Source organism: Pseudorca crassidens, chromosome 16, assembly GCF_039906515.1.
Source record: "Pseudorca crassidens isolate mPseCra1 chromosome 16, mPseCra1.hap1, whole genome shotgun sequence".
In the NCBI taxonomy this organism is placed as follows: Eukaryota; Metazoa; Chordata; class Mammalia; order Artiodactyla; family Delphinidae; genus Pseudorca; species Pseudorca crassidens.
Window position 1 is genome coordinate 12,319,393 of NC_090311.1, and position 144,179 is coordinate 12,463,571.

A 144,179-nucleotide genomic window follows, 5' to 3' on the forward strand; every position below is an offset into this window, starting at 1 on the left:
GGTTAAGAATCCACCTGCCAGTGCAGGGGACATGGGCTCGAGCCCTGGTCCGGGAAGATCCCACATGTTGCAGAGCAACTAAGCCCGTGCACTACAACTACTGAGCCTGCGCTCTAGAGCCCGCGAGCCACAAGCCCACACACCGCAACTACTGAAGCCCGCACGCCTAGAGCCTGTTCTCCACAACAAGAGAAGCCACCACAATGAGAAGCCTGCCCATCACAACGAAGAGTAGCCCCCACTCGCCGCAACCAGAGAAAGCCTGCACGCAGCAACAGACCCAACAGATCCAAAAATAAATAAATAAATAAAATTAAAAAAAAATAAAGTGAATGTTGGGGAAGTTTGCCCTATTTAGAGGCTGTACAGCTTGCACAAGCCAACTTCCTGCCTGTGCAATCTTGAGGGCCTGAGGGTGGTTTAATGCTTGAACAGTCAAAATCTTTGCTAGTTTGGGCTCATCATTTCTTTGGCAATAAAATACCCTAAAAAATTGTAGTAGGTTTCTAACTAGACCCACAAAAAAGTGCATCGTCTGTGATTTTAGTTACATGATGCTCAAGAACAGGTAAAATGAATCAACGATGACACTTTGTGTTTGATTGGAATCCTACAAACAAGAAGACTCAGAGGGGCTAAGGGGCTCACCTAAAGGCACACAGCCAGTTTGAGCAGAGGCAGGATTAGAACCCAGGTTTCCAAATTTACAGCTCAGGGAGCTTCCTTTCACACTTGGTGTTCATAGGGAATAAAGAGACACAGCGGTTTCCAAATGCAGCTTTTTCTTTTGGTGCTTTTAGTTAGCAAATATGAAATACACTGCCAATCTAATTTAATTATAATTAGTTAACCAGAAGGCTGATTATGTTGTAAATTTAGATTAAAGAGCTGCTGTCTTCAATTAGATTTGATTGTAAAGTGCTTTGACACTTTTCCCGGCCTCAAGGAAATGTATAATTTCCCACTTGTTCACTTGCATTTTACCCACAGGTCTAGGGTGGTGGTGATGGGACTAAATTCCCAGGGCACCGCCAGCCTGGTGCAGATTTGGACCTGGTACCCCATCGATGACAAGGGCCACCAGATGTTACTGAGCTGTTGTAGCAGGGTGATTTCAGCTGCGTGTAATAGAGGATCCAACCGAAAAAGGCTCGAACCTCAAGGGGACTTAAAGTCTCACGTGATAAGACGTATGGAGGTAAGGCAGTTCCAGGGTTAGTTAATTTACTTGCGAAACACCCAGGCTCATTCCATCTTCCTGCTCTACTAGTTTCAGCATGTTGGCTTCTAACCTCAGGTTTGTGGTTGTGCGACCGTTGCTGCATCTCCAAGCTTTCCCATGTCCCTAGGAGAGGACGTGCCTTCCTTGCGTCCCTTGAGTCTCCAGTAGATTAATCATGACTCCTTGGAAGGACTGCCACCCAGGCCCATTCCTAAGTCAACCACTGTTCCTGAGGAATCACCATGATTGGCTTGGGCAAGTCAAGACTCATTTTGTAGAGCCCATGGTTGCCTGAAACCTGCCAGCCACTTAGTAGATCTGTGGGGAGAGGGAGTGGCTGTTGGTTAGGCTACCAACTGTCCTTGCCTGGAGCCAGTGTGCCCATGCCCTAGGAGGATCTGGCTGGACCCAGCCTGGGTCTGCAATATTATGATCAAGGGAATCCAGCTGCCAATCATTGCTTCTTGACTTTCCATCCGTTGTCTGCGATCTCTGTTTTCCTGAGGGCTAAGCTTTAGTTTTGCTTGTAGGTGGCGTTGGCAATATAAGGCACAGCAAGGCAGGGAAAAAGGATGGAAAAGAGCGGTTAAAGAGGGACTTCCCTGGTGGCACAGTGGTTAAGAATCTGCCTGCCAATGCAGGGGACATGGGTTCGAGCCCCGGTCCGGGAAGATCCCACATGTCGCGGAGCAACTAAGCCCGTGCGCCACAACTACAGAGCCTGCGCTCTAGAGCCCTCAGGCCACAAATGCTGAGCCCACGTGCTACAACTACTGAAGCCCGCGCGCGCCTAGAGCCTGTGCTCTGCAACAAGAGAAGTCACCGCAATGAGAAGCCCGCGCACCGGGACGAAGAGCAGCCCCCGTTTGACGCAACTAGAGAAAGCCCACGCGTACCAACGAAGACCCAATGCAGCCAAAAATAAATTTAAAAAAAAGAGTGGTTAAAGAGAGGACTGTTTAGAAGATGACGGAGGAGGCAAGCTGACTGGAGGATGAGAGAGACGTGCGTATGGCTATGAGGGTGGCCAAGCTGCCCACGTTGCCTCTGGGGAATATCGAGAGCTCTGCCTTGGGAAGAGGGTATCAGAGAGAATGGGACTGGCCCTCAGCACCTCAGGAAATGCTCCCTCTAAGGTGGTATTATCTTTCTGACCCAAACTCTAGTGTTCTGCCATACCAGGCTGCCTGTCTCTCCTGTCAAAGCCTCCAGAATGATGCTTAAGCGATCACCTTGGAGACACTGTGCTCCAGGAGAGAGGTTTCCATTTTGAATCTCTGCTGACAGCCCAGGCAGCCTCCGCTTCCCTACAAAACGTGTTCTTCAAGATGCTGGGACAACTGTATGCATGAAGTTGAACATTGGACCCACAAAGTTATAAAAGGCTGTTCCATTCTCAGAAAGCTAAAAATACCGTAAAATCCTCAATCACAACTGTCCTTTTTAACACTCCTTGATGATATTCTGTTGCCTTTTGAATTTCATTTTGTTCTTTTATTTTGCAATTAAACACGTAACTGGCTGAAGTCCAGTGACTGACCAGCAGAGATTAGACTTCCTGCGGCACCTAATCGTTTCCATCTATGTCTAAACGGGATTAACTTCACAGCTTTCTAAAAATCACTAGTATCAGTTCATCCAGTTTTCCATTTTCCACTCATTTTTACAAAACAATACAGCAAAAACATGCAATTCTCATAAACGTATACTGTTGACCAGATAATGAAAGGGAGCTGCCTAAACTGACCAGCTGGCTGACAGGAGGCACAACTGTGCCAAACCTGGAAATGTTTGGGTTTAGAATATGAAAGGCAATTTGGGGTATCATGTATGCAAGTGCCAATTGTGTGCAAAACAGATGGAGTTGAGGCCCATTTATGTCTGTCCCTTCTTAAACATGACAAGGTGGATGTGGGCTGCTACCAGATGATCAGTGTGGCCTTTAAAAGGCTCTGGGCCCTGCCCAGGGCTAATCCATTGAGTACTGGCCCCAAGATCATGACGCATCTTGGTCCAGCCACCTGGAATGCTGATGAGAATTGCTTGGATTGACTGGCCATGAAGAACCAGGTGTTTTGTGCTCCCTGCTGCCAACCATGTTTATGTCCATGGCACCTGCTGGTGCTGGCTGATGGCGGAGGGCCAGTCCTGAATTTCAATCCCAGGAAGGCCCTTACTTCCAGGCCACAGCTGAACTATGTTAGGACCAGATGTTCCCATCCCCTAAGACTCCATCGGGATTGGATGCACTGGACCTTTCAATGCCATTTTATCACTCTAGGTGCGAGCGATAACTTTTTTTTATTTTTTGCAGTACACGGGCCTCTCACTGTTGTGGCCTTTTCCGTTGTGGAGCACAGGCTCCGGATGTGCAGGCTCAGCGGCCATGGCTCACGGGCCCAGCCGCTCCGCGGCATGTGGGATTCTCCCGGACCGGGGCACGAACCCGTGTGCCCTGCATCGGCAGGCGGACTCTCAACCACTGCGCCACCAGGGAAGCCTGATAACTTTTAATAAACTTCTAATTCTCATCTCCAAACTTCTCTGTAATCTTCTCCCCTGACACAATCCTTCACCCCTTTCCTCCTTCATAATCCCTTTCACTGTGCCTTCTAGAATACTTGTTCCATGATCAGCATATTCTTTCATGTATTTTTCCTTCAAATATTCCCTCCACGTCATTGCCTTAACCCAGACTTAGCTCTCCCCTGAGCTCAGCTTCCCTGTGACCTCCCAAAGGGACACATTTCTTGTTGCCTGTGTTCCTCTGATGGGGAGGTGGCGTTGGTGTCCTCCTTGTTCCATTCCATTCCTTCCCTTGCCCCTCGTGAGCTCCACTGAGGCTCACACCATTGGAGTTTTCTACCCCACCCCCTCATCGTGACCACCTCCTGGTCATTAGCACTCTCATCACTTTCGTTTCCAGATTCCCGTTATCTCCACGTCAGCCCCTGCCATCATTCCCATGAGGGAAACACCAGCACCTGTGCGAATGGCCCTTCCAGCCCTGTAGCTTTGTATGTCCTCCTTTGCATGGCCTCCTCACCAGGCCCATTTCTAATATTCGCTGCAAGAGTACAGATGAAGGCTCATCTCTGTGTCCAAATATTGACATGTTATCCATCCAGCTAACAGAATGTTAAATAACACATATACTATCCCCTTTCCTTGACAAATATACCTTTATATGATGACAAGATTAAAAAATGTATAAAGTGATGGTAAAATTTGAAAGACGACTGAATTTAACTATTTTTTGTGAATGCTGGGTGTTCTTTCTATGAGCTTGTTATTTGGATAGGTAATAAAATGAACTGATACAAAATTCATAAATTATATTTACTCCATGAAAGTTAATCTTCTTGCCTTCATTTAAGTAAATTATTAATTATGCTGTTATAATCAAGACTTTCACATAATTTGTGTTCTATTGACAGTAATGATGACTTAGACAAACTTCTGGGGACATTGTGGTTCTTAGGGTGTTTTTCATTAATTTCAAAATGAAGAAACTATGTTTGGCTGAGGTTGGAACAACTGGAATTGTCAATTAAATTCTTAAAGCAATACTTAGATTGGAAATGAACTGTCAGTCTAACATACCGTGTTCATATGATCATGATTTATCATGAGTTCAATTCATCATGTTTAATTTATAACATTTTGATGGGGTTAGGTTGTATATCATTAATTATTTTACAGAAAATAGCACAAAATATTTGAATTTCATTATGAAAGTTTCTTTCACCAATATCATGAGTTTCACTCTCTCTTAAAAGCAAGATCAAGATTCATACATTATCTTTTTTTTTTTTACCAGAACATCATGTAAGTTTATTTCAGATATAACAGCCATGTTAAAATCAACAAGTTTAAATCTTAACTGCACCAAGTAAACTCAGCTCTTTAAGTATTTTTAAAGTTATTCCCTCCAAAAAACTGAGGGAGCTTTTTCTTTTCCACCCCATATGTCATGGTTTCCCAATAGTTCTTTCTTTGGAGGACTTTCAGTTGATGAATAAACTACTTTGAGGATATTTCAGAATTCTTTCTGCAAATGAAAACTAACCTGGACAAATTATATATTGCATAGATTTCTCTGCAGATTCTTTTCTTTAGAACCTAAATGCAATTACCATACAATATAATTTTTACCTATTTGCCCCACAGAAAAAACTATCTGCCCTGAAAAATATGGTGGATATATCCTGTGATCTTCCAGTTAATAGAATTGTTTTACCTCAACGATAATTTTTATCATATTTCAAAATAACCGACTCAACATGGGACATTATTTCAATCTTTACTGACTCACAGGCACATGAACTAGAGCCCAGCTTGTACGTCTTCTACATCCTCCTCCTCCATAAGTGGATGGAATTATTTCATGTAAGTTGGATATAGGACAATTCACCCTTTACAAACACTTACACGTTAGGTTAAAGTCAGTGACTAATGTGGAAAAAGAAACACTAAAATGACAGGGAGCCTACACACTCAATTCAAAATTTAATATTTTTTCCTCCATAAATAATATGTACTTAATTGTCATGAGGCAGCTATTCGGTTTTCATTAACCACATTTAGGGATATATTCATAGGACTGATTAGATAGTCCAGGTGAAATGGTTATAGAAATAGAGGCAGTATCATCTCACAAAAGTCATTTATATATCAAAATCTATTTTGATATGTGAAGTTTACAAAAAGGCTGAATTTTCCAACTAATTATGCCTTCTGTAACTCAAACACTCTTCTCTTGGCAAGAGCAAGCTGAAGCTTATGCATGAAGGTAAAGGTGCTTAAAGCTAAACTTTTCTTCTAAGCTTAGATTTGGACTGCTTAAGAAACTGATACCCAAGAAACCAGCACGGTCTTTCTACATTTTTACTATCTTAAGATTACAGCCCTATAAACTCATTTATCAGCTATCTTCCTTTTCTATATTATTCTTGGCACTCAAGACTGTTGAAGTCGATCGTACCTTGTATTTTTACATTCTCAAATAAGAACTTAAGATTATAAAATGTGCATAAACATTGTGTAAAGTAATCTTGCCATTCCACATAGTTGAAGAGATGAAACTTTTATGCCAGAATTTACATAAGAGGATAAATATTCTGAAGCAACCTTCCTTTTAAAGTCAAATGACAGAAAATTCAAACACTGTGCATTGTTTTAAAGTCTAATCAAAACATTCTTGGTCCACCAGTATTGGCAATGTAGAAAAATTTAAATATTGGAGATGGGATTATGGAGGAAAATGTGAAGATTTCAGATGTCTTCTATCTTACAAAAAGTTATTGACCCGTTAAAACCACTCCCTATGTGCCAGAAAACGACCTGGCGTAAACCAGTCCTGTCACTAGAGGAGGTCACAGTGACATTTGCGTTATTTAGACTTCTGCTTTTTCCAAGAATAGGAGAAATATGTTTAATAATTCCCGCACCCCCAAATCCTTAAACTCAATATCACAAGCACAGAGTGTAAGCAAATCTGGGATGTTCTTCAACAGATAAGCAATAGCACAGCTATGTTATTCTCAAAAATTCTGTCTAGATATTCTTTCCTCTAAAATCAAATGCTCAGTGGCCACACTTCTAACAGTCTACATTAGCTGACATTAAATGCGTCTGTTGTGCCACAAGTCCATCTAAGCTTCCTTTTAGGTTTGTTTTTTTTTTTAATTTTTTTTTGCGATACGCGGGCCTCTCACTGCTGTGGCCTCTCCCGTTGCGGAGCGCAGGCTCTGGACGCGCAGGCTCAGTGGCCATGGCTCACGGGTCCAGCCGCTCCGCGGCATGTGGGATCTTCCCGGACCGGGGCACGAACCCGTGTGCCCTGCATCGGCAGGCGGACTCTCAACCACTGCGCCACCAGGGAAGCCCTAGGTATTTTTTCATATGTCCAAGAGACAGCACCTGCTTCAGGTTTATTTAGGGCCATTGACCCATCAACTCCATTTTTAAGGTTTGACTAACTATTGTGGATTTACTGAAGAAAAAGGACAGGAGAAAAAATAGCAAATCACAACAAACCTCTTTAGGTCAGTTAAAGGCCATATCTCTAGCTAGGATATTAAAAATATTACTCTCACCAGCCCACACTCTAAAAGTTAATGCCACTTCTAACAATCAACAGCAGGAAAAATAAACCTGCTAACAACCAGACCACTCATTAGCAAAAAGCAGCTCAACTCAAGTGCTGAGACCAAAGTATAATACTACCTACTCAAACTGTCCCACCTACCCTCAGGCACCAGCGAGGGAGGAATAACTGCTTAACAGAACAAAATAAGCTTAGTATTTCTTAGGAGGCTCACAATGGTCCAACTCCTGAGCTAATACTCAGAAGGACAATAGGTGGCGTGAAGGCAATGTATAGGGATTAGTATCCCACAAAATCTTGAAAAACCCAAAGTACCACAAACACACTAAACTTGTCTATGAGTTAGAGAACAGGATATTGCTGCTGCTGCTGCTTGTCCTTTGAAGTATACAATATTTTGTAGGCTCTGCCCTTCAATGTGAAAGCAGGACATTAAAAAACAAATTGAAATTGACACTCAAGTTTTTGGGACCATATATCTTAACTGTGAAACTAAACAGATCTATACCTTCTCCTTCCTGCAATCAAATCACCTCACAAAAATAAGAAAACTAGAACAATCCAAACCCGATTAATAAGTCCTTAAAAGTTTAAAACTTTGAGAGGAAAGGGAAGGAAGTTTTGAAAGGAAGAAACACAAGAACAAGGAAGGGGGAAAGCTTTAAAAGAAAAAAAGCAGGGGGCGGGGGGAATCAGTGGGCCTCTCTTTTATTTGGTGACCAGCAAGTGCAAGAAAGTTCCTCTGTAATTTGTTCAGTTGTCTGTCTTTTGCACATCTGCATTCTGGCCAGAAGGGACTTTGAGGTTTTTCTGCAGCACATGAGCATCAGCGGGCTCTATCCTCTTATAATAGTTCTTCTTTGTCTCAATAATCTCAAAGCCAAGCTTTCTGTAGAAGTCAACTGCAGACTCACCGCTGATCTGGACATGCCGATAGTTGTTGTCAAAACTGCTATCTTGGGCTTCCCTGGTGGCGCAGTGGTTGAGAGCCCACCTGCTAACGTAGGGGACACGGGTTCGTGCCCTGGTCCAGGAGGATCCCACATGCCGTGGAGCGGCTGGGCCCGTGAGCCATGGCCGCTGAGCCTGCGCGTCCGGAGCCTGTGCAAAAAAAAAAAAGTGCCGTTTTTTTCACAGATGTTTAAGACATGATTTAACACTTTAGCTCCTACTCCTAGCCTTCCGTATGGTGCCAGACATCCTAGTGTCATGACGTAAATAAAGTCTCTTCTGATTCAGTGAAGGATCCACCCTACAGCATACCGCACCTACTGCAATATCATTGAAATAGGCAAGTTTTGCTAGCTCGCCAACCTCCGGCACATCCTTATAGAACTTGTCATTGTAGCTGACTGGAAAGTTGACCTGGTTTAATCTCTTCAGCTGTTGAATATTGTGTGATGTCACATCTCCCAGCTCGATCCGGCCTTTCATCTTCCCCGCCAGCTGAGGCCGTTGTTACCCCCGATATCAACGCCGTCGTCGTCGCCGCCCTGAGCTCTCCGCGCCCTGAGCTCGGGCCACTCAACGGGGCAAGCCGGCCTCCTCGCCTAGGGCAGGGAGCTGAGCGGGTGACCGAGGCCGCGAGAGTGCAGCGCGTCTCTGCGTCTCCGGAGGTGGCGGGGGTACCTCCCGCCGCCGCGCTGGTGCAGCCTCTTCTCCACACTTGCACACGGGGCACTCGCCTCCCTCCGGCCACGCCGCCGCGCTGTCCATACATTATCTTAAAGTACCTTCCTTTCAAATTCCCCAATGCTGAGATAGAGTAAGAAAATTAACGATGGCAGCGTGTTATTTAATTTGTTAAAATCTTTCTTCAGATTGCATTTTTGATCTATAATGGCCAAAAATAGTCTCCAAAAAACTAGTTTGGGGAAATTTCGTCCAAGGGTTTCTGCAGTCGTGCAAACATTTTTGTTTCCCTTAAATTTTTCTTTAAAAATACAAATATTAATGCTTTAAAAAGTGAAATACACAAACAACTGTGTATGGTTTTCTTTTGTAAGCAGCAGTTCATACCAAACACCTGCAGACAATGCAAATACAAATACACAAAAAAGTAATTTTATTTTCCACTAAAAACTACAGTTCACTCATACTTGAGGATCTTCTATTGTTTCACTTAACTTTTCAAGTGTATGTCATTCATCTTGTCTCAACTAAATCAAATTGCTTTAACATAGGGAGTAGCTCCAAGACTATGAATTAGAACACGAAAATGGACACTTGGCACAACTGGGAGATGATACTTCGTTATGCAAGAATCTATCACATTAATGCCAAGCGGAAAGGATTTCAGGAGTTATAATTTGTCTTCTCTTTCAGTTAAGTGCTTCTGTTGCACTCTGATATGTCACTGTCTTGTGTGTAGGTGGTAGACACCACCCAGAAACCTTCATGGCATCCAGAAGCTGTTGCTTGTTGTTTTGAGGATGTGGGGTGGGGAGAAGCAATACTGACTTGCTAATTCAAACATTCTACCTTTTGGTTATCATCTATCCTGCTGGTTTCTTAAGGACAGACATCCTTACAGTAGCTCTTCAACATCATGGAGACCTCTCATCCATAAACAACTCTCCCTTCTCTCTAGCCATCTGCCCCATCTGTCTTTATTTTCTTATCCAGCTTGAAGCCCATGGCTGATTCATCTTTTTCATAACTAATCCAACTCCCCTTCCATTGCACACATCTGACAAAACCCCAGCTTTAGAGAAACATGATCATCTATATCAGAGCAGCTGCGTCATCCTTGAAACCTTTCTTTCCCTCACCTTCAAACTTTAACCCATCAAGTCCTGTCCATTCAAATGCCAAAAGAAGGACTTCCCTGGTGGTCCAGTGGTTAAGAATCTGCCTTCCAATGCAGGGGACATGGGTTTGATCCCTTATCGGGGAACTAAGATCCCACATGTCACGGGGCAGGTAAGCCCGCTCACCACAACAAGAGAGAAGCCTGAGCACTGCAACGAAAGGTCCCACTGCAACGAAAGGTCCTGCCGCAACGAAAGGTCCTGCCTCAACGAAAGGTCCCACATGCCTCAACTAAGACCCAACGCAGCCAAAAACAAATAAATATTTTTTTAAAATGCCCAAAGAAACCTGCAGTCTACCACATCTTTCTATGACCATTACTGCCCCCATAGTCCAAGCCACCATCGTCTCTTTCCTGAAGTATTGCTTTAACTCCCTAATTGGTCTCTCCACTCTTTCCTTCCCTATAGGCCACTCCCCTCAGGGCAGTGAGATGCTCCTATAAAATGTAAGTTACATCTTACAGCACTTCCTTACCTCTTTTCCATTCAAACAGAAACACAGAATCCTCAACAGGACTTACAAGAGTACCCATAACGTGGCTATTTCCTACCTTTCCTCCATATGCCATATCCCTTTCTCTCTCCTTCACGCCACTAGAGTCTCATTACCTTTCTTTCAGTTCCTAGATGATGTCAAATGCTTTCTGCCTGGAAAGTTCTCTCCCTAACTTGTTGACTAACTTCTACCCATCCTTTTATCTTGGCAGAAGTACACTTTTTTCAGGACGATTCTCCTTGATCACCCAAAGTAAAATAACTTTCTCTGTTATGCCCTCTCATAGCACCTGGTATCAATATTTTCCTTTATTGTGCTTGTCAGGCTTTGGTTCCTGTGGTTAACTGTTAAATCTGGACACTTCAGAGGACTGGAAACTCCATGAGGGGCAGAAACCCTTCTTGTCTGTTTACTCTTGTAGCCCCAGCACAGTGCCTGAACACATAAATATATGTGAATGACTGAGTGAAAGGAATAGGCTAGCAACAGGGTGCTGGTAGGGAAAGCTTTTATCCTACAGCCTCCTTCAGCCTGATGTCCTTTCCTTCAGCTCCTAGATTCATCAGGTTTACAGAAAGAATCTGCATCATTATCTTTGTTCCCCTGCTAGGATGGAATTTGGATTCAGATGCTAAGATATAAAAGGAAGGAACAAAATCCAACATGGAAAGAAATATCGAATAGAGAATACTCCCCCGAGTGGCTACACATCTTCACTGTAAGCAGTACTCTCAGTGTGCAGCTATGGAGGCTTGAGTTATTTACATATCTCTAATCCTCTTACCTTCTAACTGAGATCATTCCAATAGCTTTGCCTTTAGACTTCCAATTGCCTTATGCATTCACAAGTCATTTCTTTGTCAAATGCTGTATTGTAATCTCCTAGGGAGATTATAAAAAAAGTATTCATTCTTCTTTATCCTAATATAGTTTATCTGTCTCCATCGAAGTTGTGTTTTAAATTTTTCTGTGCTAATGCCTTCATGAAATTAATAGTAAATTTAAAATGAAATAGAAATTAAAATTAAAACATCATCTATAGGTCTGTATGTTGTCTACCACAGCTTGTCTGATTCAATGAGTTCAGACTTGACCACTTAGGGGAAGCATGTACGGTCTGTGGATTTTTTCATATAATTTCTCATCTCTTCTTTCCTTTTCCTCACGTCTGAGCAATTTCATTTCTTTCTAACAATGCAAGAATTAGGATGAAAAGATGTAAAAATGGCAATAATAAGTTTGCTTTCTCTTAGGAAAAATGTATCTCTCATCATACAGATGATGTTTTAAGAGTTGACTAAAGAAAAAAGGACTATTGATATAAAATAAGATTTCAAGTAGATTTAAGGTAGTCATGCATTTATTCATTCAAAAGTGTTGAACAACTCTAATGAAATATTCTGTGGGAAAGGTGACATAAAGGTATTTAAAGCCATAATAAACAAAGACTAATTCTTAATGACAAAACCTCTGTGCCATGACCTCCACCCCCATTTTAACTATTTTAGATAATTAGCTACATATTTATTTTGTAATTGTCTTTCTTGATTCTAATCAGAACATACACAATTTTGATACATATATTTATTAGGGAGCTATTTATGAGGGGGAGGGAGTCGAGTGGTTGTGATGAGGTAATGTAATGGATAGGCTTTGGGGCTTAGGTACTTGGGCCTATAATGGGCATTGCACCCATTTCAACCTCCCTACTTGACCCCAGATTTTATTCTTGCGTCCCACTCTGAGTACCAGGGGTGGGCCTCATTTTCCAGGAATAAATCCATACCCTTTCCAGTAAATGGCTCTGGAATTCAGGCGTAAATGCCATGTAGATTGGTTCAGGAATGAGTCAATGAGACATTGGAAAAGAAGTATGCTGAGGACTTCTGTGAAAGAATTTGCTTGCTCACAATAGATGTCTACCAGAAGTCATGGGTCCTCTTCTTCTGGACATTGTTGTCCAAATATGTTGGCAGCCTAAGGATGAAGCTTGCAGAAGAGGAGATCAGGTCAAATAACAAGGCAGAAAACAGAGCTGGAGATCTGACTGAACCACGCCTCACCTTTGCCCTTCCTAGACCTTATCAGTATGTTAGCCAAGGAATAGCCTTGACTTTTAAGCAGTGTTTTACTTGAGATTTCTGTTTCTGGAAGCCAAAATAAATATTTTAATGTACAGAATCCCAATTTATACATTCTTAATATTGTTTTTATTTTTTAAACTTTAAGGTTGTTTTTCTGATTATAAAAATAATACGGACTCACTGTAGAGAATATAGAAAAGATCGAAAGATACGAAGAGGATAAAAACCATCTATAAGCCTATTAGCCCTAGATAATTGCTATTGATGTTTTGAATCAGTCTTCTCTTTACATAAACAAACTTACATATATATTTTACATATATATGTATTCTGCTAAATATAGATTTTTTTATAATGGTGTGTTTAACCAGTTACAGTTTAAATAAATGTCTTATATTGATTGTTTTGGCAGTATACATGTAAAGGGTTCAGTGTTCACCAGTATGCTGGGTAAAACCCCCTGGAGTAGGGCCTTACTAGATGGAAGTTATATTGCTGTGATAGCACCAATCCCTTCAGTTCTAAATGTCTTCTAGTTTCCATCATGATTTTCTGACCCATATGTTGACTGGAAGACTAGAAATATGGGGGTTTACTAGCTGTCTGTTGGTTATTGATTCCTAACTTAACTACACAGTGGGCAGAGAATGCGGTTGCTATGATACCAGTCCTTAGACATGTTGAGAAACTTGCTTTATGACCCGGTATGTTCAATTTTTGTAATGTTTCACATATTCTTGAAAGGAAAGTATATTCTGCAGTTGCTGAGTGCGATATTCTATATGTATTCATTAAATCAAGCTTGGTAATTGTGTTGTTCAAATCCTCTAGTCCCTTAAAGATTTTCTGATCCCTTTGATCTGTGTGTTAGTTTCCTGTGGCTGCTGTTAACAAATTAGCACAAATAGGTGGCTTTAAACAACAGAAAGGTATTCTCTCCCCGTTCCAGAAACTAGAAGTCTGAAATCAAGGCACTGGCGGGGCTGCCTTCCCTCTGAAGGCTCTAGGGGAGAATTCATTCTTTGCCTCCTCTGGCTTTGGGTGGCTGTACGCATGTGGTGTCGGAGTGTGGCTGCATCACTCCAACCTCTGCCTCCGTGGTCACACTGCCTTCTCCTCTTCTGTTTCTGTCTCAGATCTCCTCCTCCTTTCTCTAAAGAGGACACTTGCCATTGGTTTTATGTTCCGCCTGGATAATCCAGGAAGCTCTCCTCATTGCAAGATCTTCAATTACATCCACAAAGACCTTATTTTCAAATAAAGTAACACATAGGTTCCAGGGATTAAGACACTGGAGATATCTTTTTTGGGAGCTACTATTCAACCCGCTGCAATGTGATACAGAGATATGTAAAAATCACCTACTCTGATGATAGATTTCTCTTTCTTCATCTACTTCCGTCAACTTTTGCTTCATATATTTTGTGACCATATTTTTAGAGACACATTTATGACTCTCATATCTTGTGTATTGAGTGTTATCTAGGCACACCCACCCACCCACCTCAGAAGTCTATTAATGACAAACTATCAGCGCTTGTCTGAAAAAGACTATAATTTGTCTTTCCTCTTACATTCTCTACTTGCAGGGCATAGACTTCTAAGGTTGCCTTTTTTGCCTCCTCAGCATTTCACTCAGGTGTCTTTTACTTGAAAAAAATTTATTTTCATATTCCCAAAATGTCCCAGGGCCAGAAAATTAGTACGGTTCCAGGCCCAGAGAATCAAAACCGTGTGCTGATTCAAAAAATATATGCCATTAATTAATATGAGGGAGCATTGTCTGAAATTAAATCATTCTAAGTGATTGGTCAAAACATTTCATTTAGTGCAGAATATATTGGGAAAATATGTGTAGGGAAGATGAAACAATTGTGGACACTGAAGTATATCAGAGACAATTTCTCAGTGACTGAAGTGATTCTTCACTTCACACTAATTGCACATCTGTAGAAATAAAGATTCATTATTCTCGTATAATACACTGCTTTTGCAGGGCTTCCCTGGTGGCGTAGTGGTTGAGAGTCTGCCTGCCGATGCAGGGCACACGGGTTCGTGCCCCCGTCCGGGAAGTTCCCACATGCCGCGGAGTGGCTGGGCCCGTGAGCCATGGCCGCTGAGCCTGCGCGTCCGGAGCCTGTGCTCCGCAACGGGAGAGGCCACAACAATGAGAGGCCCGCGTACCGCATAAAATTATATATATATATATATATACTGCTATTGCAGAGGAATCAAATAAATTATAATAGAGTTACATAATCTTTCTTCCTTGTCCCTCAAGACTCTCATACATAATCTCAAATTTGTAGTTAGATTTGTGAAACAGCATACGGAGAGTGGCATTTTTAAGTTTAAAATTTCTGGCCTCAGTGTACGGAAGAGTTAAGGAACTTTTTAAAAGTTCTTTAATAGCTCAAACACATTTATTTTTTAAGCCACTCTGCTGTCCCGGTTGTTTTCCTCGATTTTGAGGGTTTGGGTCGTGTGGGCTGAGGCTCAAGAGCAATCCTGCCAAGGGCCGCCCTGGGCACTCCCACCCGTTTATTATGGCGAAGCGGAGCTTCTACTGGCCCACTAGCTCCATGATCAAGCAAAAGCTGGGGCTGCAAGGCCCTCTGCAGTGCGAAACCCTGTAAATTGGGTGAGCGGGAGAAAAACACCGGTGACACGGGAAGCCTGGGGCACACCGACCGAGGAGCAGGCTTTACGCGCGGCTTCAGTCACCCGCTCATCTCCCCGTAGTCCTGGTAACCAAACTCTGAACGCGCGTGCGCAGCCAAACTCTCTTATCACGTGAGGCCGGGCCGGGGGCGGAGCCGACGAATGCTCCTCCTGACTGGTTGCCCAGTTCCTCTCCGCAGGGGACCAGCCGAGGCGGGGCGAACCTCTGCTGTACTGCGTTGGGGTGGCTCACAGCTCCCGCCCCTTTTCGTTTAGCTTTCTCGCGGCTGGTTCCTCGCACCACGTGCCCTCCTGGCCGCTCCCCCAGCTGCCCTTTCCAGCTGCCTGTTGGAAGCTGCTGTAAAATGTCGTGACGGGCGCTGCTGCTTTACGGCTGCCTCTCCCTAAGTGGAGCCCTGGAGCGCCCACCGCCGTCAGCCCTGTCTCTACGAGTCGGCCGGGCAAGATTGAGAGACCCGGTGCGCCGCTGCCCTCCCCGCCGCGCCCGTTCCGGCCCTCGGCGATGTGAGCTCGAGGAGGCTGCGGTGCCCCCCCGGCCTGGGGTTGAGACGGGCGGCAGGTGCCTGTGAGGCGGGCGGGTGCTGGGGGCCTGCAGGATGGAGGAAAGCATGGAAGAGGAGGAGGGGGGCAGCTACGAGGCGATGATGGACGACCAGAACCACAACAACTGGGAGGCCGCCGTGGACGGCTTCCGGCAGCCCCCCCCACCCCCTCCGCCCCCCTCTTCGATCCCAGCCCCTGCCCGAGAGCCTCCGGGGGGTCAGCTGCTGGCGATGCCTGCGGTCTCCGTGGACAGGAAAGGCCCCAAGGAGGGGCTCCCGATGGGGCCACCGCCGGAGCCGAATGGGGTGATCATGATGTTGAAGAGCTGCGACGCGGCTGCCGCCGTGGCCAAGGCGGCCCCCGCCGCCACCCCCACCTCCACCATCAACATCAACACCTCCACCTCCAAGTTCTGTGAGTACAACCTTTCGTCTGCAGCCTTGGCTTTTCTCCTTCCCACCCGGACGCCGAATCCTTCTCTCTCGGCCATCCCGCTTCCTTTGTTTCAGGCCTGGGTCTCTCCTCCCCTCCCCGCCTCCCTCCCCCGCCTCGTTTGGTGTCCGCGGCCGGCGCCGGAGCGGCCCTGGCTTCTTGTATTACCTGGCCTAAAAGAGCAGCCTGGTTACGCACACAGCCCCAAGTTCTCCTACAAACGCGAGCCGTATCATGACTGGCTATCTCTCAGCATCAGGAAGCTCTTTTCTTCTCCGTTCCCCCTTAAGTTTCACCCTCAACCGTGAAGGGAAAATAAGGCTGTCCGAGTTTCGTTAGGGAGAGGCCTTCAGTTTGTTTTTTGCAACCAGGGGAAAAAGAAATCTGGCCACTTGTGTTTCTGTGCTTTTAGCCAGTCTGCGTTAAACAAGTCAGGAATTAGAAAGTTGACCTATATCTACGCTTCGTTCTTTCCCTTCTCCAGTGCACGCCTTCTGCATCCCGATAGGGAAATGTATGAGTTGCTTCTTGAGTAACAGCAGCGCAGTGGGAGCTGCGACATCCGTTTTGAAGCTAATAATGTATAAAATTACTTTTTCAAAGTCTACACTCATAAGAATAAGCCATTCGGTATGTGTCCAAATCTAAGATTGTGTTCAATGTTGAACTTTTATGTTAGTGATCTGCCCTAACGCTCAACTGCAGGCAGAAAGATTTAAGACCAAAATCTGTTTTGTAACCGAAACTATCTCCAACCAAGGATGTATGCTTCCACAGCTAGGAAGAAAAGTGCGTTTGCTTTAAGTGGTATTTTTGGGGGCTGGTGATGGTGGAAATTGACTGTCATAGCGAGATTTTTCTCTCCTATTAATAACTGCAAGTTTTGAATGGCATCTGGTAAAGAACTGGAGATTTCATTTCTAGTTGCTAATTTTATCAAGCTGTACCAGTAATTGTCCAGTTAGCTGTGCAGAGAAAATATCTGCCTTGGTTCAGATGTATAGTCATAGTCTTACACATTTTTTTTTTTTTTTTGGAACAAGCACATAATCTTATTTATTTGCCTTCAAGATACTGCTTTAGTCAGAGACATTCATATGTAGGTATGGTTGGTAAGATTTGTCTACGATTTTTTCCGTATTATGGGTACATGAAAATAATGTTTATATTGTATAATTTGTGTGTTGAAGTCTATGTAGTGAAACCAGACCTGGGACACAGTGGCAGGGTGACTTATCTAAATGCTGAAGGAAGCTTGCTTTAGTGTTTCAACCAAGTTCATTTTAAGAGTTCAAAAAACAGCATATAGCTAAGAGCAAGAATTAGTGAAATTAGGAACAAAAGAAAGATTTGCCAAACCAAAAGATTGTTTTTTGAAATTAAGCTAAACGGACCTCCGATTTTTTAAATGCAAATACAATAAGTGATAACTGGGAAATAGGTACAAACATGAGGTGTTTAAAAGAAGAGTTTTATGAATTGCTATGGGTTTATAAATTTGAAAGCCTAGAGGAAATGTGTAAATTCTTAGAAAACTACAAACTATGAAAGTTGGTAACAGAAGAAGTAGATAGCTTGAGCTAATAAATATTTTTAAAATTTATTTTATTTTTATTTTTGGCTGCGTTGGGTCTTTGTTGCTGCGTGTGGGCTTTTCTCTTTGCGGCGAGCGGGGGCTACTCTTCGTTGCGGTGCGCGGGCTTCTCATTGCAGTGGGTTCTCTTGTTGCGGAGCACAGGCTCTAGGCGCGCAGGCTTCAGTACTTGTGGCACACGGGCTCAGTAGTTGTGGCTTGCGGGCTCTAGAGCTCAGGCTCAGTTGTTGTGGCGCATGGGCTTAGTTGCTCCACGGCATGTGGGATCTTCCCGGACCAGCGTTCGAATCCGTGTCCCCTGCATTGGCAGGCGGATTCTTAGACACTGCGCCACCAGGGAAGCCCGAGCTGACTAATAAATATCTAAAAACTGAAATAGTAAAACGTCCCCTTTCAAAAACTCTGGATGAAGATAATCTTATAATTGAGGTGCAATGAGCTTTTAAATAACAATTCCTTTTTAAAAAACAATTCCTTTTTAAAAGTTGTTCTGGGAAATAGGAAAAAGAGAGAGAGAGAGATGCCAAGCTCATTTTATGAAGTTAGTGAAATCTTGATTCCAAAACTAGGTAAAGTTTATATGAGAAAGTTATACATCTGTTTTCAGTTATTAGCATAAATGTAAAAATCCTACACAAAATACTAGCTCTTCAAACCCAACAATGTGTTAAAAGAATCTTGATCCATAGAGTTTGTTTTAGGAATGTAAGTGTGGTTCAACATCCATTTATCTGTTAATGTAATTTATCTTAGTAGACTAAAGGAGAGTATATGGGTTCATCATTCTCTCTACTTTTGTATATGTACTTGAAAATTCCCATTAAAAAGTTTAAAAAAAATAGACTAAAGGGAGAGAATTCATCATTATTTCGATACCATAAAATTATTTGATAAGATGCAGCACCCATATATGATAAAAACTCTTGGCAAGCTTGGAACGCAGGATAACTGAATGATGGTCATTACCAAAAACCTACAGCAAATAATAATACTTAACAGAGAAATTTCAGATACCTTTACTTTAAGGTCAGTAACAAGGGACTTCCCTGGTGGTCCAGTGGTTAAGACTAAGCGCTTCCACTGCAGTGGGCACGGGTTCAAACCCTGGTTGGGGAGCTAATCCTGCATGTGGCACGGCAAAAAAAATAAATAAAAAGATCAGTAACAAGATAAGGATGCCCTCTGTCATTGTTACTGTTTAACATAAGAAAGGTTCTGACGAACACTACAGGGGGAAAAATTATAAGTATAAGAAGGGATGCAATAAAACTCATTATTTGCAGGTAATATCACTTATCTAGAAGAACCATTAGAATCAAGAGAAGCTATTAGAACTAGTAAGAGTTTAGCAAGGTTACTGGACTTAAGATCACCCTACAAAAGTTAGTAGCATTTACTACACTAGCAATAACCAATTAGTAAAGGTAATCAAAAGTAAATATTGTAGGGCTTCCCTGATGGCACAATTGTTAAGAATCCGCCTGCCAATGCAGGGGACACGGGTTCAAGCCCTGGTCTGGGAAGATCCCACATGCTGTGGAGCAGCTAAGCCCGTGCACCACAACTACTGAGCCTGCACTCTAGAGCCCGCAAGCCACAACTACTGAGCCCACGCGCTGCAGCTACTGAAGCCCGCATGCCTAGAGCCTGTGCTCCACAACAAGAGAAGCCACCGCAATGAGAAGCCCGCGCACCGCAAGGAAGAGTAGCCCCCACTCAACGCAACTAGAGAAAGCCCGCGTGCTGCAACAAAGACCCAACACAGCCAAAAATAAATAAAATAAATAATTTTTTTTAAAAAGTAAATATTGTATACAATAATAGCAAGAAAACTATAGTCTCTAGGAATTACCCTAAGTACATAAGATCTTTAAGGAGAGAACTTTAATAAGGAGCTAGAAGAGGACCTAAATAAATGGGAAAACTTTCCATGCTTTTGGGGTTGGATTACTTATTGTTGTAAGGAAGTCAGTTTTCTCCATTATAATCTATAAATTTGATTAAACTGCCGTCAAAATTCCAGTTGGTTTGTCTGACAAACTCAATAACCTGATCTAAAATTTATATGGCAGGTGGGATGAAGTCTGTGAATAGCTAAATCAGTCTTAAAGTTTTGCTTTCGTGGGGGCTTGCCTTACCAGAGGTTAAGATACTGTTTCAAAACTATAGTAATAAAAACTAGTATAAGTGCAAGAACCTAAAAAATACACTGGGGGAACAAATTGGAGAGCAGAGACTTACCTATATGTTCAGGAACTTAAGATAAAGGTGGTATCATAAATCATCAGAGAAAGGAGTCATGTTGCTAGGAAGAGTGGGTTACTTTATGGAGAAAAACCTACCACCACAGATGGGATGAACTATGGATAATTAAAGATCTAAATGTGAAAGGAAAAGTTATAAAATTAATGGAAGACAATGTTGAAGAAGCTCTTTCCCTAGGGAAAGTTTTATCTCCTAAAACGTACAAAGGTGAAAAAGTAATGACTTTGATTATATAAAAATTAAAGGTTTTCATTCAGTGACAGACAGATGAAAGAATTAGGGAAGATATTTGCAGTGCCCAAAATTGCCAAGGGATTTAGCCTTGAATTTATTCAGCTTTTGTTTGTCCCCAAAAGCATTTTACCTTCATTTTCTAAGGATATTTTTGCTGGATATAGAATTCTAGATTGATAATCTTGTTTTGTTTTTCCTTTCAATACTTTAAAGATGTCTTTCTGTTGTCTTCTGGCCTGCATTATTTCTTTTAATAAATGTCTGAATATTCGAATCTTTGTTCCTCTCTAGTAATGTGTCCTTTTTTTCTGGCTGCTTTTAAGATTTTCACTTTATCTTTCACTAAATCAAATTTAATTTGATTGTGATATTCCTTGTGGTAGAGTTTTCTGTAGGCTTATTCTTGTTAGTGTCCTTTGAGCTTCTTGGATTTGTGGGGTTCTAGAATTTGTCAAATCTGGAACATTATCATTCATTTTATATTTTTTCAGAATTACTGCCCCATGCCCCTCAGTTGCATATATGTTACGCCACTTGTTATTGTACACTAAATCACTGAGGCTCTGTTCATTATCTTTTTCAGCTTTTTCACCCCCCTCTGCTTCAGTTTAGATAGTTTCCATTGCTGTGTTGTCTCTGGTGTCTAATCTGTTGTTAATTCAGCAAGAGTTCCAACTGTTTTTAACATAGACTGTCATTGAGTCCAGGTTTCAGTCAGTTAACTGAGCAAATTGTTATAACCATATCTGGTTTCTTGAGATACTGCAGTGAATGAAGAATCTTCAGTAAGTGTATTCCTTTTGATAACTTAAGTCTTAACCTAAAGTTATGTTTCAGTCTTTAGAATTCTTAATGTCTTCTGAGAGTCCACAGTGGTGTACCTCAGAGATATTATGGGTTCTGTTCTAGACCACTGCAGTAAAGTGAATATCACAAAAAAGTGAATCACACGAATTTTTTCATTTCCCAGTGCGTATAAAAGCTATGTTTACAGTATAGTATAGTCTGTTAAGTGTGCAATAGCATTATGCCTAAAAAAAAAATTGAACATATCTTAATTGAAAAATACTTTATTGCCAAAAAATGCTAAATATCATCTGAGCCTTTAGCAAATCATAATCTTTTCGCTGGTAGAGGGTTTGAAATATTGCGAGAATTACCAAAATGTGACAGATGCAAAGTGAGCAAATGCTGTTGGAAAAATGGCGCCGATAGACTTGCTAGACTCAGAGTTGCCACAAAACTTCACTTTGTAAAAAGCGCAGTATCTGCAGAGTACAATAAAATGAGGTATGCCTGTAGTTCTTTAGGAATGAAGGCTGGCTCCTGTTTGTTTAGATTTGGTGCTTCTTCCCCTGGGAAATTTGATTTATAATAGATGGAGGTTTAGAGGCGGTGAGAGCTGCTTGGAGTAAGGCATGAGGAGAATCTGCATTCCCTTGCAAGGCTCCAGTCAGTATTACAGCAAGGGAGCAGGGGCTTCAGTCAAGTAAAGATTAGCCTCATATTGGGTGGGAGGGGTGCTTCTCAGGTAGGGAAGGCTCAGTGAGTTTTGTGAGGTCAGGGTTCTCAGATTGATCAAACTCCACCCCATTTCAGGCCTCAGGGTCTTATCATTTCACAATCAGTGCCCTAACTTTTACTTAAGAGATTATTTTTATGTGGTAATTCTGTAACTTGCAGAATCACTGTTTGATTTTTGGCTGTATCAACCCTATACCTATAAGAATTAAGAGGTTCTTTTATGCATTCATGGATGCTCTTTGGTCCTCTGTTTATTGAGTTAATCATTTTCTTAAAGCTTTCACCTGTCCTCAGAATCAGCCCACTCCACAGTCCTTGTCTTTCTTATTTCCATCATAATGCACTTAGCAGTCTGCCATGCTGTTTTCTTCAAGAAGAACTTTATTCCAGGTATCTACAGGTGGTAAGTAATTCTTTGCTGCTACATGCCATGTACTATTAGTATTATGTTATCTAATGGTGGCAATGTCATCATTGCCTTTAAATCCAACTAGATTGGAAAACCAAAGCCAGGTTCCTAGCTTTTAAGAGTCTGTGTCCTGTAACTACTCTGGTACCAAATACTTTAATCAGTCAGTTCAGTGCAAGAAAATACTCTAGGTATCTAAAGCAACAGGAGATCTAATAGCAGAAATTGGGTCCATTGTAAATTGTCGGAAAGGTCAGAGGTATGAAGTCAGTGAGGCTGCTCGCCTAAAGCTGCATTCCAGAGGACAGGCTGCTGCTTCTGCTGCCACCACCGCCATTCTTACATCATCACACTTGCCTCCCTCATCCTTGAAGTTGGTGACCAGACACTGGAACTTGGAGTTCGGCTGCCACAAATTCTGACGTCTCTAACCTTACTTGCCAGAACCACCAGCAGCAATAATCTGTCCTTTGCCTCCCTTTGGCCTTCCAAATCTCATTCAAATGTATCTCATTGATGGAATGTAATTTGGGAAGTGTAATCACTTAGTTCAGTTTTTCATTGCACATTAGTCAGCTTGATAATTACCCTCAAATTTCAGGAGCTTATGGACCAACAAAGGCTTATTTCTTGCTCATGTTGTGTTAGTGGCTGACGGTTGTGGCTTTTCACATGTCATCTCATTCTGAAGCGCAGCTCTTTTCTGGGTCCTGTCACTCTTGGCAGAGACAAAGAGAAGAGAGTGGACAGCAACACACAATGGCTTTTAAAGCCTCTGCTCAGATGTAGCATATGTCACATCTGTTTATATTCCAGATATATTAAACAGGCTAGAATGGTTCCCTGTCTGAATGTGTTGGGGCAGGTGGGACTGGAGCATGAGGATAAAAGGCACTGAATGGCTAGATGGAAGGGGGGTGGGGTGGGATCTTGCCTTGACTGATGGTACTGTGCCATGATCTCAGGATAATTATGAATCCACTGCACCAAAAGCTTCTCCAGATGAATAAAAGCTTCACAGTATTTTTTAATTGAACTCAATGAAATTATTCTTTTCTTTAAATTAATGACTCAGAAGTATGTTAAAATTGACTTGAATTTAGTGAAAGTGTTAACTGACTTTAGTAAATCCTAAATAAAGTTGCTCTACTTGATCAGGTCCTACCTGCGTTTCCAGATTGGTTGATTCTTTTACAAGTGAATCAGTTAATGTATTCAGGCCTTAAAATATGCACTGTTCGCAGCATCCGTGGTGGTTATTTGGTATCTTCTTGCCTTCCAGCTTAGTGGAGTTGTGCTGCAGCAAGCATCACTGTGGTATCGATCGATTGTCCAAATTTCAGGATCTCATTGGGGATCTTGTCTTGCCGTTTTTTGACATGAATTGCACAAAGTGACAGTGATGAAACTGTAAGAGAAAGCCATTGTAATGTTTATATAAGGCCCAGTCCCAAATCCCTAAAGAAAATGAATGCTGTTCACTTTCTCTTTAAACTGTAACTCTGTAAGCCGCAGACCATATATAATCACGTTGTGAACTGTTAAATGCTATATAAAAAATGATTGTGGATATTCTTTTATAATATGCCTTGGCAGGGAAAACTGGCCTTCCATTTTTCTTCCTACTTTTGTAGTTGTTTGCCTATTAACCTCTGTAGTTAAGAGTATAGATAAGTAGGGCTTCCCTGGTGGCGCAGTGGTTGAGAGTCCGCCTGCCGATTCAGGGGACACGGGTTCGTGCCCCGGTCCGGGAAGATCCCACGTGCCGCGGAGCAGCTGGGCCCGTGAGCCATGGCCGCTGAGCCTGCGCATCCGGAGCCTGTGCTCTGCAATGGGAGAGGCCACAGTAGTGAGAGGCCCGTGTACCGGAAAAAAAAAAAAAAAAGAGAGTATAGATAAGTAATTTGTAGTTGCAGGTGTGCTGACTAGAATGGCATTTTATCCAAACAGATATTTATTTATCGTCTTCTGTATGCCAAGGTAATATTTTAGCCTCTGGTGATGAATGAGACAGAGTTTAGTGTGGTGGTTGATGGACAGATGATTGTGATACATTATAATTAAGTTCTGTGGTAATTTTGTATGTACATGGTAGCATAGAGGGAAAAAGAATCTTTGAAAATGAATAAAAGTTTGTTAGGAGGACTGAGGTGGCAGGGTTGGGCTTGAAGAGACTTCCTTTGCAGAGGGAGAAGCCTGTGTGAAGACCCAGAGTTGAAATTATTGTAGGAACATAGGGTGTGAGGAGGGAGTGGCACAAATTAAACCTAGATCGATAGAAAGGTCTAGATGCGAAGGGCATGCTAGGTTAGAGATGGGATTTTCTTCTTCAGGAATAGGGGCTGCTGAAGTATATTAAGGGAGTCAACTTGGTAAAATTTGTCTTAGCATGTTAATATAGATTAGAAAGGAGAGAGAATGGAGGCAGAGACTGGTTAGGGGTTTTAATTATTGTAGTCTAGGCAAGAGATGACAGCCTGAACAAATAAAGCATTGGAAGAGAGGTGGTTTCCGACTTTGGAAACATTTCGGGACTACAGTCTGTAAAATTTGGGTGGGAAGAAGGGAGGATAAGGATATGGTAGGCGTATAGGTAGGGGTGTGTGTGTGTCTTTTTTAAGTTGTCTGTGGAACATTTGGGTGGAGAGGTCCAGTAGGCAGTGGGTAAGCTGAGCTTTCTCATTTCATGCACTTTTGAATATTGGAAGTGCTGAAACAAAAATTTAGTTTCACCAGATTTGTTTTTACCTTTCTGAGGATTTGAGTTTCACCAAACTCTTTGGTCTTAGAACAAAACAGCACAGAACTTTGCTTTTATATAGGCTTATACTTTAAAAACTTAAACTGTATGAAAAGATATATAATGAAAATCAGTGATTCCTTCCTTTGTTCCTTCCCATTCCTGGACCTGTGACCCAGAGTCAATTATTTTTAATTCATTTAGTTGTCTTGTATTTATCCACACATTTCAATGTGTTAATATTGTTATTAATTAATTAGTTAGTTTTATATTACCTGTTGACCTGTTATTTCCACAACGTTTTAGTTCTCTTATACCTCTACACACCTTACCTCTTTAATTCTTTAAATAACACAATTTTTGGTTCAAAATAAACCCTATTTACATTACAACTAAATAATCACTGAAGGGCCAGGAGTGTACTCAGATTACATTTTCTTTCACATCAAACTCTGCTATTAAGTTGCCTTGTTTATACTTGCATAGTTTTTGAAAAACTGATTCTTAAAGTTTTTCAACATCTTTATCACATCCACCATATACCTGTCACTGGTGTTTTTGAAATGCTCAGTTAATCAGTATTTCCTTTCTGTCTGCTTGTGGAGCTGTTAATCTTCTTGTTCCTGTTTATTTCTTAGGGCCCACAGTTGCCACTCATGGACTTCCCAACAGGTGGAATGATTGTTACTTGATGTCTTCCTTTTTATTTATTTATTTATTAAAAGTTTTGTTAAAAGTTGAAATATAGTTGATGTACAGTATTATGTTAGCTTCAGGTGTACTGCATAGTGATTTGAGATTTGCATATATCATGAAATGTTCATCACAATAAGTCTAGTAACCGTCTCTCCCCATACAAAGTTATTACAATATTATTGACCACGTATCTTAAGCTGTATATATGGTACAACATATATACATATGTGATTGTTTTCAGTTGATGATCTCTTAGGTTTGAATGCCTTCTAACAACGATACATTTTTATTCCCCCCGTCATGTTGAATGTTTCTGATGTTGTATTTTCCATCTTTTTGTTTTGTATATCCCTTAACTATTTATTGTGGTTTTAGATGATTTTACTACTTTTGTCTTTTAACCTTCCTACTAACTTTATAAGTGGCTGACCTACTACCTTTACTATATGTTCGTCTTTACTAGTGAAATTTTTCCTTTCATAATTTTCATATTTTGAGTTGTGGCCTTTTCTGCTTAGAGAACCCCTTTATCATTTCTTGTAAAGCTGGTTTAGTGGCGCTGACCTCTTAGCTTTTGCTTGTCTGTAAAACTCTTTATCTTGCCTTCGAATCTGAATGATAACCTTGTCAGGTAGAGTATTTTTGGTTTTAAGTTTTTTCTTTCATCACTTTGCAAATATCATGCCATTCACTTCTGGCTTGCAAAGTTTCTGCTGAGAAGTCAGCTGTGAGTCTTTATGGGAGTTCCCTTGTATGTAACTAGTTGCTTTTCTCTTCTGCTTTTAAGATTCTTTCTTTAATTTTGCAATTTTAATTATTATGTGTCTTAGCTTGGACTTCTTTCAGTTCAACTTGTTTGGGAGTCTCTGTGCTTCTTGGAATTGGATGTCTGTTTCCTTCCCCAGGATAGGGAAGTTTTTAGCTACTGTTTCTTCAAACAAGTTCTTTGCGCCTTTCTTCTCCTTCTGAGACCCTGTAAAGTTAGTATGCTTGATGTCGTACCAGAGGTCTCTTAAACTATCCTCATTTTTAAAAATTATTTTTTCTCTTTTTCTGTTCAACTTGGGTGATTTCTACTACTGTCTTCCAGATCACAGTCTGTTACTCTGTGTCATCTAATCTGTTGATTCCTTCTAGTGTAATTTTAATTTTAGTTAGTTGTATTCTTCAGCTCTATTTGGTTCTCAGTATTTTCCAGCTCTTTGTTGAAATTCTCACCATGTTCATCCATTCTTCTGGGCTAGGGAGCATCTTTATGATCATTACCTTGATCTCTTTGTTGAGTAGATTGCCTGTCTCCACTTCGTTTAGTTCTTTTTCTGAGGTTTTGTCTTGTTTCTTTGTTTGGGACATGTTCCTCTGTCTGCTCATTTTGCCCAGTTTTCTGTGTTAGGTTGGTTACATTTCTCAATTTTAGAGAAGTGGCCTTATGTAGGAGACATCCAGTGGGTCCCAGTAGCACACTCCCTTCTGGTCACCAGAGCTATATGCTCACGGGGTGCCCCCGTAGGGCTGCCTGTGCCCTTCTTTTATGGCAGGACTGCTATGGTGGGTGTGCTGGTAGGCGGGGCTGGCCCCCAGCCTGACTGTGAGGCCCTGCCTCATGCAGTGGCTGCCGGGCTGCTGGAGGGCAAGGTAGGCTTCCCAGCTGTCTGCCTGGCCCTGGGGCTGGGGCTGGCCTGTTGGTGGGCGGGTAAGCCCCCAGTGCTAATAAGCTAGGGGGAGGATTCCAAAACGTCACTTGCCAGTGCTGTGTTATCTTGGTAGAACGAACTGCCCAAAATGGCTACTGCCAGCATCTCCATCCCCAGGGGCAGTTCCAGTTGCCTCCTGAGGAGGCTCTCCAGGATCAGCACATGGGTCTCACCCAGGCTGCTTTCAATTTACTGCCTCTGTGCTGAGATTTGAAGTGTGTGAGATTTAACGTATGCCCTTTAAGAGCAGAGTCTGTTTCCTACAGCTCTCTGGCTCTCCTGGACATAAGCCCTGCTGGTTTTCAAAGTCAGATGTTCTGGGGGCTCATCTTTCTGATGCAGGAACCCTGGGCAGGGGAGCCTGATGTGGGGCTCAGAAAGAATCCTCACTCCTTGGGGAGAACCTCTTTGATTGTGATATTCCTCCCATTCGTGGATCGCTGACCTGGAGTTGTGAGTCCTGACAATACCGCGTCTCACCCCCTCTTACTCAGCTCATTGTGGTTCCTTGTTTAGGTATGCAGTTGTGGAATATCTTTTCTGCTAGTTTTTAGGCCGTTGTCATAGATAGTTGCTCTGTAAGTAGCTGTAATTTTGGTGTATCCATGGGAGGAGGAGTGAGTTCAGGGTTTTCCTACTCTGCCGTCTTGGCCACCTCACTTCATGTCTTTCTTTTTACTGGTGTGTTCCCATGTATGTGTGTGTATGTACAGAACATATCTGCTGGCAGTCTGTTGGGAAAATGTGTATGGATAATAATATCAGGTCTTGAATATATAAAAATGCTCACTTGATTGACTGTTTGGGTATAGAATTCTTACCTAAATGATTTTTTTTTTAATTTTATTTATTTTTGGCTGCATTGGGTCTTCGTTGCTGTGCATTGCAGCGAGTGGGGACCACTCTTCACTGCGGTGCGCAGGCCTCTCACTGCGTTGGCTTCTCTTGTTGTGGAGCACTGGCTCTAGGCACGCAGGCTTCAGTAGTTGTGGGACATGGGCTCAGTAGTTGTAGCTCCCGGGCTCCAGAGCGCAGGCTCACTAGTTGCAGCGTACGGGCTTAGTTGCTCTGCAGCATGTGGAATCCTCCTGGACCAGGGCTCGAACCCGTGTCCCCTGCATTGGCAGGCAGATTCTTAATTGCTGCGCTACCAGGGGAGCCCCCTAAGTAATTTTTAGTGTTGCTTCATTGACTTTAAGCTTGCAGTGTTACAGTGGAGAATTCAGGTGCCATTTTATTCTTGTTATTTTGCGTGTGGTCTTTTTTTCCCTTTGGAAAATTATTGGGATGTTTTCTTAGGTAAATGAGTCAGTGTTTTTCTCCCTTTACATTTTCTCTCTTCTCCCTTTTCTCTGGAATTATTGGTAGTCAAATGTTGAATTTCCTGTTTTGATCTTCTAAGTCGGTTAACTATTTTTTAGTATATTCTATTTCTCTTAATGTTCTAGGAGAGTTTCTAGGTGTTTACTTTTTTCTTTTCGATTTTTTTATGATAAAGGCATTTATGATGAGATAAATGCTTTTATTTATTTATTTATTCATTTATTTATGGCTGTGTTGGGTCTTCATTGCTGCATGCGGGGTTTCTCTAGTTGCAGCGAGCAGGGGCTACTCTTTGTTGTGGTGTGCAGGCTTCTCATTGCGCTGGCTTCTCCCGCTTCAGAGCATGGGCTCTGTGATGCGCGGACTTCAGTAGTTGTAGCACATGGGTTTGGCTGCTCTGTGGCATGTAGGATCTTCCTGAACCAGGGCTCGAACCCGTGTCTCCTGCATTGGTAGACGGATTCCCAACCACTGCGCCACCAGGGAAGCCCTTCTTTTGGATTTTTAACAATGGCTATATTTTTAATTTTAAGAGCATTTGGAATTCTCCTTTTTCATTACTATTACTAATTTTTATCTTCTCAACATAGTAATTATAGGGTTTTTAAAAAAGTTTTCTTTTGTTCTTTTAGTTCTTTGCTTTTATCTTTGCAGTTTTTGTTTGTTTTGATCTCTGATGTCTGAGACTTTGCAAATATTCGTGATCCTTAGCTGTCTATTCGTATTTAAAAGTGAAAAAGGCTAATTGGTAGTTCAGTGTTTACAAGGGACCTTGCCAAGTGTAAGTGTTGGGCTTCACTTCGGGTTAATTGGATGCAAAGCTGCTATTCTTGGGGAACTGCCAAATAGTATGTGAATGTCTTTTCTCTGGGGCTGTTCCGTTTCTCTAGGGAAGGATCTTCTTCCTTTCTGGGAGAATGGTAGGGTTGGGTAGGTGGGGCAGGAAGTAAAGACACTTCTCCTGGCCGATGGCATTCTAGAATTAAAGAAAAGGAGCAGGGTTAGATGTTTGAACATTTCTTATTTTGACTTTTGACTTTACTTAAATCTGCCAGCCCTGTGCTTCCCACACACCCACACACCCACCCGCCATGTATCTGTCCTGGAGTCCCAAGCTTTTACCTTTCAGTTTCTGTGCAGGATAACTCTTCTCTTTTTTACAGTTTAGTCTACAGACTTGCAACCAATCTTCACCCTTCCCACTCCAGCCACCAGCTCTCTGCCTCTAAATCTCGCTCATTGTATCCTGTCCTTAGGTCCTGAATTTCTCAGGGTCCTGCAGGGCAGGATTAGCTCACTATTGGTGTTTCCACCTCAGCACACACTGCCTTATGCTGCTACTTCAGAGTTACTTTCCTGGTCTTAATGCCATGGAGAGTTTGACTTGTTTAAATCTTGCAGGAAAAACAGAATTTTAAAACTACGGCAGATGTGCAGTTAGCATGGTTTGCACATAATGTAATCACAATTGAGCAGATACTTTCTATTTGAATATTGTGAGATTCTGGATTAGTTGGAGTTGGAGCCATAATGGATGTTTTAATAGCACTTGACCTTTTCATATATGTACTTTCATAACATGTTCATAGTGAGAACTGTGTCACAGGCTCAAATGTGATGTTGTAATTGTAGAATAATGTTGTGCAGTAACTATTCTAAAGTAATGTATTGATAGATTTCAATCTTGCTGGTAGGTCACTGCAGCTACTTTCTAAGATAGTAGTGATGAAGGAAGTTTCTACTGTTCTGTTTTTTCCTCAATTTGAGAAATGTGTCATTTCTAAGCAGTAAAACAACAGTGGAGTGTGTTTTCTATACAAGTTTTACAGTGTTTGGGGGAAAGAAACATGTCATTTGAAACAAGGCAAAGCAGGTTATATGGTTTCATATAGTTAGTATGTTATAAGCCTTATCTGGACCAAAATGTTATCTAGTTATTTGTTTATATAAATGTAACTTACCCTAAACCCCAAACCCTATAACTTAGAAACTTCCCAAACACGTGCAATTTAGAACTTAAAACTTAGAAACTCCCCATAGAGCATATAACTTTTAAAAGTTTTTAGCTTACTTCAGAAACAGTTGCTTCATTAGGACTTGACATTAGCTATATCATCTTTTACTGGCGAGTCAAAATATACCCGAGTAGCTGGCACAGCTTTTGTTTTTTTCCCCCTAATATGGAAAAGGATCTTTAAAGGATTTGGTCACCTCTATTACTATTTTTTTCCCAACTTGGCAGTTCTCTTAGGAGCAGCTAAGTGTTACTTTTTCCTTTGCCAGGATCAAATTATTTTCCTTTTGAGAGAAATAAGTAACAGGGATTTTGTTTTTTTTAAATAAAGAGTAAAACTCCATTTATTTGTTAGACTACACAGCCTTGTTCTGATTCTGATTCTCTTCCACTCTGACTGATCTTTTTCTTTATTCCCAAAGGCTTCTCCCCATTCTGCAGGCTTTGTTCTTGGCCTTCAGCTTCTCTCTGTCCATTACTTGAAAGATTTCAGACATCCCCTTGTGCTGGAGGAAGAATAATATTCTACCAGGTGGTAATGTTTTGGACCACACAGATTTACAAGATTGTTATGGGCTTGCTGTGACAACAAGAAGTCGTAATTTTTCTCCCTAGCCAGAGTTAAAAGGAAGGCCTAGAGCTTTTTTCTACTAGTCCATCTGTCAGATTATCTAACTGTAATTAGTTGCAATTAATCTGAAAGGTCACTATGTTTGAGACACAATTTAGCCTGTTTAATTGGGCTTAATCATTTATTTCATAATTGCCAATACTGTATTCTTCTTAAGGAGCCAGTTCTTAATGAAAGTGGCCTTTTTGGTGGGGAGAAGGGACATGGAAGAGTAGAACTTTAATGCTTTTTGGACATAAAACAGTTCCTAGCTGCCCTTTAAATTTTTTTCTGTGCTACATTTACACCTTTGACTCTCCAGTTCGAGTTTTTCGGAACCAACAACCACGTGCTAGCAATGGAGAACAGAGGAGCACCTGTGACCCTTGGCTGTCCTGAGCTTGAATAGGAGCATTAGGCAGTGGTTCTCAAAGTAGCCGGCATAAGAATCACCTGGAGGGGGCTTCCCTGGTAGCGCAGTGGTTGAGAGTCCGCCTGCTGATGAAGTGGGACATGGGTTCGTGCCCCGGTCCGGGAAGATCCCACATGCCACGGGGCGGCTGGGCCTGTGAGCTATGGCCGCTGAGCCTGCGCGTCCGGAGCCTGTGCTCCGCAACGGGAGAGGCCTGCGTACAGCAAAAAAAAAAAAAAAAAAAGAATCACCTGGAAGGCTCAAATGGATTTCTGTATCATGTGTTACACGCTCCCCACTTTTCTGACTCCCTAAGTCTGGGTTGGGGCCTGGCAGGTTGCATTTACATTAAGTTAACAAGTTTCCAGGTGATGCTGATGCTGCTCTGGTATCAGATTTTGAGAGCCACTGATAGTAGGTAGTGGCCAGTCTTTGCAGTAGACCAAGAATGAATTAATAATACCTGCTATAGTTTCTGAATATATCCTCCCCTTACAAACAAATAACAAGAAAAAAAACTCAAAAGGAATATCTGGTAGGGCTTACCTGGTTTGCTTTAGCCTGTGTGAAACCAAATGCACTTCAATTTTTAATTCCAGAGCTACTAATAAGTAGTATGCCTTGGACTTTTTATATTAAACATTTATTTTGACTTCCATTAAATTAATTTACTTCACATACATTATTGAATACCTATCATATGATAGTTTGGAGCTGGGGCTCTAGCGCTGAATTCCTTCTCCAAGGGGCTTATGTGTAGTTTGAGGAAGATTGATAATAAACACATAATGTGTCAAGGGTTGATAAGTTACTTGGATAACAAAGTATGAGAGTTGAACATATTTATTCCTGCCTGGTATGAATTACATATCCCTAATAGTTTCTCATTTATTAGCAATCTGATAGTATTTCCTGAACCTTAGATTCCAGCTATTCCATGTGTTTTAGATTTTATTTCACTTTATTTTAGTAAAGGTCAGTTGTAGTACTTTCTCAATAGAACTGAGGCTGTGTGAGCTTGTTATCTTATGCGTTTCAAGGTTTAAGCCTTGTGGCGTGATGTTATGAGGGCAACCTGAGGGTTTTTACATTTTGTGAACTTGAATGTCTCTAGAGGGCATATGCATTCTCCAGCTCATTGAAATGCTCACTGCTCTTTTTTATTCTTATACCAGGCCTGTTTTACTCACTTATGTTAATGGCCTGGGCCTTGTAGGCATTTGAGTTTAGAATACCTTCTTTAAACAGTTTTAAAAATAGTGCACTTTTTTCAAGCTGGAAAATCTAACCTAGGTAAAATGTAGTTATTTAATGGTAATTTCATTTTTGTTTAGGTTCCATGTTTCATATTTTTTTTGGTTAGTCTGAACATTTTGTGGGCAAAGTTGAAAGCGATTGATTACATTTCTCTAGCTAGAGGATCTAGTTTTAGAATTCAGGACTGGACGCACGCACACACACACACACACATACACACACTGTGAGGCTGTGCATGTCAAATGTTGGATAAACCAAACAGCTAATATATTTTGTTTGTTTTAAGTCAGAGATTGGGTTGAGATTAGCAAGAAATTCAATATCTTAACATTTTCTGGATTGTCATTTTAAGTGTTGACCACAGATTGGTATGAAAAACCTTCCTAACCTTTGGCTAAGTGTATGAATACCAACTAGTGCTCGTTCTTCGAACTCCCTGTAGCTCTGCAGATGCTTCTCTGTGTTCTGCTTTCCTTTGCTACTGTGGTGAAGATTGGGTGGCTCCTGAGAAGAAAGTCATGTTAGCCAGTGTCTTAGTCTGTTCATGCTGCTGTACCAGACTATCATAGACTGGGTGGCTTATTTATCTCATGCTTTGGGAGGATGAGAAGTCTAAGATCAAGGCGCTGGCAGATTCAGAGTCTGGTGAGAGAGCCTGCTTCCTGGTTCATAGAAGGCCATCTTCTCACTGGGTCCTCACATGGCAGAAGCGGTGAGGGAGTTCTCCAGAGACTCTAAATCCATTCCTGTGAGGGCTCCGCCCCCATGACCTAAAAACCTCCCAAAGGCTCCACCTCCTAATGCCATCACATTGGGAGTTAGGGTTTCAACACATGAGTCTTGGGGGGACACAAACATTCACTCCGTAATAGGTAGGATGTAAGTGAATTGGTTTTCTGTTGTTTTTCAAGCAAAATATACGTGGAAATATAGCTTCTTTTTAGATGTGGAAATAGGATTTAAGATTTTCTACTGTGACTTGTGCCTTTTTCGTTTTGGTTTGAAAGTCTGTTTTCAAAGATATTTAAAACCAGAGCAGTTTTTGTTTTTTTTTTAATGCCACATGAAAGACCTGAGAGGCATCAGAAATCATTGCTTCTGTGGAACTTCATTCTGTCCTTACAGCTGTGGGACTTCACATCTTAGGTTCTTTTTCCTCTGTCACATCTTTGACTTGGAGATTTGCCAAAGTGAAACGTGTGCTTGGGAAGCAGGTGTCTCCCCAGCCGCAGTGCAGGGTGGAGTTAATTGAACCGAGTGGTCCAGGAACCCATGGGGTTGGTGTGTTCATTCTTGGCTTTCAGTACTTGAAGATTTCTTTCTGAGCTTGTCACTTACCTTCCTTAATTCCCAGCGTTTGGCGTAGAGCAGGTGTATGATGTGGTTTAGGTGATAGACACTTGATAGGAGGTTCAATAACCTAGAATCACATAGTGAGAAAGTTCTTTGTTTTTCAGTTACTTAAAAAAAAATTTTTTTTTTTTTTAAATCCTTCTGAAAGCAGAAAGGTGGTATTTTGGAGCTAGCATGTAACACTTCTCAGCATCTGCCGATCTCCTTTATTCACAGGAAAAGCAAGCTTCACTCAGAACCTTTAAAGGCAGTAGGACCTAGCTAGAATTTAATAACACTGTGTTTATTTCTATATTGCACATGACACTACTTTTCTGTTTTTGATCAATTCTTATTTTGTTTTAAGTGCGAGTAGTTTTATGCACAAGGGGGTGATTCTAGGAAGCACCTGCAGGAGTGTGGAGACAGAGACAGGGATGGTAAGGAAGCCATAAAGAAGGCAACACTGCGGCGACTGGAGTGGAATCCCAGTGGGGACTTGGGAGTCAGTGCATACTCACCCAGAGTAAAGGGAGACGCGGGGTACTTACACTGAGTTCTCATTAGTCATTACTTGATGGTGACTCCTGGGGGTGTTAATTCTCTAGAACTTCCAACTGGCCTCTCCTTCAGGCAGAGCAACCCCGGCAGCCAGAGAGAACACTGGCATATAATGGTAGGTGTTGACAGTGGCCTTTGTGGATCACTGTAAATGGGTGGGGTACCAACAGTTTCAGCTTCACTCCCAGACGTGCTAAGCTTCTCCTACATCCTCGTCATCTTAGTCAACGGCAACCCCATCCTTCGGTGCTGAAGGCTAAAAACTTTAGAATCATCCTTGACCCTTCTCTCACATCTCACATCCAAACCATCAGCAAATCTTGTTGGCTCTGCCTTAAAATATATTCAAAATCTGACCTCTCCTCTTGCCCTCACTGCTACCACCTACTCCAATCCCCCATCATCTCACAGCCTTCTAACTTAGTTTATTGCTAGTACAGAAGCTGGAATGATCCATAGAAAATCAAAGTCAGATTACATCACTGCTCAAAACCTTCCACATGTCCTCATCTTAGAGTGAAAGGCAAAGTCTTTCCATTGCCCATAAAGCCCTCCAGCATCTGGCCTCCTTCTCCCTTTTGTGTGTGTACCTGTGTGTGCACACGCATGTACAGTTCTTTCTGTTTTTAGTCTTATATGTAGTCAAAACATTCCTCTCCATTTTCTTCCCTATTTTTTTTTTAGTGTGGGTTATGTGATTCATTTGTGAATTAGATTCATTTGCCACAGTTTGCCATTCCATCTTTACCACTACATCCTGGGTGAAATTTTGTGTTTTTTTCATACAGTGAATGTACTTTTTATAGTGTATAGTTCTGTTGGTTTTGACAAATGCATGGAGTGGTGTATCCGCTACCGCGGTTCCATACAAAAGAGTCCATTGTCTTAAAAATTCCTTCCTGCTTCCCCTTTGCAGACAGTCCTTCTTTCCACCTTCCAGTCCCACTGGCAACCACTGATCTGTTTTCCTCCCTATAGTTATGCCTTTATAAATAAATGAGAGTCTTACCATATGTAGCCTTTTTGGTCTGATTCTTTGATTTCAGAATACATTTAAGATGATTCTGTGTTGTGTAAATCAATAGTTCACTCCTCAAGTGTCCTTTAAGTATATTTAAGCAAAAAAAAAAGTGAACTGATTTAAAGAAAATATTGAACAAACATGATATAGGTGGCACATAGACGTGAGAAACGTCTTGAACCTGAATGACTAAAATTTGGAAATCAGTAGTGTGATAGAAAGATGCTAGGTCAAGGCTTTGCTTTACCTGGTACCTCTGCCAGTGATTAGCTGTGTGCACTTGGGGAAGTCAACCTTCTGCTCTTGAGTTTCTGATAAAAATAAAGAGTAAAATGGCTGATCCAGTAGTTGTTAGCTCCTACCATGGTTCATAAGACACAGGGTATCTTAGGTGCTTTGGGTAGCTCTTTTTTTTTTTTTTTTTTTTTTTTTTTGCGGCACGCGGGCCTCTCACTGTTGTGGCCTCTCCTGTTGCAGAGCACAGGCTCACAGACGCGCAGGCCCAGCGGCCATGGCTCACGGGCCCAGCTGCCCCGCGGCATGTGGGATCCTCCCAGACCGGGGCACAGAACCCGTGTCCCCTGCATCGGCAGGCGGACTCCCAACCACTGCGCCACCAGGGAAGCCTGGGTAGCTCTTTTTAACATTAGCATTTCATTGTTGTGAAGCACCCATCACCCCTGGATTTCACAGTTGTTAGGACAACCTGTTACAAATGCTTTATTAAATCTATCATGGAGGAATAAGAGCCAGCCGTTAAGAATGAGGTACGCCTTCAATGTAAGGCTCCAGTTCATCCACATTTTTTTTTCTGTTGGGCTTTTCTAAAGGATAGGCTAGGGAGAGCCTGAGTCAGAGCTGTAGTCATGTCCAGGAGGTACTGGTGGTGCGATAAATCTCTGTGAGTTTTTAGCACTCTAGCATTTGGAATTTAATTTCCATAGTCCTTTCCCTAGGTAGATTTCCCAGAGCTGTCTGTAAAGATGGATTGGAGGTCATAGTTTCCCAGAACTTTATCGTGGTTCGTGCATAGGCCATCTTGTCACATCGTTGGCAATGTGTATTTGAGGGTCAGTGCATGTTAAGAACTCTCCACTGATAACAGAAACCGGGAAAGGGAACCAGAGATAATTGCTGTTTTGTTTTTATTTTTGAAGATGAACAGATTCATAGTAATTCTTTTTTAAATCATAATTAATGGCTGCTTAAAATCCCTGGCCAGGTTGGGATTTTTGAAATTGGAAATGGGATAATAATTGAGTTGTATTTAGGTGACACAGTGTCAGTGTAAAATCGGAGAGTCAGTGGGAGGAGTTTGAGAATGCAGAACTGATTTGTGTTGATCTTACATGTGGCACATGGTAATACTAATTTCACTTTTTACTTTTAGTAATGAATGTTATAACTATTGAAGATTATAAGAGCACATACTGGCCAAAATTGGATGGTGCCATAGATCAGCTTTTAACTCAGAGTCCTGGTGACTATATCCCCATATCCTATGAACAGATATACAGGTAAGTCAAGATTTAATTTGCTTGGGTTTTAGAGGGTATAGTGAAGTTTACAGCAACTTGAATTATGACAGTTTGTATGCATATAATATATGATACCTACATTAAGGCTCTGTAAGTTATTTATATGTTCCGTACTTGTGGATTGGGGGTTTGATTTATACTTTTTGCTTCAGAATTGGTTTTCAAATGAAGATAGTGTTAATCCTACCTCAGCCTGCCACGCCCACCATACATAATGCAGAAATTATAGAGGTCAGTGGAAAAAGACAAAAAATATGTAGTTTTAGTATCACAGGGAGATGTTAGCTTAATCTGTTGATGTTTGTGGCACACAAGTTTAACTATCTTTGGTTATTTTCTTTCCCAGCTCCTGGTAAATGGAAGTAGCAAATCAGTGAGGACCGGGGTGGGTTGTGAGATCAGCCCAGTCACAAGAGGAGGAAGTGACAACTGTGCTGTTCTGCACAAGTGATGCACAAAGAGGTTACACAGCAAACGTTTTTGTTAGTTAGAAACCTGCTGATTGTCACTCTCTTCCTTATTTTGACATTCATTAAAACGAGAGAGAAACTGGCTTATAAGTAGTTATCATAGTCAGACTCTCAGATAATCACCCAATATTAGATTATCTAATACTGATAAAACATTTAATAGAATACTCAAAAAGATTATTTGTAGCTGGTGATAATGTCCTTTCCATATGAACACTGATTGGGGCAGGATAACTTTTTGTTTTAAGAGTTGCAATGAGTCACTTTTTGAGGCCTGAATTAATTATTTGACCAGTGGTTACATATTGAGGGTATGCCTTAACCTTAGGTTGAACTAAGTGCTTCAACCTTAAAATCGTTAACTTGGTTTTTCTGTCTCCCCTCCTCCCCACAGTTGTGTGTATAAATGTGTATGCCAGCAGCACTCGGAACAGATGTATAGTGATCTGATTAAAAAGATAACTAATCACTTAGAAAGAGTCTCAAAGGAGCTGCAGGTAAAGAACTTACGGTATTGGTTTTAGCTTCTTTGGGGTTTTCTGACTGGTTGAAATTAGCTTGTATATTATACCTTTGGAGGCTTGTTCATTTGATTATGATATAAATATATAAATATTTTAGAGATGAATATTGATCAAATGTCTTATCTTTGGAATAGATTAATTTGAAAATTTGACATAAACTGTGGACATTTTTGAATTAAATGTATTTCCGACTTTAATTCTGTTTATTACCATGCAGTATTTCTTTTATGTAAAACCTTATTCTGTTAACCTCAGTATTTGGTGACTTTTATATTATAAACGTGTATATTCTAATTTTTTTCTGGAATTTTTTTGAAAATTATTATCTTTGAAGTGGTATTTGCCTACCAGTTTCTAATATTTGCTAATATAAACAACTGAAGTCAGCATTTTGTTGATAAACCCTCTACAGATGAACATCATCCCAGCTGTAAAATCTGGGGCAAGTTGCAGGAAATATTTTATTTAAGGAAGCACTTGGCTTCTTGATCCTACTCTGCCCCTCCCTGCCTCAGTAAAGTTTCCAGTGCTTGAAGGTCAGGTACTATCTTTATTCCAGGACCAGATCACATTTTAGTTGTGGTGTAGAAGTTACAAGATGTGCAGAAAAGTCACTCAGCAGTAGATCACCAGGGTCCACACCACAGTTAGGAAGTGCTCCAGCAATTCTGAAATATCTACAGTTTCTAGCAAGTGCTGGGTTGCTATTTGGATATTCTCCTCACTTACCTGTGTTTTTTTTTTGTTTTTTTTTTTTAAGTATAGCCAGAGCTGTGTTTATCATAGCCAAATATATCTTTTTCCTGTTGTTAGTGTAAATTGTTTTCGTCATCTTTTTGCCATTAAATACAGAACCTTTATTCATTTAGTAAATATATTTAGTGCTAGGCATTGTATGTAAACCATAGATGAAACCTGAGATCTGCGCATTGTAGCTTTGAATGATTTGCTTACTAATTCTTGACTCTACCCTCTCTCTGAATCCCCACGTTCGATTTACTGCTGAATCCTAGTTATGTTCTATTTCTCTCTTGGCTCCTGTCCACTTGGCCACCACCCAGTCCAGGCCACATCATCTCAAGTGTTTTACTAAAATGCTCATCTTAGTTGGTGCTCTGCCTCTAGTCTTAACACATCTAACTAGAATCTTGCGTTTCAGTCAGAGTGACTGCTTCTAAAGTACAGCTCTGATTATCATATTCCTATTAGAATAAAGTCTAAATTTCTTAATATGATTTAGGAAGCCTTTCACTTTCTGACTCCTGCTTATTTCTGCAGCCTGATGTCTTACCTTTCTGCTCCTGCCTACTGAACTTATTTCAGTTCCTTGAACATTTTAGGTACTATCTCACATCTTGGCTTTTGCCATGTTTACTTAACTGTCTGAAACATTCTTCCTTTTCTTCTGCGCTCTTATTTTTTCGGTCAGTGTGAACTTAACATTTAGGCTGCCACTTAGACATCATTTGTTTTGGGAAACATTCTCTGATACCTTGTTCCCCAAGTCAGGTTTGGGAGCCCCTCATCTGTGCTACTGTAACACCCAGTACTTCATGGTAGTTCATTGTGTAATTTCTGGTTTAGCTGTTCCCCTTCCCCACATTCCCCACCCCACATGCCCACCTGAGAGGGCAGAGGAGCATGTCTGTTTTCATTATTGTGCTGTTAGTACCTTGCCCAGTATCTCATACATACTAAGCATCACTTGCTGAATGAAATGTATAGCAGATGAATGTTTATAAATATTTACTCTCTGTTGGATAGTGAAAGCTTTTCTAGTAGAAATCCGAGTTTGGTCTCGTTTTTTAACATGAAGTCTTGGTGGTCTTTGGGGTGCAGGGTGTACCAGAGATTTCATTAGATCGACAAAGAACTCATCTCAAAAAAGATTGTTTTATGAATACTGTTTTGCTATTATTAAAATAATATTAAATATTCTAAAGCAGAAAGCGAACCATTTCAATTCAAATTATAAGGATAAAATAATTACTTGTCTTGCTTATAAAAGTTATCTATGAAATGTGAATTGGAAATTTTATAATATGTTTTACACGTATGCTTTGCCATCCCGTGAGTCATTAATTTGACTGATAGAATTGTGATTTGCTAGTTATTTGTCATATTGCAGTTTCTGCTTGTGTAGAATTTTTTCTTGTACTTAATTTTGTAAGCACTATACGACTACATTTCATTCTTACAATTAGAATATTACTGTAAAATGTTTTTTAAAGTTAGAGGGCACTATAGTACTGCGTTATCAAGCTCAGTCTAATTGGCAGTTTTGGAAGGCCACTTGGCTACATTCTCTGGCATAAATTTGCTTGATCAATTATCAGTAGTACAAAGGTAACCTGTTACTTGCCCAGGATGGGCTGCACAGGGTACTAATACTTGAGAGTCACTGAGGTTCAGAGAGTAAGTTTCTGAGGTTTTGGAGAGTGAGATCCCTGTCAGTGTGTGTAGAGCTCCTTTATTCTTTATCAGGAATGCATAATAGTTCATCGTACCTTGCTTTACTGATGAACCTCAATTTATTTAACCACTTTTTAATCCATGAATATTTAGGTTGCTTCCAGTCTTTTGCTGTTACTAACAGTGCTACAGGGAATAATCAATCTTGTAAGTTTTATTATGCTTCACTTCACTGTACTTCACAGATATTGCATTTTTTACAGACTGAAGAAGGTTTGTGGCAGCCATGTGCTGAGCAAGTCTTTCGGCATCATTTTTCCAAAGGCATTTGCTTGCTTCTTGTCTCTGTGTCACATTTTGGTAATTCTCACAATATTTCAAACTTTTTCATTATCTCTATATTTGTTATTGTGATTTGTGATCAGTGATCTTTGAATTACTGCTGTGACTTGCTGAAGGTTCAGATGACGGTTAGCATTTTTTAGCAATAAAGTATTTTTTATTATTTTTTTATTATTATTTTTAGCAATAAATTATTTCAAAATTAAGGTATGTACATTGTTTTTTTTAGATATAATGCTATTGCACACTTAATAGACTATGGTATAGTGTAAATATAACGTCTGTATGCACTGGGAAACAAAAAATTCATGTGACTCGATTTATTGATATTTGCTTTATTGTGGCGGTCTGCAGTTGAACCTGCAGTATCTCTGAGGTCTGCCTGGCATGTCATTTACTATGTCCATATTTTGTGGTTCACAAAAGTTGTACCAAGTTATATGCTTCCACTGGTTCTATACGTTTCAGTGTGCCTGTTTTCCCTACCATTACTAATATGGCGTATTAGGTAACTAAAGAATTTTTGCTTTATACTAATAATAGGAATAATTCTTATAAAAATAACATAGACAGACTTCCCTGGTGGCGCAGTGGTTGAGAGTCTGCGTGCCGATGCAGGGGACACGGGTTTGTGCCCCGGTCCGGGAAGATCCCACATGCCGAGGAGCGGCTGGGCCCGTGAGCCATGGCCGCTGAGCCTGCGCGTCCGGAGCCTGTTACTCCGCAACGGGAGAGGCCACAACAGTGAGAGGCCCGCGTACCACAAAAATAAATAAATAAATAAAAAATAACATAGACAAGGGTGATAGCTCTTTTGATGCTAGTATTTAAAAAACCATATTGATAAATGTGAAGGTAATATACGATGTAAAACCAGGGAATTTAGCTTGTCTTTAGAATCTATACGTGTCCTACTTTGAGTTCAGCAATATGGGGCTATAAAAAAATCTTACTTTGAAATGATCTTTTTTGTAAAAGAATGTAAACTCGAACGATTGTTAAATAGCAGGGTAAAGTGGATAAAAACATGGGGACCTGGGCTCTGGTCTCAACTCTGCCACTCAGCAACTGTGTGCCTCTTGATTAAACATGCTAATATCATCTTGTGAATTTTCTCAACGTTAAAATGAAGTGGCTTTACTGAAACACCTGGTTGCTTTAAGCTCAGTTCTAAGATATTTTTTCTTTGCTTCCTGCTTGGCAAATGCTTCTTCATTCTCTTCTCAGGCTTAAACTCATTTGTGTCCACCTGTGTAAAATCTTCCTAGAACCCTCACACTCCCCTCAAACAAACAAGCAAACAAACAGGCCATTGGAACTTTTTCTTCTGTGCATTCGTAGCGTCTTGGCAATAACTCTGTATTGTTTTTGCGACCATGTCTGGCCACCTCACAGCCCTGTCCTCCTTTGAGGGCTTGTGTTTTTATCCTTAGTGCCTGGCAGTTACAGCTCAGCAAATGTTGAGTGAATGCTCAGCATCAAATTTGACCAGTGGGAAGAGTAGCATAATTAGCCTTGTATGACCACTAATCTTTGTGTCTCTAGGTGCTTAGGCAATGAATTTATTCATTGTTCAGTTAATCCAGTACATTAATTTATTCAGTGTTGCAAGTATGTGGCATAATCCTGGTGTAATCTCTACTTTATAGAGACCTTAAGGGCAGTTTTCATTGGGGACAGAACAAGAGTGTATGCCAGGGCCCATGAGCCAGAAAAGTTTTATTTGGGTGGAGTGTTTTGTTTGCAGTTGCAGCTCTGATTTTAGTAATGATATATTGTTACTATGAGCTAGAACAGGAGTGTGGGATGAGTTGAATTTGACAGATAATCAGAAATTTAGTGTTGGGGTTGATAAAATCAATGAGTTGAACCTTTAGGGCATCAGCCTCTTATCTCTCAAGGGCATCTTAAAATAACTACTGGTGTGTGTATAGTTTACATGGCCCAGAGTGACTTACTTATCTCTATCAAAAGCCATATATCAGTGTTGGAGGGACTGAAGAGTGTATGAAATAATGTTTCCTATTCCCCAGTTACTGATTTAAAAGCTAGAGAATACTGGTTTTTAGAGATTGTAAAAGATTATTTTAATTTGTTGAACCTAAATGCTTTAATATAACAACATAATCTAACTTGCTTCCTCTTTTAAAAAAATAAATATTGTTTTCATTTTGGAAACAATGACTTTTTGACCGGCAACTTAAAAATTTTTCTTGTTAAATTTATTAAACTACTTATATAGCTAAACCTACTTAGTATTCTGCTTACTCTTGTATTTTATTACATGTATATCTTTACTTTTTACTTACTACTAGATTGTTTGAACTGTGACATATATTTTGCGTTAGTTTTTTTTAAACCGTTATCTCCGCTTGTGCTTCACTCCTCTGTTCTTTAAATGTGGTAATGAACATCTCTATTTTATTTTCCTTTTTCCATGCCTCCTGAACCTCAAAATGTGAATTTCCAGTTCTGATTTTTTGATATACCAAAATTGGTTTATTAGTTCAGTAAACAATATTCTGGTTAGTTTTGGCAAATTCTGTTGAAACTTTTAGCAATCACTGTACTTTTGGTGAGGGCTCAAACCAGCTTTTCCAAATGCCTATTCGACAGTTCAACTTGGATTTCTTCTGACAGATACTTCATATTCATGTCTGAATCTAAATTCCTCTTCTCTCAAATCAGTTTTACTCTCAGACTTGAGATTTTATATTCACCTTTGACTCCTTTTTTCTCCCTTACCTGTTATTTCCAGGTGATAGTCAAGGTTGATAGAATACGGCAATTTCATTTGCTTCTGTCCCCTTTCATTCCCATTGCTGTCATCTTTTTCCTTATTATTGGTTCGTGCCTGCACTAGAGCAGTACTCTCCTAACTGGTCTGCCTTTCTGCAGTCTGTTCTTTTGACTGACTAATCCTCTAAAAATGCTAATTTTTGATGGGCATACTTTCTTGTTCCCAAACCTTAAAGACTCCTTGTTGCTTTTCTCAATCACAGTTGATTTCTTGGATAGTATAAAAACAACTGAGCTGGTTGACTGGTTACAGGGCTACCTAGTGGGGAACTTAATATAGCTAGCTCTTTCCTATATAACTATGCAAGGTACTCTGTTAGGTACAGCCGTAGACATATGATTGATAAGGTAGATAATTTTAGACCAACCCTCCTGCTGAGAACAATTTTTAAAATGGGCCAGGGAGCTAATAAAAAAATGAAGAATTGTAGGACCAAGAGCTGGGAAGAGAAGGAAATCCAGAGACAGGAGACTAGCACTTGCGCCATTTCTCTTCTAGAGGCACCTATTTATTCTGGAAGAAGAGGCTGCTAGGCTGAGGAATTTAATAGAGCTTTGATGGGTTTATGGGGATAGAGTAATAAAAATTGGAGGTCAGGTCCCACCAAACCTAAAGGATCACATCCCAGGTATAGTAAGAATAATAAGTTACAGACTAGCTTGTTGTAGCTGACACTTGATTCCTGACTGGATTCAGATGGTCTGGATTTGCTGGCTCCTCTAGTTGCTTACCAGAAGCGAAAGTAAATCCTTCCTGGAGAAAGAACATTATCCTAGACATCAAATTGTTTCCATAATTTTTCATAAACAGTGTCTGACGTTCAGTCAGAAATATGTAGTTATATTAGGAGGTGAGGTGATCATAAAACCAAGAGAAATACATTTTTTAGACAAGAATTGGGAGAGTGCTTCCCTGGTGGCGCAGTGGTTGAGAGTCCGCCTGCCGATGCAGGGGACACGGGTTCGTGCCCCGGTCCGGGAAGATCCCACATGCCGCAGAGCGGCTGGGCCCGTGAGCCATGGCCGCTGAGCCTGCGCGTCCAGAGCCTGTGCTCCGCAATGGGAGAGGCCACAACAGTGAGAGGCCCGCGTACGGCCAAAAAAAAAAAAAAAAAGGAAAAAAAAAAAGAATTGGGAGAATTCATCACCAGTAATCTCTAACTTTAAAGAAATACTGGAATGTTCCTCAGATAGAAAGAAAATGTCCCTAGATGAAAATTTGAAGAACCAGTAGGAATGAAGGAAAACAAGGATAAATATGCAAGTGTAGAATAATAATAGTGATAATGTCTTACAGGGTATAATATAAATAACCCAAACACATGACAGTTGCATGGAAGATGGAAGAAGGTAAAAGGATTTAAAATGTTCTAAGGCCCTTGCATTGTTGAGGAAGAAGTAAAAGTACTCATTTATTTCAGTCTATGGGAAGACAAGGATGCAGTCTATAACCTTAGGGTAATAACTGAAAAAAATAGTAAAACGTGTAATTAACAAGATAATAGAGAAAATGGAATAATTTGAAAATAAAGGAGTCAAGAAAGGGTAGAGAAAGGTACAGAGAACAGATGGGACAAATAGAAGAATAGTAAGGTGTATCAATTACATGAAATGTTAAAGACAAAATGCTGCATTAAAAAAGTAAATAATTATTGGACTGAATGACATTCTGCAGCCTTACTAAATGCTGCTAACATGAGACACATCTAAAATATAAGGAGACAGAAAGATTGCAAGCAAGTGATGAAAAAAGATACACCATACAAACATTAGCCAAAAAGAAAAACAGTATAGCTACATTGACATCATAAAAAGTAGACTCACAGCAAGAAGTATTATTGGATATAAAGAGAACCTTTTATTATGACAACGTTCAGTTACTAGGAAGATAATAATTCTAAATTTGTATTGACCCAAAATACCCAGAAAAATCAACAGATCCAAAAGGAGAAACAGACAACTCCACAATCATAGTGAGAAATTAACACATCAGTGGCTTTAGCGTTTATCTCAAGAAATTAGAAAAAGAACAACAAATGAAACCCCCAAAAAAGAATTAAGTCACAATCTCTGCTAGTGTACCTTTGGAACAATAAGAAATATTCAGGGAACTGTGGTACAAAGCAGAATAAAGAAAGTGCTGTATCAGACTAAAGGTGAAATGATCACAGACAGATGGAGGGATGAAGAGGAAGATGGCGTTAAAAATACGTCATGAAAAATGATATTTGGGGAGAGGGTGTTTTGAGCTGAGAGAACTTCCATAAGTAAAGGCTTATGGGTAAGAGAGGTTTGGGTAACAAGGAGTGATCCTATGCGGATAGAATGTGACGTATTTGAGGGAGATTGGGAGGTGATAAGGATGAAAAAGGCAGGCTGGGGCCAAATTGTAGAAGGCCTTAAAGGCCAGGAGTTACATTTTAGGAAGATCGATACAAGACGGATTGGAGTAGGAAAGAATGAGATGTGATTACAGTAGACTAGATGAACTACAGGTCCACAGTCCCTTATCTGTAATTCAAAAATAGAAAAAAAGCTTTGAAAATGGATTTGTTTCCCTCTAAGTTTGGTGCCAAAACTCATTTGGAGTAAAATTTGATTTAAACTCATGTGAGGAAGGAACTTAGTTGGGAACATTCATGTATTTTCTCCCAGAAATATCAATGGATTGATATTCCCAATCTCTACTGGGTATTTTACATAGTATTTGGTATGTGTACCATAATACCTTCTAAATCTGAAATCCTCTGAATTATGGCACATCTGGCCCTAGGAATCTTGGATAAGAAATTGTGAACCTGTTGGCAATGAAAAGGGAGAAAGAGATGTCTGGGGCACATTGCAGAGATCAAAGAAACAGGATAGATAAGACAATAATTAAGTTGGAAGAGAGGTGGGATGAGAGGATTTAAAGATCATTTTGGTTTCAGTGTAATTGTTAGAAGTTGGTAGTGGGGACTTGAGAGAGTGAAGGAGAATGATAGTGGTTTTAGAATGTTTATTAGTTCAGCTAACATTTAGTGTCCACGTGCCAGGCATTGTGCTAGATGCAAAGGGTACAGTGATAAATAAGATGGATTTGTTCTTTGTACTGTTTAGGGGAAATGTGCGATGGTCATTTTAATATACTGAAATGTGATGAGTAGTAGGATAGAGATATGAAATGAGTCACAAGTCTTGCTGATTTTCTCCCTTGTAAAATGTCTCAAATTTATCCCCTGCTACTTCCCTAGTTTAGGTCCTTAGTCGTACTTTCTTGAACAATAGAAAAAGATTTCTAGTTTGTATCTTGACCCTGCACCTTCCCTCAATCCATTTTGTTTATTTTTTAGACGTGTCATGTCATTCATTTTCCCAACCTTCTGCCTCTCCTTTTACCTAAAGAGCAAAGACCATACTCCTTCACAAGAATTTCAAGGCTCTTTACACCTGAACTCAGCAAGATAGTGTAACAGTATTTTGCTTTTAAAATTTAAATGTGGGAGAGGATGTCTTTTTATCTTTGTGTATTTTCTTAGTTTCTTGTGCCACTATTTCTTTCCTCCCTTCCCTTTCTGCAGAGGGGGCATTCTAGTTGTCTGTTAGGGTTTTCCCAGTTTTTAACTTCTCTATTCCCGGTAGGCTTAACTAATCACTTTCTCTTCTTTGCTGCTGTAGCACTTTATTTGTGTTGCTGCTAGAGTACTTAGTTTAGCACTTGGGATATATTTAGTTACCAGCAGGATGTCACCTTTGCAACACAGGGAGCTGCTGCTTCTTTTTTTTTTTTTTTAAATAAATTTATGTATTTTATTTATTTATTTATTTTTGGCTGCGTTGGGTCTTTGTTGCTGCGCACGGGCTTTCTCTAGTTGCAGTGAGCAGGGCCTACTCATCGTTGCGGTGCACAGGTCTCACTGCGGTGGCTTCTCTTGTTGTGGAGCGGGGGCTCTAGGCACGCGGGCTTCAGTAGTTGTAGCATGCAGGCTCGGTAGTTGTGGCTTGTGGGCTCTAGAGCGCAGGCTCAGTAGTTGCGGCTCAGAGGCTTAGTTGCTCCGCGGCCTGTGGGATCTTCCTTGCCAGGGCTTGAACCCGTGTCCCGTGCATTGGCAGGCGGATTCTTAACCACTGCGCCACCAGGGAAGCCCATAGGAGCTTCTTAAGGGCATGAATCCTGACTTACTTGTTTCTCTTGGCCTGTGTGGTATTGAACTAAGTGCTCATTAGGTAAATATGCTGGTCTTAATGCTATTAATCAGATGTTTCCAGTCAGGAGTGTACTTCTCTATCCCACTGAAGTTAGACTTGGTCAAGTGCTTTGGCCTGTGGATCGTAAGAGAAAGAGAAGTGTGCTTGGTGAGGCGTTTACCCAGAGATCTGAGCCTTTAAGATCGGCAGTGCAATTTTCCATGTCTCCCTTTCTCTGCCAAGTGTTCTAGGTGGTAGAGGCTCCCTTAACCTGCGTCCCTGGGTGATTATAACATGAAGCAGACCCTCAAGATGGGCATGTAACATGGGAGGAAGAAAACTTTGCTATATTATTTTTTCTTTTTAAACACATTAAAAATTTTTGTTATTTTTTTATTGAGATACAGTTCACATACCCTAACATTCACCTTTTTAAAGTGTACAACTCACTTTTAGTATGGTCATGAAGTTGTGCAGCCATCATCACTAATTTCAGAACATTTTAGTCACCCCAGGAAGAAGCCAGCACTTATTAGCAGCCACTCACTAATCTCCCCTCCTGTCAGCCGCTGGCAGTAACTAATCTACTTTGTGGATTTGCCTATTCTGGACACTTGATAGAAATGGAATTCGTCAATATGTGACCTTTTGTATCTGGCTTAATTTACTTATTAGCATGTTTTCAAGGTTCATTCATGCTTATAGCATGATACTTCATTCTTCTTTTTGGCTGAAAAACATTCCATTGTTTGGTTATACCACATTTTGTTTATCTAAGCTCTGTTTTGTTAAGTCACTGAGATTTTGGGGGGGGCGTTGACTGGTAAAATCAGTATTTGAATTGATAATACTTAGAAGATTCTGTTTTATCTCACTACCATTTGGATAATTGAACTTCATGGATATAACATCCTTTACTCTTAAAACTGTTTTAAATGACACTTAGACAATTTGATTATTTTTGTGTACATTTGAATCCGGAATCCACTAGAGCAGTTGGGAGGCATTTTCTCCCCACGTAATGTTGATAAATTTATTGTATATGTTAATATACTTCATCAAATTGAGAGTATATTTTCACTTTGGCCAAATAAAAATATTCTGGTATTTTGATCTAGTAGCTTTATAGTCAGGAACCCACTAGCAAGTGTGTTTCTTCCAACAGTTTCTTTGTCAGTGGTTTGGAACTTAGACTGTACATTACCACCAAGAAACAGTGTTTAAACAGAGATTTTGGCTCCCAGGCCAGGACAATAACATTGAATTGTTAGGAACAGCACTGATAATACTAACCTGAGTGCAGGGTCCTGAGGAGGAGAGACCACAAAGACAGAAGCAGAAAAGGAAAATGGTGCAGTTTTTATTCTCAAATAAGGCAGAATTTAGAATAGTTTAAATGAGTATTTGTCAGCTATTTTAAAGGAAGTTAACTAATTGCGTTTAAACCATTCATTTAAATGAATTTAGAGTAATTTTAATGTCTTTTAAGCTAAATATATCAAATATATCTTGGTTGAGTTAAATATAATTTAACTCTCAAACCAATTAATAATGGAAATTAATAGAAACTAAATCATAATCAGTCAACATGACTTAACTTTGCTTCAGTCTTCATAGACGCCAGATTACCTGTAAAAGCTTTATTGCCATACTGCCAACAAATGAAACCAAGTTTATCTTCCTGTTTAAAATGGGCCAAGGATTGCTTTGCTATTTGTGTTTTGTCCAGTGGGTGGCAGCATAACTCAACTAGTTGTATGCAGTCATTTGAAAGCTTGTATACCTTTTAAAGGCTATAATTTCTATATCTGTTGAGCTACAAAGTGTGTTTAAAAAAATGTTTCATTCTCCCAAAATAATGCTGTTTACTCTTTGCTATAGTGAGGAAGATTTTTAGATAGAACATTGTTATCCTTTCTACATAGATTTCAAGTAAGGTAAATATCACTGCCAACTGGTAACTATCTCTTCACAGAAAGTCTTTCTTTTTTTTTAAAATAAATTTATTTATTTTATTTATTTATTTTTGGCTGCGTTGGGTTTTTGTTGCTGTCCGTGGGCTTTCTCTAGTTGTGGCGAGCGGGGTCTAATCTTCATTATGGTGCGCGGGCTTCTCATTGCGGTGGCTTCTCTTGTTGCAGAGCACGGGCTCTAGGTGTGTGGGCTTCAGTAGTTGTGTCACGCGGGCTCAGTAGTTGTGGCTCGCGCGCTCTAGAGCACAGGCTCAGTAGTTGTGGCGCATGGGCTTAGTCACTCCACGGCATGTGGGATCTTCGCAGACCAGGGCACGAACCAGTGTCCCCTGCATTGGCAGGCAGATTCTTAACCACTGTGCCACCAGGGAAGTCCCCAGAAAGTCCTTCTGAATAAGTATTTGGAGATCTATTTTTAAGTCCAAACTAGAACTTAAGCGAAGTTGTTCTTAGAGAATTTGCCAGTGAGACGCCTTAACCCTCTATCAGTCTACAGGCTTCCATTCAGATCATAATTCTAATAAGTTTACTACCATCCTTTGAAGGCAGGGTCTGTGTTTTCTTTTCATGTGTCCTTATAGAACTCAACATAATGCCAGGCCCCAAAGAGATCCAGTAAAAGTACTTACTAGTTGACAAAAATGAAAACCATATGCTTGCCTTACAGCTGAGATTATTAAAACCACCTACTTATTCCAGTTAAAACAGCATCCTTAACTCAGGAAATGGAATTTATGATGAGCAGGAGAGTCAAATCACTTAAATAATGAATAATTATTTGCAGTTGTTTATTATCAGAGTGTAGAGTACATTTAGGAGTTGTATTCTTTTTAAAACAAACTTTTTGTTTTGAGACAGAGTTATGTACTTGAATTAGAAGTTTTGCTCAGTGGTAAAAGAGATGAGGCATATAGGAGATTGAGAGGTCCTCCTATTTCATCTGACTTTGGATATTTTCTCTTATGAAGTAATCTTGAACCTTTTGTAACTGTTCTTTGTTACCTAGCTAGTCAGTTAAAAAGCTGAGATTAGAACCTAGGTTTATCTCATTGTTATGTGGGTAAGCTAAAGGAATCCAGGATCACAGAAGCTTGGCTTTAATTTTGTTTAGTGTTCAAGTCCGAATAGTATTTGGAAAAGGAGGAAAGTCTTACCTTAGAAATAAGCGGGGAAGAAATTTCCGTATAATTGTAATAGTAATGATAGTAACAGTTAACTTTGAAAGTTAAGAGACCTAAGAGAGAAATGTCTTCTACTGTCTTTTAGACTCACCTTGACCTTTTTTATTGTTGCTTTTAATTAGAAAATCATCTATACAACTTATATTAGGAGCATCAGAGATGTGCATTATAGTTCCTACTAGCTCCCGAGATTCATTTACCTTCTACGTAACCTACGTTTCTTGGATACTTTACTATGGAAACAATATCTACACAGCAGGAATGGGAATGGATGAGAATATAACGCCAGATGTATGTATTTGTCTATTTGGAAAGAAATTCCAGTTTTATGTAGCATCTCTGTCAGCCTTAGGTGTAATTAGTGTTGCTTCTGGAGCCTTGATAAATCTGCCTGTTGGCAGAGTGGTATTGCTCTGGAAAGTCATGGAATAAGTTGGTTAGACTAAAAGTATATTACACGCTATTCATTTTTGCTAAAGTTAGTCATGTAGAGGCAAATTTTTTTAAAAAAGTAGTTTCCAGTTTCATTCAGAAAATAATATTAAGGGAGCATTCAGATCCATTTGTATCGTATCCATAATGCCGAAGTCATACTTGGTAATATAGGAATAAATGTTAAAATGTTAAAAGATTATGAAGGAACTATTTGAAAACTTTTAGCATTTCTGTTTGACTTAAAAAAAACCTTTTCATTTGTCTGCTGTAATTCCCTATCTTTTTATGCACGTTTCCCACCTCTTCTACTGGGTCCTAACATACATTAATCATAGTTATTTTAAAGTCTCTGTATGATAGTTCCAACTTGTGGGCATCTCTGTGTCTGGGCCTGTTGACTGTTTAACTCTTGACAGTGGGTGTGTTTTCTTACTTTTTTGGTGTTTCTAATTGAATGCTAGACATTGTATAAAAGCATCAGTAGAGACTGACATAAATAATATTTATGCTTAGTAATGGGCCTGCCACTCTTCTGTTGGGCTGTTGGTGTGAGGAGTTGAATCAGTTGTATTAGTAGTTGACTTGGGTTTGCGTTTTATCATTTCAATAACCAGTAAGGCCTCAGATTCTCTAGCAGTGGACAGTGACTGCTCTGGTCCTAGTGTGAATCAGGAGGGGGTTTTCAGTGCTCCTGCTCTATCCTCAGCCCTTATGGCGGGGGCCTTTCTTTGCACTGTTGCCCTCTCCCAGCAGTGAGTGGATGGCTGTTGCTTATTACTTGGTGCAAGGCTTCGGGGGTGGGGAGCAGGGTTTTTGGTTTGGGTTTTTTCCCTGGTTCTCTTACTCCTGCCTCAGTCATAGGTAGTCCCCATGCACCTGAACCCTCGGAAGTGGGGCTTTCTCAGTGTTCTCATCTCCCTCTTCCTCACCCCATTTGCAGATAGCCTTTTCCTTCTCAGTTCAAGGTCTAGAACTGGGGTTGGTAAACTTTTGCTGCCAAGGGCCAGATAGTAGTTATCCTCACGGGCCTTGTGGTCTCTATTGCAGCATCTTTAACTCTGCTGTTGCAGCATGAAAGCAGTGGTGGACAATTCATACATGAATGGACGTGACTGTGTTCCAGTCAGATTTTATTTATAAAAACAGGTGGTGGGCCAGATTTGGCCTGCAGGCTCTGGTTTGTTGACCCCTGGTCTAGAGCTCCGGAGGGTTTCTTGCTTTCTCCCTGCCCCTTGCACCTCTTGTCCCCTATACCCTGTGGCAACCAAATTTCGCCTTGCATCCACGGGGGGCTTTAGGAGTGAGCAAGTTTCCTGCACTTCCCTCAGCAGCAAGATGCTTCTGTTTTGTAGTAATGCAGAAACCTGGGCATGAGTGGATTTTCTGCCCCCTCCTCAGTGATTGGTGACCTTTGCCTGTGACAGGAGGGCTAGAGGATTCCCTGTCCATCCCCCCACAGTAGACAGTTTTTGCCTCAGGTAAAAGAAGGGTCACCAGGGTTCAGGTGGATCTCCTACCCCTTCCCTTCAACAAATGGCTTTTGCTTTGTAGGTGAGTAGGGTCCGGCACATAGGCAGTTTTCATTCATGTCTTCCATAGGCAGCTAATCAGCAGCTGTTTACCCGTGATGGGCCCGCAGTGTGCGTGGGTTTCCTTAGGGACTCCTGCCCCACCCTCAAACATTGACAGGCCTAGCACATCTGTGCCATAGAAGGTGGCTCTCTGATCTCTTTCACTGCCCTCAATTATTCATCTCAAAGGCCCAGTGGAAACCCATGGAAAAGAGCTGGGGTGTAGGTATGGACCGCCCTTGTGTTGAGGCTCCCAGGGATTCTATACTGCTAGTTCACACTTGGCCTTTAATGGTTGATTTCAGCTTCGGTTGTTCTTGTACCAGCTTTTGTGGCTGCCATCACCAGAGAGAAACAGTTCACGTGTTCCTTCTTTCCTTAGAAGAGCTTGTAACGCTTTGGAATTCAGTTCACCTGGTTGGACATGGCAGTTGTAAAATGTAATGACCTCAGGTCTCTGATGAGCTCAGAAAATTGATGATGTAGGTTAACTAGCTTTTTCTTACCATCAGGGCAGGACTGATGTTCTCTGGTGGCTTTCTGCATTCTAAGTGGAGTTAGAACTTCACCATTGCACTTTAATAACTTCATAATCACTGAAGTTGATAATAATCAAGAAGCTGTTAAGTTAAAAAGAACAATTCACCTATAGTCTTAACACTAATATTAAAATGTTAGTGTATCATATTTTCATTGATTTCAGTATAGTTTGCAGCTGCAGTGTCACTGTTGTCATGCAATAAATGCCTTGTGTAGGGTGGGTAATTACTGCTCTGCTCTTTCTTGGATCCTCTAGACTTCCTTCCCATAGAGCACCTCTCTTTCCTTTGAAGTGGTCTAAGGTACAGGCTTCTAAATGCTTAACAGCTGCTGGGCCAGCTGTTTAAAGAATCCCCTGAAGTTCTCTTTAAAAATATACACTTCTGGAAAGTTTCTGAGTCTGGACTTGTGGCAAAGGAATCTGCATCATTAACAAGCCCTTCAGGTGACTTGGAGAGCAGCATGCTTTGAAATTCACTGGCCTAGGCAAATGTACCATAGTTCCCGAAACTGGTCTCTCTCAAGCAACTAGTGGTGTCATTTTTTGTTTAAATGTAAGATTGTATTGTTGCTGACGACACGCAACACATTTGCACCACTGAAGTGCTGATCTGGAGTAGAAGCACCATGCAAACCTGGATAATGCAGACAGCAGAGCTTGGTTTGAAGTACCTAATGAAGAGGGACTGATGAAGTAGACAATGGTGGGGCCAGACAGTCATTACAATCACGTTGTTGAAATACATTTGGTCTGTGAGGTGTCAATGATATATATAGCTGAGTGACAATAGCAGATTACAAAATAATTCCATATTTGTTATAAAACATACACACAGAAGAACAGAAGAAAATGTTGATGGTAGTTATCTACCATTCTTGGTAGTGGTTGTTTTCCTATAATTGCATTTTTAATTTTAAAAATTTCAGTGAACATGTGTTACTTCCACAAAGATATATGTTAGTGGCCTTGTTATGTTTATTAGATCCCTCCTTCCCATCTTTTCTTCCTCCTTATTTCATTATAACATATGAAAGTCATTTCTTTATTTAAAGACAACTACAACGTTTTTGTGAACATAAAAGCAAATATTCTTAAATTTTTTTCATGTTTCATTTTGGTGGGGTGGGGATAGGGCGTAGATAGAAGAGGAGGGATATAATTATGAAACTGTGGAACTTATTTCTATTTTACATCTGCAGTGTCCAGTTTGGTTACCATTTAGTCACATGTAACTTTAAAATTAAAGTGACATAAAAGTTCACTTTCTTAGTTTGTCTTATTAAATACATTTCAGGTGCTCAGTAGTCACACATGACTAGCGGCTGCCATATTGGACAGTGCAGGTATAGGACATTTCCATCATCACAGGAAGTTCTGTTGGGCAGTACTGACCTAGACCATAGTATATTTGTCTGTTGGCTAGTAAAATTACTTAAACAAGTCATGCTGTTCTAAAAATTAATATATGTCTAATTAGAGTAACTGACCAAGCTTCCTTATCTAGCTTTCAAAATTAAAAATAATTAAGGAATATACTTAGTAAGCAAATATATATATGTGTGTGTATGTATATATATTTTTTAAGGGATATTTAGCAGATTGGTTCTATAAAACTCTTAAGTACCAAAATTATTTTGTTTTTATATGATGATACATGATTATCATCTAATTCTACTTCTTTTAAACTTAATTTTTCTTTAAAATTACTCTCTACAAAATAGCATCTGTATGAAGTAATTCATTGCAACATCTTGTGGTAATAAAAGATTAGCAACAAGCTATCAAATGGGGGACTGGTTAAATAAATAGTACATTCAAACATTGTACTTAAAAGAATAGATTTCTTTCAAAAGTGGTTTGAGGACCTCTAAGGGTCCCTGAAATCTTTTCAGGGGGTCTGTAATACTACAGATACTACAGTATTTCTAATACTACTAAGATCTTGTTTTCCCTTTTCACTGTGTGGCTCTTGGGTCTGATGGGTAGAACTGCTTGGTGCCTTAGCATCTTCACCTCTGCAGACGCACAGCAGAAAACAAAAGCATTGCACTTAAGAATGTGCTAGATGAAGCAATGAAAAATATGAATTTTATTGAATTGTGACTTTGCGTGTACTTAGAAAAATATTCTTTGTGAAGAAATGGGAAGCTGTATACTAAAGTAACAGTGATTGTTTTGAAAAATAGCACTTCTGTGGTTATATGAGTTTTGAGCTAAGCTAGCTATTAAGCTAGTGTTTTCCCCTATAAAACACTCCTTTTATTTGAAAGAATGACTGACAAACTATGGTTATTTAGACTGGTGTTTAATAGACATTTTCTGAAAAATGAAAGAAGTGTGTCACTTCAAGGAAAACAACTGACGGTGTTTGTTGCCAATGAGAAAATTTGAGCTTTGAAGTGAAAATTAGAATTTTGGAAAACCTGTATCTACAATGATGATCTTGATAACATCCCAGTACTTAAAAAGACTTTTCTGATGAGATAGATGATGATAACTTTTTTTGATGTTGTATAGTGAAATGTGTCAACATTTAGATCTACATAACTCAGTGAGTCAGTATTTTTCAAATGACAGGTTTGTAATGCTATAAAATGTATCTGTAAAAGACCCATTCAAAGTAGAAGATAGAACAATGGGTTTTAATGTAATAGAGTATCAAGAATTCATTGATAGTTTCAGATTTCATATCCCAACTAACCTTTATGAAACTACCACTTGTCAGGTTTCAGAGAAAAATATCTACAATTATTTGAAAAGGCTATTAAAATATGCCTTCCTTTTCTGACCACATATCTGTGTGAAGGTAGATTTTCTTCATTTACTTTAGCCAAAACATCACATCACAACTGATTCAGTACAGAAGCAGATATGAGAATCCAGCTGTCTTCTATTAAGCCACTCTCAAGAGACTTACAAAACTGTAAAAACAATACCACTCTTCTTACTAATTTTTGGGGGGGAAAATATAGTTATTTACATACAACTTAGTTTATAATATAAAATATTTAACTGTATTTTAACATTAAAATTGTTAAAATGTGATGAGCTTATTGTCATTTTAGAATACATTAATACATAGTTTTAAAACCCAGTTTTAGTTTCTAATATGGTAAATACTAATAGATACAACCTACATTATAAATAAAAGCTTTTTGGAATTTCCAGTTATTTTTAAGAGTATAAAGGGTTCCTGATATCAAAATGTTTGAGAAACAGTAGAATAAAACAGTCTCCAAGCTACATTGTTAGGAAAAGTGCAGATCAGTATGATTGTAAGTTAGCATTTGTGTGAAAAAGGATATAAATGGGATTCTTATTTTTTTGTATATATGTAAAATTCTTCTGGAAGGTTATAAAGGAATTAAGTGTTGGTTTGTTCAATGTGGAAGGAATGAAAGGTAAATTCTTTACTCTAAACCCTTTTGAACTAATTTGAATTTTAAACCAGATGAATGAATTACTGATTTAAAAAAGAAGAAGAAGAAATTAAAACATTCCTACCAGCTATATTACAAATTTCAGGGAATCTAAGTCTGTTATGAGAAGTAGGAGCATGTTTGGAGTAATGGTTATTTTTCTGGCCAATTGCTTTTTCTTATTTTATTTGAGAAGAAAATGAAGCTTGCTTATTTTAGGGGTAAAAAATTTCATTTAATGTCCAATCCAAATACATTCATGGTGAAATTATGTAAATCAAATAGGTAGCAATTTCCACAATGGGACCCAAAGTATACTGAACTTAAGTTTTAAGGAGGAACAATTCGATTAGTTTTGTTACTAACAGGTATTTCTAGGTTTCTAGTAAACAGCATGGATTTATTTTAGAAGACTATTATAATTTGTAGTCTGTCATTTAAGAGGTTTTGAATAAGTGCTGCATGTAATGTGGAAGTAAAAAAGCTAAGTAAACGTTCTGACATTTGATTCAGTACAAAAAGTACTTTTTAATACTCATAACCTTTGTGACTTTGGGAAGTCTTGAAAAGAATAAGGAATTCAATTTTATTTATTCTGTCTGCTATGAAGTGTGGCTTTTGATCAATGTTCATACTTTTAACTTTTAGATAGATAAAGTATCCTTTTATGAAAAAGGAAAATTATTTTAATGCAAAAACTCTTCAGATTTTCTTTTTTCATATCATACTTCTAAAATTTATTTCTTTGAATATTGAAATATCATTTCCAGAGTTCTTCGAAGCAGTTTAGAGAAAGATATTACATGTAATTCTGTTCGTTATAGTGAAAAGTTTGCCCATAATGTGGAACTGTTTTCCCCAATTTTTTTAGTTAACAAAGAATGCCTTTAATAATGTTAATAGGTTTTTCTGAAGTATTAAACAAATAGGTAGTTAATTCATAAAGGAGTTTACTCTTGCTACTTGCATGTGCATGTGTAATAGTTGACATTTTTCTAAGCACACATTATTTTCTTTGATTCTCAGCACATCTTGGAAATAGCACAATTAGTGTTTTTCTTATTTTTTATATGTATGGAAATTGAAATTCAGAGGGCTAAATGAATTGTCATATAACCTTGTTAAATGATAAAATAGCAATTTAGATTTAAGCAAGGCTAGATTAGATTTAGATTTAAACAACTTTAGATTTAAGCAAGACTGTCCTAAGTACAAAAAAAAGCACTTATCTATACCTACTATGCTCGGGTTCTGTGGTCTGCACTAGAGATGTAAAGATAAGACACAGATCTTGCCCTCTAGGGGCTGAAAGTTTAGTGACAGAGACTACCCAGTGGAGAAGTGAGTAAGTGTGGTGGTGCCCTGTTGAAGGGCCGTATATCTCAGTTTTGAGGAAGTGAAACAGATCTTGAAGGATGAGTAGGAGAAATTAGCCAGGGTGAGTATGGTTGAGGGTGGTGATAAAAGGCGTCAGGTAGAAGATACAGTGAAGGAGGCCTAAGCAGCATACAGACATTGTTTGGGAACTGTTAGTAGTAGTTCCATGTGATGACTGTGCTGGGCTACACGGGAGAATGAGCAGGATGTGAAAGCAGAGAGGTAGATAGTGGCCTAAACTGGAAGTCTGAACTTTCTTCTAAAAGTTTCAGGGTGCTAAAAATTGATTATAAATAGTTGGAAGGACTGAATTTGAACAAGGTTAGAGTCTTAATTCTTGGGCTTATTAGCTGTAGGACTGTAATCAGTTGACCAAATATTTCTGAGCCCCAGTTGCCTCAGATGTTAAATGGAAATAATGTTCAATTTATTGCAGTAGGAGGACTAAGAAAAATAAATGTTTTTAAAAAAAAAAGCACCAAGTGTGCACCAAACCTGTATGTAAGAACTCAGTGATGAAAGATGAATTAAAAGTAAGGACAGCTCACTGCACATATCTAAGCTTCTAAGTAGAACTGAAAAAAATGAATTAAATTTTATTTTAAAATATTATTGGACTATTTGGACATTTCTAAAACAGCTTAGCTGAAATGGTTTTATAATTTCAATGTTTAAATTTAATATTTAGGAGTCTTTCAACGTGGTGTTTCTTTATATACTTGTTTGAAAGCCAGACTTTGTGTATATGATGTGGTTGTCAGATGATGAGACTGTCATGAGATAGCCCTTGTGTAGAATCAGTTTTGTTTGTGTGATGTTTTGTGCCATGCCCATTCCCCCAACTCCCTGGCCCAGGAATGAATTCATAGCTGGAAGACCTGGATCTGTCATTCTAATTTTAGGCAAATCCTTGCCCATTTGTGTGTTTCTTCAACATTAAAATGGTACTTAATTAATTTAGCTTTAGGGAATAAAATGAAATAGTACATGGATACGTTTTTGTAAAACACAGTATCTTAGTCTGCTTGGGCTGCCATAACAAAATACTACAGACTGAGTGGTTTAAACAACGGATATTTATTTCTCACCATTCTGGAGGCTGGGAAGTCCAAGATTAAGGTGTCAGCTGATTTGGTTCCTGATGAGAGCTCTCTTCCTGGCTTGTAGACAGCCATCCTCTTGCAGTGTGCTCACATGGCCTTTCCTCTGAGTGTGCTTTGGGGGAGGGGAGGGAGAGGAAGGGGAAAAGAATGAGCCCCTTGGTGTCTTTTCTCATAAGGACACTAATCCTGTAGGATAAGGGCTCTACTCTTATGACCTCATTTAGCCTTAATTACTTCCTTACTCTAAATAGAGCTGCACTGGTTAGGGTTTTAACATAGGGATTTGTGTGTGGGGACACACACACTCACATTCATTCCACAACGTGCAGTTAAATTGGAAGTGTTCTCTTTTGATGGCTTTATGACATGGTATTTGGTAACAATGAGTTAAATGCCAGTCATGTATTATATTTATTTTAACTACTCTCCAGAGCTGCAGATGTATATGGACCATTTGAGTCCTGCTTTCTAGCCAATAGGTTTATAATTGGCTAGCTACAGGAGTGGTACAACCAAGTTAGTATCAACTTAGAATATTACTGTGCCTAAGGTAATTCTAACATGTCAACAGCCATTCTCATAGTATATTAAGCCTATATCACTTCCTTGAATTTCCCCCCCTATTGCAAGCCCAAATATAGTTTGATTCCCATAGTAAATGTCTATAGTTTAGTGGTGATTTAAAAAATCATATCATTTATCTTAAGTGTAAATTCACCCTTTTACTTGTTAACAGAGTAAAGCCTTTTAACTGACATGGGAAGGTTACACACATTTTAAAGGCAGCTAAATCAAACCTCAGTTTTGCATAGCAGATATTGGAATAGAGATAGAAATCTTAACTAAACTTCAGGATACAAGCCTCCTCTTTTTCTTTATTGTGAATTTCAGTGTGAACTTTGATTGAGTTCTAAGTCTGTTTGCATTTTAGATTGTGCCGGAAGATCTTTACACCTGGTTTCCTGGAATGATCACATTTATGTTCTTTTTCACAGGCCAGCCCTCCAGATCTCTATATTGAAAGATTTAATATAGCTCTTGGACAGTATATGGGAGCATTGCAGAGCATTGTGCCTCTTTTCATATATATGGTAAGTTAGAGCTGTTTCCCCTTTCCAAATACCTCTGTTTATTGGTCTAAGTGCAGATAGATGCAGAAAGTTAAGCATATTCTATTTTTCTTTTACTATGTATTATGTTAGAAACGGAAATTAATCTATTTCAGCAATGTTCATAGTGTTGGCATAGAAGACTTATTTAGCCTTTCACTGTTTAAAAATTTCATAAATACCATTGCTGAAACAGACAGTTAGGCATTAATAATCAGCAGTCACCCAATTAACATTTTGTTTCTGCCATATGGAAGATACTGTGCTTGGAAAATAAAGATATATCAGAAAGATTTCTTACCTTCAGAAAATAGAGAGTTAAGACATGTATCTACAAACATGATGTATAATAAATGCCAAGGAAGTAACTCCATAAAAAGTAGAACAGTAAAGTTTGCTTTCATTCTGTTAATCTCTTTCACTTGGAAAATTATGCCATGAGTACGTCTTGTAGTCTGTTGACTTTGTTGAAGTGTCCCCGCCCTGTCCCCCACCCCCCCCACCCCCGCCTTTTAAATATATAAGCTATAGGATCTTAATGTTAGTGTTCCTGTTGAACAGGAAGAGCCCTTAGAAACCATTGTCCCACTTTCTCTTTGTTGATTAGATTAGGGAATGGTTGTTTAGGTTGATCCTACAACCTAAACCTAGAGAATGGGTTGTAGCCTAGAGATAAACTATGTGTGTAATACCAATCTTCAAAATGATTTATTCTCCATAAGATATGCTTTACTGAAAAAAACAGAACATTGGGAGGAATTTGTGTCATCAGTGGGAGACTACTATTTAAATAATTTATGGAGGATATTTACCGTAGAAAAATACGCAGTTAAAAATAATGACATGTCAAAAACCCTGCAGAAAGTAGGCATAGAGGGAACTTTCCTCAACATAATAAAGGCCATATATGACAAACCCACAGCCAACATCGTCCTCAATGGTGAAAAACTGAAAGCATTTCCACTAAGATCACGAACAAGACAAGGTTGCCCACTCTCACCACTCTTATTCAACATAGTTTTGGAAGTTTTAGCCACAGCAATCAGAGAAGAAAAGGAAATAAAAGGAATCCAAATCGGAAAAGAAGAAGTAAAGCTGTCACTGTTTGCAGATGACATGATACTATACATAGAGAATCCTAAAGATGCTACCAGAAAACTACTAGAGCTAATCAATGAATCTGGTAAAGTAGCAGGATACAAAATTAATGCACAGAAATCTCTGGCATTCCTATACACTAATGATGAAAAATCTGAAAGTGAAATCAAGAAAACACTCCCATTTACCATTGCAACAAAAACAATAAAATATCTAGGAATAAACCTACCTAAGGAGACAAAAGACCTGTATGCAGAAAATTATAAGACACTGATGAAAGAAATTAAAGGTGATACAAATAGATGGAGAGATATACCATGTTCTTGGATTGGAAGAATCAACATTGTGAAAATGACTGTACTACCCAAAGCAATCTACAGATTCAATGCAATCCCTATCAAACTACCACTGGCGTTTTTCACAGAACTATAACAAAAAAATTCACAATTTGTATGGAAACACAAAAGACCCCGAATAGCGAAAGCAATCTTGAGAATGAAAAACGGAGCTGGAGGAATCAGGCTCCCTGACTTCAGACTATACTACAAAGCTACAGTAATCAAGACAGTATGGTACTGGCACAGAAAGAGAAAGATCAGTGGAACAGGATAGAAAGCCCAGAGATAAACCCACGCACATATGATCACCTTATCTTTGATAAAGGAGGCAGGAATGTACAGTGGAGAAAGGACAGCCTCTTCAATAAGTGCTGTTGGGAAAACTGGACAGGTACATGTAAAACTATGAGATTAGATCACTCCCTAACACCATACACAAAAATAGGCTCAAAATGGATTAAAGAACTAAATGTGAGGCCAGAAACTATCAAACTCTTAGAGGAAAACATAGGCAGAACACTCTGTGACATAAATCACAGCAAGATCCTTTTTGACCCACCTCCTAGAGAAATGGAAATAAAAACAAAAATAAACAAATGGGACCTAATGAAACTTCAAAGCTTTTGCACAGCAAAGGAAACCACAAACAAGACCAAAAGACAACCTTCAGAATGGGAGAAAATATTTGCAAATGAAGCAACTGACAAAGGATTAATCTCCAAAATTTATAAGCAGCTCATGCAGCTCAATAACAGAAAAACAAACAACCCAATCCAAAAATGGGCAGAAGACCTAAATAGACATTTCTCCAAAGAAGATATACAGACTGCCAACAAACACATGAAAGAATGCTCAACATCATTAATCATTAGAGAAATGCAAATCAAAACTACAATGAGATATCATCTCACACCAGTCAGAATGGCCATCCTCAAAAAATCTAGAAACAATAAATGCTGGAGAGGGTGTGGAGAAAAGGGAACACTCTTGCACTGCTGGTGGGAATGTGAATTGGTACAGCCACTATGGAGGTTCCTTAAAAAACTACAAATAGAACTACCATATGACCCAGCAATCCCACTACTGGGCATATACCCTGGGAAAACCATAATTCAAAAAGAGTCATGTACCAAAATGTTCATTGCAGCTCTATTTACAGTAGCCCGGAGATGGAAACAACCTAAGTGTCCATCATCGGATGAATGGATAAAGAAGATGTGGCACATATATACAATGGAGTAGTATTCAGCCATAAAAAGAAACGAAATTGAGCTATTTGTAATGAGATGGATAGACCTAGAGTCTGTCATACAGAGTGAAGTAAGTAAGAAAGAGAAAGACAAATACCGTATGCTAACACACATATATATAGAATCTAAGAGAGAAAAAAAAATGTCATGAAGAACCTAGGGGTAAGACAGGAATAAAGACACAGACCTACTGGAGAATGGACTTGAGGATATGGGGAGGGGCAAGGGTGAGCTGTGACAAAGTGAGAGAGTGGCATGGACATATATACACTACCAAATGTAAAATAGATAGCTAGTGGGAAGCAGCCGCATAGCACAGGGAGATCAGCTCGGTGCTTTGTGACCACCTAGAGGGGTGGGATAGGGAGGGTGGGAGGGAGGGAGACGCAAGAGGGAAGAGATATGGGAACATATGTATATGTATAACTGATTCACTTTGTTATAAAGCAGAAACTAACACACCATTAAATAAATAAATAAATAAATCCACTCATGCTGCAAAAAAATACTAATGACATGTCTGTATGTTATTTTAGAGAGAATCTTTTCAACATACAATGTTAGGTGAAAAAGCAAGATGTAAAACAGTGTGTGTTATAGTTCATTAGCAAGTGTTTTCTTCTTCATTTTAGAGGAGAAAAAAGCATATCCAAAAAAATGTAAGAATATTTTAGAAAGAATATACAAAAGTTTTCGCAGTGCAGGATGGGGCCTTTGGGAATGCGACAGAAGGTCTGCTTGGGAGACTCCTTTTTATTGCATACCCTTTTGCGTGGTTTTATTTTGTAATTATGTGCATGTTTTATATATATATATATTTGGCTGCATTGGGTCTTCATTGCTGCACGTGGGCTTTCTCTAGTTGCGGCGAGAGGGGGCTACTCTTCATTGTGGTGCGTGGGCTTCTCATTGCAGTGGCTTCTCTTGTTGTGGAGCACGTGCTGTAGGCACGTGGGCTTCAGTATTTGCAGCACGTGGGCTCAGTAGTTGCAGCACATGGGCTCTAGGGCACGGGCTCAGTAGTTGTGATTCATGGGCTTAGTTGCTCTACGGCATGTGGGATCTTCCCAGACCACGAAATGAACCTGTGTCCCCTGCATTGGCAGGCAGATTCTTAACCACTGCACCACCAGGGAAGTCCCTTATGATTTTTTTAGAGAGAAAAAAACATGTTAAGAATTGAGAGAATCAGTGAGCCAACTTATTGACATTCATTCCTCTTTGTATTTTCCACTCCTGTGCATTGAGTTAATATTTAAACATGAACAAATTCAATCTTTTTTACTTGCCAATCATTCTAATTAGGATACTTTTGGCTGCAAGAAACAGAAAACCTGATTCAAAGTGATTTGTAAATGAGAAAGGTATTATCTCTTGTAATAAAACTCCAGAAATATGGCAGTTTCTGGGTTGGTTGAATCTGTGGTTCAACAGTGTTACCAAAGTCTCAGCTTGTTTTTTGTCTCTTTGCTTTACACATCTGTTTCATCTTGTTCTCCTCATGGTTGTAAGATGATTTTTACTCAAGCCTAGGTTTCCCTTAGTCTGATTGGGTTACCTTGGATCACTTGTCTACCTTTGAACCAAAGACCATCCATCCCTAAGGAATGCCATAAGCTGAATGACTTAGACTAATCATTAAAGTGAAATGTAGGGGAGTCAACCAGTGCATGCCCACTGCATGCTTTCAGCCTAGATCATTGATAAATAGGGTACCTTTCACTAGTGTTTCCTGCTGTTGCCTTTAGCTGATGATGTAGTCATTTAAAAGGGCATATTAAGTGCCTGTCATACAATATGGTCCATTGAATCCCTGTCTAGTTAATGTTGAGTATCTTCCCATGTTCTTTTGTATGATTTATAGCATTTTATCTTTATGTGCTTTTAACCCCATGCTAGGAAGACTATAACTGATAGTGGCAGGGCTTTTGTTTTCTGATGTTGGGTTTTTATGTTTTAATTGATGCCTTTATGAATTGTTTCCTAAAATAATTTATTTTTTAGTGCTTCAGTTCATTAGACTAATCATTTCTCTCTAATTGATGCACTGAAAAATAACTTATTTTCTTTTTCAGAATAAGTTTTACATCGAAACCAAGCTTAACAGAGACTTAAAAGATGATCTTATAAAGCTGTTTACGGAACATGTTGCAGAAAAGCACATTTACAGCCTAATGCGTAAGTAATTAATCTTACGGGGATGACATAACAGTAGCAGTGTTTTGGGGTTTTTTTTTTTGAATCAAAGAGCATTGGCATCTAAACCCCAATGTTGATGTCTTCTGAATCTTGTAGTGATCATAAAGCCCACTTCTATACAGAGAGACACTGAGGAATCGAAAATGTGACATGAAGATCACCCAGTGAGCTGGGAGCAGCCAGGTCATTGGACAGTGCCTTCATATCTGGCATGATACTTGCTGCCTTTTTTTTTCTCTGACATTGGGGGAAATATTAAGGAGTTCACCCGTAACTTTGTTACTGGTAATTCTAGAAGGAGTGTAATGTTAATATCTTTGAAATGGTAGCACAGTATCCTCTCAGTTTACTTATTTGTACTAAAAAAAAAAGGTAGATGACAATTAAGCTTGTGAGAAAGTAAATCCTAAGTTAAATAAAGCATATGAGAATTAAACATATGTAAAGTACCTAGCACCTGTTACATGCTCAATAAGTATTTTCTTCCCTCTCTCAAGCTACTTCTCCCTCAAATTCCCATTTTCTTTTCCTTAAAAGGGGAGTTCAACTGGAAAATTTTACTTTTAAAGACTTTTCCTACAATGAATTTTAAGTGGAGAGGATTTTAGTGAAATGTTATACCTTCTTAACCTTACCTTTTGTTACTGAATGTGATTATTTTTCAGTTAATTCATCCCAAATTAATTTATGTACATTTTACGTATAACTTAACCTGTGAATTTATCATTTCCTTATAGCTATCAAATTTGACATAGGTGGTTATAGTTATGTAGAAGTTGTTTGCAAATGTATATATTTGACCACATAATGAATGTGTGATTGAACATAAAGAGTTAGTGGAAACAACACTTACTGAAAACCAAACAATCGGTCAAAAAGGAGGAGGAAGATGGATTAATAGAGATAGATAGGGTTTGGGGTACATGTTGAAATTAGAGAGAACCTTGAGTAGAATAGCCTCTAAAAACCTAAAATTTAGAATTTCAATTTTTAAACATGACATTTTAAAATATGATTTTTCTGCAATGCCTAGCATTGCAAATGTAATTCACGTTGCATGTTTGAAACTACAGAAATCATTGTTGGCCAAGTGAGATGGTGTTTCCATTTTTTAAAAGGTGGGGATAGAAGAAAACAACTTATATAATTTTACAAGCTGGCTTAGATGAAAATTATGCCAAGTTTCATGGGTATTTGGTTAGTAAATTACAGGTCTTTGAGAGATGAATTAAAAATGAGCCGTTTTGAGTCAGTAGTATCTGTCATATTCATTAAATGATGGAGTTCGTTTATATATGTTTTGTCTAGAGGAAGTATTTGTATCCATTTAACATATTTTAATAATATTTTTGTGTGACCATAGATAACCTAAAAGAAAACTGACTCTGTTGTCATGTTTAGTCAGGATCACATGGTTAGACAGTGTGATCTCTTGCCTTTACCTTTAGTAAGAAAAAGTACCTGCAGTTGTAGCATTTGGGAAAGTGAGTTTCTGACTCTGATCTCAGTTACTAGAATTACTAATAACATGTCTCAGAAAAATTCCAAGAGCCTCATATATGGGTGATTTGGGGGAAAGGGAAATGATTGAGGGAGTTAGAGAATATTTCATTCCCCAAATGTAAATCTTTTGAATCGTGACGTTAATGGGAAGTATTTATAGCTCACTCACTAAGTACCATGAATACTGTTGCTTTTAGAAAGCTTTACTTATTTTCAGAACCTCCATCAGTTGAATCACTTCCGTTCATGTTTCAACAGATACGCACATATCTACTTGTTAGATTGAGCTCTACTGCACTGGATTAAAAAAAAAAATCTTTAGTGTACAACTACTTGGTTTGCCCTCTTGGGCTGTTCTTTTCTTGCCCTTGTTTATTACCCTTCAGTCTTTGGGAGAAATAGTGATAGAAAGTGAAACCTTGACAATCAATAAAGTGTTGTATCATTTTTATAACCCATTTCCTCTCTATTTCAGCTTTACTTTTAGAAGCCCAGTCAACACCATTTCAGGTCACACCTTCAACTATGGCAAATATTGTGAAAGGCCTGTACACTCTCAGACCAGGTAAACATTCATCATTTCTTTAGGGGTTGGACTTGTTTGTTTGTTTATGGCACTTCCAGCCCTATCTGTGAGAGGATAGTGTTTCTATGTGTTTTCTGAGGTCTAATGGTATTTGGATTTGTTATAGCAAAAAAATTGAGTATATACTCATCATTGTGAAATGTAAACTCAGGACCTCACTTGGAAATCTTTCTATGCTAGTGAAAACCAACTAGTTTGGGGAATACAAAAATAGTTTGTAGGAGACACTTTAGATAAAGTCGAATCTTATGTCTGGCATTAATCTCTTTTTTTGTTGTGAGGTTCTTCTTCACTTCTACCCCACGTTGCAAATATGCACGGGCGTACACATTCACAACTCCATCTTGTTAGGCCTATTATATAACTTACAAGGAATCTAGAAGTGTTGGTAAAGTTACAGTCATTTCATAAGGATAGTTTGAGGAGAAAGATAGTCAGAATAGCAGAACCAAAAATCAAAGATCACTGTATTCAAAGGCATGGTTTGTAAATTATCTTAATGTATCTGTCTTATAATAAAAACATTGTGGGGCTTCCCTGGTGGTGCAGTGGTTGGGAATCCGCCTGCCAGTGCAGGGGACACGGGTTTGAGCCCTGGTCCGGGAAGATTCCACATGCTGCAGAGCAACTGGGCCCTTGTGCCACAACTACTGAGCCTGCGTTCTAGAGCCTGCGAGCCACAACTACTGAGCCCTCATGCCACAATTACTGAAGCCCATGCACCTAGAGCCTGTGCTCCGCAACAAGAGAGGCCACCGCAATGAGAAGCCCGCTCACTGCAATGAAGAGTAGCCCCTGCTCGACGCAACTAGAGAAAAGCCCGCACACAGCAGTGAAGACCCAACGCAGCCAAAAATAAATAAATTAAAAAAAAAAAAAAACCCATTGTGAATTTAAAGGACTCTCAAGATGCTTTTGTATGTATCTTTCTGTTTTTAACCCAGAGCCTCAAACTTAGCATAGTTGTCTAGCCAATTAAAAAATGTCCGTAGGAGAGAGATTGCAGAAGGTCAGGGTAGAAAATCATTTTTCAGTGTAGAAACTTAAGGTTTGCTTTTTTGACAGCAATTATCTTTTTATGAAATTCTTTTGTCATTTGAGGATTGAATGAAATAAAACGTGATCTAAAGAGCTTAACATAGTACCTGATAATGTAATGAGCATGCTAATATTAACTGTTGTTACTACTATTCAGTTGGGTCCAGTGGTTATTTTATTTTAATTAATTGATGTCTGAATAGTTTACTTACTTAATTTAAAAGATATATCAGAATTCAGCTTGCTAAAATGGAAACCAGTTTAAAACTGATACTAGGGGTAGACTGTGATACCCAGAAGTACCGTCTTTCTCGGGCTACTTTCAGCAGTTAGTGACTTCTAGAGTAGTCAGATGTAATGTTACTTAAATTTGGATCAGTTCTTGCTCTGTTCTTCATAATTTTTAGACAAATTATTCCTATAATTATTTATATAAAGTAGCAAAAGTGTTGCATGTGTCCAATAAACTGATATATTTCTTTTTCCAGTTTCTTAGAATTTTGAATTTCATTTTACTAAATGTGATGAAAATAGCTCATGAGTTTTTCTTTTAGTGCTGGCTTATGAATGATTTTTTTCTTTTGGAAGACATCCAAATACAGTATGACAGATTTCTAAATTCTCCCTCCCAAGTGGGCAGCTTTATCAGCTCTGGCTTTTATCATAAGTAACAAAATTACAGAATAAAACTAGTCATTAAGGGTAGAAAAACTTATAGATGCTTCTTTATCTAAATGCTATTTTTATCCAGGTTTGAGCTCTTGTAATAGGTTTCATACTACTTGTGAGGAGAATTCTGTATTTGAGAACTGTCCTTTTGAAAAGGTGAATTTTATCACAGACTAACCTTTTGCTGTCCTAGCTGTTTTCTGAGATACTATTAAACATACTTTGACGTTTACTTGTCTTGCCCGGGCCCAAAGCAGATTTATTCACCTGACAGATTATGGTTAAACTATTTTAAAAGTTGAATTTTAAATGTAAAAGTTTCTTTCATTGCAGTAGTTCTTAAGTGCTGATTTTTATATAATGAATGCATCTGAATCACCCAAAAAAGTTTGTTAAACTGTAGATTCCTGGGCCCTAATCCTTGGAGATTCTGATAACATCTATTATTTACATGTGTTTCTACCTAGTGTTTAGAAGCTCAGTCTAGGAATAGTTCCCATCATCCCATGCTGCACTTCTTCATTTAATACATGCACTTTTCATTGTTTCTTTATCTTTATTTTATGCCTGGTGTTCCATAAAATGTCAAACTGGTTTGACTCCTTGCCAACTCTGACTGATGGGTTAGTGGTTCCCCAGGGCACTGAGTTGAGACTCTTTCTAAAGCCACATTTGAACTGAGCTTGAAGGAGGGACACTATTGAGAACATTTTGACATGAATTTGTACAAAGCGTGAGTGGATTGGCCTTGGTGGTTGTTTGTGGTGTTGGTTTTTTTTTTTCCCCCATCTCTAATTTAGCTATTCTTTTGGGCATTTTTTTTTTAACTTGCCAATGACCCAGCATTGCATAGCATTAAATGTGTTTTTTTCAGATTTAGAATTATTTACTTAGATTACAGTTTTTAAAATGAGCATGCTGGATTAAATAGAGCATTGACATTTTATGGGTTTTATTTATGGGTTTTATATATATACAGCCAAGATGTTTCCAAAAGATAAAATTTGAAAGGGCTCGATTAAAAGAATCCAAAAGGGCATAGAGATGGGCAGTATTTATATTTAGTGCTCACTGAGTAGGGGAAGAGTATCTGATCTGTTAAAACGCTTTATAATAAAGATACGAATTTATCTTTGTCATGTCTGATGCACATATTTTCCTTAGACTTCTCTTTGTCTTTTTATTTTGATGAATAAATGTTTATTTTTCTGTAGGTTATTCTGTTGATCTTTTATCTTTTCCTTAATAATTTGATAACCATTTAATTCTGTTTTCTTTCACTGTTATATATGTTTAATTTGCTGTAATTTAATGTGAGTCAAAGTAGGTTTATATTTTAAAAGTACTTACCAGTTATCTCTCCCATCTCCCTCCGCATTTTTGAGGTACTTTTTTTATATGTCTGCTTACTACCACATGTACTATTCTATTTTTAGGCCAGTGTATTGTTTTAATTAACGCTTTATAGGGCTAAGTATTTCCACCAAATCCCTTCCCTCCAAGTCCCCTCCTGCTCAGAATTCTTTGGTTATTTCATTCATGTTTTCTTCCATATTTAGAATTTTTGATAAGTTTCCTTCAAAAATTCTCTAGGGCTTTTTGTTAATGTTGTTAAATCATAAAAAATATAAAAATATCCACTTTCTGTAAATTCTATTTAGAAAGGAAACTTAACCTCTTTATCAGAAGGGGTTGCACTAGTTTTTTTCCCCATTTTAAGTTTGGTTTAATACATAATCTTGTTCTTTGGGAAGAAAACTTTCCCTTTTCTACTTAATGTAATTTGTCTATACGATCTCCTTAATGAATCTTTTCCTTCCCTCACAGAGTGGGTTCAGATGGCTCCGACTCTGTTTTCTAAATTTATTCCAAACATTCTCCCTCGTGCAGTGGAGTCTGAACTTTCTGAATATGCTGCTCAAGATCAGAAACTTCAAAGAGAACTTATACAGAATGGTTTTACAAGGCAAGTTTTCTTTTCCTTTTGTGACAAAGTATGTCCATTTCCTTTGGCTTGGCAGGGGAGGGATGCCAGCGTTCTTAGAATGGGAGATGGCTGTGCGAGAGTCAAGGTGGTGTTGCTGGGAGAGGTGGTGAGCTCCCTCTGTGGAAGTGCTGAAGCTGGGTTTTGATTTTATGGGAGCTGCTTCACTTAAGTGGAGTTTGAAGAAGGGATTTCTCATTGGGTGGGCAGTTAGGCTGGACAGCCTCCAAAGAGCTCTTCCAACTTTGATCTGCTTATACTAGTTTTGAATATTTGGAAAAACCTTGTAGAAATTTTATGATCAGTTATAATGTACATTTATGACTAAACTAGCAAATGATTTTATGACTAAACTAACAAATGATATTGTAACTAAACTGGTAAAGAGCCTTCAGATTCTGTTTTTCATATTTCCATTTTCCCCCTAAATTCTAGTTGTTTCTTCTTAAAAAGTAGGTTATCACTTAAATGTGTCCACAAAATTTGCCTCCCTCGATTTTTTATTTTTTAAAAAATTTTCTCCTGTTTATTTTTTATTTTTGGCTGCGTTGGGTCTTTGTTGCTGCGTGCAGGCTTTCTCTAGTTGTAGCAAGCGGGGGCTACTCTTTGTTGCGGAGTGCGGGCTTCTCATTGCAGTGGCTTCTCTTGTTGCGGAGCATGGGCTCTAGGCGCGCAGGCTTCAGTAGTTGTAGCATGTGGGCTCAGTATTTGTGGCGCACGGGCTTAGTTGCTCTACGGTATGTGAGATCTTCCTGGATCAGGGATCGAACCCACGTCCCCTGCATTGGCAGGCGGATTCTTAACCACTGTGCCACCAGGGAAGTCCAGCCTCCCTTGATTTTGCTATAAACACTTTGCTAATTTTTCTAAAATTTGCAATTCAGTATCACGGCTTTATCAAAGAGCATATTTTCAACCAAAATTATGTAAAAATTCTGTGATTCCCTATGGGAAAGCACCCTGTTGTGTCACCAAATCATTAAAGGGTACAGTAGTACTTTTTTTTGTTTGTTTATTTTTGTTTTTTTAATATCTTTATTGGAATAAGTAGTACTTTATAGTTTCATAATCCTGGCCCTCTCCTTAGCACTTTTACGTATCTTCTCTTATTTGAATCCCTCGCCATTAAAGGAAGAAAGTTGTAGAAAGGAAGACACCTGGGTTCCTCACTGAGGCATAGTTGTGACCACAAGGAGTAGGTTGGGTATTGACTCACTTATCTGGCTGGGGCAGAGGGTGGACACTGTCTTTCATAGACTCTGAGGCCATGCTCATTCTCAGAATACCAGCCTTGATCAAGATCACTGTTCCTAAGTTTCTAATTTCAGCACAGGTTAGGAAAGAAAGCAGATAATTTGTTCTCTGTTGACCCATGGATTGGCATTTATTCCCTTTTTGTCCTGGTGGCATCTTTATTCATGTGGTAGAGGGAGCACTGAGTAATCCATGGGTCATTACTCCCCTCACTGGCAGCTCACACTGGAAAGGTTCAGTCAGCCATCACAGGGAAGCTGTGTAGACAGGCCTGCTAACCCTGCCTTTCCTATTTCAAGGAAAGGCCAGTGGGAGATTCTGCATGTAAACAGCTGACTTCTCTCCCTGATGTCCGGTGGTCAGGGGTCTCCTGACATCAATTGTAATATTTCTAACAATTATTTTCATACACTGAATGAGGCCACTTAATGCTATAGTAATTTTACTCGTTCATTTTTGAAGAGCTGATATATTTATTTATAGGGTTTTTTTAAAAAAAGGTATAAAAAGTACATACTGAGAAGTTTTATTCCCACCTGTCTCCTTGTCTCTCCCAGCTTTTAGGCAGCTGTTTTTATTAGTGTCTTATGATTCCCTCCAGTGCTTATTTTATATAGATATAATCGAATACAGTATATATTCTTATTTTTATTCCTTTCTTACACATTTCATTGTGTAGATGTACTATAACTTATTTAACCTGTCCCCCGTAGATGGCAACCTGAATTATTTCCAGTCTTCTGCTGTTACAGAGAGTGCTGCGTGTGTAACTTTGTACCTGTTGTCAGTACGTTTGGAGAATAACTCCCTTAAGTTAGATTGCAAGGTCAAGAGTAAATGCAGCGGTAATTTTGATTAAATTGGCAAATTGCCCCCCATAGGGGATTGTGCCATTTTGCATATCCACTAGCAAAGTTTAAAAGTGCCTGTTCTTCATGGCCTTGCCTAGAGTATGTTGTTACACTTTGAATTTTTGCCAATCTGGCAGGTGAAAAATAATTAGTCAGAGTTGGTTTCGTTTGCATTTCTCTTATTATATGAGTGAGGCTGAGCATATTTTCATATGTTTTATTTCTTTTCCTGTAAACTGTTTCTGGTTTTCTCATTTTTCTATTTGATGGTTCGTCTTCTTTTCCTGGTTTCTAGGAGCTCTTTCTATAGTGAGGAGATTGATTGTTTGCCCAAGATAAGAGTTATTTTTCTCAGTTTCTTTTGACTTCGCTTATGGCGGTTTTTTGTTTTATTTGAAGTCATGCAGACTTTTTTTACTTTATGTAGCTAACTTTATCAGGTTTTTTTCTGTGTGGCTTATGTATTTGGAATTATAGTTAGAAGTTTTTCCTTAGACGTTTTTAAATAAATGCAGAATACATTGAGTATACCTCTTATGTTTTCTCCTAGGCTCACCATAATTTTGAAGTCTTTTATGCTTTTTCTCATGTTTTATTTGAATGTTTGCTTTTAATTTTAGAGATGAGCTTACTGATGCCTTTAACAAATAAACAGCCTTCTGAAAACTTGTATTTCTGTGAAGCAGTGTAGGAAGATAGCTCTTGTAGATTTCTCTGAACATCTTGAATTCACCTTCCAGAAGAATGTGTGGAACTATTTAAACATATCCAGAGAGTTTTTTTTGTTTTTTTTGTTTTTTGCGATACGTGGGCCTATCACTTGTTGTGGCCTCTCCCGTTGCAGAGCACAGGCTTCCAGATGCGCAGGCTCAGTGGCCATGGCTCACGGGCCCAGCCGCTCCGTGGCATGTGGGATCTTCCCAGACCGGGGCACGAACTCGTGTCCCCTGCATCGGCAGGCGGACTCTCAACCACTGCACCACCAGGGAAGCCCCAGAGATATTTTTGTAATCCTAATTTTGGAACTGGAATAAGAGAACAGGGTGCAGGACTGTTTGGTGTGTAGCTGCTTGGGATGACTGACTCCATAAATAGTCTCATTTAACATTGCCTTTGAAGGACTAGCCTAGCACTGTTCTGACAAGGCCAAGTTGGTCATATTCAGGGAAACGCCTTGGACTTTTGGTGTAAATATGAACTTTTGTTTCTCTTAGTGGAATTCTTTCATATGAAATTTAAATGCTAGTATTCCAAAACTTGATAAAATTAAAATGTTTTATTTTACAAACTGAATTGAGCCATTTCTAGAATTAAGCTAACAAATTATTATACATTTACTATGAGGATTAAAGGCTGCCTCGTGACTTATTCTGATGGGTGCTTTGCACAGAGTAGGCCCTGCTTTACCTGACATTCTGGACTCATGCTGGACTGGCTCAGACTGGTCAGAAAGGGTGTGCCTGCACCATATACTTAGCAACTGAAGACAGTTTGCCTGTGCTTCCAGCACTTGTGTATGGACCTTCCATATTCTGCCCTGCCAAACTTGATGCTGCCTTTGACCATTATTTGGCTAGGATTGTTTTGGAAGAAATGATGTCCACTGATGCAAAAATATAGTCTAAGCTATCTAACAAAAATTCTGTTACTGGCTATCCTGATATGAGCAGTCATTTTATGGTTTGTATCTAGCCAATCACATGATTCCTGTTCAGCTTTGCAAACTATTTTTTTATTTAAGGCTGTGTTCCATTTATGTGATATAGGGAGTGAGCAGCGCACAGCTTTAATGTGGATGGCACAGAGAAAGTCTTTGAAATGTTTTGAAATAATATGTGAATATTATCAAATATATCCTCTTTTGCAGTTAATGGACAGATTCTCGTTTGGGCTGGAGTTTATGTGAAACATCTTTAGGTTCATGGAAATATAGCGTGGAGTTATTTCAAAGCTAGAAGTAACGTACAAGCTAAGAGCAATATTTTCTTTTTATGTATTACCTGCATAATTGAATTGCTTATTGGGGGAAGGGCAGGTTGGTGTTTGTTGTCAAAGATTACATTATGGAAGATAAGCTCGTTTGAGAACGTCTAGCATGCAGTCTCTCAGATGGAGCATCCTCATTCAGACCAGCCTATGGGCCTCTTCAGAGGGTCTACCAGATAGCTTTTAAAGGCAAGTAAAATGTTCTTGCTGAGTGATTGTTACCTGGATTTCTGGAACAAAATAGAACCTTGTTAGGAGTATTATTGGTCTTTTAGCTGAGAGGGTCACTCCTAGCTGAGAGGATTGGGGCTTTTTCATTTAGTAGCAGGGGTCTGGTTTTGAGGGCAGCTTATAGCTTTCTAGACTTGTAGCATTATTAGGTAATGTCTCTGGCAGCCCCTCGCATGCATACACCACACTTACATTCTTTGTGCCTTCTGTTGTTTTCACATCTGCATTTTTCTCCTGTTATTTTTGCATGTTCCATTTTTTAAAAAATTTTGGGGGGTGGGAATGAAGGCTGTCTGTAGAAGTTGAGGTTCCAGATACAAGGTCCATCCTGTATCTTCCTTTTTGCTCAGCATTAACTTACTTGTTTCAGAATATTTGGTGAATGCTACTGTGATGATACTAGTGTAAGACTCTCAGCAGGCTTTGGCCAGATACTGTGTTAACAATAGAGGTGTTTAAAAGCAGTATTAAGGCGGATCTGTTTAGGGCTCTTTAGGCTGTCTAAAGCTAGTTTGTGCTAAGTTTTCCTCCAAATGCTCAGCCTAGAGAAGAACCCTGCAGAGACCCTTTGGTGTGTTCTCTTCCTGCCGGTCCTTAAGACTCCTCACCCAGCTCAGCAAGAGGTTTCTGTCCTGGTCTTGAGTGTAACCAGAGAAAGAAAGTGGGAAACTTTGGTAATCTGGAGGATTACACAAAAGCATGAAATAATTACTTGGGCTGCATTTTAATCCATCTGTAGAGGCTGTTTATGAATTATTCACTTATTAATTCAGCAGATATTTTGTATTTTCTATTATGTGCTAGATGCTGCTCTAGGTACTGGGTGAGCAAGACAGGCAGAGTTCCTGTTTTTATGGAGCTTATGCTCTGCTGTTGGGAGTTAAGTAACAAACGTGTGAACAGATTATTTCAAGTAATAATAAGTGCTAGGCAGAAAATGAAACAGATTATGGGATAGAGAGTGAGTGACCAAGGCATGCATGAGGGGCTGTTCCAGCTAACTTGGTGATGTAATGCCCCTAAGGAGGAGAATTCCAGCTAAACGTAAGGAGATAGCCATGTGGCTAACTCAGGGGAAGAGTGTTGCAGGCAGAGAAAGTAGTAAGTGCAGAAGTGCTAACATGTCCAAGGGACAGAAAGAGAGCCAGAGTGGCTGAAGTATAATGAACAGGGGTAGAAAATGAGCTTGAAGAGGTAGGCAGGAGCCATATCTCACAGGACTGGGAAAATGATTTTTTATATATATAAATTTATTTTATTTATTTATTTATTTCTGCCTGCATTGGGTCTTCGTTACTGCGTGTGGGCTTTCTCTAGTTGCGGCGAGCGGGGGCTACTCTTCGTTGAGGTGCGTGGGCTTCTCCTTGCAGTGGCTTCTCTTGTTGCGGAACACGGGCTCTAGGTACGCGGGCTTCAGTAGTTGTGTCTCACAGGCTCTAGAGCGCAGACTCAGTAGTTGTGGCGCACGGGCTTAGCTGCTCCGCGGCATGGGGGATCTTCCCGGACCAGGGCTCGAACCCGTGTCCCTTGCATTGGCAGGCGGATTCTTAACCACTGCGCCACCAGGGAAGCCCTGGGAAAATGCATTTGAATTGACTTTCTTTAACTGTGATGGAAAGCCACTGAAGGGCTTTAATCAGGGGCATGAAATAATCTTATGTATGCTTTTACATAAGATTGCTCTGGCTCTTGTCTGGACTAATACTAAGGCTCTTGCAGTGGTGTAGGGGAGAGATGATAGTGGTTTGGATTGGGATTGTAGCCATGGGGCTGAGGAGTGGTTGGTTTTGGATTATGTGCTGGGACAGAATGCTCCAGAGTGAGGGAAAGAGAGGAATCAAGGATGAGCTAGAATTTTGGCCTGAGTAATTGGACGGGTGGTGGTGTGATTTATTGAAGAAGTCTGAGGAAAGAGTGGGGATGGAGTGCATTCTGGCCGTGGTAAATTTGCAGTAGATGGAAGTCGTCCAAGTGACAGTGGCTGTGAGGCAGTTGGACCTACAAGCCAAAGTGTCAGGAGGAAATCAGAACTGGTGATAGAAATCTGGGAGCCATTGGCATATGGATCGTATTTCAAGTCACAGGACTGGTGTGACTGCTGTCCTAGACGAAGGAGAATTTTACATGGTGAAGAAAAAGTGGCCAAGGACGGAGTGTCGGGCAGAGCTCGGAGTGTTTCAGGAAGGAAGAGGTCAACTGTGTAGATGTTGCTAAGAGACCGGGAAAGAAAAAGCTAGTGGATTGGTTATTATTACTCATTACTTAAGCATTTTAGTCATTTGTCTGAGAAACAAAAATAGGATTTACAGATAGCATAGGACTTAATCAGACCTCTATTTTATTATCTCTAAAGTGGAACTAGAAATTCTGTGGGTGTTTAAGATGAGCTGGTTATTCTCTGTAAAGGTTCACGTTCTTCTGTCTGCAAGAAGGATATTCATGTCCATTAAGATTCTGAGATTTTTCAGAAGCTTTAAGCAGTTTCTGGTCCCGTAATACAGCTTTTAGCGGAAGATTTTGAATTTTTCTATTCCATATTTGAAATTTGCCCTGTTATATGCAGGTCACCAGGGATGTCGATCGTAGAGCCCAGGTTTGTCTTCAAAGATGTTTTAGTCAATCGATTTCTAGGACCCAGGGTAAACCATCTTTATAGATAGTCCTTCCTTTATTTAATAGCTTTCTATATTTAAAAGATAGCACCTTTTAGCTAAGAATATTCAGGTTATAAATGACTCAGCTACTGTTGTAAGTTTAATGTCTGTTTTAAAATAGGTTGTTAGCATTGAAATACCTGCTCTACTTCCATTGTCAATTTTGCCAATTCATTTCTCCTGCTTTGTTGTGTGAAGCTATCAGTCAGTTCTGTTGACTCCCTCTTCTTTTTTTTAATCCCCAGAGGTGACCAGTCCCGGAAGAGAGCTGGGGATGAGTTGGCTTATAGTAAGTAATGATGTTCCTTACCATCCTTGATGGTTTTGTGATGTAAGGCAGCCACTGGTTATAATGATATCCAGTGTTCTTGATGGTGGTCTCCAAGGGCACTGTGTGCAGTTAGGGTCAGACTGTTCTGTAAGCTGTGGCAGCTCTGAAGCCCAGTCGCTGGTGGCAGTTTTCAGGCAGTTGTCAGGAGGCTGCCAGTTCTTTAGTCTCCACTAGAATGAGATAAAGGGCCCAGACTCAGCTCCTGATGATTTGGTCCCCTTTCACTTCATTCAAAACCACATGGTTTTGAGGTTTTCTCTGGTCTCCTTTTGGGGGATTGGGAGAGGGGTGAGAAATATGTGTCAAATAAACAGATTCCTACCATTATCAAATGCTGTCGGCTGTTGATACTTTAACTCTTCTGATGTTTTTTTCAGACAGCTCATCAGCATGTGCAAGTTCCAGAGGGTACAGATAGTGAATGTATTGAATGTACTTTCCTTCCTGAAAAGAGGACACACTGGAGCTGCAGAGACTGTATTCAGAGCGCAGCGGGGTCCTGCAGACACTCAGGAGCTCTGTCACCAAGCTGTTCTTGGAAAAGGATGTTGGAGTTCTTACTTTGGTTTGTAATTTTAAAAAACAAAAAACAAAACAGTTGCTGCTAGACTTGGGGATGATTTTGAAATGGGACAATCTTCTAATGACTTTATCTACAGATTCCGTGAGGCACAAGCGTCATGAAGAGTGACCATTGCTAAGTGAGATCCAGCAGCCAAAGTCAGCAGCTTCCTCCAAAAATATAAGAGCAGAAGAATCTTTTTTATTTTTTTTTAAAGCACTTGTTTTGTTCATTTGCGGACTTGGCACTTTGGCATATTGGTTTCATACAGAAAGATACCTTTTGCTTTAAAATCAAGCAGATCATTACAATACAGTATTTTTCACCCCTAACCAAAACAAACCCCTTTAAAAGAGTTGGTCTTTGTTTAGCATTAGAAAGTCTTCTTACAGGAAGATGCTAACTCTGCTTCCAATATAACTTCTCCCCCCCCACCCCCGCCCGCACCATCAGTTCACAACTTTTCTACTCTGTGCCTTCAGCTTTGTGCACTTTGCAGCTCTGTGACCATGTTGTCAAACTCACAAATGCTTCATGAAAAAGTTGATGGTATCACAGACTAACTTGCCAAGATGTCAGGTGTGACTTCATAGCAGGATGCTAAATAAGTGGGAAAATAGAAACATGTTGCACGTTGGTCAGATTTCCTCCTGCCTCACCGTGGCTTGTTCATGTTAATGTTGGGGACCAACTCTCGTAGACCATTTCCATTCCCTCCGTCACTTAACATGCTCTCACCGACTGCTGGAGTGTTGGCATTACGCTAGTTTAGGGCTGGCCGGTACTTTAGCACTAAAGCTCTCTTTTTAATATTGTTGAGAATTACCCAGTGGTAAAAGCTGATTCCTGTGATGCTCTACGAAGCAGATACGGTAATTAAATTCACACACAGTCAGTGGTGTGGGATTCCTGATCGATTTCATTTTTATGGGTGAGAGAAGTACTTAAAAAAAGTTTGCAGGGGCTTCCCTGGTGGCACAGTGGTTGAGAGTCCGCCTGCCGATGCAGGGGACACGGGTTCAGGCCCCGGTCTGGGAGGATCCCACATGCTGCAGAGCGGCTGGGCCCGTGAGCCATGGCCGCTGAGCCTGCGCGTCCAGAGCGTGTGCTCCGCAACGGGAGAGGCCACAACAGTGAGAGGCCCGCGTACCGCAAAAAAAAAAAAAAAAAAAAAAAAAAAGCATTAAAAAGTTTGCAGTCTGCATCTTTTAAAACATCGTATTCGAGTATAATAGAGAAAAAGTAGCACTGCTGTTTCAAGGCCCCCTTCCGGCTGTGGCCAAGCTATATTTTCTGTTTCCATACACCCACAGTGCTACTTAGTTCCTTGTAAAAGACTCTGAAGCTTATTCCAAGTTGTTTTTGAAAGGCAAAGTAAAATAGAAAGATGCGGCAAGGGAAAAACAGTTTTGCTTAAATCTAAATTGAGCATGTGCTTGACTCTCTTTGGCTGTGTCAGCTATGTTAGACTAATATTTACGTCTTCAGAGGACTAGGGGCAAAAAAAGGCACATCAGGGGTACCGACCATCACGCTTCTGATTTTCGGGTTGTTCGTAGAGTTGTCTCTGCCAATTCACTTGGTCCTTTTTTGGGGGAGCAGGCTGGGGGGCGAGTTTGAAGTGTTAGGAGCAATTCAGTCATCTAATAGAAGAAGTCCTCTGTTTGTAACATGAGTATTCAGAGAAGTAAAAGTAAGGTCATCAGATTTATTTTTTTAAGTACTTATCAACCAGGGTTGGTGGATTTTGAGGAGGGCTTTGAATTGGGCTCATTTCACTCTGTGAGCAGCTTGGGTTATACTGAGAAACACTGAATTACTGTAAGAATATATACAGGCTCTCACTGTGCCCTGTACAGTTTGACTTGCTACACCAGTAACATTCTGATATCAAGGAAGAATTCAGTTTTATCAAGAAGTTCAAATTTTACTTTACTCAATGGAATGCTTGCTGCAGGCTTATTAATAACACCTGCAACTGAACTCTTGAGCGGTTTTAATAATATTTTTGAAAGGAGTGAAATTGGAATGTTTCTTTAAATGTGGATGAATTTTTCAGTATCCTAGTAATATACCCAAATGCTTTTTCCGGGAAGGGAGTATTCTTTGGCCAACAACGGAACTTTCCCTCTAAAAGCATTGTATTAGGATGTGGATAGGCATTAAAATCTTTGGATGCTTTTTGCATTATTAAGTTAATGGAGAAATATTTTATATTGTCTTTTTATTATTACGTATGTGTTAACAAAGTGGGCAGAGTAAAGTTTGCAGAAGTTAGTTTCTCTGTACATTTTTGCACAGTGGCTGCAGCTTGCTGTGGGTGAGGGCTTAGTGGCACAAAGCTGTGATTGGAAGGCACTGTAGAAAGAATATACACATTCTCCCAGTGCATTCGACCTGCTTCTTACTCATTTTGGCCCCTTGAGGTACATTGCAGTATGAAGAAACTATTCCTTTAAGTCATTGTTGACCTTGCTTATGTAATTGGGATTCTTAACGAAAGTCTTAGTTTGCAACATGAGGGGAATGAGATTTGCCTCCATTTTGTATTGACTAAGCACTGTTTGCCTAAAAGTATTTTCTTCTTGTGTTTACTTGTATTCTTCTTGCCAGTACAGTATATAGTTTCTGCACTCCAGTTAAACACTGGCTTTTTGTGGGGTCCAAATCATCGAAGGCAGAAAATTGTAAAGCAGGTTGATTGTCTCATGAGTCAACACATGCAGTTGGTTTGGCCATACTGACTAGTGTGTGTGTGTGCAGCCTGAAACCAGACGCTCCAAAGAAAGCCAATTCACTCACCTTGGAATGATGACACGTAACATCAGTACATGATCGTCGTTTTGAGAGACGGTGCTTATTTTAAAGGTTGGCGTTAAGCTTCAGTAACAGTGTCATCTCATATCCTCTGTTGTCACAGCTGCACCCTAACCCAACTGCTTTGTTTTCTGTGGGGCAGAGAGCGAAACCTGGTGTTGTGATTCTTAATCTACTAGTTCTTAGGTAGAGTTAGTGAGAAGAAACAAAAACCTGGGTGCATGAGTTGTGCATTATTAAATTTTGTGGAAAAGTTACTTTTTTTTCCTGTCCCTTTTGCAAGTTTGAGGAGGTTCCCCTCCCTTTCTTTGGGGCATGGGATGAAAGCCAATTTGTGAGTAAGTGAGATTGCGGAAGACTGGATGCCCCGTGGTTGTTAACACCGCACGTGCATCTCCAGCACTACAGCCCCATAAAGCTGTCACTCCCCGTGCTACATGCCATGCTTTCTGTCAGGCTGCAAATTTGCACACATAAAGAATTCCTCAGGAAGAGTTTGCACATGCATCACCTCACAATATTCTGTACTGACCGAACAAGGGATTTGAAAGTTTTTCAGCACAAAAGGAGAACTTCAGAGTGGTGGTCTGTGCACATGTAACTAGCAAAGGTAATGGTGATCTGACAAACACGATTGGTTTCTGGAGTGAACCAGAAGGTTGAACCAGATTGGTTAGAAAGTGAACAGGAGCGCTTGTATCATAGTATTTAAATAAGCCTGTTTAATCTCCCAGGGTAGCCCTTCCAGATTTTGTCATCTTCTCATTGAGACTAGCTCTGTTTTCTTTTATGTTTCTTCTGTTTTATTGCAGTTTATTATTTCCATGATTATTATGCAAGAGGCATTGCCCTTGAGCGAAAATTCAATTGTCTAAATAAAGCAGCTATTATTAGATAACATTGTTTTATGAATATACACTAATCTGAGATATTAAAAAAACTTTACAATTAAAAAGCAAAACAGAACCTCTACATGAGCTATCCAGTCATTGTTTCGATGTTTTGGGTTTTTCTTTCTTTTTTTTTTTTTTTTTTTATGGTGTCTCTTTGAGCTTCAGAGTATTATGTTTACTTTAACCCAGGTTTAGGCCTCTTAAGGAGACTTGAAAATTTAAGATCGGAGTATGAATCCCTTGACTGACACCTAGAAGAGGTTTATAAGGACCTTTTTGGTTGTGATTGCTGTTTTCAGTAAGATTGCATAAGTTGAAGTTCATGTTTATCAGAAGTTAAAATAGAGGTCATAGGAGTTTGTGGAGAAATGGCTTTCCTGTTATTTTCATTACCTTGTTGAAATTTGCCCGTTTCTGGCCACCAGGATATATGAAAGGACCCTTGTTCTTTCCAAAGGAAAGGATTGCTCTTCTGTCCCCACTGTTTATTAACCAAGTCATTGACACTTTGCCACCTCCACTGGCCAAGACCCTATTTTGAACCTCTTTCCAGAGCTAAGTGGCACAAGTACATATACTGTTTCTACGTATGTTGGTGGAGTGGCTGTGGGAGAATTAAAGAAAATGCTAGTCAGAGGTGCATTCTTCTAGGACCCTAGTATATATTGTACCCCTGCTGATTGGAAATTATCTTCATTTCTGGTTGGATTGCATTGTTTAGAAATGCAATGTTAATGGCTTACAATTCTGGAAAATTTATGGTGTGGCTCTGGGGTGAATTCTGTGGTTTGAAAAAAATATATATTTTGTATTGATTCTCACATGTCATTTCAATGTTATGACCATGTACTAAATGCAGTAAGACTGGATATTTTCTTAGAAGGGTATGTTTTGTTAAACAGATGGCAATTGAATTGCTCTCATTAGTCCTGTTTGTCAATATTACAGCTGTGCAATTCAGATGTGATGTGGGGAGCTGTGGCCGGAGACAGGAATGCTTAAGAATAAACGGGAGGCCAAATGCAGACAAGAGGCTTTTGCCACCCACCAGCATAGCCAGAGCAAGGATGAAGCAATGAAGTCTAGTCTCTGGTGGTCCTTGTTTGTCGGAAAGCATAGTGGAGCTTAGAACAGGGTGTTCTGTACGTCAACTCTATTATTAATCCAAGAAAAACAAAGTGGTGGATGAAAGTCCTACTGACCGGGGATTCAAAGCCACTGACTTTGGCTCTGACCTTTAACTCTTGATGGATTTTGGATCACTCCTTCTGTATTAGGGTGCATACCATCACTCTAAAACATTGTGGTTAATGAAATAAATCTTGTACAGATGTCCTTGGCCTTGTTATGTTGCTACCTGGTTTATTAGAACTTTGTTTTAATATAGAATATATGGTTTTGCTTACAGTACATTCATGATGCCTCATAAACGATAATGACACTCAGTATTCTACCACGGTCATTTAGCCCTCAGGATGAGTGTCCATCTTCACCTCTGTACCAGTGATAAAAAAAACTCTGTGTGTGTGTGTGTGTGTGTGTGTGTGTGTGATGATGATGATGATCAGTGATGACCAAATTGGATTTATCTCAGGAATGCAGATTTGTTAATGTTAGGAAATCAATTAATATGACTCATCTATTAACAGATTAATGTTGTATGATCAGATTATCTATGAAAATCCAAAATATCTACAAGGCAAATTAGAAGACTTATGAGTTTATCAAGGTTGCTGGAACAAAATCAATATCCAAATGTTAATTACATTTTCATGCAGCAGCCACAAGTAGCAATGGCTTTACATACTTTAAATGTTATTAAATAGAATTTACAGTAGGAACGAAAAAGTCATAAAGTACCTAAAAATCTTAATAAAATGTATATAAGCCTTTTAGTGAGAAAATGATAATTTTTAAAAAGCACCTTTGTTGACCTAAATAAATGGGGAGACTGTGATGGGTAAGAAGATCATCTAGGTCTCAACTCTTTCTCCAAAGTTTTTAATAGATTAAAGTAATTCCAGCAAAAAATCCCAATGGTACTTGACAAACTGATCCTAACATATAAATGGAAGAGTAAAGGACCAAGGATATCCAAGATATTCCTAAAAAAGGTGAAGTGTGAGGGGAGCTAGCACTACCAGAGTATAAAATTTACTGTAAAATACTGTGAGTGATTAAAACACTGTGGAGTTGGCACAGAGGTTGTAAGTAGATGAATGGACAGGAATAAAGAGCTCGGGAACTGACCCACTCACGTGCAAGAACCTAATTTTTTTAAAGGTAGTCATTGCAGAGCAGTGGGGAGGAGGATGGATTATTTAATAAATGGGGCTTCAGTAATTCTTCACAAAGGAAAAAAATGAATTGGACTTCAGCCTTGCACCAGGCACAAAAGTCAGTCCCCAAGTGGATTAAAGATTTACTGGATTAAAGTTAAAACTATAAAACTTAGAAGATGATACAGAAGAATATTTTTATGACTTTGGGGAAGGGAGGATAGAAAGTGCAAACCATGAGTTAAAAGATAAATAATTTAGCTGCATTGATAGTAAGTACTTTTGTTTACCAAACATGCCACATAGTGAAAAAATAAGCCCAAACTGGAATAAGATACAGATAATCACAATGTATACATAACTATTAAAAAGCACCAGCATGCAAATCAGTAACAGAGCAAGAACTCAGGAGAGAAGCAGGCAGAAAAAACACAAGTAGGCATATCACAGAAGGAGAAACAGAAATGGCCCATAAACATGAAAAGATGTCCAACCTTATTAGTAAACAGGAAACGCACATTGAAACCATAAATATAATACCATTTCCTAGTCACCAAATTGGCAACAGTTAAGTCAGAAAAGTGGGGAGGGATAAACTAGGAGTTTGGGATTAGCAGATACAAACTACTATATATAAAATAGATAAACAACAAGGTCCTACTGTGTGGCACAGGGAACTATATTCATTATCCTATAATAAACCATAATGGAAAAGAACATGAACAAGTGTATATATATATATATATATATATATATATATATATATATATATATCTGAATCACTTTGCTATACATCAGAAGTAATGCAACACTGAAAATCAAGTACAATAAAAAAATAAACGGGGGAAAAGTCAGAAAATACCAAAAAATGGAGAGATTATGACAACAGGAACTTTCATCTGCTACTCTTGGTGTAAGTCAGTACTACCACTTTGGAAAACAGCATTAGCTAGTGAAGTTGAACAGGTGTATCTTATAGCTCAGGATTTCTGCTCTTAGACAAACTCATGTCAGGTGTATATACCCAGGAAACATGCCCAGGAATGGTCACAACAGCATTATTTGCAATAACCAAAAAGGAGGGAAAGAGAGAGCCAGCTGTCCCTCTACAGTGAAATGAATAGATGAAGTATATGTGTGCAGTGGGATTCTGTGGAACCCTAAGTGCAGCGCAGAGCTTTGTGCATCAGCAGTGGGTGAGTCTCAGAAATCATGTTGAGTTAAAAAGAATCAAGTCGGAAGAGTCCAGTCAGCCTATATTGTTTAAGGATTCGTAAGTAGTAAAACTGTAGAGAAAAGAAAGAATTATTAACATTCAAGATCATGGTTTCCTTGGGGGTGGGGTAGAGGGGAGTGAGAATGGAGAGGAACATGGGCTTATAAGCATTTGAGAATAGGGACATTTTGACCATTGTAAACATGTCAGTTTTTGAGTTAATATCTAAATTCAGCACAAAGCCAATCCAAATGCCAAAAGTATTTTAAATACAAATTAAAAATTCATTTGGAAGTATAAGCTGATGAGAAAATAAAGTTCATCGAAAGGGGGGGAAGAAGAGGAACTTGCTGTACCAAGAAAACATTTTTTAAATTACAATTTTTACACTGGTATAAAAATAGACAAATTAATAGAAGATGGTTTAAAATAGAAAGACTCAGATGCTTTTAAGAATTTTTAGTACGTTAACAGTGGCTTTTTGAAATGATTCTGATCATGATGGATTATTCCGTAAAAGGTGCTGATATAACTGGAGAAAATTCACACCATTTGCCAAAAAGAAATTGCAGGTGGACTAAAAATGGAAAAATAAGTTATAAAAACTAGACGATGATGCAGTTTATATTTTCTTGAGGTGGGAGAAGTTTGTTCTAAGAATGTAAGCAATGGTCTGAAAACAGAACCCTGTGTAGACCACTCACCTGACTATACTCTGTAGAGCACCACCCCCAGTATTTGTATATACATATATATTTTTAAATTAATGTCTGTGCACTATACTAATACATGTAAGACAAAAAATAGAAAAGAAAAAAGATGAGGTGAAAATGTTTTAAAATATTTTTTTGTGTGTATTGTGGTAATAAAAAACAACCTTTTACTTTTTTTGAAAAGTTTAGTGAGAGCCATATGATTAAAAATGCTTCATTATTTTTGAAACTCCTAGTTTTAACCCTTAATGATAAAAACCACTTAATGTCTGATTCTAAGGTAAGTTTATTTTAATGCTAGTTTTTAATGGCTATTGTAGCTGAAAAGGCCACCTCATTAAGATCTGTGGGTCCAGATGCCTCTGCTTTCTGAAAAGCAGTACTCAGTTTTCAGTTCCATCTACTAGTCTTAAAAAAAGTGTTTGTTGAAATCTTTATAATAAATTTCCATCTTTCTCACTGTCACTAACTTGTTCTGGCTCAGTAATTACAAGTGTGGTATTTTTATTGTTAACAAATGGGTTCAAAACCTACTGAAACTCACTTTTGAATTTTAGTTCCCAAGTTCATGTGTGCACTTATGAGAGTTTTTATAGGTGACAGTTTTTGGTAACACATTTTCATAAAGCTGGAGACATGTCTAGCCATTTTCAAGATGCTCTTAACATGAATTTCTTTAGGAAAAATAGCAGCTTTCTTACTCATAGTTAGTATATCATCTTTACCTTGAAGGGTCAGATAAAGTCTGTTTTTTTGTTTGTTTGTTTTTTAAAGTCTGGGTGTTATTTTTCGTAAGTTTATTTTATTTATTTATTTTTGGCTGTGTTGGGTCTTCGTTGTTGCTCACAGGCCTTCTCTAGTTGCGGAGCGGTGGCTTCTCGTTGCAGAGCACGGGCTCTAGGCGTGCGGGCTCTAGAGCACAGGCCCAGTAGTTGTGGTGCACATGGGCTTAGTTGCTCCACGGCATGTGGGATCTTCCCAGACCAGGAATGGAACCTGTGTCCCCTGCGTTGGCAGGCGGATTCTTAACCACTGCGCCACCAGGGAAGCCCTTTTGTTCGTTTTTTAAATACCTTCTTGATTGCATATTACTGACAGGGACTTGTCACCTCAAGAAAGGTTGGCAAATTGCAGATGTTTGTGTTTTTATCAAAAAAAATATAACAATATTGACAATACTCTTTTAAATGTTGCTATAACCAACAAACCTCTTTTGGGATTTAAATTTCTCCATCTCATAAAATGTTGTAAAGACACTCTTATGTGAGATAATAAAATCTAAGTCCGGTTGCCTTGTGGGAGCACACAGGCTACAATTTTCTGGAAGAGAATGACGTCATTGTCAGTCCTCCGCATTGTGGAGTCCCACCACTCCTTTCAGGATACCTTGCTTTTTTTTTAAACCAACCATGGGGAAATGGGGGAATAGAATAGAATGGGGGAAATAGAAAATCCTTTAGAAAATGGCAGTAATAATTGCTATAGACAAGATCTGCTGATGGATGCTAAATTAGTGGATGGACGTTAGTTTAAGGAGAAATAGGATAGTAGCATATGTTCAAAGTTACCCCACCCCCCAAATGTTTGTTAGTTACATTTTAACACATGTATACAAATTCTTTGATATTCCTGCCTTCAGGAGATGGAGCTTAATTACCCTTCCCCTGGGTGTGGGCTGGACTCAGTGACTGGCTTCTGAGTATGGAAAAGAGGAAATACTACCTTCATCACAGAGACACCTGGGGGCAACCCCATGACCAAGTGGTCACGGTTCACATCCCAGCGGTGAGTCATGTTGGTATCCTACCCCCTGATATGATGCCCTGAGAAGGACACTTCACCTCTGTGGTATTTTCTCCCAAATCCGTAACCTCAGTCTACACATGAGAAAAGTCAGACAAATCCAAATGGGGGACTTTCTCCAGGACACCTGACTGCTCCTCTTCAAAGGTGTCAAGGTCATGAAAAACCAGGGGAGACCAAAAAGCTGTCACAGGTGAAGGTAACTAGAGTCGTAGTGACTAAACACCATGTGGGATCCTGGGATCAAAAAAGGATGTGAGGGCTTCCCTGATGGCGCAGTGGTTGACAGTCCACCTGCCGATGCAGGGGACACGGGTTCGTGCCCCGGTCCGGGAAGATCCCACATGCCGCAGAGCGGCTGGGACCCGTGAGCCATGGCTGCTGAGCCTGCGCATCTGGAGCCTGTGCTCCGCAGCGGGAGAGGCCACAACAGTGAGAGGCCCGCGTACTGGGAAAAAAAAAAAGATGAGTGGAGAAACTGGAGAAATTCAGATAAAATCTGTGGCTTGGTTAATGGCGTTGCACCGATGATGATTTCTCAGTTTTGATAAGTGTACCTTGGTTATGTGAGGTTTTAACCCTAGGGGAAGCTGGGGGAAGGATTTATAGAAACGCTGTACTGTCTTTGCAACTCTTGCATATGTAAATCTAAAACTTTCCCCAAGAGAGTTGGTTTTTTTTTTTTTAATCCCATGGGTTTCTCAGAGAATTATAAGGGGGCATGAAATAATAGTTCTTGCAGGAATCTGAGCTTCTAATTCCTCTTTTAGAAGCCGTACAGGGAGCCAGAGTAATTCCAATGGGCACGTGGCTGTTGGGGCTGGTGGCTCATTTCTAAGCTCTGTCATCAAAAGTCTGTTTTGAGATGAGTCAAAGTGTTCATCTTCAAATTGAAAGGTCTGAGCTCCACAAGCTGTCGTGTGAATCACTTGTGTTTTGTTCATAGCATCCTCTTGCTGTCCTTGATGGTACATGTTGGCTTCCAATCAGGGTTAGAGAATTGGGTTGACATTGGTATCACTGGCTCGACTTTGGAGAAAATGTCATTGCAACCCATCAGAGGAAGTTTTGATGGAGGGGCAGTTGACATCCTGGGTGCCCGGTCTCCGAGTTGGAGGTCGTCCCCGGGCACTGAAGGGGCCCCCTCTCTTCTGAGTTCCTCACACTGTCTGCTCTCAGGCTTTCCAAGGAAAACCTGGTTAGAGTCAGACCCTCCCAAGTTCCCGCAGACCTGGAGTTCTCGAGTCTACCGAAAATCATGCTAAATCAAGTGTGAAGTGGGGAATTACTTCAGAACTACAAGTATAGCAAGAAGATTAAAGGCACCAGACCCGTCTGCTAATATAGGAAAGGAGATCAAAGAGAAGAAAGCAGGCATTGAAAGGGCTTCCCGCTGTGGGGTGCCATCTTACCGGAGATGCGAGGGGGCCTTGGAAAGAGAAATGGGAAAATTCAGGTGCAAGGCAGGTGCTCTGGGGAGGGTTGATGTAAAAGCATTTTTAGGGCCCAAGACTGCCAGTCGCATTAGGCCATCTCGGGCCCGGGACCAGGGTGAGCTCTCGTGGGCAAGAGGCATGGGGGACCCGGAGACACAGACTGACTAGAGGGCAAGTGTAGACATGGACCAGGACTCCTGAGAGGCCGTGTGGTGCAGTAGAGACGACGTAAGCTCTGGACTCAGGTGCGTTTAGGGTCAGTAGCTCCCCGTCCTTCATGTTGTGTGTCCCCATGCAGGTCACTTCAGCTCTCTGAGCCTCAGTTTCCTCTACTGTAAAACCAAAGTGCTCTCACCTTCCCTTTTTCCATGGCTTCGATGTTTCTCATCCTCAGGTCTCAGAATAACAACTTCCACTACTGTTACTGCTTCCACTGGTACATTGACCCAGTCTTCACTGCATGCCTGGCACTGTGGGAAGCACTCTATTCCGCTGTGTCAATTGACACCCGTGACAGCTCTGTTTTCCAGTGAGAAAGCTGGACCTCACAGGTGTGAAGTGACCTGTCCAAGGCCAGCCAGCTGTCACAAAGCAGCTGGTCCTTAATGATCACACTGGCAGGAGTTGATGTAAAGGCTTCAAGACGTAACCCTAACACAGGGCCCGGTACAGAGTGGGCGCCCAGCAGGTGCTCCTTTCCTCCTGTGGGAGCTGCCTAGATGGCAGGGGTGTCCAAGGGGTGTGACCCCAGCCACCTCGAGACTGGACAGCGTCGTCGTCATGGGTGCTGAGCCCTCAGCCTGCAGGCCGTCTCCGTGTCAGCAGCATTCTCTGCCCCTAAGCTCCCAGTGGCCTCTGGGCCTGCGGACAGAGCTCCGGCCTAGTGCCCCAGCATTCGGGAAGAGGGGACATTTGGGGCACACGGAGAGAAAGGTGCCCGACAGGTCTGTCAAGAGTGGGCGCTCTCAGCAGGGCCAGAGACACTCCCCAAGCTAAAACGACTATCCTGCCACAATTGAGTGGCTAATCATTGCTGTTTGGAGGGAGAGAGATGTAGGCCAAGGTCAAAGGTACTCAGGGAGGCTGAACCCTGTTGTAGGGAAACCTCTTCCCAGAATCTGGATCCAGCTGGGAATTTTGGCTCCACCATTCATTCACCAGGCAAGTCACTGAACCACTCTGACCTCCAGGCTCATCTGTAAAACAAAGAAATTGGCTCATGGTGGCCCACCGTCGCTTGGGTTTGCTCGGCCTCCATTCTCCTGCTGTCATTCGGAGAATTGCTCCTCCCCATTCAGCAGTGTTTGGACAGGGCACGTGAAGGTGTCCCGCCTTCCTCGGCCTTTGGATGGGCATGTTGCCTGAGCCAATCAGCTTTCTCCCCTGAAGATGGAATTGTGAATAGAACCATTTGAAGCCTGAAGGGGCAGGAGCTGGCCCTTCCCAAGGGTGGAGACCCCAGGGACCAGGCTGGCGAGTTCCTAGAGCTGCTGGGCTCTTGTCCTCCCGAAGGCTGGCCCTGCCTTCCACTGGGTGATCACCCTTCGTTCACCGTAAGGGGTGAAGGTCAGTGTTTGCTGCTTGCAGCCCAAGTGTCCTAAGGCCTCCAGAAGATCTCTCGGCGCTCTTGCTTTCTGTGTGATCACTTCCCTACTGTAAATGGGGTCTTTGTTACCCACTTTGGAGCTTTTCTGAAACAAAGTGGCGAACAAATAAATTAGTACATTTAAAAGATGGAGACGAGGCTTCCGTGGTGGCGCAGTGGTTGAGAGTCCGCCTGCCGATGCAGGGGACGCGGGTTCGTGCCCCGGTCCGGGAGGATCCCACATGCCGCGGAGCGGCTGGGCCCGTGAGCCATGGCCGCTGAGCCTACGCGTCCGGAGCCTGTGCTCCGCAACGGGAGAGGCAACAACAGTGAGAGGCCCGCGTACCGCAAAAAAAAAACAAAAAAAGATGGAGACGATTTCTTCCTCCTCGGCATTTCCTCTCTGGAGGGAAATGGGAGATGTCTCAGTTGATTCCAAATCCAAGGTTCCCAGGGTGGAGTAACCAGGCACACAGTCCCTAAGAGCCCCCATCCTTGGTCACCCACCCGCAGAGAAACCCCGGTGTAGGCTCACCCCAGACACTCACTGCATGTGTCATAGCCCTGGTCAGCACTGTTTAATAAACTGCAAAACACTTCCAGCCGCTCTCTCCTCCGGCTGACCGTTTGTAAATTGCTTTTGCCCTGGTGCCTGACAGAGTGAAAAGCCCATTTTCAATCTCCAGGCAGCGGTAGGTGTATTTCTTTTTCTTTTCTTTTTTTTTTTCTGAATTTTATTTAATTTATTTTTTTGTATATAGCAGGTTCTTATTAGTTATCTATTTTATACATATTAGTGTGTATATTTCTATCACAGCATTTCTGAGCTCACAGGGACAACCTGACATCCTGGGCTGGGTCCCGGGCGCTGGGTCCCCTGGGCTTCAGAGTACAGGTGATGTTCTGGGAGAGTGGGAGCCAGGACGGCGGGGGATGGAGAGGGCGGGTGACAGGCACCGTTTGTTGACCGTTGTCCCCATACACAGCGGGCTCTATTGGTGCTCTCATTCTCTGCCAGGCGAGATCAGGAAGGAGACCCCACTGGCCCCGGGCCTCAGTGGATCCAGCTGGGAATTTTGGCTCCGCCATTCATTCACACCAGGCAAGTCACTGAACCACTCTGACCTCCAGGCTCATCTGTAAAACAAAGAAATTGGCTCACGGTGGGCCACCGTTGTTTGGGTTTGCCCGGCCTCCATTCCCCTTCTGCTGTGTGTCCTGAGCAGGACGCTGAATTGAAGGCCTTGGTGTCTGTTCTCGAAATGAGGCCGATTGAGGAATAAAGCCCCCTTTAGTGAGCCCTTGCTTTGTGCCAAGCACTGTGCCAGGCACTTTGCACACTTTGTGTCACGTGTCCTCACTCTGCTACCATTACTACCCCTGTTGTCCACATGAGGCTCAGACCTGCGTCCCGACCGGGGCTGTCTGGCTCCGCAGTGGCTTCCATCATGTGGTGGCCCTGGGGAGACAGCTGGCGATAAATCCAAGTGCCCCCACTTCCCCACAGGGCCATCACCTTCCGACGCTGCCCCATCCACGCACCTGGACACTGCCGGCGCCTGCTGTGGCGGTATCATGGTGTCCGCTCACGTAGCAAGTGATGTTGGAGGGCTGCTTTGGGCTGCATCCCTCTGTCCCCTTCCCCAGGGGAAACACAGAGGTGTGAGAACTGGTGCTGTGCCGGCTGCCCTTGGGTTTTCCTCCCGACGTTCAGCGCACAGTGCTTGTTAGGGAGGAGCATGGTTCCAGGAAAGCAGATACATTTCAGCTCTGCCACTTAGAGCTGTGACTCCGCTCTGCGTTCCCCCACCTGTAGGTACACTGGGCTTGTACTAGAAATGGGGCTAGTAATTGTCCTGGGGAAAATGAAAGTAGCTACAATGAGAGTGAATGTAAGTGACTTTTTTTCTTTAAGGGAAAGCAGTTATTACATAGTAAGTGCTGGAAATGGCCGCAGTTACTATCATGCTGTCTGGCCAGAGCCCATTACTCAAGTTGCCATTTAACTTTCTCTTCTTTGGGCTAAAATTAGATTCCTGTTTTCTTTTAACTCAATAAACAGCCACTGAGCAGCCTCTACAGATTAGATCAGACGATCTCCATGGTAACCTGAAGCGCCTCCTCCATCTTAGTACCTCCACACCTAGGCGTCCAGGACTTCAGGAGCGGGAAGGAAGGCCTTGGGTAGAAACAGTAGCTTGCACTCATTGAGCTTGATTGTCGTCAGGCCGTGGGTGAAGCACGTTACATACACTGTGGCATTTAATCCCCAAAGCGGTCCAGGAGGGAGCTACGAACATTTTCAGCCCCATTCTACAGATGGGGTAAATGGGGTTCAGAGAAATTCAGTAACTTATTCAAAGTCCCTCAGCTGCTAGGGGACAGAGCTATGGTCCAACCTGGGTCTGTCCCCAAAGGCTGAGCTCTCAGTCCTGGGCCACACTGCAGACCCCAGTTTGGGAAGGAGGCTCAGAGCCTCCTCAGCATTTTAGGACCCTCACCAGAAACCAATCATTTACCCCCAAAATGCTGCCCAGATTGGCTCATTTGTCAGCCGGGATGCTATTAACTGCAGTGGCCATCTTGGCAGTCTCACTGTGGTCTAACTGATCCTGATGGGCAGCTAAAGACGTGATTAATAAAACAGCGCAGGAGTGAGCACTTAACTGCAGGGTGGGCGGCCTCTTCCCAAGCAAGGAGTCTGGTGGGGGCCAGGAACCGGGAAGGAAGTGATGGGGCTCGGCCCCCACACGGGAGGTTTGGGAGGCTTAGGGCTGGGAGCAGAGCTGGAGCTCCCGTCTGCCCCTCCTCCCCTTTGTCTGCTCAGAAACAGGGAGATGAGGGTGGGCATCGGGGAACCAGCAAGTACCTGAGAGCAAACGCAACTGAACAGCTGCATCATCTCTCGCCCCTCCCCGCCCCCCGCCCTCAGCTTCCCCGGGGAGCAGGAACCCCGGCTAGTCCCAATTTTTGGTTGAGGAGCTGAGACGCAGAGAAGTACCCAGGGGCACACAGCTGTCGGGTGGCAGGGCCCCACCTGAGCCATTCCCTGCACTGTCAGCTCTGCTGCTCGGTGGCTGCCCCATGGCAGCGGAACCCAGCCCAGTGGATGTGCCCCTTCCCGAAGACCCCCCGGGCTGAGACTCCACCTGCCAGGCTGAAAGAGCTGCCAGAGCCCGAGTCCCCTTAGGTCCAGAACCTTCCATCTACTGCCTCCCGAAGAATCAAGGCCTGGCCACCACCCCTCGCCCCGCTCAGCAGTGGCAGCGTTTCTCAGAGGTGTTCCCCAGGCCTCCTCCTGACATTACTTTACTGGGGGCCCCTGGCCAGCTGGCTGCCCCTCTTCTTCTCACGGGTGAGAAGAGGGCGTTCCTGAACTTCGGTGAGCAGAGCTATCGCCCAGGGGGATTGTTACCCGCTACCCGCCACCCCGGAGATTCTGATTCTGTAGGTCTGGAGCAGGGCCCAGAAACCTGCATTTCAGCCTCACGCTCCAGGTGACTCGGATGCGCGTGGGGCCCAGCGCACGCGGCGACACAGGCTAGACTAAGTCTAAGGTTCTGACTTCTATGAAGTCTTCTAACTGAAGACTAATTCTTAAGTCATCTTTCAACTTTTCTCACCTAGGGCTAAAATTAGAATCCCAGATTTAGTTGATCTTTTTATTCAGTTCTGTCACTGTGCCCTGGGCACCCACGCTGGTGCCAGGACCTGGGGTGGGGGGCTGATGGGCACCTTGTGTTGTAGGTTTACACACAGAGCCCTTGGTGGCAGCTGGGAGGAGCTGAGCATTTCAGTGAGGGCCCAGCATGCAGGGTACGTTTTCTGGAATTCGTGATGGTTTTCTCCCTGAGCGTTCTCAGCCTCCCCGGATTGGGGTCCCCCTCTCCAGCAAGCCCTGTGAGCTCTGCTGCTGCTTAGCCCCGGGGGGCCCGTTGTCTGCTGGCCCAGTTAGGGTGGAGTGATTCCCCCAGCTAGCTGGGGACGGATGGGACAGGATGGGAGGAAGCTTTGGTTTGGACCCCCGCCTCCAGAGCCCTGTGCCGTCAAAGGCTTTATTAATGTAGATTAATGGGCATAAACAGGATTCTTGATTTCCTCAAATAAATGGATTTTGAACGGTTGCTCTGGCAACCAGGCCTGGCTGCATTCATTATCCAGGGGAAGGAGTGAGCTTGGTAGGATCTCTGTTCTTGCCCTTGTATTTTGCAATCTGTGGGTCTGGGGTGGGCAGAGCATTCAGTCCAGCCTGGACGAGGTAATACAGAATCTTGCAACCACTAAATTTGTTAAGGTCAATGCGTTCTCTACGCAATGCCTGCGACAGCAAGGAGACTGCTTCCTTCCGCGCCGGAGGCAAAGAACTTACCTCTTGGATATGGCAGACCCAAAGCCGTTAACCAAGAGATGTTTAAACTCTCATCCCTGGATGTTACTCACGTGGCCTTGGTGAATATATTCTGGGATGGCGAGAGGCGGGTTGTTATTCAAGGGGGTCCATTGGCCTCTTGGTATGAGGGGAAATAAGACAGGTCTGGTGTGGACTCTATGACCTCCGAGTTCTGGGCTAGTGGGCTAGGGCCCTTGAATACCAGCAGCAGTTCTGACATTTGAAGACAACAGGGGGATTGTCTCTGGAGCACTGACCCTGAGAGGATTTGAGGCCACATGGCAGAGGGGAGGGCCCTGGCCGGGAGTCAGGATGCCTGAGCAGAGTCTCCCTCTGTGCTGCCCCACCCTTGGGGCTCCCTGTGGTGAGGCTCTTGAGAGGCACGTAGAGCAGGAGCTGGGGAGTGTGGACGGCATCTCCGGACAAGCCAGGCAGGACCCTGGGAGCGCTGGGAAGGGGACCTTTGGCAAGCAGAGCCCAGGTGGGTGTCAGGCTGCCATATCAGCTGCTAGAATTCTCTCTGTAGACACACTGCTGATCCAGCATGGATGATAAGACCAGGCCGAAGTCAAAGACCCATCAGGTGGAAACCAATCTTCCAGGGGCAGGTGGACTTTCACCCTTATCACAGCTGCCGCCATTTCTTGAGCACCACGTTACATACGCTGTCTCTTTGTCTGCGTGTCTTTGGCTCATCCTGGCCGTAGCTCTGTGAGGCTCAGAGAGGTTGGGCACTGGTCCAAGGTGGCACAGCCAGCAAGCATGGTACAATCTCAGGTGGTCTGGCTGCAGAATCTGCACCCATCAAGGTAGTTGTTCATTCAGCAGTTCTTTGGTGAGTGTCTTATTTTTTGCCAGGTACTGTCCTCGAAACCCACGGGAGTCCCAGAGCCTCTGAGCGTATGTCTGGGACTCTAGCGTCAGTCCCATCCCACCCTTTTCATCCCATTCCCTAGAGAGGTTGGCAGTGTCCCTCTGCTGGCATCACTCATGCGCACAGAGAGGTAAATGGCCCTGCCGCGGTTTATGGAACACGGCAGATGAATGGTCTTCAAAGGCCTCCTGTCAGGCTCAGACGAGAAAATTGCTAGGGAAGACCTCATTGCCACCCCCAGCTGCCCTCTGAGCCAGGCTGCCAGACAGGTGGAAAACGAGCAGAGGCAGGTCTGGTCCCTGCAGAGGCCGGTGGATGGGCTTCTCATCTGTTCTGGTGGAGATTCTAAGTCTCCCCCAGGCAGTATGTGGGCTCTTGCTTGTGGGGCTGTTAAGGACTCTCGTTGGCTTAGCCTGACTCTTGCTTAACCCCCCCCCAGAACAGCCTCCCACTCGCCTACCTCAGGAAGACACACAGCAATGCCTGATCTGTGTCAGGAGACAGACGACCCCCAGAGCAGACTGCACAACTCGTGCCCCTCCCTCCCTCTGTCCCTTCCTCCCTCCCACCCCTCCTTTTTTTCTTTTTATTTAGAAAAAAATATAAAGGAAAGTACAGAGTAATTAGATCAAGGTTCTAGAGCAGTGCTGCCCAATAGAACTTTATGTGAAGGTGGGAAGATTCTAGATTTGCACTATCCAATATGGTAGCCACTGGTCATGTGTAGCTTTTGAGCCTTTGAAATGTGGTTACTGCAAATGAAGAACTGAATTTTTAATTTTATTTAATTTTAGTGAATTGAAAGTCAAATGTCAGTAACCAGATGTGGCTGATGGCTACCGTATTGTGCAGCACGGCTCTAGAAGCAAGGAGAGTACTGATAACTGGAGGGCCCCATGTTCTAGGAGATTCTGAGCCATGCTCAGTATTTTAAGACCCTGTTGGACACAACTTGTTTGTACCCAGTAAGGCTTCACAGGCTGAGGTCACATCAGTTCAGTGCCTTTGAACAGATGGTAGGAGGGCAAGGGAGTTGGTAGCCAGGGTTCAAACACAGGCCCCACTACTTCTTACCTGTGTGAACTTGGACTTATTACTTGGCCTCTCTGAGCAGATTTCCTCATCTGTAAATTGAGGATGGGGGTGGGGGCGGGTATTACTAGCATCTGTTCCTAAGTGTTGTTTTGAAGATTAAAAGAAATAATTTGGAAAAGTACACTTGAACACTGGAAGGGGCCAGGCTCGCAGGAGGTATAGACGTACTTCTCCAGAGTCGTCCTGGCCACAGCTCAGGCAAGGAGTGCTAAGAGGACACTCAGTGCTCCAGGTACCTTGCAGGCATTCCTTCTCTTACTCCTCCCCATAGCCCTAAGGCATAGCTACTATCTTTGGATCCACTTGGCAGATAGGCACAAAGAAAAATAGGCACAGAGAGGTTAAGTAACTTGTCCTAGGTCTCACAGCTGGGAAGTGGTGGAGCTGGGCTTCCAGCCCAGGTTTGGTTGACCCCTGAGACTGCTCCACTAACCGTTATGCCAAGCAGTCTGTGATTGAGGGGCTGCTTCAAAGTATATTCTCAGGGGCGGTGGTTCTCAAAGCATGCTCCCCAGACTAGCAGCATCAGCCTCTTGGGCTTTACCCTAGAACAACAGAATCAGAAACTCTGGGGGCGTGGCCAGCAATTGGCATTTTAAGAAGCCCTCCAGGTGAGGCTGGGGTACTAGAGCTTGAAAAAAGTATTCGCTCAAGGGGCCTTCAAAATCCTGCCTTTGAACTCAGCCGGAGCTCGCACAGCTCTGGCTCTCTCCCCTGACCCCACATGACTCCCTCTCCCAGCCCAGCAGCCTCCCTCTGGCCCTGGCTGCTCCCTGATCTATGTCTTTTCCAGACCTACTCATGGGCCTGAGAGCAGGCCAGGAAGTAAGTGGTCAGTGAGTGCTGGCCCTGCCTCTGTCCGCACTGCTGCTGGCGCAGCTCCTGGTTGGGTCTCATTGATCTGCAATCTGCAGGTGTTGCTTCTTGGACTGTTATCCTGCCAGTAATTAGTCTCATGAAAAGCGGTGTGGACAGGGATGCAACTCGTGGGTTGTTTTGAAAGGGGCACATTTCCCTGGCTGATGGCTTGTTGTGACTGACTGTCAGCTTCAGATGATAGAAATCAGGTCCCAGTGAGAGCATCTACCACGGCTTGGAGCTCCCAGGTCCCCAGGAGGAGAAGAGGGGAGGGAGAAGATGGAGAAATATAGGCCCCAGACAGCTGTGGAGCTGGAAAACAGGGAACCCAGACCTCACCCCCAGCCAATGAAACCACACCCTCTGGGGCTGGCACCTGGGCACTGACGGTTTTTAAAAGCTCCTCAGATGATTCTTTTTTTTTTCCCCCTTAGCTTTATCTAGATATAATTGACATACAACATTGTGTAAGTTTAAGGTGTACAGTGTGATGGTCTGATGCATGTACATATTACAAAGTGAGTACCACAATAAGGGTAGTTAACAAGTCCATCACTTCACATACTATTTGTTGTGGTGGTGGCAAGAACACTTAAGACGTACTCTCTCAGCAACTTTCAAGTGTACACTACAGTATTGTTAACTATAGTCACCATGCTGTACACTAGATTCCCAGAACGTATCCATCTTATAACTGGAAGTTTGTACCCTTTGACCGACATCTCCTTTCCTCCATCTCTCGGCCCCTGGCATCCACCAATCTATACTCAGTTTCTACGAGCTCAGTTTTTTTAGATTCCACATGTAAGTATCATACAGTATTTTTCATTCTCTGTCTGACTTATCTGACTTGCTTCACTTAGCATAATGCCCTCAAGGCCCGTCAATGTTATGGCAAATGGCAGAATGTCCTGCTTTTTTTATGGCTCACATTTTCTTTATCCATTCATCCGTCAGTGACGGATACTTAGGTTGTTTCCATGTCTTGGCTATTGTGATTAATGCTGCAGTGAACATGGGGGTGCAGATATCTCTTCAAGATCATGATTTCATGATTCTAATGTGTAACCAAGGCTGAAAATCATTGCTCTAAATGAGCATTCCTCAAACTTGAAGACAAGTCTGACTATCCCAGAGACCTTGTTTAAAAATGCAGACCCTGATTCAGTGAGTCTGGAGTGGGGCCCAAGAATCTGAATTCTAAGAAAATTCACCAATCAATTTGCCAAATGACCAATTTGTCTACATCATCAGATTTCCTGTTTGATTTGGTAAAGGCAATATTTAGTAGCTTATTACAGGAGAGTTTGCGTTTGCTTAAGATATTTCATCAGCAGAAAGACTATCACCGGCATTGCATTTGAGATTTTTAGCATTCATGCTCATTTTTCATGTAAGATATTTTCGGTTCCTTCGGATGATTTGGTATTTGGCAAAATGATTCTCGGTGAATGGGCTGCCTTTGGTGTCCATGGAAGAGTCTCTCAGCCAGCCTTGGGGAGAGGAACCACAAAAATAGATCTTCGGCTGAGCCCCCGGTTGTTCTAAAACCCCCAGATTTATCAGCCTCTGCCTTCACTTCTTATACGTTGGAGGGCTCTGCTGCTAAAAGTGTTTGAAAACAGAACCTTTTTAATCTAAATGCTGCATTTGACAGTTGAGAAGCATGAGGCTCAGAGAAGTTAAGCAACTTGCCCAAGGTTGCACAGCCAGGCCATCAGACCAGAGAGGTGCTGCAGGCCCTACATTATCAACTCAGGGGCAAAGCCTGGCCCGTGGCTAAGCAGGCAGACTGCCCAGACCAAGGGTGGGGCCTGGGAGGAGTTTGGACGCAGCACCCTCACTCCCCCTACTCCCCTAGTGGCATTGACTGTCTGCCTCTGAGGCTTTCCTTCTCCATCTCCCTCCACAGTAGTGGCCAGAAAGGGAGATCAAAGGCTTTTTCTTAAACTTGAACACATTATGGCCTTTGGAGGTCAGAGAACAGAGGCCTGCGTCTGCTGCTCCTCTGCTGCCTGTTCCCTAAAGGAGAAGATCCTCCTGCAGTGATGAAGGACCATGTGCTGGACTGAAGGCGGCAACTCCCTCCTGTGGGGCTGGGCTGCCCCACCTCATCATGAGGGAGCCTCCTTAGCTGGGGAGGGGCTGCTGAAACTCCACCCCAGGGCCAGCGCCACAGACTGGCCAGACAAGCCCCGTCCTGGAAATCAGGAGAAGGATTAGATCCTGCAGCCTTCTCTGTGCACCTGAAGATCCCCAGTGCTACTTGTGACCTGGGAGGGAGGGTACCAGGCCCCAGGATCAGCCCATCAGACAGCTGGGGAGCAGGACATACCTTCGGGAGTTCCTGTGGTCCAGGCCTCTGCCTCCGGGTGGGTCAGTAACTTTCATGTCCATCGCATAGATGAGGCAGCTGAACCCCAGAGCTGATCAGCATTGGAGGGAGACAGACCGAAACCTGGTCTCCTGCCCTCTGATTCGGGGGTGGAGGGCTGGGGCTGGACTGGTGTCTTTCACATCTTGTCATCCCTTCCCCCTCCCTGGTTGCCAGTGGATAGCAGAGTGAGGAACAGGCTGGATGAGCAGGTGTCAAGGACTAAAGGAAGCCAGGAAACTGGAGTGGAAATGATCAGGAACCTTCTGCCGGGCTTTTGGGGATGGAGCAGCCTCTGGCGTGCGGGGCTGGGCCTGTACCTCCCGTGGCTGAGCTCAGACCGATAGGGTGGGGAGGCTCCCGGGATGGGCTTCAGCTGAGGGCCCCCGGCCTCCTGGGGAGGCGGCAGGGCCAGACATGTTCCCAGCCCAGCTGTGGGAGGCTGGGGGCCTCTCCAGCAGATGCTCCATCTGGGCACGAGAACTCAAAGGGGTGTATGAAGACCCACACCAGGCAAGTCTGCCCGATGCCCTGTGCCCTCCGAGAGCTGACGAGGAGCGTGGGGACCCCCGTCAGGCCACCGCGACCTGTGTGTCAGAGTGTCAGAGGAGCGTCGGGGCGTGGCGACAGTGGCTGCTCATTGCCACCCCAGGGAGATGCCCTCGCCCACCCTCAGGACCTCCTCCACCGCACCCGCCCGGCCAGGCTCTACTGCACCATGCTTTAGAGTGGGTGTGCTGGGCTGAAAGCCCACTGCCACCTCGTCCTCGCAGGGCAATCTCCCCAAGCTCTCTAGGTCTCCTTTCCCTCATTGTGGGGGAGGACAGCGTTAGGACCTGCCACACAGAGATAAGCTGAGCATTAAGTGAGGAAGGCTCAGGATGGTGCCTAGGCACAGATGGTGCCTAGGCACAGCAGCTGGGAGTGGCTCTTTTGTCCTCGCGCTACAGGAGGAAGCGGAGATCTTAGAGGCAGCCCCGGGGAGGGAAGGGAGGAGGGCTGCCGGCTCAGCTACATCGCAAGGACTGAGGGACTCAGCTAGAGGAGGGAGGCCTGCATCCCCTGTTTCCTGGCCTGCTCTTCCACCTTTCCCCCCCACCCCCGAGCATACCCTCTGGAGGCCGCAGGGTCCCTGTTCCCAGCTGGGCCAGGCATAGGCACCAGGGCTTTGAGAGCAGGTGGCCTGGGAGCTCAGCGGACCTGCCTCAGCATCGGGCAGATTCTCGTCAAGAGCGCTAGTGGTTGGAGCTGGGCCTCTCATGCCCTGTAACTGGAAGGGGGACTTGTGCCTCGAGGAGGAGGGGAGGGGTGGGTGCTGCAAGCAGGCAGCCTGGGTGGTGGCGAGAACGCTCTCCCAGCCCTAATTTGAAAAATTGAGCTGAAAAAGAGTCAGACTTCTCGTGTGACTCGAATGCACCATTATCCCCATCACGCTGAGAAGGCACCAGCCTCTGCCTGGCGAGTTCCCAAGGCAGCAGCTTCAGAGTGATGGGCGTGTTGAGGGAGGGGAGAAGGGAGCCCCTCCCTGGCCGCCGGAAGGAGGCGCTGTGACGGGGGTCTCATCCAGGTGGTGCCTTCCCTTCTCTGCCCGAGGCTGGTCCTGGCCCTTCCTGGGTCTCACTTCAGCCAGGCTCAGGATCCTGACCTCAGGGAACCCCCGCCCCAAGACAGAAAGAAGGCGTTGCTTTGACACATCAATAGCCTCGATTTCAGAAACGCTTAGTAGAAGCTGAACGTAGGCATTAAAAGTGACAAGGTAGCCCTTACGGGGAAGGACCCCACCAGATGTCCACTCTACACTTTTTTCACTACACATTAAGTGAAAAAAGCAGTTATAAAATGGTGTGTGGTATATCTTAGTCTGCTCAGGAACCACAGGCTGGGTGGCTTATACAACAGATTGTTATGTTCTCACAGTTCTGGAGGCTAGAAGTCCAAGGTCAAGGTGCTGGCAGAGTTGGTTGCTTTGAGGACTCTCTTCCTGGCTTGCAGATGGCTGTCTTGTCACATGATCCTCACACGGTCATGCACGTTTGGGGCTGGGGGGAGAGGGAGAGAGAGAGAGACGGTCCTCTCTGGTGTCTCTTCCTATAAGGACACTAATCCTGTCAGAGCAGACTCCCCTCCATGACCTCATTTAACCTTAATTAGGGCTTTAGAGGCCTCACCTCCAAACACAGCCACACTGGGGGCCAGGGTTGCAGCATGGGAGCTTGGCAGGTGGGGGGACCCAAACATCTAGCTCATAACAAGGAGCAAACCCTGGGCTCCAACCAGCTCCTCTGTTTGCATGTGGGGCCACTTGGGTGTAGTGACGTGAACTCTTCGAGGTCCTCAGTTTCCCCTCCTGTACTCTGAGGGAGATTGTGCCTTTGCCTCTCACTTTCTGGGACTGTTACAAAGATGAAGAAGATGACCTCGAGACTGTGAGAGAGCCTTGGGAATGGTGAGGTGCCTTGGAATGGGAGGTAAGGAGAGCTGGGAGTGGTGTTAGGGAACCCCTAAGGCCCACCTCAGGTCGGGAGGAGGTGTTTCCCAGAGATGCCCAGAGCTCCAGGTCTCAGCTGCAGCATCTGCACCGACCAGGAGCACGTCCACAAATGCGTGTATGTTGAACTGGTGCCGTCACTCAGGGGAGTGGAAGTGAGTGTGGGCAGGAGGGAGGGTTGCCATGGTGACAAGGCACCTGGAGCCCCTACTCCCCACCTGCTCTAGCCGGCTTTTTTCTCGCTTTTTGAATTCTCAGGATGAGATGGAAATTTGACTTGTTCTGCCAGTAGGTAGCTGATTAAAAGCATTAAACACTAGCAAACTGAACAAAACAGGCCCAGTTTGGCCCACAATTCAGCAATTTCTGACCTAGGTTATCCGAGTTGCTGGTGGGACTGGGCTTGGGAAGGATAAGGGAGCTGGAGGGAGGCAGGCGTGGGGAGCTACTTGTATCCAGTGGGTAGAGGCCCAAGATGTAGCCAGACATCCTCCAACGCACAGAACAGCCCCTGGCCACGCACAGCAAAGAATTAACCAGTCCCAAATGTCATAGTGCCAAGGTGGAGAAACCCTGTTGTGTATTGTGCTACATGATTCTTGTTCGGGGCTGTCCTGTGCGTTGTAGGACATACACACACACGCACGCACGCACGCATGCACGCAGGCATGCACGCACGAGTTAGGGAGCCAGGCAGAAGAGGACTGTCCCTTAACATTTAGCCTGATGCCACCTCTTCATCTGAAACACATTCAGGCCAGTTCCAAGCTGCCCGCTCCGTGTTCAGAAGGCAGTTCTCTGATGGAAGATGTTTGTATAAGTGTAGCCATCCCTGCTTTTTCCCAGTGTCTCTGGAGGAAGAGCACAGCCTAAATACTGGTTATTATCATGTTGACAAGATTGTATCTGAAATGTTTTACCCCAGGTATGATCACCTGGGCTCTTCAAGAGAGAAACAAGCTCATTTCATTTATGCCTAACGCTTCCCATTCGGAACCCAATGTCCTTCCCCCTCCCCGCTCCCCACCAGGAAGGTGGTGCCTCCTCTTTGAGAGAGGGGCGGGCAGAAGCAGAAGCGCAGGCACACAGGCCCGGCTGGCTCAGCTGTCTTGGGCTCTGAGTCCCTAACAGCTTCCAGGGCTACTTCTCCATGAACCTGAGCTCTTGGAGCGTGTCTGCCATTTATTATTTGATTAGTCTCTCCAAGGGCATCTTAATTTGTCCTTCCCAGTCACGTACTCCAGCCAGATGGTTTGAGAAATTACATCCCTGGACCTGCTATATAATAAGACAATTATTCCAGAAGCGTGCTGCATCACAGCAATAAGTCCTGAGCTTGGTCATGGCCTTAATTCCCTTCTGGGCTGAGAATGCACGGACATTCTGAGAAGCGGTAGCTTTCAGATGACTGGTGTATGGCGGTGAAACTCAGGCAGGGCCTTGACTTTGGGGGCGAGGCTTGTTCCCTTCGACTTGCTGTGGTCTCTGGAGTCATGGGAACAGTGTGGGGAGCCATGGCCTTTGGAGCCCACAGAATGGAGCTGGAATCATAGTTCCACACTAAGTGCGTGCCCCTGGGAAAATGATTTAAACTCTCTGGGCCCCGGTCTACTCACCTGTGAAATGCGTGTTGTAACAGGTCCTAAAAATGAGCTGTTTATTGCCTGCTCAACATCTCTTTTCCCTTCTTTGGTAACAGCTCCTTGATTTACTTTGGGGAATTACCTCCCCACCATGTGAAATCTCCGAGGGACACGAGTCAAGGTGTCCTGCACTCCCCTGGCCATAGTGAACACGTGACCAAACCGGGCCGAAATGACTCCAGGTGGGGACACCCTCAGGGTGACCCAAACCCTGACGAGACCACTGCGAGAGCTGCTTCCTAGACCCCTGGATCTGCCTGGGTTCCAGGTCCTCTTTTGATCCCATGTGCCCAGCCTTCTTGTCACTTCCATGAGCTAACCAATCTCCTTCCAATAGACTCCTTTGTGCTTTCATTCTTCAGGGTTAATTTCTCTCGCTTGTAACCAGAGAACGCTGTCACCCACAGGCTTGCTGGGAGATGAGAGAGCCGGCCTCAGAGCCTGGCGTTGGTGGGTACTCAGCCAGGGGACACTCAGTCTCTGCCCAGGAGAGCAGAGTTTCTGCAAGTGGAGGAGACAGCCTGAGACGTGAGGAGCACCCCACGGGTGAGGCTCCGTCTGCTGCGAGGCTGTTTCCCTGCCTGATTCTGCTGCTTTCCTTAGATCCTTTTCTGACTCCCTCTGACTCCTTAGGGTGAGGGGAAAGCTCAGGGGAGGGTTTGAAGAGGGACCACGGATCCTGAGGTGTCCCTCCCCCCTGCTCTGGAGGGGGCAGTGGGCTCCAGGGGCTGGGGTTCCCATCCGCCTCCCCCCAGGCTGCTGAGCCTTCACGGGGTGGGGAGAAAGGTACCGCCAGGAGCAGAAGCTGTGATGATTTTAAACTGCATCTTCATATGAGGAGATGAGTTGCCTGAAGCCCCATCAATTTGCCTAAACCTCGGAGAAGCAGGATTTGCTGGGTCCCCCTGGACAGCAATCACCGGATCCAGACATTGTCAGCGAGAAACAAATGTTCACTGAGTTGCATTAAATGTGCAAAACCACTTCAGCATCACCCACCACCTTTTCTTAAAAAAAAATCTATCTTGTGAGAAATTTAAATTGCACAGAAAAGTAAGTACAAAAAGAATATACCAACGAACATATTGCCACCACTTTAATAGCTGTCAACATCTTATCCTGTTTTCTTCCATGCTTTTTTAAAAAATAGTGAACGTTAGCAATGACGCCGTCTTGTTGGGTCCCATCTCTCCCATTTTTCACTCTTCCATGCCTCGGTTATGTCGAGCGAGATTGCTGTGGACCCTTCTGCACTGTAGTAAGCATACACTTGTGTGTCCATAAGCAGGGTCAGTGTTTTTTGTGTGTGCATTTTAAGAATTGAAATACGTGGTATTGTTCTGTCCATGCCGTTTGTCTTCTTGCTTCTCTCACCCAACATTTTGTTTTTGAAATCTGTACTGGTGTGTGTGACAGGTAACACACATGCTTCCTTTTCATTTCTGAGGTATTCACTGTACAGATAGAGTGCTTTGTGCAGCCCTCATGCTGTAATTTCCCCAGATTCTGTGTCCCTGTGCCTGTTCTTGTCTCTCTGAGCATGTGTGTGAGTTTCCCCCAGAAGGGTTCAGGGTGTGCTTCTCCAGCTTTATGAGATCCTGTTTTATTCCCTCCCTCCCAGCTCTCCCCTGCTGCTCCCTCCTCCAATCTCACAGGAGCTTCTTGGGGTCAAATCCAAGGGCCACTGAGCAGCCTCCCCTTCTCTGATGATCCCCGGCCACGCCCACCTTCCTGGCTTCTCTCCCCCTCACGCCCACTCCTGCCTTTCCTGCTTCCTTTGCTGGCTTCTCTTGCCCCTTCTCCCTGTCCCAGGCTCTGCCCAGCCTCTCCAATCTCTGTTTCTGCCAGGACTCTCATGCTTGCAGAGCGAGGCAGGTGTGGCTGAGATGTGTCTTGTCTGGCCAGCATGATTTTCTTGAAAAGTTTAGAACCTGAACCCCCAGACTTCTGTTCCAACCTCCATCTAGGCTAACTTCCTCCATGGCAGAGACTGGAAAGCTAAGGTCTGAATTTCCCAAACTCCCTGCGGGTGTGGCTCCAGAAGCGATTCCGATTGACTGTCAGATGCACTTGCTGACGCTTGGATTCAGAACTGCATTAAGCATCTGTTTGCCGCAGCGGATTCCAGCAGGCATGGTGTAGCTCTGCAGCCAGCAGCTGCGGGGGGCCGCTTCTGGCCCCCGACCACTGGTGGTGTGGACCTCCAGCCAGCAACCCCTTCTTGCAGCTGCAGCTTCCTGACTGTAGTAGAAGCAGCAGTTCCCTTCCCTTGGTGGACCAGTTCTGTGCATTCTGGGGAATCTCTTCTCAGACTAGAGATCAATTATTCTTTCATCCGTTCCGATGACTCTGTCAGCACTCGATTCCTGGCATTAAATTCATTGCCGCTTCAGCTAGCTATAATGCTTACTGTTATCTGCAACTGAACCCTGACTAACAGAACCCTAGAGAAGCGGGGCTTTGACCCCTGACTTATCCTATACTTTCCCTGAGAGCACATTCTGACTTCAGTTTCATTCATTTATTTATTGAATCACCCAAAAAGATGTATGAAGCATCTGCTAGGTACTTATCACGGTGCTGAACATGGAAGACACAAAACTGAAATAGTACAGGACCGACCAGCACCTGTTCCAGTCTTTGGGAACCCCATTCCCCTGTCTTTTAAACTAGAAACTATGCATATAGCTGTGACTTCTCTTTTTACTCCCCTCATATGCCTGTAGTCCCTCTGTAAGATCTGGCTTTGTGGTGCCCTTCCTTAAACTGTTGATTTTATTCCACATGACCCGAGGCCCTACCCCATCCAGGCATATCCCTGTGCAGATGAAATGATAGACAAGCCACCGAGAAGGAGGTTGTTAGCTGAGAAGGTCACCTATGTTCTTGAGGTTTTCAAAGAGCAGAATTAGCATCCGCTCCCTCCCCCCACAAAGCCCAGGGATTTAAGTCCGAGAGAGATGATAAATTGCTGCTTTTTCCCCAAGACAAAGGGCTTTATCAGCCCATCTGACATAAACAGCTGCTTCCCCTGCAACTGAATTGGAATTACATCTGGGAAGGTTTAAATCAAACAGACCATTTCTTTTTGTATAAATGGATGCTCTAAATGTTGAGATCTGTCAGGCTCCAAGAGAGGGAGTGGAAAAAACACAGACTATCTTTGACTTTAAATAAGTCAGGGCTGCTGCAGAGTCATACACGCTTTCTTGTCTTTTTCCTTTTCTGAGTGGGAAGGGAGCTTATGAATTATTTAACCTAGACTTCAAGATAAAGAATATTGCCAGAGATAAAGAGGAGCCCTTCATAATGATGCCAAGATCAATTCTGAGAAGACATAGTCCTAAATGTACCCAATAACAGAGCTTCAAAATATAAGAAGCAAACCTGACAGAACTAAAAGGAGAAACAAATGAATCTACTATTCTAGTTGGAAATTTTATTACCCCCTTCTCAGTAACTGATAGAGCAAATAGACAAAGGATACAGAAGATCTGAACAAACCTATCAACCAATTTGTAGAACACCCTACCCAACAAGCAGAACATACATTCTTTTCTCCTGCAAATGGAACATTCACCAAGTTAGATCCTATACTGGACTACAAAACATGTCTCAATACATTTTAAAAGGTTAAAACCATATAAAGAATGCTACCTAACCAAAATGAAAGGACACTTGAAATAAAAAAACAAGGTATCTAGAAAATCTCCAAATATTGGGAAACGAGGCAACACATCTTTTAAAAGTCCATTGATCAAAGAAGAAATCATAAGGAAACCCAGAAAGTATCACAAATTGAATGAATGGTCACGTTCCTTTTCATTTTCAAAAGTAGAATGACCAACTTTCCTGTGTCCTGAGAAACTCCTAGTCCCAGGCAAACCAAGACAGGTGGTCATCCACTGAAATGTTTGGGTTCAGACTATAGGTTATGTGTCACCTCAGATACAGGGCTTTTCTCTCTCTGTCTTTTTTTCTCAGCATTATTGAGGTATAATTGACAAATAAAAATTCTATGTATTTAAGGTGTATGAATTGATGCTTTGAAAATGTATACAGTGTGAAATAATTACCACGATCAAGCTAATTAACATACCCATCCCCTTACATAGTTACCTCTTTTGGTGGGGTGGTGAGAACTCAAGATTTCTCTCTCAGCAAATTTTAGGTATACAGTACAGTATTGCTACCTATAGTCACATTGCTGTACATTAGATAGCCAGACTTATTCATCTTATAACTGAAAGCTGGTATTCTTTGACCAACATCTCCCCGTTTCTTCTACTCCCACCCCCAACCCTTGGCAGCCATCATTCTACTCTCAGCTTCTGCGACTCTGACTCTTTTATATTCTACATATAAGTGAAAGCACGCAGCGTTTGCATTTCTGCATCTGGCTTATTTCAATTAGCATAATGTCTTCCAGGTTTATCCATGTTGTCACAAATGGCAAGATTTCCTTCTTTTTTTTAGGCTAAATAATAGTCCATATAATATATAATATTCCATACTCCTCTCTCTCTCATCTATATATCTCGCTCCCATTTTCTTCATCCATTCATCTGCTGGTGAATATTGAGATTATTTCCGTATCTTGGCTATCATGAATGATGCTGCAGTGAATATGGTGGTGCAGAACCTCTTTGAGATCCTGATTTCATTTCTTCTGGCTATTTACCCAGAAGTGGGATTGCTAGATCATAAGGTAGCTCTATTTTCAATTTTTCGAGGAACCTCTTTACTGTTTTTCGTAATGGCTGCACCAATTTAATTCCTGCCAACGGTGCACAAGGCTTCCCTTTCCTCCTCATCCTCACCAACACTTTTTTGCCTTTTTGAGAACAGGCATTCTGACAGGTATAGAGTGATATCTCACTGTGATATTTTTTAAAGATTTATTTATTATGTATTTATTTTTAAATTTTATTTTTGGCCTTAAATTTTTTTTTTTTTTTTTTTTTTTTTTTGTGCGGTACATGCACCTCTCACTGTTGTGGCCTCTCCCGTTGTGGAGCAACAGGCTCCGGACGCGCAGGCTCAGCAACCATGGCTCACGGGCCCAGCCGCTCCGCAGCGTGAGGGATCTTCCCGGACCGGGGCACGAACCCGTGTCCCCTGCATCGGCAGGTGGACTCCCAACCACTGCGCCACCAGGGAAGCCCCTTGGCCTTAAATTTATATAAAACATAAATTTTATATTTTGGGTCTTAGTTGCGGCACGCAGGATCTTCGTTGAGGCGTGCGGGACCTTTTGTTGCGGCGCGCGGGCTCTTCCTTGCGGCACGGGCTTCTCTCTAGTTGTGGCATGCAGGCTCCAGAGTGCGTGGGCTCTGTAGTTTGCCGCATGCAGGCTCGCTAGTTGAGGCGCGAAAGCTCAGTAGTCGTGGTGTGTGGGCTTAGCTGACCCACTGCATGTGGGATCTTAGTTCCCTGACCCGGGATCGAACCAGCCTGCCCTGCATTGTAAGGTGGATTCTTTACCACTGGACCACAAGGGAAGTCCATATCTCACTGATTTTGATTTGCATTTCCTTGATGATTAGTTATGCTGAGCACCTTTTCATATACCTGTTGGCCGTTTGTATGACTTCTTTGGAGAAATGACTATTCATACTTTTTGCCTATTTTTTATTTGGATCATTTTTTTTAATGTTTTGCTGTGGAGTTGTATGGATTCCGTATATATTTTGGATATTAACCTCTTATTAGATATATGCTTTGCAAGTATCTCCTCCCATTCCACAGGATGCCTGGTACTCTATTGAATATTTTCTTTGCTGTGCAGAAACTTTTTGGCTTGACACAATCCCATTAGTCTACTTTTGCTTTTGTTACCTCTTCTTTTGGTGTCATATCCAAAAAAATCATTGCCCAGACCAGTATCAAGAAGCTTTTCCGCTATGCTTCCTTTTAGTAATTTTATAATTTCAGGTCTTATGTTTAAGGCTTTAATCCATTTTGAGTTGGTTTTTGCATACGGTGTGAGATAAGGGTCCAATTTCATTCTTTTGCACGTGGACATCCAGTTTTCCCAACACCATTTATTGAAGAGATAATCTTTTCCCCATTGTGTATTCTTGGCGCCCTTGTTGAAGATTTGTTGACTACTGGTGCCTGGATTTATTTCTGAGCTTTCTATTCTGTTCCATTAGTCTATGTGTCTTTTGCCAGTACCACACCGTTTTGATAAGTCTTCTCTCTTTTTACAGAGGTGGCTTCACTGGTATAATGAAAAGATTTGGTTTCCAATCCAAGCTCTCCCACTTATTAACTGTGTAACCTTGGGCAAATTACTTCACCTCACTGGCCCTCAATTTTGTCATCTTCCAAATAGTGGCTAGTATTACGTACTTTGCAAGGTGTTTTTGAGAAGTAAATGAAATAATGTGACTCCAGCGCCCAGCACACAGGAGTTTAGTAAACACTGTCTATGATTACTATTATATCAGCTTCCTAAATACAGATGTTTTGCTTGTTCGGCTATGAGCCAGGAAGGGGCCTTAGAGATGGGTCATTCGTCCAAATGCCCTATTTGACGTTATCATTATCATCGTCATCATCAAAATAGCTAATATTCATGGAGCATTTGCTACGAGCCTCTCACTGTGCTAATTGCCTTGTACGTGTCTTGCGAGGAAAGTAGGTCCCAGAGAAGGGCAGTGATTTCCCACGGTCACACAGCAAGTCAGAAGTAGACGTGGTGTCAGCTCCCCAGTTTCTTTAGTGCAGGGAATCTTTCTACACTATCTTGGAGGGTCTCCTAGCTTTGGGGAGCATCAGAAAGCAGAGGGCTGAGGGGGCTGTGCAGGTTCCCAAAGCCTTTGTGTGGGCCCCATCCCTTTCTGATCTCCTGCTGCATGTTCAGAGATGACTGTGTCTTTGGGCCGCCATCTCTACCACACCCAGCCAAAGCCTGGGGGTGCTCAGGAGTGAGAGGGAGCGCATTGGTCCTGGGAGTTGCTGTCACCACAGGAGATTCTTTTCTGCTCCCTGATTCAGTGCGGCTGATTTGTAAGCCAGCTCTGAACCCCCTGCTCCCCTCTGAGCAATGGCCCTATTGCTCAGAGCTTCCTTCTCGCTATAGGGAGGGCAGAAGGCACAGACCCCACTGACCTGCAGCTGGCTCTGTTGTGACCTCCCTGTTTCCTCCCATCGGAGGCTTGTCACAGAGTTTCCATGCTGGCCGAGTGAAGGCAATTATGTTTCCATCCTTACCGTGGAGGGGAAAAAAGAGCCTGAGTGAGGCCACTCTGACCCAACGGGGAGCTGGGGCCCGCGATTTTCTGCTTGTATTTCCTCCCTGAAAGAGTAGCAGGGTGAGATGCAGAGCTTGTTTCCCTGGTAAGAACATGCTGACCGCCCTCATGCTTTGCTGGATGGCAAAATGCTTCTTCATTTCCTTTTTTGCCCAGAACTGGCTGATCCCCACGACTCAGATGCTCCAATTGCTCCCAGGGTACAGAAGCCCCTATAACAGCATGGCTGGCAGAGGGTCCACACCCATGCCTTTATCTTCCATCTGCACAGGAGAGTGCCCAGCAAACCTGTTCATAAACCCACGCGAATCTTCACCTGGTTGGGTGACACCACCTCAAACACAGCATGTCCCAAAGTGAAACAATCATCTTCCCCTAAGTGCACTTCTCTTTCCATCACACAAGCCAGATCCCCTGGAATCTGCCTGCTGTCCTTCCCCTCCCCTCGGCCATCATCTTTTTTCGCAATGGGATTGAGTACATGTCATGCATGTGATGTGTATTGGGTACATATCTAGTACACGATTGTGATATTGTGACATAACTGTTGATCAGGAAGATACCCATTATATAGCATGATCGAAAGGCATCAACATTACCTAGTAGAAATAGGAGCTCAATTGATAAATTCAGGAGAAACTCCGTGGTCCAGCCAGATCTTGAGGAGAGTAGGATTCGGAGGAGAAAGAAAAGAGAAAGGGTGTGTGTTGGGCGGTGGGGTGGGGAGGGTGGAGTCGGCAAGAAAAAAGCAGGCTGGGCCTCAGCCCCAATATGCATTTGAGTTTCTGGGAATGTTTGGGTGGGAGCTGAGACAAAGTCCTGCAGTTAAGAACAAACTGCTCAGCTGCCAGGTGTCAAGATGGTCAATTAGGAAAATGAACCAAACTGAAAGTACCAATCAACGTTCATTCACTAACTGTGATGACAGCACAAGCCAGAAAGGTGCTGGGTGAGTGCAGACTGGGGGTTGAGGGAGACGTCTTACCACTGAGCAGCCTTGAACAAAAGGACCCAGGGGAGCTGGATGGAGAGAACGCGCCGGCTGAAAGCCCTCCCCTGCCAATAAGGAGGACTCTGAATGGAGGTACATTATGAGTATGCGCATAACGTGTATTAATTCATGCTAAAATTTAGGTATTTGCACCAAAACTTCCTGTGGTTGTGACTTGTTGAATTTTGTTTTATTTTATTTTTTAATATGGCTCCCCAAACTCCTGGGGATGGGAGAAAAAATATGATCATTATTTGTAATGATACTGGGAAATATCTAAATGTAAGGTCACTATGGCCTTGAAACTGAAACATAATAATCCAATTGTTTCTTTGCCTTTTTGGGGTTGATTCTTGATTTGCACAGTATAAGTCAATATGGTGGAAGGCACATCAGATATGGAGGTTGTTTTGTAAACTTTCTGGGTGGAAGTTTTAAAATTATTTTACTAGGCAAATGGGGTAGACTGATACCCAAACCCCCTCAATCTCAATGGCTTAATACAGTAAAATTTCACTTCTTGCTCGTGTCACAGTCCAATGAGGTCTCGTACTGGTTATTGGGAAGTGGGTGGCTGGGCTTAGTCTGGTCTGTTCTGTTATTTAGGGACCCAGGTTTCTTCCATGATGTGGGTCTTAAATCTTCTCAGGTCTTGTCCTCTTTACATTCAGCTGGCAGAAAGGAAATGAAACCTCATGAAGGAGGAATTTTAGAGCTCAGACCTGGAAGTGGTGTTCAACAATTCTTCCCGCATTCCATTGGCCAGCACATAGTATATTTATTTTGGTCTTCCTCCAGGGTTCCTGGTACATAACCCCTAAAACCCTTGTAATTTCCTAACTGATAAGAGCTATAGGGGCATCTTTTGTTACAGTGTTTCACTTTTGTTCCCACTTCCTGAAATAGCTCCAGAGCAATGAAGGTAAAATGGGTGTCTTTTATTATTCATAACAATTCTCTTTCAATCACACTTGAGTTCATATTAATGAGATGACTTTTGGAAAAGCCCTAAAGATGAGGGCTGGTTGCCAGGGGAATCAACTATGTGATTAGAGGGCTGAAACTTTCAGCCCCACCTCCTGGGAGGGGAAAGGGGCTGGAGATCAACTTAATCACCAGTAGTCAATGATTTAATCAACTACCACGTGTTCATAATGAAGTCTCCGTAAAAATCCCCGGTTGGGGGATATGTGGAGGTGCTGGGGGTGGGCTGGCGGTGTGCCTGGAGAGGGCATGGAAGCTCGAAGCCTTTCCCCCCATGCCTTGCCATATTCATGTCTCCCGTCTGGCTGTTCCTGAGTTACAATAGACCTGTATAATGTTCCTTTCATAACAGACCTGTAATCTAGTAAGTAAACTGTTTCCCTGAGTTCTGTGAGCTGCTCTAGCAAATGATCAAACCCAAGGTGGGGATGGTGGGAACCTCTGACTTATAGCCAGTCAGTCCGAAGCACAGGTGATAACATGGACTTATGATTGGCGTCTGAAGCGTGGGGACGGTCTTGTGGGGCTGAGCCTTTAACCTGTGGGATCTGAGGCTAACTTCAGGTAGACAGTGTCAGAATGGAGTTAAATTGTAGGACGCGTAGCTGGCTTCACAGAATTGCATGGAGTGGGAAAATACCCACGTGCGTCTGGTCACGGAAGTGTGAGCATGGCATAAGCAGCATGTGAGAGTAAAGGAGAAACAGAATTTTCTTCCTATACAAAACCAAATTCATATATGAAACTCCAGTGGAGAAAATTAGAGGAGGATTTAAAAACAACCCTCAGGAGCTAATATTTTCTGTTGTTCTCTCCCTTTCATTTTTATCATTTTTTTAAGTGTATAAAAACATTTAAAAAAATGACACTGGGTGCTCTGTACCTTATGGCTGTTTGGTGTTTCCCTGGGGAGAGGCTTGAGTTTCTCTATTCAGATTCTCAGTTGGATCTCAAGTGATGCCCTAGGGCAGGGCAGGCCCACAGCTACACACTTTGCAGTCAATTCCAGGAAGCTGAGCCAAGAGTCAAAACAGAAATTTGCAAACCCTGCAGGAAACAGTTATTTAAGCACAAATTCTGTTTGTTTAGTGAGGAGATTAACAGTACTTATGCGGGGCTTCCCTGGTGGCGCTGTGGTTAAGACGACTCCTGCCAGTGCAGGGGACATGGGTTCGAGCCCTGGTTGGCGAAGATCCCACATGCCGCAGAGCAACTAAGCCTGTGAGCCACAACTGCTGAGCCCACGAGCCACAACTACTGGAGCCCAAGCGCCTAGAGCCCATGCTCCGCAACAAGAGAAGACACCACAATGAGAAGCCCGTGCACCGCGCACCGCAATGAAGAGTAGCCCCCGCTCACCGCAACTAGAGAAAGCCTGCACGCAGCAATGAAGACCCCATGCAGCCAAAAATAAATAAATTAATTAAAACAAAAACAAAGAAACACAGTACTTATGGGGAAGGTGGATTATTTTTAACAGGGTGGTACAAATGTAGAAGGACACATGAAAAGGAGGAGGGTCATTGAGTAACCTGTCTGGCGCTTGCTGTGAGCCTGTTGCACAGAGCTGGTGGCCAGCCCTGAGGCTGACGGTGCTGCAGGGTCCCCACTAATCCTCTGGGACTGTTCTTACGGAGCTGGACCAGAAGCATCTGTGGGGCTGAGTCCTGCCCAGCTCTGAGCGTGCTGTAAGGAGAGCTGTGTCTCGAGTTCCTGTTGGAGAACTGGAATCCCATCTTGCTTTTCAATGGGGAGCTGAAACAGCATCCTCTGGAGAGAGAGCTCAAATCCTTTGGGAGGGCAGACAGTCAAGTCTCCTCCATGCTGCACGGAAGCCCCTTGTTCCGAAGGTCAGTTTGCCATGGTTCTTTTGCGCCACACCCACCGACACTCCGGCTGGGGGGATCCTGAAGGGGCCCCAGTGGAAAGACTTCAGGGATGGAGAAGAGTTCTTTGTAGAGGAGCTGACACCGAGTCAGTGTCCCTACGATCGGCTGTGTCTCTTCCTGTCCTGAGCGACAGGGGCTTTTAAGGATATACCTCTTGACATCACAGAAGGCCCTGAATTGCTGTGTCAAAAAGGGAATTTGCCTTTTTGTCCTGAAAGAAGCTTACCTTTACAATGAGCAACACAGCACTTAAAAACCATTGCAGGGCTTCCCTGGTGGCGCAGTGGTTGAGAGTCCACCCGCCGATGCAGGGGACACGGGTTCGTGCCCTGGTCCGGGAAGATCCCACATGCTGCAGAGTGGCTGGGCCCGTGAGCCATGGCCGCTGAGCCTGCGCGTCCGGAGCCTGTGCTCCGCGACGGGAGAGGCCACAACAGTGAGAGGCCCGTGTACAGCAAAAAAAAAAAAAAGAATCATGAGGCGATTAATAACTTAGCACCTCGTATGTCCAGGAGAGAGAGGGAACACCCTCCTGGGCGCTGCTGTTTCCCCTGTGGACCCCGATAGAGGCCATGGAATAAACATCAGGTCATGGAGCTCCACCTGCTACCTTAAGTGTATTTGGAGGAAACCTAGCATTTGAGGAACCCAAGATGGGCAAAGCGTGGGCATGTGTGCTCTAGGTGCCCCGGGGTAACATGTGGAACAATCCGGAAGGTTGCTACATAGTCCCCGCCCCTTTGATGCACCTCCCCCTCAGCCCCAGCCACGCTAGGTTGTGGGAAGGACTGAAGGGCTGGTTGTGGGAGTTAGTGGCTCTCCCGCCCTGCTTGGGTTCTCCTCCCCTCTCACCTGTACCTCTGCAGCAGGCTCCCAGTGGGCACCCCAGGTCCTACCTATCCCCCTTCAATTTTCCCTCCGTACTCCATACTCTGGAACGAGCTTCACGCCCCTACTTAAGACCTGTCATTGGGTCCCAGTGCCTGGAGAATAAAGCTCCAACCCCTTAGCCTGGCTTGCAGGTTCCTTCCAGATCTGGCCCTGCCTCCCCAGCCTGCCTTTTCTGTACATCTGACCCTCTTCGCCCAAACTCTGCTCAGCCACCTGCACCACTGGCACTTCTGGGTTGGGTGACTCTGATCTTCCAGGTCTTTGTGTTTCTTTCTCTCTCAGTCTTTCTCATCTTCCAAGTCTCATTCCAAGCATGTCCTGACCCATCCCCTCAGGTTGGAACTAGCCACTTCCTCCTGTGGGCAGGGCCAGGGTGCATCTGAGCTTCAGGAAGAGTGGGATCCAGGTGCTTGGACACTGTCAGACTCTCTCTTGCTCCAAGTTCTTAGCTACTCTCTGCCACTCAGCTCCATTCAGTTGGGGTCTTATTTCACTTAGTGGGAAACAGGCTTGCCCAGGATTCCCTGTGATGGTGTTCATTCAGGACACACTACCCCAAGATATGCCTCTTTGACATATTGAATATCTTAAGCTGAAGGAATTAAAAAAAAAAAAAAAAGACAGAAGCAGGAAGGTCACTCTGACCCCTTCCACCTTCATTCTTCTTCCCTGAAACAAACAAATCTCCCAAGTGGAAGGTACCCTCCCTGCACCACGAGTAAGGAGACATTCTTATCGCCAGACACAGGAATTTGGGGCTGAGAAATCTGTACAAACAAACCTTGTTAAACCACCCCTTATCTTCCTAGCTATGTCGTCATGGCTCATCAGCCCTAACCCAAGCCTTTTTTCTTGTCAGTTGTTCACAAATTTATTGTTTCTTTGTCTAAAAGGTATAAAAGCTTCTTGCTCTGGACACTTCTTTGGGTCTTCATTCTCTTGTGAAGTCTCCCACGTACGTGTAAAAATTCAGTAAAATGTGTACGTTTTTGTCCGGTTGATCTTTGTCAGTTTAATTTTTAGACCCAGCCAGGGACCCTAAGAGCGTTGAGGCAAATTTTTTCTTCCCCTACACCTGTCTTTCTTCTGGGCCCCTCACCGCCGCGGCCTCCCCGCTGCGGAGCACAGGCTCCCGACACGCAGGCTCAGCGGCCATGGCTCACGGGCCCAGCCGCTCCGCGGCATGAACCCGTGTCCCCCGCATCGGCAGGCGGACTCTCAACCACTGCACCACCAGGGAAGCCCCTGTCTTACTTCTTAAGGGCTCAATCTTAAGAGGACTCCTTCCCTTTCTCAATTTCAATTTGAAAAGTCTTAGGAAAGAATTCCAATTGGCCTTGCTTGGGTCAGCAGGCCACCTCCGACTCAGTCAACCATGGTCAGTGGGAAGGGTTATTATTATTATTCATAATGTCATCTAAATCTATGTAGCTTTTTAATTAGTCGACCACTAACTTATTTCTAATGACCTTGATACCAACTAACACAGTGAGTTCATTGGGACTTGACTGAAACTTCTCGCATCTTTGTATCTTTTCCACATGACCTGCCATCAGGTTAATTCACAGACAACCGATTTGCTGAATGGCCCCTGTCAATCCACCACACTGACTGAAAAATTAAAATAAAAAGATAAAACATGGTAGTTTTAATTTACTGATTTTCTTTCTGTCTTCACGGAAGTATTTTAAGGAATATTCAGTTTGTTTTTGCTTCACTCCCTGTTAGCAAAGCCAGAGCCTGAAGAACAGAGACTAATGATGAGGGAAGAAAGCTGGAGACCCCAGAGGAAAAGACGAAAACATGAGGAATCATGAATATATTTATAAGAACATATTCCTAAGACTATTGCCTTAAGATGATCTATTCATTGAATAAAATTAACTCATTCAAAAATATATTCAAGGAAAATATATGCAAAAGGAATAGTCTTGAATAAAAGAATTCTGCTTGCTATATTCTTATGAATAAATATATGTCAATGACAAGTGTATTTGTAGGAAACTTCATATCCAAGATAATCTTATAAATGTATTTACTTGGACCCCTTGTAACAGGGAAGAGGCAAATCGGAGGTGTTGGATCTGTTTCTTTTACTTTAACCTTTGCCTTCTGCTGCTTTGTTCACGAAAAGGATACTGTCTATACATAATGGGCTGCCTCAGGGAACCCTGCCCCTCTGCCTGAATGTTAAACCAAAGCGCCTCTGTTCAGGGAAACATCCGGACCCTGTTCCACCTGGGGATGACTATAAGAAAAAAGAAATGAACACATCCCCTCTCCAAGGCTGGCCATTCCAGGGGATATTTGCAAAACTTATGGCCTTTTTACTTTACTTCCTCATCTCCTCCCCCTCTCTGTGCTGTAAAAGAAACTGGCATCCAAACCCCAGAAGATGGTTATTCTGAGACATTAGTCTGCCATCTTCTGGGTCTGCCGGTTTTCCAGATAAAGTCATATTCCTTGTCTCAACACCTCATCTCCGATTTATTGGCACATTGGCCTGTCGTGTGGCAAGCAGAGTGAGCTCGGACTCCGGAACACCCTCAGCCTCTCCCCCAAGCCTTGTTGATTGCTACTTTGTTTCTTTAACCTAAAGGACCTCAGTGCCATGAACTTTTCCTCCTAGATGTGCCTTCTTTTTATCATATAAACACTACTTTTCCCACTGTGTTTCTTCCTGGTCAGACTGAGTGTTAAGTAAATAAGTGAGATCATGGGACAACCATCTCCTTTAACTCACACCCCATTCTTCCACTAATCGTCATCATCGTCCTCATAATTATTATTAATGTTGTCTAACAGGTGTTCATTTTCTTGGTAACTACCCCTCACAGTGAGTCAGGCTGGGCTTGCAGCCAGAAAACCCCCCTCCCACCTTTTTCTCTGAAATTGCCACCAGCCTGAGGAAAAGATTCTCTACCCTAGAACTGGGGCCCTTGGAAACTAATATGCCACTCCACATTTGTGTTCCCTTATCTTTGAGTGGGAAGAAACAAAACTGAGATCTGACCTCATTTGAAAATGAGTGTTTGTGCTTCTGGTATTTTAAATTGTTTAGGAAGCATTGGTTTTTTTTTAATTTTTAAAATTGTTTCTTGGCTGCATTGGGTCTTCGTTGCTGTGCGCGGGCTTTTTCTAGTTGTGGCCAGCTGCGGTGTGCGTGCTTAGTTGCTCCGCGGCATGTGGGATCTTCCCGGACCAGGGCTTGAACAAGTGTCCCCTGCATTGGCAGGCAGATTCCTAGCCACTGCACCACCAGAGAAGTCCCAGAAGCATTGGTCTTTTTACACAGTTTGGCAATAGTCTTAAAATGTGTAGAATGTGCTCGATACCAGTTTTATGTTAATCCCAGCAACGCCATGTCTTGATGGCTTGAATCCGTGTGTGCCCACCATACTTACACATTTTCCTCTTTATTAAGTCACATCATGGCATCGTTGGAGCTCTCCAGGGCACGTTCTATGACTTAATTAGATTTTTATTTAACCACAGAAAAGAAAAGCATATTATGTTTCCAGGCAGTGTTTTCACCTGAACTTGAGCGTATTTCCCACTGTGGTCTAGAATCAGTGTGCTTTCATCCACGCTCTCAACCTGCTTACATTATTCTGATTTTTGTTGCTCAAGGTACACGTCAAAATTAGCCTTTAAATACTGGTTTACTCTTTGTCATAATTACATTGCTCTTCACCCCTGAGGCTTTATTTCTTGATTGTGTGCTAAAAAGCACCAAGGCTTCAGGAAATAAAAATACATCTAGTTAATATTTTTAAAAGAATCCCATGATAGTAGAAGGAGTTATGCGTGGATTGAATTAGACGGAGGTGGCTGACTGTTTGGGCAGGTGGCTGACACTGGCACTGAGATGCTCCAGCTGGGTGGATCTGGCCTTGAGCAGATGGGCTGGGCTCTTAAGGGAAGATGGGGAGAATTTTAGAAACCAAGCTTTGAGTTTCTGCCCCTCTCGCACTCTTCATCTGTAAACTGTGGATAGTCGGAGCTAATATTTACTGAGTGCTTACTCTGTGCCAGGTGCTATTCTAAGCACTTTAGTCATTCAATCTTCTGAGATGGGTACAAAAATTACTGTGTCCATTTTAGAGACAGGAAAACTGAGGCCACCTAGAAATTAAGTAACAGCCCATAGTCACATATCTGGTCTGTAGTGGAGCCTCTATTTGACCTCAGCAGTCTGGCTCCATAATCTACACTTTTAACCCCAAACTGTACAGAATGAGAGCAGTTATCCTTTCAATTTATGAAGGAATTAAATGAGGGACTTTTTGTAAAAAATTAATTAATTAACTTTATTTATTTTTGGCTGCATTGGTCTTCGTTGCTGCAGGCAGGCTTTCTCTAGTTTCTTTTTAAATGTCTCAGGGAAAGCAAAGCCCACCTGCTCTCTGCTCTAGGTCGGACTCTTCCCCAGTAGTGTCTGTTTCAGCTCAAAGGCCATTTTCAGTGAAAAAAAAAAAAAAAGGAAGGTGAACAGACATTGTACAAATCAATTCTTTCTCCTGTAAGATAAATGCTCTGCCTTCGAGGAATCGAAGGAAAAAGGCAAAGGTTGAATTTATAAAGCCGACAAGATCCTGTCTCACTCTATCTCCAGGGAAAACTTTTTTCTTGTCTCATCCCCACTGGCTGGAACTAACATCGTGTCTTAACGGTCTGCTCCTGCTTCAACTGATTTGGGAAGTTGTCAGTCTCCTTCATCTGGATGTAACTTAACCAGAACCTACCAAATGCTGTGGGGAGCAGAAGGATGAATCATCATCCCTGGCTGGTCTCACAGGGGCAATCAGCCCAACAAATGAAACCCAGGGGAAGGAGAAAGCAGAGCGTTCAAGTGAGAGCGGGAGCCAGAACTGGAGGGGCAGCCAGAACTGGAGGGGCGGCCAGAGCTGGAGGAGTTGGGGAGAGGAAGAGGCCGGGGTGGGCTTGAAATGGGGAGAAGTGGTCCATTTTTTCTTGGTTTTATAAAATAAACAGGATTTTAAAAGATAAACATGGTTGAGGATGCCCTTACTTATGGGGTGGGGTAGGGGGGGAGCAGGGCACAGCCCAGGCAAAGGCAATGCGTTGGGAGTGAACAAACTTGGCCTCTGAGCACAGCTCGTTTTCTCTATTTTTATTATTGTGTCTGCACAGCCAGCGTGGTTTTCAATTTTGAATGAAGAGACAGATCAGAAAGTTCTGGAAAACCAGATGAATTGGTTCCTCTTTCAGGTGGTCATTAGTGTCATGAGAACACCCTCCACCCAGAGGAAAAAGCACTGAGTGTGAGTTCCAGAGAGCTGGGGCATGGCCTCGCTGTGCTACTGAGTGGCTGGGTGACCTTGGCCTGTCCTTCAGCTTGGCCTCAGTCTCCTCACCTGTAAAAACCCCTTTTACCCTGAGTTCCATGTTTGTCATTTTTCCTGGGCTCCTTGGGAAGCACCTGGGTACCCTGGATGGATTTTGCGGTACCAGAGCTTGGTTGAGTGGAGCCGGTGACCCAGGGACATGGTGCCCTCAGCAGTGAGACACAAAATGCTGCGTGGGATCTGCAGCGGGGTGAGACCAAAAGATCAGGACAAAGCCAGGGGAAACTCTAAACAGTTCGGGTCTCTTCAGGGCCTGATTATTGACCTGAGCTACATAGAGGGGTTTTCCTAAATGGTACTGGTGTATCTGCGCAGATGCAGAATGAGGGATGTGATTCTGAGAACCCAACTGAAGGCAAGATGGAGAAGCTACTAACTAGCACAGTGCTTCTTAAACTGAAACGTGCACACCGATCACCTGGGATCTTGTTAAAATGCAATTCTGGGGCTTCCCTGGTGGCGCAGTGGTTGAGTCCGCCTGCCGATGCAGGGGACACGGGTTCGTGCCCCGGTCCGGGAAGATCCCACATGCCACAGAGCAGCTGGGCCCGTGAGCCATGGCCGCTGAGCCTGCGCGTCCGGAGCCTGTGCTCCGCAACGGGAGAGGCCACAACAGTGAGAGGCCTGCGTACCGCAAAAAAAAAAAAAAAAAAAAAAAAGCAGGTCTGATTCGGGAGGTCTGGGGCGGGGCCTGAGATTCTAATTCTAACAAATCCCAAGTGATGCTGCTACTGCTGGTCCATGGACCATACTTTGAGCAGCAAAAGCCTCTAAAATATTTAAGCCCATGTCTGACAGATCAGTAAAGAGAACTGAAAAAAATAAAACGAAGAAATGAAAGCAAGAAAGTCTCAAGTCCTAATATTTTCCCAGGATTGTCAACTGCTTGAGCATTTGATTTATGACAGGACAGTTTCTAGGAAAACACCTTATTGCCTTGTGTCCTGTGTGTTTTCTGTTTTTTGGTAATGAGGAGACTTGCATAAGAAATATCGCAGGGACCTCTCCAACTATGTTTAATTTTGTGGGTTTGATTTAAGGGAAAAAGGCCCAGGATATCCCTTAAGTGTGTTTTTGAAACTTGTGATATGAGAGGGAAGTAGCTGGGAGAACAGTAGACAGACTACTACGATTGTTAAAAAATCTTGCATGAAAAAGCATCATCGTAACCAGCAGAGACTTCACACGGCCGGAAAACACATGAAGAGTGAGAATGAATACGTAATTCTTTTTCTTTTTCTTTTTTTAAAATAATTTTATTTATTTATTTATTTATTTATTTATTTATTTTGGCTGCATTGGGTTCTTGTTGCTGCGCTCAGGCTTTGTCTAGTCGCGGCGAGCGGGGGCTAGTCTTCAGTGCAGCGCGTGGGCCTCTTACCGCGGTGGCCTCTCCTGTTGCGGAGCATGGGCTCCAGGCGCGTGGGTTTCAGTAGTTGCGGCTCGTGGGCTTCAGTAGTTGTGGCTCGTGGGCTCAGTAGTTGTGGCTCACGGGCTCCAGGGTACAGGCTCAGCAGTTGTGGCGCACGGGCTTAGCTGCTCCATGGCATGTGGGATCCTCCAGGGCTCGAACCCATGTCCCCTGCATTGGCAGGCGGATTCTTAACCGCTGCGCCACCAGGGAAGGCCCTGAATATGTAGTTCTTTTGATTGGATCTGGTGAATCATGAGAATCAAACAAAATGCAACTTAACTAAACTCTGAAGCCTGCAGCAATTACACAGGCTGACTTTCCTCATGCTGCTCATGTCTTGAGAGCTGAAATGTTGTGAGGGGTACACATGGACTAAATTATTTCCTTCAGAGAATCTTCCCTCAGGGAAGTTCGACTCCAGGGGCCTAAGGTTATTTCCTAGATTTGTAAGAAGGCCAGTGTGTGGAGAGAAAAACAAAAGTGAAGCTGTGAAAGGATGTCCAGGTGCATTGGCTAGAAGGTAGACCGTCTTTCATTAAGGAGGAACCAGCGACAAGTGGTGTCATCCAGATGTGTGGACAGATAATGTCATCCAGGTGTGTGCAGACAAGTGAGTGATGGCATCCAGGCGTGTGGATAGTTGACGTGACTCTCTCAGGACCACAGACTTGGGCTCCTGGACTATCAGAGCTTGTGGAGACCTTTGGGATTGTCTAGTTCTCCTTCCCCAACCTGCTCTACCGATGAGGACACAGAGATCCCGAGTTGGGTAGGGCTTGCTCTGGGTGACTCCGGTAGTTACTTTCCGTGTGGGATTTGCAGCCGGTGTCCTGAGTCATGGTCCAGGAGCATGAGGCTTGCCTTCCTCTTATACCTCTTCAAGCTGTCTGCTTCTCCTCATCTCAGCTCGCTCCTACAAAATCCTGGCTGGTGACGATCCCAGCCTGTCCTTTGGACTCCACCTGGTCCAGAGCTCCACTGGCTTAGATTTTGGCCTCAGACATTATTCGTCATGGGGTTATGAGCTTCAGTGATGTACCCCACGGGTGCCTCATTTCAACAACATATTAAAGTAGAGATCCCTCTGCTGAGCCCAGAGCCAAGTGGAAAGCAGTACCTTACTTAGGCCGACGCGTGCACTTTACACAGCTCCTGCCGGCTGAGCCAGTGTTCCCCCAACCACACCCCTGCCCCAGGAGAATTTGTCCTTCCCAGCGGCCATCGTGAGGCCCTGATTGGCGATGGGCTGTAGGAAGGGGAACATGCAGGAAAAACCAGGTTGGGGTGTTTGGGGGTTTTCCCAACATCCATGGAAAATGCTGCATTCCCTTTCCACCCTCACCTGGCCATTGTAAGAACTCGTGCTGTAGTTAATAAGCTGTTATAATTCATGAAGCAGAAGAGAGTCCCCTGCAGTGCTAATAAGTTTAAATTGGGTCACACCTTGTGACTTCTAAATTTTCCTTTGCTGAATGGCCCCTTGGAGAAATCTCCCTAAGAAGGCATTCGGGAACATGTTTATTTTATTTTAATTTCTCTGAATGTGAATCTTGAGTTTTTGCAAAATAACTAATGAATATAGAGCAATATGAGAATATGTTGGTCAGCTAGAAAACATCATCACTCACAATATGCTTTACTCTCAACCCAAATATAAGTATATGGAATCTTTTTTCCAGCATCATTGAGATATAGTTGACATATAGCCCTGTGTAAGTTTAAGGTGCACAACTAGTTGATTTGATATATATCACAAAATGATTACCACTATAGTGTTAGCTAACACCTCCATCACGTCACATAATTACCCTTTCTTTTTTGTGGTGAGAACAAATTTAAGATGTAGGCTCTTATCAACTGTCAAGTATATAATACAGTATTATTAACTATAATCACCATGCCGTACATCAGACACCCAGAATTTATTCATCTTATAGCTGGAAGTTTGTACTCTTTGACCGACATCTGGAACATCTTTATTATCTTTATTATAGTGAGGTTTGTAATAACAAAAAGTGGCAAACAACCTAAATGTCCATCAGTACTTTTCTCCGGGTGCAGATATATGCATGTAAACACACAGAGAAAGGACACGTGTAACCTCTGAGGGAGAGAGTGGGGTTTTAGGCTTCTCTGTTTTATGTCTGTTAAACAGGAGAATGTGTTCAGATGCTACTTATGTCATTAAAAGTAACTTGAGGGGCTTCCCTGGTGGCGCAGTGGTTGGGAGTCCGCCTGCCGATGCAGGGGACACGGGTTCGTGCCCCGGTCCGGGAAGATCCCACGTGCTGCGGAGCGGCTGGGCCCGTGAGCCATGGCTGCTGAGCCTGCGCGTCTGGAGCCTGTGCTCCGCAACGGGAGAGGCCACAACAGTGAGAGGCCCGCGTACCGCAAAAAAAAAAAAAAAAAAAGTAACTTGAAAAAGATGTGATATAGAGAAACCACCGAGCTAGTACAATACAATTGTCTCCCAGTGTCTTTCATGTAAGGAGAGCGTGAGGGCTGAAACCCACGGCTGGGCTTCTGTGGCAGGAAAACAGGCTGCATTCGGCAGCCGCTTCGTGCCCCCGGCTGGCATCCCAGTCACCTTTGGGGAACTAGGGAGCCAGGATTACGCATGGCAGATTGTAGGACAGTGGTTCTCACACTTGAGTGTGCATCAGAAGAACCCGCAGCACTTGTGATAGCTTCTTTTTCCCAGGTCTCACCGTCAGCAATTCTGATTTAATGGGTCTGTCTTTTGGTCCGTCAATCTGCATTTTTTATTTGTGTTTTGGCCCTGCCTCCGGGCTTGCGGGATCTTAGTTCCCCGACCAGGGATCAAACCCTGGCCCACGGCAGTGAAAGTGCTGAGTCCTAACCACTGGGTAACCGGGGAATTCCCTCAGTCTGCATTTTTAATAAGGGCCAGAGTTGATTCTGATGAAGGTAGTCTTTGGGAGGAGAATAATACATTTCTGTTCTTCCCCCTTTGCTGAGACACTGCTCACGATGTCCTCACAGATGAAAGCCAGGGCTGTTTCCCTGGTGACAGGGACCCACTTGCTAAGATAAAACACAGGGAAGACACACTCATCCTAGACATTCTAACTGCCAGACTGCCATCCCTAATAGCTGTGTGTGTGTGTGTGTGTGCGCACACACACACAGACACGTGAACAATGCTTGAAAAACTTGAAAAACACTGCGAGGACCATAGCAGTTCTGTGCTTTGTCTAAAAAAAAACCAGGAAGGGGCCGTCACGTTAGATAGCAACACCAGAATGAACTTAGCTATGTGTACATAATAATTCGGAGGTGGACGTAATGAGGTGCAGTCTGGCTCATCACTGTGCTTTGTCAGGAGACATATATTAATGGAAACCCAAATGAGGGGCTTCCATAAGGTCATGGTTTCCATGTAAATGTGACCACAAAGAGCCCTTCACCGCTAAATGGCACAATGCACATGCAAGGTGATTCTTACCATCCATAAAAGCCATTTCTAGTCAATAACGAAACGGGATAGGAAGCAAAATGGGAAAGCAAATTGTCTTGTCCCTGCCTTAGGAAAAGAATGTAACAGAAGTGGCTTTCAAGTGTTTTGTTTTGGTCTCCATGTTTATCTATCTATCTATCATTTATCTACCTATCTATCTATGCACTTGTATATATTTTCTACTTCTAATAGACTAAGGTTAGGTATGCCATCCATGCTGCTAATGTCTGGCTATTGGTAAGAGTCCAATCAAAAGTTGAAAAATAAAATGGGCTGAGATCCTGACTTGGGCAGGTTGGTCAAGCCTTATGTCTTTTAAGGGGGTGTTTGTACAGAGTGTCACTAAAGAAGGTGGCCTGACTGTGTCCTGGATCTTCAGGAATTGAGTGAAGTCCAGGGATGGTTGCAGTGAGACTGCCTGTGGCAAGAGACCCTAGATAAGTGAAGGGCAGGTACTACAGCTGCCCTAGACTGTCTCAGAGAGTTCAGGTCCAGCAACTCAGCCAGCCTGGACCTCCCCCCAGCCCTGGATAATCACATCAAAAATAGGCAGCCCTGGCAGCATCAGTCCTGGACCTCTTGGGATATTGTTAAAGACATACATTTGGGCTTCCCTGGTGGCGCAGTGGTTGAGTCCGCCTGCCGAGGCAGGGGACACGGGTTCGTGCCCCAGTCCGGGAAGATCCCACATGCCGCGGAGCAGCTGGGCCCGTGAGCCATGGCCGCTGAGCCTGCGCATCCGGAGCCTGTGCTCTGCAATGGGAGAGGCCACAACAGTGAGAGGCCCGCATACCACACACACACACAAAAAAAAGACATACATTTCAAAGACATACACGATCAAAGGGAGGAGGAAGGAGCTGTGCCATGCAGCACCCTCACCCAGGTGCTCCACACCAGGGCCTGCTAGGGACGCGGGGGTTACTGGGAGCACCTCCCCTGGGAAGAAATGATGCTGAGCAGTGGCTGGGGAAAGAAGGGGGATGGATTCCCGACACAAAGCTTCAGCCTGAAGAACATTTTGGTAATTAGAAAGACACAGTGAACACTCACTTCTTGTTCATTTCCTGCCACCTGAACACTTATTCATAATGGGCCCTAAGTTGTTGTGTATGTTTGACATAAACATAAGAAAGGGGACAGGTTTAAGCAACCTGTGCAATGTTGATATGATTGAGTAACAAATGTTGTGAACACTTTGAAGACTCTTGTGCGTTAAAATAAATATGATCTATAAGGGTAAACACAGTTCTAATTCACTAAAGCAATTAGTAAATTTCCCAGTGAGTGTTCATGTCCCCCTTTCACAGCAGGTGGTGGTAGTAGCATTTATCATGATCATACAGCATAGTGATTTTTGTAGACGTCTCTCTTACTAGACTGCAAAATTCTAGACAATGTTGTCCTTTTCTTGGGGTCTCTGATTCTTCTTGCAATGTCTCACCCTGGGCTTTGTATGCTTAGTAAACAAGGATGAAATGAAGGAAAGCCTTTAGACTAAAAACTAGCTAATTCTTCTCATTGCAAAGACTATCTTCCAGAGTAACATTCAAGTGAAAGTGTTGGAATTGCACGCCAGAAACCTCTTGACAAAAGGTGGTGACATAAGGCAGGACAAAGGGTTCCCCCAAAGTAGCCCCCATTCCTGTGAGCCAGCTGTGTGCCAGCTTGTTCACACGTATTGGATCTTCTCAGCGTTCTTCAGAGATGGGCATTATTATGAACTTCTTGTATTTTCCAAAACTGGGATTCTTCTGCGAATAGGACAACTCACGCTTAGTAGTGGCGGCGCCGTTACCCAAGCCCGAGAGCTGTATGCTCTTCCTTATTTGGACTTTGTGACCATTTCTGTCCTGCTGTTGGCAATCAACTTGTGCTTATCGTAGCGATTTCTTTTTGTCTTAAACGTCATCTTTCTCCGTTTGCCCTGTTGCTATTTTAAGAAGCAGTAAGAGGACAATCTGAGAAAATGCAGTGTTTTTGAGACACAGCTCTGGGGTCTTGCTGTCTGAAGAGCGCCAACTATGAAGGCTGGTAGCACTCCCAAGCAGAGTACTTTGGGAATTTTAAAAGTGCTGTATTGGTGTAGGGCACTGCTTCGCAGCCAGGGGTGATTTTGTCTCCTATCCCCACCACAGGGGATATTTGGTAATGCTAGAAACATTGTTGGTTGTTGCAACTAGGTGTGTGTACAACTGGCATCTGGAGGGAAGAGGCCTGGGATGCTGCTAAACATCTCATAATGTAAAGGACGACCTCCCACGACACAGGATTTATCCTGTCCAAAATGTCACTAGTGCCGAGGGTGAGAAACCCTGGTATAAGGTGTTGCCATATTTCTTATATCTTTGGAAGCTGTTTTTTGGGGGGAGTTTTTCTCATAAAGTGGGGCACAGTTATTACATATATTAGGGTAAATTAAATTAATATGCTCTAAAATGTACATAATACTTTTACATCCTTAATTCTCTCGTCTTAATCTGACATTTTCATTCAAAATGATGGAGAAGCAGGGTAGCAAATTAAGAGAGCGTATGGGTCTCCTCAGAGCTTTTGGTCTTTTTTTTTTTTTTTTTTTTGCGGTACGCGGGCCTCTCACTGTTGTGACCTCTCCCGTTGCGGGGCACAGGCTCTGGATGCGCAGGCTCAGCGGCCATGGCTCACAGGCCCAGCCGCTCCGCGGCATGTGGGATCTTCCCGGACCGGGGCACGAACCCGTGTCCCCTGCATCGGCAGGCGGACTCTCAACCACTGCGCCACCAGGCAAGCCGCAGCTTTTGGTCTTTAAAATTGATGTTGAAGACTGATAATAGGGTAGAGTGAACATTTGTTATAACTCATGGCTGGTTGTCATCTGCTCTTGTTTGGGGAAATTCCTCATCATCTTCCATCAAAGTGGAAGTCAGAACCCAAACTCCCAGCATATTTTGCAATTAGAACTCAGGTATGGGATCCAGGCTCTGCCCCTCAGATACACCTGAGTGAAACTTTCATTTAGAAATGAGGGACCTGGACCTCCCTCATGGTCCAGTGGCTCAGACTCTGTGCTCGCAATGCAGGGGAAGCAATCCCTGGCGGGGGAACTGGAGCCCGCATGCCTCAACTAAAAGATCCTGCATCCTGAAACGAGGATCCCACGTGCTGCAACTAAGACCCGGAGCAGCCAAATAAATAAATAAATATTAAAAAAAAAAAAAAAGAAATGCGAGACCTGAGGACACCTAAGGAAATGGGGGCCCCATTTTGTTGGACACAGTGGCCGCAGAGGTGCCTGGCTTTGGGGAATGGTGATGGCTGCAAGATTGAGTTCCTGATGCAAAATGGCATTGGTGGAGGTGACAGCACTGACAGCATCTTTGCATGTGGGGTGGAGATTTCTTCATCAAGGATGGTTTTGGAAGCTGCGTCTTGAGGCTGATCTCCCAGTCCTCTCGGCAGTTACAGGGCTGAGCTGCCATTCTCTTCTACTTAAACCAACCAGCGTGGGTTCTGTTGTTTGCAAGGAAGAGCTCTAACTGATGCACAAGGTTTATCAGTGGTGAAGTCCTTTAAAACCTAGAGTCCTTTAAAAAGTCTCCTTTCATCTAGTAACGTTGTGCATATTCAGTTTAGAAGCAAAGACTGAAGGTCCTCCTTTCTTTCCAGGCTCTAGGTGCAGGGCTTTAGAACTTCTGGGAGCAGGTTAAAGACCGGGCAGGGGGAGACCACATCAGGCAGCTCTTCTCTGAGGGAACTGGAAGGCTTCACATTCTGGGCCTAGAAGAGGTTAAAAGAGAACAGGAAGGATTGAGGGCACCTGCCCCACTCCAGCCAAGAGCAAGCAGATTAACATTTGGCTTGCTATGATGGAAGATTGGCTTAGAGAATACTTTTATGTTTTATTTTAACATATTGATCACCTTTTCAATGTGTGTTGGAGGTGGGAAGCTTTGTGTTTGAAAACAACGTTTGTGTTTATTTCTTTAAGTGTTTGATACTGAAGAAACTTGTCCAGAGACAGGTGTAGGAATAGACCAGCCAGGATTGATGCAAATGTGCCCATCAATATTCTTAATATTCTTTATTCTTAATACCCTGACTGCTAACTCACGGTATTATTTCCTTATTTCTAGCTGAGTGGGTAATTCATGTATAAACCATTATGAAAAAAAAAAAGGAAAAAGAAATTAGAGAAACAGCTCTAATGAAATATGTAAGTCTGAAAAGAATTAGAAATCAAGACTCCCAGAGATTGCTAATTTACTAAAGCCACAGGGCTTTTCAGTTTTAACATTGGGTTTTTTAGAGTAGCAGCATCCTGAGATTATTTTCATAGTTCCTTCTGCTAGCTGACTCTGTTTCTAGAAAATTCTGCCCCAGACTGTGAGCTCTGTGAGGGCAGGGAGTGTGTCATACTCATCTTTCACTCAATGTACCTTGTCCAGGACTTGTCACATATAGATGAATCACAAATAACTGTTGAATTAGCAGGTTTTATCATTCCCTTTTCTTGTGTGGCAGGGAAGTTTCCTACCACACCCCAACTCCTCATGTTACTCTGGGGGGTTACCCACTCCTTTCCTGGGGAGATAGCCTAACTTCTGGATCGTTGAAGGTAGAGAAAAGACAAGACTTTGTTAGTCTGCTTACAAAATTATGTAATTAGCAGGAATCTACACTGTAAAAGGAAAGTGTATATGACTTGTAGATGTTCCACTCTGAGACCTTGCCAGCAAGGATCACCACTGGTATCTAGTGATTCCCTGGGACCTGTCCAGAGTCTGCGCGAAATAAGTATGGCCTGATAGATGACAAGTGAGAAAAATAACGGGCTGCCTTACCCCATCCTCTGAACTCCACGTGTGTGTGAGATCGTCTAACAGTAAGTTTTCTTTCTAGCAAGTTTCTGTGCCTTCTCACCCTTCCAGAGCTAAGAGCACGGTCAAGAGCTCTCACACAAGGTTGACTAGAGAAAGCCCAGAGGTGGCCTAGGTATCCAGGCCCAAGAGTGGCGACCCACAATGGGGCCCAGATTAAAATGAGACAGGTGCAAGATGTATGCCCTGCATGCTACTTCGGAGATGACTCTGGCTTAGAGAACACAAGGCCGTCTGGGGCTCCCTTCTGAGTTTTTTTGGCAGCACAGCGTGGCGTGCGGGATCTTAGTTCCCCAACCAGGGATTGAACCCGCGCCCCCACTGCAGTGGAAGGGTGGAGTCTTAAGCACTGGACCACCAGGGGAGTCCCTCCCTTTTGATTCTTGATGGGGCGAGAAGAAAAGTCCAACTAAAGAAAGATGATTTCGGGTCAGAATAATAGCATTGAAGCCTCCACTCTGTGTTTGGGCAAAGCTGAACTGAAGAGTTAAAAAACGAGTAGTGTGTGTGTGACAGAGCTGGAAGCAATAATTAGTATGTCTGGAGTATGAGATGAAAAAAAGCATTTTCCCAAAGTCGTCTAATGGAAGCATATGGGGTTTTCTTTGTGTTCGTATGTGAGGCCGTGTCCGTTCTCACACTGCCTGTCACGGGCTCTCCTCTCCCGTAGGTGGCCAGCCTGCCACACTGAGTTGGCTCAGTCTGAGAAGCCAGGGGGTGCCTGGCTCTTGCAACACACACAGGGCAGGCTTAGAAGAAAAAACTCATGTCTGGGGGAGGATCTGTTCTGTTATTGTCTGGACTTAAGTTTCAAAAACTGCTCTCTCCTCCCTAGTAATTAAAAAGATGACCTCTAGTGGTTTCTCATAAGTTTGGGCTAATTGCCATGTAGCAGCATGCACTTGGCTGTCATAAAATCTTCAGAGCCCTTAAGCAGTTTTCTCAGACTCCTAACTGCAGTCTTCACCTCTGTTGTCTCTGTCTTCTGTTCTCTACGTCCTGTTGCCTATTGTCATCATAAAGCATAATACCACCTCCTGAAGTTCATACAGCCCAAGGTCTTGTCTCCTACATGGGATATAAGCAAGGGACATTTGGGTGAGGCATAAAGATCTGTTTATTTATTTTTAAATTTTTATTTATTTTTATTTTTGGCTGCATTGGGTCTTTGTTGCTGCACTCAGGCTTTCTCTAGTTACGGAGAGTGGGGGCTGCTCTTCGTTGCGGTGCGCGGGCTTCTCACTGCAGTGGCTTCTCTTGTTGCGGAGCACAGGCTCTAGGTGCGCGGGCTCAGTAGTTGTGGCACACGGGCTCTAGAGCGCAGGCCCTGTAGTTGTGGTGCACGGGCTTAGTTGCTCCGCCGGCATGTGGGATCTTCCCTGACCAGGGCTCGAACCCATGTCCCTTGCATTGGCAGGCAGATTCTTAATCACTGCACCACCAGGGAAGTTCCTAAGGATCTGTTTAGCTTAAACACAATAAAGGTAGAGTTGTAACCAAATTTATTAGAGCTTCCTGTAATAAACCACAGTGGGGGAGGGGTTCCCTTTATTTATTCAACCCCATCAGAACCTACTTGTATTTTTCAGTGCATCTGTCATGGATTCAGAGGCAGTAAAGTACAGTAGTGGAGTGTTTGCTTCCAGAGTCAGGCAAATCTAAGTTGAGATTCCAGCCCCACTGCTTATTAGTTGTGCCATTATGGTTAGTTACTTAGCCTTGAAGTACCACTTTCCTCATTTGTAAAATGAATGTAATAATCGTTTTGAGGGGAATTTCCTGGCAGTCCAGTGGTTAGGACTCCACGCTTTCACTGCCGAGGGCATGGGTTCGATCCCTGGTTGGGGAGCTAAGATCCCACAAGCCCTGTGGCACAGCCAAAAACAACGCAATAGTTTTGAGGGGATCAAATGGGATGATGTGTGTGAAGTAATTAGCACAGTGCCTGGCATGTAAAATGCCCTCAGTAAATGGGGGCTATTTTTATCCATTCAATCAAAAGGGACATTTATTTGGTATCTGCTGGGTTCAGGCATGTTGTAATGTAGGTACAAGAATGCTTCAAGACATTGGCCCTTTGCCTGTAAAGAGTTTACATCATGGCTGGTGGAGGCTCCAGAGGAAACACTTTCAGAATTTCAAAGGTAGAATGTAATAAAGGACAGAAATATCATGAAAGGGAAAAGGCTTTGAAGACAGGGTAATCTTTGTGTTGGGCACCTTAGGATGTGAAGAATGTAAGTTGTGTGGGGATGAAGCAACCAGTATCTAGAGAAAGGGAATAAACCCCAAGAGAGATGTTGGATGGTGAGGACATGTCTGTGTCCAACAGTCTAGTGTGGCCTGAATATAGGGATTGAGACAGAGGTGGGGAGACAGACAAAAAAAAAAAAAAAAAAAACAGGGCGGATCAGAAGAGGGGGGCATGTGATTGGAAATGCCATGCTAAAGGCTCTGGTCTTTGTTTGTTGGGCTATTGAAGACTTTGTGGGTAGGGGAGGTAATACAATCCCATAGTTTGTTATTTACTATGTGAGGTACTATCTTTCCTTTATTTGTCCTAAAAGTTTTTTGTTTATTCATGATCTCTCAGGTTTCTGGAGCACTATTAATAAAGGAAAGTCTGAACATTAGTATGGTTTAATTGGGATGTCCTAGCTGAGAGGCACCCTAGCCTTAACTCCAATGAGGACCAGAGAGAATAGAGATCTAAAATGGGCTATTTTATTCTGAGATGTTCACTTTCTTTCCATCTTGCAAAAGCTCACAGCACTGAAACCCTTACCAGATTTTATCAGGAGCTTGGCAAATGATCAACTTTCTTCTCTGGAGGGTACCCCAATATTGAACTTTCAAATACTGACATTTACATGGCCTCTAGTTGTTGATAAGTTTGTCATGTTACTATTTTTAGTATTATATAATCAATGATATTGACTAGAGTGATGGGTCTAGTTATAGGCCTAACTGCATCCCGAATCCTTTTCAACTATGTTACCACAATTTCCTCTGTTAAAGATATTTTTTTAAAGTATTCTTTTTTTAAAAAAAATTGTTTATTTTATTCTTGGCTGCATTGGGTCTTCGTTGCTGCATGCGGGCTTTCTCTAGTTGCGGCGAGTGGGGGATACTCTTCGTTGTGGTGCGCGGGCTTCTCATTGCAGTGGCTTCTCTTTTTGCAGAGCACGGGCTCTAGGCACGCGGGCTTCAGTAGTTGCAGCTCGCTGGCTCGGTAGTTGTGGCTCACGGGCTCTAGAGCGCAGGTTCAGTTACTGTGGCGCATGGGCTTAGTTGCTCCGCAGCATGTGGGATCTTCCCGGCCCAGGGCAAGAACCATGTCCCCTGCATTGGCAGGCGGATTCTTAACCACTGTGCCACTGTTAAAGATATTTTGAAGCAAAAGAGTGCCTCTGCTCTTGGGTATATATAACCCTGTTGGTGAACATGATGAGAAAAATCACTGGGTAAGGGATTAGGCAGGCACAGATTGTATTTTATTTTGCGTTTTTCAAAAATATAATACTTGCTTTAACTAAAGTGATTATAACCCAGAACACGTGGGTTTAGAATAAATACAGTTGCATAAAATTGGATTGCTTTTGTTCCAATGTTGACTTTTTCTCCCTGTATGAGTGAATCACTTAAATTTGGAGAGTAGAATCATTTTACTTCTTTCCAGCCCAACTGGAATATCTGCAGACAGAAGACAAAGTACAAAGGCTTATGAGAGACGGACAATGAAGCTCCATCCTCTGGGAAAAGGAAAGAAAATGTGAAGGGAGGAGATAGCTTCAAAGGAGGGAGGCTACAAAGTCTCCTTCCTGCCTTCCCCAACTTGGTCCAGGTTAAATTTACATTTCAGTGATGACTTAATACTACTACTAAAGATTGTATGTAACTTTTAAGTTTCTCAAATGTTTGTTATCCTGGTAGAAATCCTGCATATATATGTGTGTATGTGCATGCGTGTGTGTGTGTGTGTGTTGTGTGGTGAGGCGGCCTAAGGGTGTTTATTTAAGGAAGCAGAGGGTAGGGTCTCAGAACTGACAATCCTTACTGGTATTGTCAGGCAGATACGGATTAGAGCTTGGTAGCCGAGAAAGAGGGAGAGAAGAAGGGAGTAGCAGAGGAGTGGCGAGCAGGTATTGCAGTGAGCCTGTCTAAGGTAAATGGCACGGAGGCTGCATTTTCTGACCCAGGGAGATAAAAGACAGCGCCGTCCTTGGCACTATGTGCGGTGACCCGTAGCAGGATCACAAGTCACCACCCTCCGACCCCCAGAGACCCCGGCCCATCTTCCTCCACTCCGCCCTACAGCTCTTGAAGTCTGCAGCTCCGGCCCAGGATGCAGGCGGCGAGGCAGCTCTTTGAACCGGGCCAGGGACCAGGTTCCTTCTTCAAATGCACAGGACACAGAGCGGGGCTGCACTCCCCAGTCGTCCGCTGGCAGGCATTCACGCGCGGCGCAGCCCGGGCCGTGGGAGCTGTCCGTGGTGCTGAACACTTCCTTGGGCTTGGTCGGACCCGCGACTCTCGAATCGCGTCGCCAGCCTAGGCGGAGGGAAGGCTCAGTGGGTTCCGCGGAGCGCGAGCGCCCGAAGGCCTGCGGCGAAGATTTAGATCCCTGACAGAACCCCCTATGCGACTCTGTTAGCGCAAGCCAGGACTCCATGCAGGATCCAGCGCTTGAGGGCGAGTCCCTCATCTTTCCCCTACATCCCGTCTCAACTCCCACCCACTTCCTCCCCTGCGCCTTCCTTGTTCAAACAGCACCAGGTCCTGCCGAGAGCGCGGGACTTCACGCGCCTCCTCTCCCTTGTCCACTGCGCTCTCCTCCAGAGCGGGACTCTCCCAGGGCGCAGCAAGTTCCCGCAGCAGAGGTTCTCCCTCGCCCCTCCGGCCCAGGTTTCCGGCCGCTCCTTCCTCTTCTGCTTCTATTCTCCCCACACTATCCACCTCTCCAGTTCTCTAAGCACCGAGTCGGGAGGTGCGTGCTCCGCCCCTTTTTTCCGTACAAGGACACGATGGAGTGGGGGGCGGGGCGGAGGGGAGGCGCCGCGAGCCCACTGGGAACGCTTGAATCTCTTCAGTTCCGCGGAGAAGCGGAGAAGGCTGCACGGCCGTCTTGGGTGGAGGACCTCTAGGGACCATCAGAATTCTCCCCCTCGTTCCCCGGAGCGCTTTTCCATCCGCCAAGCCCCAGTCACCAGGTAGGACTGTGCTCCTGGATCTGGCCTGTGGGGACTGTAAGGGCTCTAAATAGAGTAGAAGGCATTGAAATAACCTGTGCACATCTAACTCACAGACTTAATTTTACAGAGGTAGGGGTGACGGCACTTTAAATTTTGTTGTTATTTATTGTGGCCAGTCATTCCAGAGGAATATTTGGGTCACTAAAGTGTGTGTGTGTGTGTTGAGGGGCGCAGTTGGTGTATGAGGGGGCGGAGAGAGAATGGGAAGTGACGGACTTTGATTCTCTTTGGACAGGTGGCCATGGCCTCATTGGCGACTCAGGGTCCCGGGGCCCCTGACTTCTTTTCTGGGCTGCTGCGGGCGGCTTCAACTCCGGCCAACCAGAGCTCAGGAGCCTTGGTGGGCAATGGGTCGGCGGCTGGTCCGGGCGCGCAGGCCATCGCGCCATTCCAGAGCCTGCAGCTGGTGCATCAGCTGAAGGGGCTGATTGTGCTGCTCTACAGCATCGTGGTGGTCGTGGGGCTGGTGGGCAACTGCCTGCTGGTGCTGGTGATCGCACGGGTGCCTCGGCTGCACAACGTGACCAACTTCCTCATCGGCAACCTGGCCTTGTCGGACGTGCTCATGTGCACCGCCTGCGTGCCGCTCACGCTGGCCTACGCTTTCGAGCCACGCGGCTGGGTGTTCGGCGGCGGCCTGTGCCACCTGGTCTTCTTCCTGCAGCCCGTCACCGTCTATGTGTCTGTGTTCACGCTCGCCACCATCGCGGTGGACCGCTACGTCGTGCTGGTGCACCCTCTGCGCCGGCGCATCTCGCTGCGCCTCAGCGCCTACGCGGTGCTGGCCATCTGGGCGCTGTCCGCGGTGCTGGCGCTGCCGGCCGCCGTGCACACCTACCACGTCGAGCTCAAGCCACACCGCGTGCGCCTCTGCGAGGAGTTCTGGGGGTCCCAGGAGCGCCAGCGCCAGCTCTACGCTTGGGGGCTGCTGCTCGTCACCTACCTGCTCCCCCTGCTGGTCATCCTCTTGTCTTACGTCCGGGTGTCGGTGAAGCTCCGCAACCGCGTGGTGCCGGGCTGCGTGACCCCGAGCCAAGCGGACTGGGATCGCGCGCGACGCCGCCGCACCTTCTGCCTGCTGGTGGTGGTGGTGGTGGTGTTCGCCGTCTGCTGGCTGCCCCTGCACGTCTTCAATCTGCTGCGGGATCTCGACCCGCGCGCCATAGACCCCTATGCCTTCGGGTTAGTGCAGCTGCTCTGCCACTGGCTCGCCATGAGCTCGGTCTGCTACAACCCCTTCATCTACGCCTGGCTGCACGACAGCTTCCGTGAGGAGCTACGCAAACTGTTGTTCACCTGGCCCCGCAAGATCGCGCCGCACGGCCAGAGCATGACAGTCAGCGTGCTCATCTGATGCCACTGCGCCAGGCCTTGGGGAACTCCATGTCCGCTTGTCTCCGAGGATGCCCACCCGAGGCCGGACTGGAGAGTTTATTCCAGAGCTAAGCTAATACTAAGCCAATAAGGGGCAAAGCTTCCAGCCCAGCCTTCTTGTCCAGCTGTCTTTCCTTGTCCTGTGTCTTTGTAAAATGCTAAGTGGGCTTTGTTGAGAGTCTTGTGCTTTGCTTGCAGGAGGCCGGGGAGAGGAAAAGAGGATTTATTATTTCCTCCGTTTGCCCTTGAAGGCCAAACAAAGCTCCTTCTCCTGGTTCAGAACAGTATTTCAGGACCGTAGCTGCCTTCCTTGTTCCTCTTCTGCTTGCTCAATGGGGAGATGAAGGAGCAATGAGCAGGGGGTTTAAAATGGCTTTGTTGGGGTTGGTAGAGCTTCTCAGGTTGCCTTTTAAAAGGGGCTCAGCCGAGATACAATTGCTTAGTCAATTTGAACCCATTAATTTCTGGGATTCCAGGGAAATATGTACTACAACTCTACATCTAGGATTTCAGCATTTCCTGAATAAGACCTTTATATGCCAAAGGGGTTTTAATTTTAAATCCACTTGAATTTATAGTACAAAAACACTTACAAACCACCTTTCAAGAGGTTTTGCTACTGTTTTCCCTCCTCCTTATCCCCCAATTTCTATTTGAAAATGATGAGCTGAATTAGTTGATGAAGATATAGATAAATAGGGATAAAGAGGAAAAGGTTCAAATCGTTTAAGGGGATATGTAACTGCATAGGACAGACACCCTATCCGCGTGTATGTTTGTATATACACACCCAGTGTTTGCCACAGGCAGGCACTCAAATATTTGGTTTTCTGGATACGCAGTGTACGCTGTGTGCCGTAGCGTAATGCTCTTTCCTGATCTCGCAGCGGATCAACAGCTGTCAACTGACTGCTCAGCGCCTGCTCTGTGGTGACACACTTGGAACACGATCGACTCAGAATATAAGGAAGGGGAGAAGCTTACTTAAATCCAGAACAGAAGAGTGAAGTGCCACCTACAGGGTGCACAGATCAAACACTTAATTCCTTTCCGGGTGAAGGGAAGAGGTGATGACTGTAGGACCATGATACCAGGCTGCTAATCCTTACTTAACATCCCAGGAGCTCTTTAATGAGGACAAGGGTTTCCACATTGATGCTGGAATAATGACAGTGGCAGTGAAGGCAGGAGTCTTGGGAAATGATACATGATATGCAGCTGTCAGATTAGCCCTTGTGGCATATAGGCCATGGAGTGGTGTCTGCAGCCGTTCAGCTACCAACTGGAAGATTCCAGTACTACTCCAGCACTAAACAGCAGAACCAGTGTTTTCCCACCTCTCCCCTTCTGTTACTCTCAATGAGCTCATTCACTCATTAAAGTGTGCCCCGAAAGGAAGGAAAAGAGGGGGTGATTTGGGGATGACAAGGATTATACCCTTTTACTCTGATGTCAGTAGCACAATGGAAGAGTGGCTCCATTCATCGTTGGGCTCGTTAGCAATATGAGTCTTTAGTACTTATATGACTAGACTTTTCACAGCATGGGGAAGGGCAGGAAAAGGCTGGAGAAAGGAAAAGGCAGGTGAACTTGGGAGATGCCGTTACCTCTGGCAATGGCGCTAAAACTAACTTTCAGCTTCGTCTGTGGATTTAGAGAACAAAGAGCCTGTGCTCTAATAATGTGACCCACGCACAGCATGATGTCACTCCCCACCCCAAATGAGCTCATCTCCCAGCATCCCAGGGACTGGTTCCTGTGCTTCCAGCAGCTCTACTGTTTGGGAGACTCAAGGCTAGACATTTCCTGTTTCCTCAGATCATTCTTTGGATGGGTATGTGTGGAGACGGGAGGGATTGGGGGAAGGGGTGGAAGTAGTTGGGGGAGGAATCTGATTAATTGTGGTCTCTTCACTGGAGGGTTTAAGTCACTGGTTCTCAGCCCTGGCTGCTCCTAGAATTACCTGGGGAGCTTTCAAAAAACATCAGTGCCTAGGTCCTATCCCCAGAGAGTCCAGTTGATTTGAGATGGGGACTGGGTATCAGCATTTTTCAAAGCACTTCAGGTGATTTTAACATGCATCCAAGGTTAAATGCCTTAAGAATTATTCTCTTTCTAATGAACCTCAGAAACATCTGAATGAAGCTTTGGGAATACTCTATTAGCCTTTAGACAATACCTGGTGGAGCACATAGAGGTAAATCCTATCACAGAATATATAGGTATCCATTCAACAGTTTCCTTACACATCTCTGTGTAAGGCTCTGTATGAGTCCAATCAGTTTTTTTTTTTAAAGTATTGTCATTCAATTTTAGGTCAATGACGTTATAAAGTTATACACCATGAATTATTCCAAATCCTGGTTGCTGGCATGTTAAAAAAATTGAAATGTTCCCTGATAGTTTGATTTAAGTCAACTGTGAGAGGAAAGCGTTCCCATTAATTACTAGAAAAGCTCCCACCAGTTTCTATCATGCCTACAGCTTAAGTTAAAAAAAATTTTTTTTAACATTTATGTGGACTTTATGGAGAGCCTAAAGAGGCTGGAGAATTGTGTTTATAAACATCTTTACAAATTATGCAGATTGGCAACTGAACAGCAACTAATTAATTCTTACCCTATCTGAAATCTATTGGAGACGTGTCTGACTACAAAACAAACTGATCAAACAAATCTCTCAGAAGAGTCCTAGAGGAATCCACAGAGGGTTGAGGTAGAACTTTTAATTTAATATGGTAGTTCATTTTAGTTAATACCAAGTATCCAGCCCTTTTCCTGCAAGGAGTCGTAAGGCTGGGAATGGAGCCAGCCTGGTACTTGGCACTAGCCCTTTCTGAGGCTGATGGGAGGTTCTGTACTCCTCTTTGCAAGTGTCGTCTCCAAGTCTTACTTTTGGCAGTCAACCAATTGATTTATTTCACTAAATCGGCTGGGGGCTGTTTCAATATGTGTTGGCCACAGTTACCTGGAAATAGCAACTGTGAGAGATGCTAAGGTAACTATTCCAATTGATGTAACGTTTCTGAATTTTTGTTCTTGTGGATTTTCAGTCTGCTCTTCTACTGGGGGTGCTAAGTTCTAGGTTTATTTTCTCAGGTAGGCTAGTTCACCACCTCTGTCCTGTGGCTTGCATTCCTGAACACCTAGTAGTCTGACAAATATAAGTAAGGCACGGAGCTGGCGTCAAGGGGACCCAGGCAAGAGTGTGGCTAGATCTGGGAGTGAACCAGGGTCCATCCCCTGCAGATGAGAGGTTAGGAGCACCTTTATTCCCCAAGGCAAGTCCCTGATTGATTTCCCTTCAGGCACTGGTGTCTGTTATGTGCATAGGATGTATCTGGGGCTGACTTCACTGTGTGAAGCTCTTCAGGATGGGGCTTGTACTGTGTTTCACACATTGTGGGTTCTCAATAAACATTAAATCAGTAGAACAGTCTCCAGCCGTGGGATTAATAAACTAAGCCAGCTACACACACAGTGTAACCACACAACCTCAGGATGGCCAGGATCAAAGCAAGGATAAATCATGCCAAGGAAAACATGCTACTCAATCTGAATTTGTCAGTTCAAGCTAATTCCAAGAGTGAACTGTTCATTTAGGGCCTGTGACCCCCTGGCCCCAATCTAAGTAGTGACAGCATTTCTGTACATGGCGCCAAGCTCTGTGTTCTCCAAGACTGCAGGTGTCTAAATCCGATGGTCCATCAGAGGGAGAGTAGAGAATTTCATGCTTAATTTCTATATCATCATAAATCTGAATCATTATTTAAATGTTAGCATTTAATCACCCACTTCCACCTATGACTTGAGAAATTTTAAAACATTCAACACGTGGGTCTGTAAACAAAATTTAATCATCTACATTCCAAAACCTTCATGATAGCATCATAAACAGAATTTTCTGGTACATCTAAACTAAGACTTAAAAATGGATTTGTGCATACCTTTCCAGGGATTTTTTTTGCAAAGTGAGAGAAGACAGTATACAGACGTTGAAAATGTAAAATATTTATTTGGATGGATGAAAGTTGCAATCTTGATTTGTTAGAAGACTGTACATTCCCAGTCAGTCTTTGGAAGTAGAAAGCCTTATTTTGAAAATTGAATGTGTACACTTCTAACAGGTTTTGAATTGTCCTTCTCTGTTTTCCAAGTCAATTCCTCTTCATTTCCCACTATGTTTCTATTCTGCCTTTTTTTAGTTCTATTTTTCCTTATCATCTATAAATACCTCTGATCTGAAGCTCCCTCCACCCCAGTGAAGGGGAGGTGGTGGGATTCAAGCATCTATTTTCCGGTGAATCATGTTGGGGAGACACCCTGGCTAATCCCCTTGCGGAGGGCAGGCTGCAACAATGTGGCAAGCGCAGCTGCTTGTTGCATTTCCTGCCCAC

At 43.0% G+C, this 144,179-nt stretch overlaps 2 protein-coding genes and 1 pseudogene across 4 annotated transcripts; 2 read left to right on the forward strand and 1 right to left on the reverse strand.

The window, feature by feature from the left end:
* Positions 1 to 5,020: 5,020 nt before the first annotated feature.
* On the reverse strand, positions 5,021 to 8,974 carry LOC137208720 (N-alpha-acetyltransferase 50-like; annotated as a pseudogene).
* A 6,680-nt stretch (positions 8,975 to 15,654) lies between these two features.
* On the forward strand, positions 15,655 to 89,553 carry CACUL1 (CDK2 associated cullin domain 1). 3 transcript variants are annotated; one of them, XM_067709265.1, is made up of 9 exons: positions 15,655 to 16,363; positions 37,458 to 37,584; positions 38,470 to 38,572; positions 60,915 to 61,010; positions 65,790 to 65,892; positions 67,892 to 67,981; positions 78,915 to 78,958; positions 79,378 to 79,565; positions 89,120 to 89,553. In XM_067709265.1, the coding sequence occupies exons 1-9, from the start codon at positions 16,003 to 16,005 to the stop codon at positions 89,166 to 89,168; spliced, it is 1,161 nt and encodes a 386-aa protein (XP_067565366.1). In that variant the 5' UTR covers positions 15,655 to 16,002; the 3' UTR covers positions 89,169 to 89,553. The 3 variants fall into 3 exon arrangements, with proteins under 3 accessions (XP_067565366.1, XP_067565368.1, XP_067565367.1); XM_067709266.1 differs by lacking the exon at positions 89,120 to 89,553 and adding an exon at positions 71,537 to 71,675 and having other exon boundaries at positions 15,677 to 16,363; positions 79,378 to 79,594; XM_067709267.1 differs by lacking the exons at positions 78,915 to 78,958; positions 79,378 to 79,565; positions 89,120 to 89,553 and adding an exon at positions 68,670 to 69,941 and having other exon boundaries at positions 15,661 to 16,363.
* A 49,054-nt stretch (positions 89,554 to 138,607) lies between these two features.
* Positions 138,608 to 143,068, forward strand: PRLHR (prolactin releasing hormone receptor). The gene has a single exon (XM_067708854.1). It carries the CDS (start codon positions 138,651 to 138,653, stop codon positions 139,761 to 139,763), a length of 1,113 nt encoding a protein of 370 aa, XP_067564955.1. The 5' UTR covers positions 138,608 to 138,650; the 3' UTR covers positions 139,764 to 143,068.
* Positions 143,069 to 144,179: the final 1,111 nt, after the last annotated feature.

Bases quoted from the DNA above. Each gene is read 5' to 3' on its own strand.
- CACUL1 (XM_067709265.1), top strand. From the start codon at position 16,003: ATGGAGGAAAGCATGGAAGAGGAGGAGGGGGGCAGCTACGAGGCGATG. The intron at 37,585-38,469 runs GTAAGTCAAGAT...TCCTCCCCACAG, and splicing joins TCCTATGAACAGATATACAG to TTGTGTGTATAAATGTGTAT. The intron at 67,982-78,914 runs GTAAACATTCAT...TTTAATCCCCAG, and splicing joins CCTGTACACTCTCAGACCAG to AGGTGACCAGTCCCGGAAGA.
- PRLHR (XM_067708854.1), top strand. From the start codon at position 138,651: ATGGCCTCATTGGCGACTCAGGGTCCCGGGGCCCCTGACTTCTTTTCT.